Source organism: Odontomachus brunneus, unplaced genomic scaffold (genome assembly GCF_010583005.1).
Source record: "Odontomachus brunneus isolate Ranch 3 - 2012 unplaced genomic scaffold, Obru_v1 Obru_scaffold_166, whole genome shotgun sequence".
NCBI classification, from domain to species: Eukaryota; Metazoa; Arthropoda; class Insecta; order Hymenoptera; family Formicidae; genus Odontomachus; species Odontomachus brunneus.
This window is the reverse complement of record NW_022639616.1, coordinates 497,964-626,160: the sequence shown is the minus strand read 5'-3', so window position 1 is coordinate 626,160 and position 128,197 is coordinate 497,964. Positions and strand designations below refer to the sequence as shown.

Below are 128,197 nucleotides of genomic sequence, written 5' to 3'. Positions count from 1 at the left end.
CTCTCTCTCTCTCTCTCTCTCTCTCTCTCTCTCTCTCTCTCTCTCTCTCTCTCTCTCTCTCTCTCTCTCTCTCTCTCCTCGCATACGCGAATTTTTATTGAGTGACCAGGAAGTAACGTGTCGCACTCTTGCGCGTACACAATGGCGCGTCCGTTAATAATGGTGATTTGCGTCCTCGTGGTACTCGCGCCGCCGAGATTCATCTACGGGAGTCCTGTGATCGATCATAGCAGGTAATTATGTGTGTGTGGTGTACAATCAAGGAGTAGAGGACAATAATTGTATCCTCTCCGTCGATATACGCGCAATGCGTATTTCAAGTGTCATGGCAACATACGAACGTGTTGTTGGGAAATCGACCGAGATCGATACCGCTTTCATTCTTGTCAGCGATCTTACGTAAAACTTCTTACGTATGCTGCATTAACTATTACGTCAGAACATTCGGTAAAATTAGTAATATTAGAAACATATACATACATATGTGTATATATATATATTTCTCTCTCTCTCTCTCTCTCTCTTATCTCGATAGAAATACACAACTTTTGACGATTTTTCCGTCCGTATCTAAAAACAAAAACGTAGCATTTTCTTGGCCGTCACGATAAGTTTGGCGCGATACGTATCAACTTGTGCGTCGTTCGATGACGGCGTTCCTTATATTTTCGTTTTACAACAGATCAGCCTCAAATACGCTCACACATAACTCAAAGCCAGAGGATGTCACGAATTACGAGCAGAAGAAAGCGACCATCATGTCGATCATATGCGAAAGCGCATCAATTCCCGTGAAGTCGTAAGTCGAAAAGTGACAAAATTGCCACAGAAAGAGATAATGTGCAATCAGTCGTGCTTATTAAAAGAAGTCTTGCGATCTTCAACTCGACTCGTCTTTGCAAAAAAATAAGTCGAGTTGAAGATCGCAATGTAACTTTTAATGAACGCAAATAATCACTTATTATATTTTTTTTATATAATTCATTTTGTTATCTTCTTCGTTCTTCTTTCTTTTTTGTATTTTCAGTTAGACTCGTTTTTTGCGAAAATAAGTCCAGTTGAAGTTCGCAACATTATTTCTAACAAACGCGAATGATAGCGCGTTATCATTTTTATATATAGTTTATTTCGCTATCTTCCTTTCCGCGTTTTTGTATTTTCAACTTAACTCGACAAGAGAGCTTTAATTTTGAATTGATTTGTTTCAATATTTATGATGTGTAGGGACCCAATCTGAACAATCGCGTTCACAGCACTTGTACATTATTATTTACCTTTTCCTTTTTCTCAGTGGAACTAAAATATATGTAAAATTCTGTGAAATATATTATACTCCCATTTTTTCACAACTCGACTCGTTTCTACGAGTCGAGGTGAAGTTTATAATGTCACGTTTTTTCAACTTGACTCGTCTTCGCAGGCGGCAAAAGCGAATGTTCCAATTGTCCGACCAGAGACTAGCCGAACTGGAGACGTTAATGACTCTGTCGCTGGTGGGCAGGATACTATCGGAAGCGAGATACAAGAACCCGGCGACACTGTAAGGGAAACTCTCGCTGAGAGAGCGATAGAGTATCTTTCTTCCTTGACGCATTTTCGTCAAGCCAACTAAAGCACGTGATCGACGGTATGTTGCAGTAATCGCCATAAGCGTGCCATGACGAGGCTGACCTCTCTGAACCGCCGACCGCCGTCAAGCAATCTCGCGAGCAATTAAAACATGACGCGCGTGGCACCGCTCGCTTAGGTAAGCGCTCGTCATCATTGTCGCTTCCGATCGCATTCGTGCAAAGTATCTTCTTTCCTGCCGCGCAGAAGAACATTCAAGAGCATCGCCGAGAGCGCGGCGTAGCATATCTCAGCCTCGTAACCGTCGTAATCATTTTTCGGGCGAGCTTCGAGAAATACGTAATTGCGTAGGTCGTAAATTAATGTCCACGAAAAGTGACGCAAGGCGATCACTGTATCAGCGCTGATAAGTGTCCCGAGCGGAGGCTGTTCTTTTCGACGACACGTTCGCATTATCGTCCGGTCACAGCGTTATCGTCGCTCGGGAGCGAGTTTCACAACTTATTTAGATTTAGATCAAGAGACATGATCGGCCCTGACGATAATGAGGTCTCCTCATCTAATTAAAATGCGCAATGTCGCCACGGGAAAAAATATTTACAAACAACGATACCACGTTCCGTACAATCGCGTGTCTATTCGAGTAGTAAATTCGAAAAACGACAACGTAATTTCTCCCCTCTTTCCCATCTCTCTCTCAAGATTCTCTCTTTCTGTCTTCCCCCCCCCCTCTCTCTCTCTCTCCCGCCCTTTCTACCTCTCTCTGTCTCTCTTTGCTTCTCTTTCCCTCTCTTTCTCACTCCATATCGCTTGCTCTCTCTTCCTCTTTTTCTCCCCGATGTACTTTGAAATTGAAAAATCCTCCTCGTGCCGAAGCATGTGCGTTCGATAGTAGCGTACCGTGAAACTTTGTAAAGCTCGAGACGCGCGAAAAATCCGATATCTATCAGCGAACGATTAACCGTACTAATCGTTGTGCGTTAACGATGTTTAACTTCGTACGCATTTGTTTATAGCTGAGTCAGCCGAGAGATCGTTTGCTAGACTATGGATCGTCGCGGCTAGCGCGTGATCGGCGAGAGGATAAATATTTTATAACGCGAGAAGACATTCTTCCAGAATGTGCTTCTTGTCTTGTTAGAATGGTTGCTTAGGAAATTGCGTGAGAGCGCGCGAAATGGAAAGCATTTGAATAGCAATATATGCAGCAAGTCATGTTTATGAACCAGATTTTTTATTCGAACTCTTTTTCAGCGATAAAAGCGCTTCTAATGCACATTTCTAATGTCAATTAAAACTTAATTTCTCCGAATTTAAGCCTTTGTCCAAAGAGTTTAAACTTAATTAATATGTTTATAAGCCAAATTAGAAGGCTCGCATTTAGAGGCGCTTTTACCGATAAAAGCGAGTTCAGAAAAAGGGTCTAACAGTCTCCATAGAGACTCACATATAGATTCAAATAAATCCGTTGATACACGTTGAACTTAATGAATGATATAATATGTGATGATACGATGATGTAATATGAATGATACATGATATGAATATTGAGCTTAATTCGCGTATTTGAAAACGTCTTAATCGATCTGTCGTGTAGTCATTGTAATTGACGCGTTAACGAACAATTTCAGGATTTCTTTCGACAATGACAATTTTTCAAATCTTCACATGATTGTATCATTTGTGAAATTCTATGTTCATTTGTACTCACGTAATAATGTTGACTGAGAGTTGCGTATCTATCTCTAATGCAGGACTCCTTAATATCGTGCGAGTTCCATGCGTGCACTCTATTAAAGCACTGTCGAAACTGAAATTACAAGGTTGTATTTAGTTTACGTATTTATTTACTAATAAATGATAGGAAGTATACATGTAGCAATAATCGTAGATATATAGAAGACTTCACGCAAAAAAATATATAATCTCATCGTTAACGGAATGTTCTTGTGTATATTATTTCAAGTAATTCTTCTAAAACCAGAAAGAAAATATTCTAAACACAATATTATTCCTTTTCATTGAAAGAGAAATTCTCTTTCAGCGAAATATTCACTTAGAACAGGAATACATTGGTATTACAGGAAATAGAGTACTTTGCAGCTGAAGCTCTTTCTTCCTTGGATGTTAGAATATTTTCCTTTTGGTTTTAAAAGAAGATCCTTTTGAGTCTATAACATAAGAAGATTTCGTCAAAGTTAAGATTATATTCTTTTTTGGTGTTCACATCACGTTTCGGTTATAACAACCTCGTCTCAAGAAAGCTAACTTCATAATTATTGTTATTCAACAAACTACACGCGAGAATTATTTATTATCGAGCTTTCACATTTTGTATCATATGTCGCGTTCAAGATGCGCGCCAATGCGTCTGTTGTTGCTTGAGACGCGACCGTTAAAGATTATTACGTTTAGTGACAAACTTTATGACACGTCTGTAGATGTAAGAAGAGTCAATAATTAAACTAATTAAGATATAATCCCAACTCATCGATTCTGTGAATGGACTCCCGAGTGCTGCGAGAGACGTGCGTTCTACAAAAATGCGTGCTGCACCATTCGTCGACAAGATGGCTGCAGTGTTTCCCGAATTAAATCGTCGAACGTCTCTTCGGCTAACATACTTAGCGACAGAAACACAATTTAAATGCAATGCGTATGCGATTCTAATGTCGCAAAACGATTTAGATACGGTAAAGTTGAGAGCTCAATGAATCGTCAAAATTGAGAGTTATCACTTACGCAATAATAATATAATTAATAATATAATTATTGGGGGTAAACCCGTCGACGGAATAATATGCGCAACGAGTCATTTTGACAAGCTCTCGAGCAGCGGGGAAGCTGCTTGGGCTAACGTGTGAATTTATAATGACTAATGCAAAATCTATAGCGGCCAACCGTTGGCCAACCAATATGTGCTGCTAATTAGGATTGCATATAAATTGTTTAACAACACGCTGTACGAAAAGCAATTGACAATTATTTTCAATCAAACATTACTCACCGTCCGAGCTCCGACTGGATAAATTCAATAAGTAAACACGGAGCAACCACGGAGCCGGTATACCTTCGCACCGCCATGTTGCCTGTGACATTCAAACCTCGATATCTCGCGAGAGCGAGTTCGATTCTCGCAATTGGCGGCCAATCGATCTTCGGAATCAACGGCTCGATTGCGCGCAGTGCCCTGACGCGATATCGCGTACTCGCGTTATCGATCGAACGAACGCGCAGTAGTGGCGCGCAGAGCGGCGAGAAGCGAGAGGAGACGAAGAAAGGGAGGAGGAGGAGGCGACGGCAGTGGCGACGGTGGCGACGGCAGCGGCGACAAAGCAAGGCGCGACGAGGCGAGGCGAGACGAGGCAAGGCGAGGCGAATGCTCGCGCGAGAGTGGCGCAATGGTAGTTGTTGGTAGTATTACTGGTGCTCGTTGCGGTGCTCTGGCAAAAATTTTCGAATAAAGGGCGTGTAAAAGATGCACCAGTGCCGGGGCACTCGGACTCTCGGCACGGCCCCGGACTCGGAGACGTTACCAGGGATGATGAGCGTGCGGTGCGCGAGGCACAGCGCGACGGTACAATCGAGAGTGGCTGCTTAGCTGTCGTCGTCGTTGTCGTCGTCGTGGTAGTAGTAGTAATAAAAGTTGTCGTATCGTGCGCCGAGCATCAAGCTGCCAATGTTGGACGGAGATGTCCGCGCTCTAAGATACGGACGACCCTGTCAACCTTTTGTGGCTCTCGACAATGCTATTTGGAAGTGACACGAACTTTCCGTGGCGCGTCTTCTTGTAGGTAGTGCTCTAGCGCGTGTGCGTGTGTGATACTCGAGCACGGTGAAATGTTTGCCTCGCCGGCGTCGGTGGTGGGCGAGCCATCGGGCTACGACTTTCAGAAAGAAGAGAACGCTGCCAAGTGGAAGGGAGTGTTTGTCAACTCCCTGCGCAAGGTAAATCTATCATTCGATTCTTCTCGCCGTTTTATCTCCTCTCTGTCTCTCTCTCTCTCTATCTTTCTCTGTCTCTCCCTCTCTTTCTCCTCTCCTTTTCCCTCCCCCTGTCCTGTCTTGTTTCTCCCTTTCTTCTATTTCGCTCTCGTGTCCTCTACTATCCCGTTCTATCCCCTCCACCTCACCCCCGCCTCTCTTCACTTTTTGTTCGCTCGAACGCTCGATCATTTTTCGTCCCGACGATCTTACGTCGAGGCTGAATCGATCAACGACACTAACCGACGTCATCGTCTCGCACGCGCGACGCGCCATATGATTTTTCAAATACGTCCCTGTCAATATTTGTCGGATGCGAAAATTCTTTAATCGCGAGTCTCAGTTCAAGCTGGACTTGCCCGCGATTGTCGACTCGTTCAGAGAACTCGTGTCAGTCTGATAAATTATTGACAACAGTAATATGAGTGCAATATTGTTAATGTAACACTTGGAGCATTAGAAATTATTGCAACAATAGATCTGTTCCTTTCAGTTGAACTGGTGCACATTAGTGTGATAAGTTAAACAAATATATTTTAGGTTTGTTTTTCGTTTCTGCACTGCTGAATTGATGCAATAAGTTAGAGCGAGAAAAAATATACTTGTCTCATTCTAACTTATTGCACCAGTTCAGCAGTTCAGCAGTGCAAGAATAGAAAACAGACCCTTTGTTTCACTCCAACTTACTGCACCAGTTCAGACAGTTCAGCTAAAAGGAACAGACCTAATATACTATGAGTAGATGCATATGTGGTCAAAGGATACGATCAATCTTATAGGTACTAGAGCAAGTACATCCTAGTCTCCAAGCTCGACAAGATGCCTTAGACTATGTGGAGAGCTTAATCTTAAGATTGCTGGGTATGCTCTGTGGACACCCACCTCCTCATACACCACAGGATGTAGAAGAAAGAGTGAGACGCACGTTTCCTACTCCTATTGACAGATGGGCACTTCGCGATGCCAAAGATGCACTGGAAAAGGGAAAGAAAAAGTCACCGTTAGTTCTACCAGTTGACAAGATTCATCAGTTATTACAAAAAGTACATATACTAAGATCTTGTTGAGTATCAGCGCATTCGTGTACATTCATACACGAGAGTAACTGCAGATTCATCTCGTAGAACTATGTGATATATAATATGTGTACATGTTGCTTTTTATTTCAACAGGAAGTATTACAGCACAAAATTGACTCGCAAGTTAGTCTATTTGTAGTCGGAGTTTTGGAATATATCTCTGCAGATATTTTGAAGGTTGGTACCATCTTTTCCGTTTCAAAGTGCTGAACTGCTCACACACACACACACACACACAGCACATTCTCCTCTCTCTCTGCTTCTACAATTTGTCGCGAAATATTTAAGGGTACTTTCTTTTCTTTCAGTTAGCTGGAAATTATGTGAAGAATATTCGCCATGTCGAGATTTCATGCGAGGACATACGGGTCGCTATGTATGCAGATATGGTAAGGCGATATGTTAACGAAAACCTAGAGCCTGTGTTCGATTTCTGTATTGCACCTCAACCGACATACATATACACTCTACACACATGTTTTACCACTTACATTCTAAGACTGATTTGAACGAATTGTTGGACTAGCCGTTTCAAACTCTGATTATTAATGAAATCTCAATAGAATGGTGCTAATGAAACAATCAATTGAATACTAATGGAACAGCCTCTCATTTTGTGATTATCTTACTCTATTATTTCAGATCAGTCTTATTTGTAAAATACCTTCGGATATAATAGTTTATAGGTTATAAAGCTTGTGTAGGAAACGATTAACACGAGTGGTATTACATGGCATTGGACACAGACAGATTACACATTAGTATGGAGATACATTACCTTGCTAGTAATAGTTTGCTTGTCACGCATCTTTCGTAGATCCAAGTTACATCCTTTGTTCTATTGTCTGTGATTCATGTAAAAGATGCTATATTACCATTCCTCCAGTTTGCATTAGCTTATTAGCGGGCGGTGGGAATCGCGAATTATTTCATAATCCGCAATATATTTCAAGCATCTACTACTAGCAACAGGTGCAATAATGAATTTCGGAATTGGCTACACTAGGCTAGTCACAGGCTAATTGTGGCTGCATATATTCTTGTGCTTGGTTACATGCTTACCACTAATATATAACATCTCTAACCATGTTCATTCTTCGCTCATGCTGTTCTAGGTGGTACGTACATACAATTGCACTGAAAACAATTTATCACAATATTTTACGATATCTTCGTATCTCGTCTCTGAGAAAAATTGCATCTGGTTTTATGTCTAGTTCTTTTTTTTATATGTCTTAACTGCTTCTCAATAAAAGATCTCGCTAATATTAATTACATTAAAACTTATTGAGAATGTTTTCCAAAATATGTGATACATTGTCGTTTTATCATATTGTTAGGAAATTAATCGGTATTGATGTAACATTGCTTATACGAGCGAAATACATCTAATTACGCCACAGAATATCTAAGCTAAGTTAAGAAAGGACATGTTTGCGAGAGTAATGATTGCAAGAAGACACAAGGTATGCCCAACAGCATATGAGATGTTTTAAACTACTGTTTCTTGTCCTAATTTCTTAACTATTGCATACGATAGATCCAACTGTGAAATATGTCTGTTTTACTGTACTGGAGTTGACAGATTGTATCTGAAGATAGAGCTGGTCTTACCAGTTTGAATACAAAAGTACCAGATAAATACCATAGTTCTTGTTTTCATAAAAAATTTTTTCCCAAAAAAACTATAATTTGCTGCTTCTTCAACAAATTAACAATGCTTCTTAGTATATTTTTGCTGTTCAGAGAATGCTCGTGTTACATTTGGTTGCAAGTGTACAGAGTTTCCCGTAAAAAAAGTTTGTCATAAAACGCTTGTCGCCATAAAATTGCTATTTAAATTCAATTGACGCAATATAAATATCATTATGCTTATTGTTACTGTGTCACTTAATCACATGTTGCAGCATGTATTCAATAATTCACGTATCGCGCAAGATAGAGAGTCATCTCAACTGATACAGCAGATTAAACAATTGTTTCTTTTTACTCTTAATCTCATGTTTGTTGCACGCTGTCGCAGTGACCTCTATTCAATAAGAAATTGCATGGCCAGCGCTAATTATCAACTGTTGCATCTGTTGTTCTCTTAGTTTTCTCCGAATATAAATGTCGAAAATGTACGGAAATCTTGAAAACGAACGATTTGTAATATGGCGTGCAATTTTTACAACAGGTACTGATGGATATGTTCTATCAAGATGATTGCACGGAAGGTCCGCAAAGTAGCTTGGGCGCAGTCGTTTCGCAGACTTACGAAGAATCTGTTCGGGATCTCATTCACGATGAACGGCATTACATTCGTGACCTGCACATGATCATCAAGGTAAGTGTACCGACAAACGTTAGAATATCGAGATTTCATCGGCAAATCAATTGAATAAAAAGAATTGATCTTCATCCCCAGGTATTTCGTGAGGAAATCGCGAAATTAGCGCAAGATAAGAGCGAAATCGAGACACTCTTCAGTAATATTATAGATATTTATGAAGTCACTGTGACATTACTCGGCAGTTTAGAAGATATAATGGAAATTACAGAAGAGCAGCAAACGCCCACAGTTGGCTCATGCTTTGAGGAATTAGCGGAGGCAGCGGAATTCGATGTTTATATAAAGTATGTATCTCATTGTACGGATACACACACACACACACACACACATATACAGTGTCCCATAGCGTTTTGCGATATTCGTAATAAATCTCGAGATATTTATTAAAAAAGATTAGTGAATGGTAGTAGATATATATGGTAGCGCGACATGGTAGGTCGATGAGCTGTAGTAGCGATGTATGTCTGGGACATCTTGTATATGTGTGTGTATATTTATATGTGTTTGCATATTGTGTATATTCCTGTAAAAGAAAATAAATCTTATTGATAACATTGTATTGCTAGATACGCGAGAGACATTAATAGCTCCGCTAGTCGAGAAGTTTTAACGAATTTATTGTCACGACCTGAAGTTAACGCAGCCCTACGAGCAGCAGGCCATGGTTTTAGAGAAGCCGTTAAATATTACTTGCCAAAACTTTTATTACAACCCGTGTGGCATTGCTTCCTGTATTTTGACTATATCAAGGTACTTTAGCCTCTTATTTGTTGCGTATGTATGTATATATTCATTAGGCACGCTTTTTATCTCGTGCTCTCTTCATCGTGTCTTTTTGTTCTTGAAACAATCGCAGGTTTTGCACAAGCGCACGCCTAATATAGAGGACGGTGAAACCTTAGAGCAAGTACAAGGCTTATTGAGACCGCTACAAATGGAACTGCTGCAATCAGTGGCGAGCCTACCAAAAAAGGACACGGGCTTGCGAATGCAGAGCAGAGCGAGGAGACAGACGGCGCTAGAGAAAATTAGTGAATTACAAAAGACTGTAGATGGCTGGAATCAGAGGGAATATGGACAGTGTTGTAATGAGTTCATTAGAGGTAACGAAAAGACGTCTCGTTATCTATCTGAGTATTAAATTTTCGACAAGGTGTGGTAACGCGCTATAAATGTACATTTCTTGTGCTTGTTTTTATATCAACTGCTCTGGCAATTTCTCTTTGGAATTCAAAACAGTTCTCAAAATGACTTGTTTTCACTGTCTGCTCTTAATACTTGTCCAGTAATCTTCTTTCTCCCATATTCTTTAGAATTTTTCAGTAGATTGCACATTACTTTGTGATTTATATTAATAAATTTTCATGATAGAGCACTCCCACAATTATTAAAACAAAACTCTATCCTTACTTTTATTCGATGACTTTCCTCGATCCATCTTTCAAATTTTTGAAAAAATAAATACTCTAACATTTTCATTGTACAAAGATTTTGTACTTTTAATCTCACAAATATTCGATAACAACTAAGATAATCTAAAAAGATCCTTTAGCATGTTTATACTCGATGAAATATACATCTTTTTTGACATATATTAAGAGATAGACAAGAACGTTAAATATGCCATTGTCTCCCGGATTGTATATCGACAAATTTTACACAGAGGATACATTGGGGAAAGTAGCTAGCAACGGACGGAGAGTAACTGAGAGGAAAGCCCTGTTATTCGATGGCTTACTGGCGCTGTGTAAACAGAGCGGTAGCAAAAGAGTCAGCGTCACCGTTGCTGCGGTTGGAGTAGGACATCCGACGCACCAAGGGGAATTGCGACTAAAGGAGCGATTTTTCATTAGAAGAGTGGATATCATTGATAGAGAAGACACCGAAGGTATGCACCGCGTGACTTTCACATGGAGAATCCGTTATCGATGTTGAATCTGTCGATTCGTAACCGAAATTCTGCCCGCAGAGTTAAAATATGCCTTCGAAATTTCGCCAAGGCTCCAACCGAATGTTATTCTCGTTGCGAAGTCCGTCGAAGATAAGAATAACTGGATGGCAGACTTGGTGATGTTAAATACGAAGAGTATGTTCGAAAGAACGCTGGACAGTATCCTTTCAGACGAAGAAAGGAAGCATCCGTTAAGATTACCTCCTGTTCACTTGTATAAATTCGCCGAGCAGGACAGCGACGAAAATATCGTTTTAGAAGCCAGAGAGAATGGCGGCGTTCCCTTGATTAAAGGGGCAACATTAGTTAAATTAGTTGAAAGATTAACTTACCACATATATGCCGATCCTGCGTTCGTGAGAACATTCCTCACTACTTACAGGTAATGAACTGCACCGCACTCTATCGTGACATTCTCTTTTTTTCACTTGTTATGCAATGTGGCATATCATGAGTGAGTAGTACTTATCAGCTGCTTGCTTTACAGGAGTTTCTGCTCGCCCCAGGAATTATTCTCGTTGCTTATGGAGAGATTTGATATTCCTGACCCTTCGTTGGTATACGGTGAAGAGATACCTACGGGTTGCAAAACGACGGCTAGGGAAGACTGGAAAAGATACAGAAAGGAATTCTGTCAACCGGTGCAGTTTCGAATTCTGAATGTTCTGAGGCATTGGGTGAGCAGCAATGCGGTTTTCCGCTGTTCGTTCCTACGCGATTTTCCAAGTTAATTTCTTTCTAAGTTTTATTCTTCATTAGGTGGATCATCATTTTTACGATTTCGAACGTGACAGGAACCTTCTGGAAAGATTACAATCGTTTTTAGATACAGTAAGTGGCAAGCCTATGCGGAAGTGGGTTGACTCGGTAGTAAAAATTGTACAGAGAAAGAGGGAGTCGTCAGAACGACCTATCACATTTAGCTTCGAGCGATCTCCACCACCGATTGAGTGGCATCTTAGAGTTCCCGAAGAAGACTGGAATATACTTACGGTAAAGAGATATATTACACTTTGCAATCCTTACTTGAGGATATCGTGATTGCCGAATCTCACCGAGATCACTCTCTAATTGCAGTTACATCCTATCGAATTAGCGAGACAATTGACACTCTTGGAGTTCGAGTTATATAGGACGGTAAAGCCTTCCGAATTAGTCGGTTCCGTTTGGACGAAGAAGGACAAGGAGAAGACGTCGCCGAATTTGCTGAAAATGATCAAACATACGACAAATGTAAGTTCCAGTCTGAAATCATCGTTGTGAGTATAAATCGGGCAGTACGTAGTGCTTCATATTACTATGTGCATTGTTGATTTTTTTTTATGCCCTTATAGTTCACGAGATGGCTGGAAAAGACAATAGTGGAGGCTGATAATCTCGACGAGAGAATAGCTATCGTTTCACGTGCAATCGAAATAATGATGGTGCTGCAAGATCTTAACAATTTCAACGGTGTTCTGGCGATCATTAGCGCTATGGGGTCAGCTTCGGTGTTTAGGCTAAAATTTACGTTCCAAGTACGTTCCATTTATACGTATCTGTTTTGCGTATCGCAAAAATTCTCTGAGTTACTCTTCTCTTTACACATTTATATTCCTACAGCAAATACCGGCACGGTTAGAAAAGGCATTAGAAGAAGCGCGAGAACTCAATAACGATCATTTTCGGAAGTATCAAGAGAAATTGAGATCTATCAATCCGCCTTGTGTACCATTCTTCGGTGAGTATTGCGAGATATCAAAACGTCCTCCTTGCTGACTCGCGAGAATATATCGAAAGCGTTCCGTCTTCATTGCGTCCTCTTTGTTCTTCTCTTTTTAGGTATGTACTTGACTAATATCCTGCACATCGAAGAGGGAAATCCCGACTATCTACCGGGAAGTCCAGAGCTCATCAATTTCAGCAAACGGCGGAAAGTGGCAGAAATAACCGGTGAAATTCAGCAGTACCAAAATCAACCCTATTGTCTTTCGCCGGAGCCGAAGATCAGACACTTCATTGAGAATCTGTGCCCCTTCGACCCCAACATGAAAGACGAGGATATAAACAATTACCTGTACAATAAGAGTTTAGAAGTAGAGCCAAGAGGATGCAGGCAACCCCCGCGAGTTGTAAGCGTCTTCATTCACAACACTCGACTCACCTTAACGATGTGAACTATTGTCCGATTACACTTCCTTCCGCCGCAGGCACGCAAATGGCCGGACCTGAACCTGAAATCACCAGGAATCAAAGCCAGAAGTCTGAGTGGAAGGTTGCCGGCTCCGTTGCATACGATAGTTACGTCTAACGTCAAGTTACACGATCCCCCGACGGAAGCGCCTCCCCCTCCCGAATTACCGGAAACACCGCCGCACGCGTCGCAAATCATAGCTTCGCACACAGGGGACCACAACGTTTTCGCATCCGCCTTAGGTATATTACATACACGAGATACATTGTTTCAACATGTGTCCTGTTCAATTGCCGATCAATGATAAATCAGCAACTCTAACCTTTGTATACTCAGGAGCCGGGTTACCTCCGGGATCACCGGGTCCACCTAATATGTTGGGGCTTGCGATCGCTTCGCCGAGTAGTAGCCCTCAATTGGGATCTCCTAGGCACTTTTTCAATTCCGGCACGATAGGTATAGTGGGTGTTCTAACGGGTCTACCGTCGTCGGGCGGAAGCCCCAGCGCGATGCCGACGCCGTCGTCGCCGAGCAACATACCGCCTAGCCAACCTCCACCGCCACTACCACCTAGATCTTATAGAAGACGGGAGAGTTCAATTAGCGAATCGCCGCAACAGGTAACATTAGAAAAAAAAAACAGGAAAGAGCTATTAACATCTAAGACCGGCTTCACACCTTGGCAAAAAGGCAAACGCCAATCAGAGCTTATGCTGTACTAAAAAAACAAATTATCTACTATCACCTAACCATCAGCGCGAGTTTTCTGCTTTTCTACTAAGACGTGAAGTCTCCTTAATTCGACGTTTTAACTCCTGACTTGACTTTGTCATGAGTGAAAAAAATAGTCGTTCAGATGCATACAATAAGTTAAAGTGAGACAAATGTATTTTTTCTCATTCTAATTGATTGCACCAGTTCAGTAGTGCAGCCGAAAAGAATAGATCATCATTCTGATTTGAACACACACACACAGGTGAAACAAGCGCCGAACGCGCCGATCCTTCCTCCGCGGGACATCTCCCCGCCGCCATTACCACCGCGAATCACCACCTTACCGCCGCGACTTCAGCCGACGCTGAGTCAGTGCACCTCGGCGTTACTCGCGCGCCGCAATTCCACATTAGAGAGTACGGGCTGCTCCGTCGCTCAACCGCGGAGGCACATGTCTTTCAATGGCCCTAGCCCCACGAAATTTCAGCCGACGCAGCCTAACGGTAAGCAAAACCAAGATACGTACGATGTTTAAGCTTTTTTTTTCAAATAATACTATTTTACTTATTTACTTGTTTAAATAATACTATTATTTTGCAGGATCAGTGACACCGAGGTTACCGCCCAAGCCTTTACCGGGACGTCCGCCAACTATGTTTAATTTCAACGCCCCTCCCGGACCTAGTTAAGTGTTACTTCTTCCCGGTGGTTCTCTTCTTCCTCTTTCTTTTCCTCTTTTTTTTTTACCTTGTTGACAAAAAATATTATCAGTCGAAGCGCTTAGTCCACGCGGTGAGTTGAGTTCGAACTTTTCTTGTTGCTCGAATTCGTAGGAAAAGTGTGTGTCCCAATAGATCGCATCGATGGATCCCAGATGTAGCGTATTAATGTATATTTATATAGCGGCATTTTGATAAACTGCAAATGACGGACATGCGCAGGAAAGTGACTATCGTATGTTAAAATCCACAACTTTCTCCTGTTGCACATGCGAGACAACGGTCACTGCATGCGCGTTAAAATATCAAGAATGATATTGGACGCGACATTTGCCGAGCGATCTATTTGAGAAACTTTTTCGAGAGATATATTTGGTCGCGTTCACTGTTTGTGGCTAATGGTAGTCTGTGTCCATTGTTTTATGATCTTATTGAATGGACTACGCACAGTTTCAGTTACCTGAATGGCTTCCTTCCTCCTCCTTAAAATCCCTATTTCTCCCTCAAACACAACTGTGATATAGTTTGAAAATGAAAATATGTTAATGTAACTAGGCACTTAGATTAAAAAAATGACAGAGACATAAGAAAGTGATGTACCGTAAAAAAAGTACATATTAAGCGAAATTAATAAGGAGAAAGGAGTATAAATAATAAGTATTTGCATATAGAGTAAATACACATGTATATTATTATAAATATATTCTATAATAGCAATTGTAATAATATCGAGGAAAAGAAATACGGCATTATGTAAAATAAAAAAATATATTGTGTAGCATCTGTAGTATCTCTTTTCTCTTCGTCTTGTACCTACGTTTCACCGCGCGCGAGAAATTTTGCTGCAAAGGACGAGAGGATGCTACGAACGCGCGAATTGTCATTCACGAGACGGATTCGTGCAGCTTGCGGATCATTTTTCTTCCCTCCTCCCTCTTCCCCTTTATTCAAAAACGTCACACGAGGAGTAAGGTACATGTCATACACGGCGTTTGGCTTTATTCTGTATTCATGATCACCTTTACGTAACGAGCAATCGAGCTTTGTGGACGGGAAAAAATGTACACGACAGCGACATAAACGATTATTACGTGACTTCCCACACTGTGGAGCTATCGCTGCGCTTGCTATGCCTATTACCGACGTCAACGTGCGCGTCCAGACTGTCGCTCAATTTACTAAATCGCCTGGTCCAACTGCCCCTGCCGGCGCCGCCGCCGGGTCTACCGATGGTTCCAGCCTCTCTCAGGACCGACAGCAAATCGTCCTCGTCCTCCTTGCCCTTGATCCCCTTCTCATACTTGGCCTCTTGAGCGAGTAGTCGTTCACGTTGCAGCTGAGTCGACAGAGAATGCGGTACGGCCGGTATCACGTAGCTCATGATACCGGTAAGTGCAAAAACCTGTGATTCCAAGAGAAAAGAGAGCAAAGTTTATTTCTGCCTCAACGAACAGACGTGAGGCTCCTGGCTCTTCACCGCGATCGTCACAAGCAAGAAAATACACGTTAAAAATTCTTGCAAAATGCGCTGAAATAAAATTGTATATTTACAAAATGATATCTGCAATCGATCGAGCAAACTTGTAAAACAGTCTGAACACGTTCTTTTTACTCTACAGCTAGTGAATAGCCATAAAATTAACGTGACATAATCATGAGAAAAAACTAAATTAAAGAGAAAAGTTGTATGTCGCATTAATTTTACGGTTATTCACTGATTGCTCCAACAAGAAAAGAATGTTTAACTATTCTGTAAGTCTGCTTGATCGAATGAAAACGTCATTTTATAGATATATCTTTTTATTTTAACGTATTTTGCAAGAATGCTTAGCGTACATTTTCTCGTTTCTGACATCGTTACAACCGAGAACTACGCGGCGAGGCGTCAGGAGCCTTAAAAAACAGAAATTAATTTTCCAAGCAACACAAACGTGTGTAAACGTTTGCATCGAGAGATAAAGTTGAAAGATAAAATATATGATTGACTTACAACGTGCTCGAAGACAACAACAAACGCTAAACGCGCGGCGAAAACGTGCCAATACTGCGGGCTAAGTCCGTAAGGATCGTCCATGTGATCCGGCCCGTTCCTATAGCCCCGGTATTGACACGTGTCCGGATGGTTGTCATCCGCGTCGCTTTTCATATCGTCGCGATAATCGGAAGTATTGAATTCTGACAGAGAGCTATCGATGTAACCCACTAAATCCTCAGTAGTCGAATAAACGAACGCATACACGCTTCGTGGAATAAAGTCGGACGTGTACGCAATAACAAAGGCCTGAAAAGAGATTCGGCTTTATTGATAGAATTCGAGATCGCGCGTTGGACAGCGACGAGCTCAAATCACACATCGAATCACTTCGAATATACGCAACATTGGCTGCATTCAGTAGACTCAACAGTTGCACAACAGTTGAGTAATTTGTCAATGTAATTGGTGTAGATTTAGGGATCTAATAGCAAGAACCAATAATCGTTGATTGCTCACTGAGCGTTTTTTCTACTGAATGCGCCCATTGTATCGCGTGTATGTTTTTTCGCGAATGGCGAAAATGATATTCGAAGCAATTCAATCTTTTGTTTTGGCTGCGTGCAGCAAGAGTTTACTTGAAGTTTACTTGAAAGACACTAACAAGGACACACACACACACAGAGACTCGAATTCAAAAGTCCATCGTCACTTTGCGCGCCAGTCTCGAGGAGCTTGCGTACGTACATTTGACACTACTGCTACGTAAGTAACACCCCTAAGAATACCAAACCAAGCACCAATATCCTCCACTCGCTCAGCCAACGGCCTGCGGGCTTCCTTCACCATTTTATACGCATCCAGCCTGATCTCCGCGATGTTGTTCAGCAAAGCGAACAAAGGCGCTAACGGGAACGCCGCCACGAATAACGTCACGAATCCGTACTGCAGAACTGTCGTAAAGTACACACGTGAATACTCGCAAAATGAATGTGCCGGCGAGAGGAATACGAAAATCGTTCACTCACTCATCTCCAGGTACTCGTCGAACAGAGCCAGTCGCCCCGGGTCTTGAAGCTGGTAGTCCTTCTCCCAGCAGGTGTACTTTCTGTCGTGATTCCGCGTCGCCGCGATCTGCGTTCTCTTACGCCACCAGTTCCACAGTTTTGGCGACAGGATCTCGACGAAGTTGTTGAAGCACTGCTTACCCACCATTATGATCGCGAGTTGGATGCAGACTTCTGAGAGGCAACCGGCCGGGTCGCACACATCCGTCTTGATGCGATAGAATTCCGAGGCTCTCGCGTCCGTGTCGCCCGGGTAAACGTAGAATCTTCCCTGAAAATTATCACGCGGATTAATGCCTGCGAAGAATATAGTTTAAGACTTAGTTTGATATACCATATATCGTTCGCTAATTACCTTGAAGAAGGCGATATAAATCAGAGACGAGTAAAAGTTGACGAATTCAAACAAGAAGATCTTGAACGTGAAGCTGGCTTCGTACTCCGTTTGCGTTCTTGGATTCTCCATGTTGACCATCCACCGTGCCATTCGATGATACACCCGCGTGAGTATCATTATTATCACCAAGTTAATGAGAGCGGCGGTCATGGAAGTAAATATCTTCGCGTGTCTCTTCAAGAAGGAACCACCGCCGCCGTAGAACACAGCGACCAGCGAAATGCGGTATATGATAGTTCCCAGAACCGCGGCGAGGACCACGCATATCTGTGGACGAATGGCGATCGTAATAATCGTCGTGTATGCACTACCGAGTAAATAAACATTGGAAGAAATATCGATTTTATGTGTATCTGTGCGTTTCCACTTAATATTTTACAAATATTTCAAAGATATTGCCGGATAATATGATCTCTTTGAATATTACAGAAATATTTCGGAAATACTGAAGCGTCGAAGTTCGATAAAACGTTAAAAATTACATATTAGAAAACGTTATGTGCTCCTAAATATCATTGCAATAACGTCCCAGACAGCACAATGTTCAAAACTAGCATATAACGCATCTTTAAAACGATTTAGCTCTTGTCCACAACTTTGTTTTAAGACATAAGCCGTAAGAAATTGATCAACTATGGTCGATTTTTAGAAGAATAATTGACTGTAATTGGTCAATTTCTTGCGACCTACGTCTTAAAGCAAAGTTGTGGACAAGGACTAAAAGACGTCTTATATCACAATTTTGGAAATGTGTACTGTCTGGGGTTCTATCGATAATTTCTAGCGATAAAACGAAAATTATTAATCGTCACCATGAAAAACACAATGGAGCCGGTAGCGAGATATCGTATAGCCTTAGACAACGTGGGCAGATACGGTTCTCTCTCCCTCGTCACAGGATTGATCCGGAAGGTCTTCACGGACGCTTCAAACTCCGGTCTGGGTTCTTCGTCGTAGTCGGCATTCTGAAGATCCCATTCCCAGACGATCACGGCTTGTCGCCGCTTCCAGAGCTCAAGAAACGTGGTGGCTGTTACGGCAAAGTTCAAGTCAACCTCGAAACCACGGGGAAACGAAGGGATATTTTCTATTCTGAAGGAGCATGCATTCTCAGGAGACTATATCCTACTCCATTTTTTCCGCGTCTTACCCCAGAAGGACATAAAAATGGCGAAGAAGACGGTAGCTGGATTATCGAACAAGTAGGTCAATTTTGAGAATAAACAGGAATCGCCGAGTTTCTGATAGGTGCACGCTTTGTCGCAAAGGGGACACAGAGTGATGTTTCCTGGAAAGTCACGTGAAATTAGAGATAGAAACAGAGACGTCGTCTCATTTTCACCACGTTCGCGAAAAAACTCACCGGCTATATTAGGATCGCAAATTTCCTTGCTGGGGACATTGTCTACACCCTCCATGCTTCCGAGGCCATAAAAGAAGCACAAAAGACCCACCACCGCCGGCGGATACAAACATTTTGTATAAAAGCCCAGCCATGCGAAATACAGGGCAACTTTCTCACCGAAATATCGTCGTATCAACCACAACGGTTGCTTTTTGTACCTAAACAGGTGAAAGAAGAACATGAAGAGTCTTCTTGAATACCGATAGTATAATACGAAATCTGCACCCCTCACCATTGTCCAGGTCTTGCCCACATCAAATACAACAAATGCCTGTCGAGGATTTCCCCGCTACGAAGGGGCTTGTCGTAAGGACCCTCGTGCAAGGGAAAACAATCGATATACGTTCCGTCCGCCAGGAGCCTGCGAATACCGGACTTCTCGTGGTTTTCATCGTATCTCCCTCGCAATAATATTTGCATTACTATCAACGATCTCTGAGCGGGCGTGTAAGCGGTATCCCTATCCTTTACGATAAATCTGCAGGAGAAAGCCGAAGCTTTAGCCATGGAGCTTGACAACGATATCGGTTCGTGTAGCGCAGCATAATCGATATACCTCTCCTTGCGATCGCCGGAATCTATGCTGCTGTAAAAATTCGGCTCCTCGGGGTACTTGCTCGTGTCCCACGTATGTATCTTCTGTATCCACTCCACCCATCGCATCCATCTCTCCCAGAACTTCGGTATCTCCTCGCCACCCTCTGTACCCTATTTTTAAATCGCGTTATCACTCACGGCGCTACAGAACGCGCTGCAGAATATGACGCGTGTACGCACGTGTGTCAGCTTTAAGAAGAGACGTACCCAAGCTTTCACAGAGATCGTGATGAATCTCTTGGTGGGCAATTTCAGATTCATCACCTCGGCGTACTGCACTTTTATCTTCCACGGTATGTGCAGCTTCAGGAAGTACGTCTTTCCGTCGAAAGAGGTCTCCTTCGACTCCAGCTCCAGCTGCAGACCCTCCTTCAGGAGATTCTGCTGAAAGACTCGACGCTGCTCTCGCCGGCGAGACTCTATCTCCGTCATTACTCCTTCGCTCTCTTCCCGATAGACTAACATCATATCGATCCTTCGACGACCGTCGCTGAAATCATCATATTGGGCAAAAATAGTGAACGCTCGTGGTGATGCCGTCGAAAGCATTAGAGAGTTACAAAAGAGAGATGACCTAATTTTATAACAATAACTCTACTTATTCTATTTATATTGAGGCCGCTTAAAAATAAAGGACCTCCAAAGTTAACGACTTTTTATAGCGTTCTCACTCAAGTCACTCACGTGCGTGCACGCAACGATAAAACTGATAAGATAGATATTACATTTGGAGGAATCGTGTTAGGCACGTTTTAGAAACGAGTATTTTGTATATCTATGTCCGTCCTGCGTACGATGGGTCATAAAATGGTTTAGACACAATGAAGTCAAGAGCTCAACAAACTGTCAAAATTGAGAGTCATTACTGCTTACTCAATAATGTATATTATATGTTATATTAATGTTCTCTGTTATATTAATTATTATTTATATTATTATCAACGAGGCAACATAAAAAAAGAATTTGGCATGATAAGCTAAATGAGATAAAAGATAATGAGATAAAAGATATAATATTTTATAGAAGATTTGGAGAGAAAAGATAAAAGATTTGGAGAGAAAAGATAAAAGATAATGAGATAAAAGATATAATATTTTATAGAAGATTTGGAGAGAAAAGATAAAAGATTTGGAGAGAAAAGATAAAAGATAATGAGATAAAAGATATAATATTTTATAGAAGATTTGGAGAGAAAAGATAAAAGATTTGGAGAGAAAAGATAAAAGATAATGAGATAAAAGATATAATATTTTATAGAAGATTTGGAGAGAAAAGGATAAGAAATTGAAAAATATCAAAGAGAGAAAGAAAACATGAGTCATAACTGTGAAAATACAAAAGATGTAGATATAGGATGTATAGATATATAGATGGAAAATATTAAGAAAATTGTAATAGTAAAATATAGATAGAAATAATTGTTGAGATAGAATAAGGTAGAAGGAATTATACAATGTGACGAATGAGATATAGAGATAAATTAGCGAAAGAAAATTGTGATACTTGTGATATTGTATTTGGTGTAAAAATTGTGATATTAAAATAAGAATATTAGTTGTATATAAAAAAAGTAGTAAAAGGTGGGAAATGGAACGATAAGTGTGGCTAAGAATATTTTGTGTAAACCGAATTTCCTTCTTGGCTGTGTAGCTAAAGTAATATGTACATACATATTAATGTTATTATCATCATATCAGTGTTCTTAATTGTATTGTTATCGCGTGAAAATTGTGTCTCAATTGTTTTGCAACCTGCTGTTTGTCTTAACAATTATCCGAGTGCGTTACAGAGACAAATAATTTTATATCATATCACGTGTGGCCGTAGATAACTACCAACCGAAAATAAAGTGTCTCTGAATCGATTTCCGTTTCCGCCTCTCTCGGTGGCAACGAATCCCTCGCGTTCTCCGGGTCATCCAACGAGCCGGGTGTGTCCGGCAAAGATGCATTGACTTCTGGGGTGGCGGGCGCCGTGAGTCTAGGTCCTGAAACCGATTCGCAGATAGAATTATATGTTATTGCATGCGCGCACAATTCCCCGGCCGACTCGATATCTCGTTATCTCTCCCACGCAATGCTCATGGGAACACGTCGGTTGACGTGACGAACTTCGTGAACCGAATGAATGAGAATGTGCGAATTCCATCTATCAATATCGAGTGCGCGCCAGTGATTGGTACCTGTTGCGTCGTCGATAAATTTTAAAGGCCGACGGCTATTCTCAGACACGTCGCGCGGAAGCGTCGGGAATAGGGCCACTGCTGCAATTCTCAGGACGGCTCGTGAATTCTCTTATTAATACGACGAAAGAGCAAGGTCGCGCGTTACGGCGACGACGGAAACGCGACGTAGACGGGTGCGTACGCGTCTATCTATCGCGCGCGAAGCTCGCAGGCGACCGCGCGTCACCTTGAACACGTATCCATAATACAGCCACCGGCGACATATATACATTCGCAAAACTATGGAAAGGTATTATTACGAAAAAAGAACGAGCGAAAAGTTGGGTGAAGTTAAAGGTTACGAGAGAGCGCGCGCGTTCATAGAATAGATAAAATAGCACCGCAAGTTCCTCGCGAGAGGACTTAAGTCATAAGTAACCGTTGCATTATTAACGTCCGATATTCGTGACACGCTGACATTCGTATGCATATTGATCGAGGTTTACTGACATAGCTTTATTACTATTATAGACGACCGACGGTCGCCGTTGCCGTCGTCATTCCATGAGTGGCTCATTTTTATCCATTTCATACGCGCTCGTGTAGATTGTATCGCGTGTGTGTATAACTATATCTAGCTAGCTCCGTCATTAAAGCGTGATATAAGCTTCGCGAGAGGATTAGCTGAAATTACTCCGTGATGTCCGGGCGACATGGCAGAATTCACGTGTTTGAAATAATGCACAATAGCAATGTTTGTCGCTTGTTTGTTCGCTCGCTCGCTCGCTTGTTCGTTCGCGCGAACATCGTGCATTTCGGCCGTGAAACGGGCAAGTATCTGCTGCCCGGTACTGTATACTGAGAGTGTCCGTTAACACCGAATTAATCGTCTCTCTCTCACCGAAGGCATCCCGCGCCGCCAGGTTCGTCCCGGACGGGTGTATACTGGCTCTCGACAGTTTCCTGTTGATATTAGGCGTCTCGATCGGCAGGTAACCGTTCTTGTCGAGCTCGTAAAGCACCTCCCTATTCGGGATGCAGATCAGACTCGAGTCCGGTGATCCCGGCGCGTTATGGAACCCGCTCTTCGCCGGCGTCGACTTCGCCGTGGAGGTACGGGAGGAGACGTTGCCCGAGCCGCTCGATTTCTCGTCATTGAACTGGGACTCGAGCGGGCTGCCGTCGTCGGGATGAAGGAAGTTACCCCAGCTGCTGGGCCTTCGACTCTGATTAGACTGAAATCATAGGGAACTTTCTGTAGCACTTCACAATAATTCACCCCCGAGAAATCGTCAAAGTTTTACTGACGGTATTGAATCTTGTTGGAAAAGAAGTCTCACTGATCGCGTAAAGAGAGCAAAAGAAAAAAAGACACACACAGATCCGACAGAGCGAAACAGTTGACGAAGAAAACCGCCGCGCGGTCAGAGTTCCAATTTTATGACGGGAACGTTAAGAATGCATGAGCGAGAAACAGAAATGAGTTCACAAGCGACAAAATGGTCGGATGGATCGATACTTTAATCGGGTACGGAAATCAAAAATCAACACGTGCTTTTGTCAGCGCATTACTGTCGGATGAAGAAAAAACGAAAAAAAAAGGAAAAAAACTAGCAGAAGCATATTACGGCGATCAAAGCAGTCCGAGCCGGTGAACGCGAAACTTTGGAATAACAAGCACTTTCTCGCCTTACAGCCGTGCTGGGTTATGGCCTGCGAGGACATCGATATTCCGACGGTTTAGATGTATTATTAAGATATGTGTATATCCTCTTTCTTTAGATCATTCAAATACGCCAATCGTGAACTCGATTTAACTTTGCAAATGTCATTTTCCCTCTCTCTCTTCCTCTTGCCTTTTTTCTCGTCATTTCACTTTCGAGATTTATACGCTAAAATCTCGAATCTCGTGTCTGAACATTGAACTAACTCTAGTATCATAGTTCATTGGGGCAATGTTGACTATAAACTGGGCTTCAATATTGGCCCAATGTTGCAAAGCAGATGCCTTGCATTTTATAGCCAACATAGAATTCCGAATATTAGCAATTCGTTTGTTATTAATATTAGGTTATTGCATATTATATGCTCCATGTACCCTCAATGTATGCCAACATTGGCGTAACTACGTTGTGCAATATTGACAATTTATTCACATTTTATTTATAACTAATATCAGCTATATATTGGCTATGTTTGTACATTTCTAAATTATGTGCATTAAGAAAAAAATTTACTAAATTTCAAAAAACGTTTGTTTAAATACGACTGTGAACATATTTGTTTAAATTAAGCAATTATTTTTTAAAATTAAATAAAGAAATTTTAAATATAAATTTCATTTTTTGATTTTAGAAAATAATTACTTAATTTAAACAAATATGTTCACAGTTGTATCCAAACAAACGTTTTTTGAAATTTAGTAAATTTTTTTCTCAATGTGTATATTGAAGGCTGTTTGAAGTACAGTCAAATTAAGAGAAGTATAAAGCGTCTTCTACAATGGCAGTAGGAGTAGTAGTAAGAAATAAGCAGTAAGCAAATTGACCAATTCCATTCTCACGTTTCAAAAATAATCGATTGTGATTGGTCTATTTACTTACTGCTTATTTCTTACTACTACTCCTACTGCCATTGTAGAAGACGCTTAAGAACCGTGTGCTGAATATATTAATACGAGTAACTAAATTGTGAGAGGATATTGTTTGATAGTGCAAACGCGCGTGCCGAACACTATTCGGTTTTCACAACGTACGCGGTGAATCAATTTACATTGGACCAATGAACTGCGCCACCAGAGTATCTTTATCGGCAATGTGTATGTATACATTGTTAAACATCGATAATGTATAAATTATTGAACAACGACTTTAATAATGTATATTATGAAACAATGACTCACTATGAGAAATATGTTCACATGCGCGGGATGCAAAACCGATTTTCGGTACGGTGCAAAGTATACCTGGCTGTCATCGTCTACTTGCAGCTTGCTATCATTCATGTTGCCGATTCCCGCGAGTCTGTTTCAGTACACGGTCACAAGGCCCGGAAGACTTTCGGCGGGCTTTCGGTACGCACGTCGTAACGCAGTCGCAGCAACACGGGCCGGTATCATCTTTTGCCGGCTGCACGACTTCTCGCGCTGATTGTCCGGACGATCACGTTGCCACGCACGCAACCAAGTCGGCACTTTAGATGACGGCATTCCGGCGACCAGCCGCGGACCGGAGGAGCTCTCTGGTGCCCGGCGGGCTCATCCCGATTCCTTCAGCTTCTCTTACGTGATTGGTCACTCACACGCTCGTCGTAAAAAATTAGCGCGGTATCGCCGATAACACTTCTGGCAAGCCGCTTTCTCGATCACGTCTGCTGGTTAATCGCAAGGAAACGAACATCGATCGGCGTCGATAGTTCGTCGAGTTGGCGATGGCCTCGCGCTGCTCGGCCGGCTCTTGTCAATTATGAATAGTAGCGCTCAACCACGCCTTGTAGGGACTCTGGTCAAGGTCGTGCGCTCCGAGACACCCTTACGGCGGCACGAGGGAAAAGACCTCGAAGGAGTCTCGCCTATGCAATCGGTCCACGTGTATCTTCACAATATAGATCATGATGAGCTAAAAGCGATGCCGGCGTGAGTTTCAATCTCGCGGGTTGTCGCGGCTGAGAATTATCTTCGCGCGATCTCCGTCCTTCTATTTCCCTTCTTGGTCGCCACGTGCGACGAATGGAGCAAAGTCAGGGTGAAGTCGAACGACTTTAGCAGAGTAAGTTATAATTCTATCGCGTCACTACAGTCGGCGAAACGTTCCTGTGGTCAAATTGTCGTCGATCGAACAGGTAAGGTAGCTTCCGCGGCACCAGTGTCACATATACTGACCAACGGATAGCAGTGCGATACTTATATGTCACGCGTATCGTCATCAATGTCGCGTTATTTATGTGGTCGTGGCGCGTTTCATGCCGTGTGCGCGTGCCTTCCTCATACATCATGTCCCTCGAGACAGTGTGAGTCGTTGTCTGCCGCGTACATGCATGCACACTCGTGTGCTGTGTGTGTGTGTGTGCGTGCGTGAACGCGCGTGAGCGCGGGGGTGAAAATTTCACCCCTGGAGCGCGATCACGTGCACACATGTGCGCGAAGCGACGGAATGTCGGAGTGGCTAAACCTTTTCAAATCGCTATGGTTACTTGATACACACAACATGTGCTGCACATATCGCGTACATTAAACGATGTAATCCGACTCCTACTTGAAACTTGAACTCGAAGCACCAACGTACGACGGGACGACGGCCTAAGGATCCGTGCCCGCGTTGCGCAACAAATGATGATGCGACGCACGTACGATATCTGGATAAAAAAGACATCACGTTAATGTAAGAAATCAACGAAACGGCAAAATCATCCTTCTGATAAAATCTCGCGGCGATTTTGCCCACACGTGCATCTCGGACGTTCGAGTTCACACAGCTCTGAATTTCAAATCAATCGCGAGTGCGATCGAGTTGCGTTAATAATTCATCGACGTAGTCGATGTAACATTAGGTCGGTCGATGACGACTCGATAATTACCGGCTGCAATTTTCAATCAGTTTCGGACGGAGTGCGAATGGCCGCGATGGGAACGAAATCCAGCGACGCATAAATTTGGACTCGCGTTTGACTAGTGCTGTAGTTTCGTACGCCATATTTACGACGCTTGTTGAGTCAGTCAACAGGCAAACCCACAGTGACCGCGTTCAGTTTTGGATGTTGTCGTCTTCCCACCGTCGAGCAGTTCACTTGTGTGTCCTTTCGTTTACCAACTGACACGGATCATCACACGATATTCTGCATGAATAAGGCTCGATCTACATCTCGTTAGATTTCTATGTTGGAGATCAAGCGCATTGTAGCAAGAGACTAAATATTATTCAGACGTTCCAATAGTACGGAGTTGGGTGTGTCAAGATGCGTGCGGTCAGTTTAGTTGCGATCTGCGTGTTTCTGCAAACAGGTAAGCAAGATGTTGTTGTAGTGAAAACATTCGCATGAGCAATTTTCCATTATAATTACGTCGAGATGCAAATCGTTTTGTTCACGATTCAAAGAACGGAAGGATTGTCGTCATCTTTGCTTCATATATAACTTAATGACTAATATAATATATTGATTACCACACACTGAGAGACAGCATACGCAGCACAAGTAGCAATTTTGAATGGACGCTATTCGTTTTCAGTTGCGGCGCAACGTATCCCGACAATATCGCATATCACGCAGGAGCAGGTGAAGGATATCGGCGAGACCGTAGAATTGCAATGTTCGGTCCAGTATGCGGAGGAGTATCCCATTATGTGGATCAAAAGAAACAAGCAAGGCTCTTTTGACCAAGTACCAATTTCCACGAACACTGCATTGATGATCCGAGACAGTAGATTCTCCCTCAAGCATGACACAGGATCTTCTACTTTCATCCTACAAGTAAGAATACTACAATAGAAATATTTTCATTAGAAGAAATACAATGCCCCTCCCCCTCCAGCAGGAGTCGCGCGCTGGATGTTACCACGTTATTAATAAAAATTAAAGTAAATGCATAATTGAGATTCCAGATCTGGTGGGTCGATCAAATAAAATGTGATAATGAGAATTTTCAAAGTCGAGTTTGATGTGAAAGTTTTGATTCATTACGTACGTTGTGAAGACCGAATAATCAAATAAGTATCTCAAGCTCTAAAGGCAAAACCTACTTAAGAGAGAGAAATAAGGCCATTAAGAGCTAGATTCTAGATATTCGTGCAATTTTTATAATGAGAAGGATAATTTTTATAATGTTTGTGGTGTTAACGCATTTTTATTATTCTCTCCATTATAAAAATTGCACAAATATCTAGTATCTAGCTCTTAATGGCCTTATTTTTCTCTCTTAAGACCGAATAATGTTCAACGCGCGTGTCAAACAATATTATCCTTCCACAATTTAGTTACTTGCACTAATATATTCAGCACACGGCTCTTGTAGGCCTTCTCTTAATTTGGCCGTACTCCAAACAGCCTTCGATATATGATTTAGAAATATTCTGACAACTACATATACGTACACTCGTTTGCGAGACAGTTTTAACATATTTTTCTGGCATATTTTAAAACATATTCGACATCTAATTAAAGAACTTATTTTCTGAAAAGTATTCAGAAACAAATTCTCCAACTGAAGAAGGTGCATTGAAGAAAAAACGTTTAATCTAAAGAATAATTAAGAGTCAACAAGAACCTGTACACAGCTGCAATAATGCAAACAAACAAGTAAAAAACTTGAAACTGCGACTTATAGTAATAAAGAGAGTAGTATTACTTATAGTAATAGAGAAAGTTTATTTCAGTAATAAAGAGAGAAATATCCTCAATCTCAGCAAAAGAGAAATAACAATGCTAACTAGACTTTTAACAGGGCAATATATAGTACTTTGTATGAAAAAACAATATATATATATATATATATATATATATATATATATATATATATATATATATATATATATAATACTCTGTATAAAAAAAATGACAAAGCATATTTTTCGCTTTTACCTTAATATGTAATCACAGACTATTGTATCTTGAATAGGCAACGATAATACTTATTAAAATAAAGATGCACTCTAAAGTCACTTTGAAGTTTAGTTGAAGTAACTCACATAACAGCTCACATAATAGCTTGAAATAACTCTGAAACGCTGATAAGAAAACAATTACAAAAGATCTTTGGTCGAGGTGACTAGAGGTTTACAAATCTATTTTTTTCCACTAATAATAATAAACAGTCAATAAATATAAAATTTATTAATCAAAATATCCAAACGTTTCAGTCCTCAATCAGACCCTCTTTAGTGGTAGATAAAAGTATACACTAACTTTAGACAATAAAACATATGTAAAAAGAATAATATAAATAATGTAAAAAGAATAATGAACAGAGTTTTTTGTCTCATTACACATGTGCATAGGCTTCTATTGGACTTTAAACATTGTCTTCATTGAATATCATCAGTTTTCTTATTCTTGAAATTTCTTGATTTTTAAAATATTTTCCAATAGTAACCGTTTCGTAAATGAGTGTAAGGTAAAATTACCAATGCTCGGACACATATATAATTTTTAACATTTTTATTACTTTGGTCTTTAAGACTCCTGATCCTCCGTTACGGTCATTTTGGTTTATAACGTCGAGGAAATGCATGTTTAAAATTTCAAAAACATTTTCTCATTATTTTGTCGAGTGTGAATATTTAAACTTTCAACATAGAATATATATACATATATAGAATATATGCATATATTCTGTGTTAAAAGTTTAAGCACTCGTATTTGAAAACTAAAACGTGTTAGAAATTCACTTTCATTTTTATTTCAGGAATTCATTTTTATTTTTACTTCAGAAATTCACTTTTATCTTATGTCCCTTTGTTACTGGCACATTATCGAAACATTACTCCTGTCACTCTAGATAAAAGATATACAAGAAACAGATGCCGGATTTTACCAATGTAGAATTCAGCTGACATTAAATAACATGGTAAACGCTGAAGTGGAACTATTAGTTCGTAGACCACCGATAATCAGTGACAACTCCACTCAATCTCTGGTAGTTAGTGAAGGACAGAGTGTTGAGTTAGAATGTTACGCCAATGGATATCCCACACCCAGGATATCTTGGCGCCGAGAGAACAATGCCATTTTACCCACTGGAGGATCGATTTATCGGTATGACGATTAACGCAAGATATTGTTAGATACCTGAGTTACTTCGTATTGCATGAATAAATATTGCATGAACGTCTGTTACAGCGGTAACAAAATGAAAATGACCAGCATACGAAAAGAGGATCGCGGAACGTATTACTGCGTAGCTGAAAACAACGTTGGACGTGGTGCCAGGCGCAATATTAACGTGGAGGTCGAATTCGCGCCGGTGATCACAGCCTCGAGACCGCGACTCGGACAAGCACTGCAGTACGACATGGATCTGGAGTGTCACGTCGAAGCGTACCCACCTCCAGCCATCATTTGGCTCAAGGATGACATTCAGCTATCGAATAATCAGCATTACAGCATATCGCACTTCGCGACGGCGGACGAATACACCGACACGACAATTCGCGTTATCACCATAGAGAAGCGGCAATACGGAGCATATGTATGTCGCGCGGCCAACAAACTCGGCACCAGTGAAACCAAAGTCGAACTTTTCGGTAAGAGAATGACGGAAGAGGTATATTCGCATTTTTCTTACGTACATGATACATCGATTGTAGATTACGTGTCTAGTTGGAACGATCATTGCTGGATGCGAACTCCCTGTTCAACACGTTGACTGTGCATGACAATAGTGAGATTCCGTTCGCATCTTCTTATTTGAGTTGTAAACTTTGATACGTGTTGAAACGTACATTTTTATTGCGTTCCTTTATCCCACTTTGTTTTCCAAGACCTTCGTTTCTTCTCTTTTATCAGTTAATTACAGTGGACTTGTTTCCGTAGTTAGGCATGTCTTAGATGTGTCCCTTCCGTTTTTTTGCGCAGAAACTATTATCCCTGTTTGCCCGCCAGCTTGTGGTCAAGCTCATTATGGAACTGGTGTAGTTCCAGCTTCCTCAGGACTTTTGGTAGCCCTAGTTTTAATAGTTGCAATCACAATGAGGTAAGTTATTGTTGTGTCCTTAAGAGAGTATCATGATAAAGTTTCTCAAGATAATGATGTCATTTCGATTGAGACCGCAAATCGATCTCTCTATGTGTGTTTGCTACTTACAGAAATTTCCACGCCAAATATTAACTACCCGGGTCTCCAATGGGCAGCCACAAGTCGATGTGTACTCTCAAAGTGGCTCTTACGCAGCATAATTGTTGTCGTTTTAGCGATACTGTAAAACCAAAAAAAAAGCTAGTTTTCGAGGGTTTTTCGAGGGATTTTCAATTGATATTTTAATCGAATACTAACATCCAAATTGCGTTATTACTTTTAGAATTATTTGCGAACAAAGCGATTTATCATCATCGTCAATGCAAAATGCGATTATCACATACACACACACACGATGGATATATAATTATAATAATTCGCATTTATGTATGCGAATTTGATATTAACATTTACATTTCGCTAAGTTCATTAGTTTTTTTTACAATGCTTCCACTTGACTCTTATAGAATCTCAATTTTTTTATATACATACATATCTATAAATACGTAGTACCATTTATAGAATCTCTATATCATTTTACTGTAAGAAATATGTTCTTTAAAACATTTTCATGACTGATTTCTGTCTGTACGATATTATAATATTACACATAGTGATATTGATCTTTATTGAATTGTTTACAACGAAATTTTAATATTGGTTGAATTATTTACAACGAGATTATAATATATTATTTAGGAAATATTGATTGCTCAAAAACGATGATAAAATTAATGAAATATTAAAAAAAGAAATGACGGTGTATTTAGTGTGATTTTCTACTGATCTGCCATGTTGACTCGGTACTTATTGGCAGGTCATATTTGAAGATATAATTCATGTAACTTATATTTAGGGGCCAACAGTATATCAATGTTGATAAAATGCAAATTAGATGCATTCCAGTACTCTTGATCATATAACCAAGTATTACGTAATTACCGATATAGCAGATAACGTAATGGAAATCTTTTGGCCTGATGAACGACGGAAAAATAAAAAATAATCACGTTACAACATATATTATATGTAATCTCATAGTTTGTTATAGTTGCAAATCGACAATACGGATTTGTTGACATCATAATACCAGAAACCTGACAGTAGAACTGCCACAATAATCCTTTAATGAAATAGTTTGGTATGTCATGAACAAAGAAAATAATGTTGATATTAGTGCCTTGTTCGTGATATCAAGTAGAAATAAAATTATCGATGTATAGCTGTAGGCAGTATATTATATCATATATTATTAGTACATTATACGTACATTATTAGAAGATACCTCGTACATTTTATACGCATCTTTTACTTATTGCGTACTTACAAAGGGAATGTTAGTTTCCCTTTTAACGAGGCGTATCGTATAAACGTTCTATGATACAATAAGTAGGCAGGTAGCAGCTCGATAAAAACATTTTTATATACTCTTTACAAATTTACAATTTTATAGGTACTAACATGGTAATTCTGACTCGCATAATATATATGCATCATCTCTTCTAAAAAGCTATTATACTCATAACACATGTAGTAACTTTTAGTACTTATACACGTTGCTCTGCGATAATTATATACTGCTGGATATGTATTATATCTGCGATATTCCGCGAAAGTTTTATATAACTACTTTCTCCTTTATACTACGATATTGTATTTTACGACGTAAAAGTGTACGTTTATTCTCATCTATCAATGGAATATGTATGAAAAACACACGTGCATATGCATGCGAGTAATAAAATTTTATTAAAGCAAAGGTTTCCCTTATTTTTTATAAGCAGAATTACAAATAGAAATATTAGTACCAATAATAAGAATACCATTTCATAACTTGAAGACAGCTTTGCTTATTTCTCCCTTTTTCAACGCGTGTATAGCGTCCTCATGTTGAGACAAAGAGAATATCTTGATCCCTAATTTATTGTAATTGATATATTTCTCGGACATCGCTTGCAACAAAGCTAATCCTTTGCTGAAACTGTAGGGGTTTATATTCACTCCTAAAATGCTCAATTCCTTCTTATAAATCTGCCAACAAAATAAAGTTCTTTCAATAAGGAAAACTAGACATAGCGAGATATTCAGCGAGGTGATATCATCAAATTCACCTGAAACGGTTCGATTGTCAGCTTTGTTTGCGGAGAGGCGACACCAAATACGCACAAACGACCACCAGGACCCAATAAGGACACTGCTGCCTCCATAGCCGGGCCGGAACCGCTACAATCCACAGCTACGTCAAAATTCCCTTTCATTTCACTCGGACTTTTAATATCGTAATTCAAACCTACACGTGTAAATATATGTCTTCGTTATTTCTCTCCAACAAACTTTCCATACTTTCTATAATGCAATATAGTGATGATCTTTAAAAATAGCTCAAGCGAGAAAGATCTATATTACCAAGATTGTCGGCTATCTGTCGACGTCTTTCTTGTGGTTCAGAGATAGTGACAGTCTTGCGGAGGCCATGTAGATGAAGCAAACAGGTCCACAGTAAGCCTATAATACCAGCACCTATTACGAGAACTTTACTTCCTACATTCACGGGATTAACTTTGTCCCAGCCGTGAGCCAGGCACGACAACGGTTCGCTCAGCACCGCCTGATGCATTTCCACTCCGTCCGGAATTAAGTACACCTACGAATTCATAGATACGCACTGCAAATACATAATTAACGCGGAATATGACGACGAACAGCGCAATGCGCTACACGCGCAATAACGTATCGCATACCTGCGTTTCTGGGACCAGCGCGTGTGTGGCCCATCCGCCGTTTCTGTAGATTCCTATAGTATTGTTTATACCGCCGAGCTCGCAATAGTGGTAATTCGCATTGTGACAGTGATCGCACTTGTTGCATCCGTTGTTGGGATCGACGGCGACGCATTGGCCGACTTTAAAGATCGTTACATTCGATCCGAGCTCGTCGATCGTACCCACGAACTCATGGCCGAGGGTCACAGGCCCGTCTTCTTTGCAAGGGAAGGATCCCTGAGGGAAATATTTTTAATTATTGGGGAAACTTTCAAAGCAACATCGTACGACACGTACGTTACACGTAGTGTAACATCGGAGCTCACGATACAACGATAACGTGATATGACGATCGACACAAACAGAATCCAGTTATATTATCGAGGGTCATGTCACATTTAAGATAAGAGTGCATTATCGCACTATGACAAACGAATTACTATCGTAACTCATGGCTACTCTGCGCAGCTGAAAACGTTTCAAAGAATTCTTTAATTCACTAGCTCGAAAAAGCTTTCACGTTGCTGCATTTTGCAAACAGCAACAGAAAACTTATAAATAGTACAATAGAATTACACACAAAAAGTAACGCTGGCCGTCTAAAATGTGCAGAGTAAGCTTGGCATAAAAAGTTAAAGTAAAAAATAAAAACAATTTATTTCATTTTTACGCCTACATTGAGAAAAATTATGCGATAAAAAATTAACAAACGGATATTTCCGATCAAAATATTGATAAATTTATGTATCATCAGGAAACATGAAGAGAAATATCGGTTCATAATTTTTTGATTGGTTTATCTGATGAAATATCATTACAATCGGAAGTATCTGATAAAATTTAATCGAATATCCTAATGGGATATAAAAATTGATTAAAATTTGGTCGGAAATATTCGTGTGTTAACTTTTTATCGGATAATTTCTCTCAGTATATACTCCAATTCCTTTATACTGGAAGTATTTCTTTTACTTAGGAGAAATACTTCCGGTGTAAGGAAGTTACAGTATAAGCGTATATAAAAGAAATTATTTTTATGCTACACCTTACTCTCTGCATATTGTGGGCGGCCATTGAATCATTGCTCTAATGGAATGCTTCGAAAGATCTATTCTTTTCGACTAAACTGGTGCAATATAAGATAGACTAAACTGTTGCAATATAAGATAGAATGAAACAAATATATTTTGTTCCACTTTAACTTATTGCATCAAATTTAGCAGTTTAGCGATTCAGCTAAAAAGAACAGACCTAAAGTTACACAAGTCTATAACAATAACTTACTTCTAAAATATGAAGATCTGTTCCGCAGATCCCAGAATATGCAACTTTGATTCGAACTTCATCGGGCGCTGGCTTAGGAATATTGTCAGATTTCTTTAAAGTTAGCGATTTGCTGGACAAGTCGAAACTCAGATATTCCATGGTGTGATATACGATCCACTCGAAGCGCCTTTTTCGACAATACTGAGAGATAGGATTACCCTCATTCGATATTTATATTCAGTGTTAATGATTCACGATTTAAACATTATCTTATCTCGGAAAGCTCGGATGTTTCGCTTGAATATTTTGATATCATATAGACACAATGATTAGTTATCGTTAGTCCAATGTTATACAAGATTGTAAGTACATATTGATTAAAGTGTGGTCTACAATGGCAGTAGGAGTAGTAACAAGTAAGCAAATAGACCAATCACAATCGATTATTCTTGAATCGTAAGAATGGAATTGGTCAATTCGCTTACTTCTCATTATTCCTCTTACTGTCATTATAGACCACGCTTAAAGCTTGACAAATAAGTACGCAAACGCGCGACAGCTTGCGCCTTATAATGTACATATGATTAAGCTAATGGCATACGCGAGTAATTGTAGTTATAATGTTGAGATAAATGTGACATACAACTACTGCACAAAAATATACACGATAAAAGCACCAATCGAATTCGATCGCAATCGAGAATTCCGAATAGTCAAGCTTACGTTCTCGATAATTCTCGACTGCGACGTTGATCGATCGGCTCGAGTTCTGCCGCTTCAGAGTTTCTGACTTGGTCCTTAAAAGGCGACTTTTGACGATCGTTTGGTACATGTATCAGGTTGTCTTTGGACTAGTTTACGCGAAAAATTTAATGTACTAAATATCTATACAGCATATTCAATGTCTGAAACATATTCTAGAAGCGTCCCAGAGATATCTGAATGTTTCTCGAATATATCTTGGACATTTGTGATGCATGATTATTTAATACATATATCAAATGTTTGGTGTAAATTTGTACAAAACTGTACAAATTGTGTACAGTTTGTACACAAACTGTATTTTATATGTATATATAGTTTTGGTAAACGATCGGCAAAAATTGCCTGAAGTGGATTAATGTCGAACAAAAGGCGCCTAAACGATGCGCTTCTTTCGGCTCAAATTGCGCGCATAGAAATGAACTGTAACGGAAGTATTCTGTTTCACGGAGAAAGTTCGTGGACTTTCTCGAAGACGTGACGTCCGAGACGTGTGTACGGGTGAGTGGATGTCGACTAATCGTGGCCTCGAGCATAAGCTCGTTCTTCCGCCGCGGCACGACGGCGATGCAGAAGCGGAAAATTCATTCATGCACGGCAGCAGATCGACTCGGCTATGAACGAGCGTCCTTCGATTCATGAGAAATTTCGGGTCAACGGGACACAGAGCTAACTGGTTGCACTGGGAAACCGGAAATGAGGTCGAGAATGACGTCATCGCGCGTTCACCGCCGTTCATTCAACCCCCGGGGATAAACTGGGTTACTGGGACACAAGCCACCCCTCTATCCTGATATTTCGAAAGAAAGATTTCCCGGTTCTGGAAAGCCGGGAGACCTCGCTCCACTCACAATGCAGCCGTGCGTCATGCGTAACCGCCGCCACCGCCGCGCAAATCGAAAGGGACCGAGTTTCAATGTCGGGCGTGATACACTGAAAATCACACAATTGCATTCGCACCTCTCCACCTCTCTCTCTCTCTTCCACTCCACGAATGGAACAATGTCCATGGTCAGTGCGCAACGGTCCCAAAGGATGGCTACAAGTATCCTGATAACCCAGTTTAGAATCGATACGATGTATCTGAGGGAACAGTCGAACAGGCGTGATCCCAACCGACGTCATCGCTTCCGAATTAGGTCGCTCCGGGAAATGTATCGTTTAAAACGTCGGGTCGCTCGCACAGGACGCTGTAGAATTTCGCCTCCCTCGAGTGCTCTCTCTCCCTGTCAGCCTGCCCGCCTGGACGGAAGTCGTTCGAGGGGCAAAAATCCGATTCATCACTCCGTCGCATTTCTCTAACGGTCCAAGGAATACGGCCTCTCGAAAGCTTCAGCGACCCACGAATTGACATTTAAGCGAATAGCGAGACGAGCAGAATAATGTGATGAGCAGTGAGTATATAAACATTTGCGTTTTATTCTCGTCCGTAACTTCTGCGAACGCGGAGAGAGAGAGAGAGAGAGAGAGAGAGAGAGAGAGAGAGAGAGAGAGAGTGGGTCGAGGGAGTGATCTACTTAGAAGATTGAATATCTCTGTAGGAAAATTTCTGGCTCGCGCGTATTCATAATAAGTAGCCAATGGCGGCACGTGGTTTGGTTTCTGAACGAGCTGCAAGGTGAATGGACCGTTCGACGTCATAGCTCTCAAAGTAGGTCGTCGTGGACGAGCCAGGGTCGTATCGCCTTGTCCCTTGTTATTGCCACCGCGACGGCAGTACAGTTCATTGAAAAACCGCGACTCGATCAATATACCCCGGATGATCGCGTTAACAACAATTTACCAAGCGGCACAATAACGAATTCTTGGCACCCTTTGACCTACGAGCACAGCTGGCGCTACGGCTTATGCCGAACAGTGAGCGCAAGCACGGCGGACGATTGAGAGGGACAATAAAAAGAGAAGAAGAAAAAGTGGAATGAAGGCGAAAAGGGGAGAAGAAGGAAAAAAGAAAACGGGAGGAGGAGACAGACGCATGAACGGAAAGCGGAAGCGGCCGAGCCGCTCGCTCAATGAAAGAGCTCTATCCCCGCGAGCGGATGCGAATGGGTAGGCAGTCCATTGAAGGTTGCACGGCTATTCGCATTGCGTATGCGCAGCTTCGCCGTTTCTCTTTATTCAGCGAAAGACGCACTTGCTCCACTCGCGCTCGACCGTTTCTCTTTCCATCGTGCCCGAAGTAATGGTAAAGATTACTCAAGTACTTGCGAGTCCCCTTGTGAAGAGTCGAATTTAGCGTCCGAGATAAATCTGTAAAACAGCGACAGTTTACTTGCAGACCAAGCAAGTTTGCGCTCCAAAATATCCTTCTTGAGAAAATTTCGCTCGATATTCTATAGTATTACATGTAATACATGAACTATAAATTGAGAAAAATTTTCCTCAAAAAGAGTGTTTTGGAATGCAACCCTAAAGTCAAACGACGCCTAAAGCCCACACGCCAGCCGGATAAGAAACAGACTCAAGTACAGTCGATGTTTTAAAATACGGACGGGTGAGTCAAGGCGCTCCCCGCGATCTCCTTCCTGCTTATTTCGCAGTTACGTGTGTTTCGAGGTTTTTTCCGGTTAATCATCGATTATTCCGTGCTTAAACGCGACGAACGAACGGGAGCGCGCGCGCGCGTCCGCACACATACGCCGACGAGACGTATGTCGAGGAACATTCTGTTTTCTACAGCCCGACTAACCGGAAACCGGATGTGACGTAGTCGCGTTCGGTCTCCTGCCACCGAACACTGCGGAAAAGCGTCTATTCTCCGACGAAATAGACTAATCCGAGCGTCCGGGAGAAATCAAGACATCTATTCTCGCGCGTTCTTGTCTGCGAACATCTGCGACTGAGAGAAATTACTCGATGAGAAATTAACAAACGGGTATTTCCGGCCAAAATATCGAAAAATTTTTCTATCCGATCGAGAAACATCTGATGAGAAATGTTAGTTCATAATTTTTTTATTAGTTTATGAAGTAATCGGAAGTATCCGATAAGATTTAACCGGATATCCTGATTGGATATAAAAATTCATCGATATTTTTATCGAAAATATCCACTTGTTAATTTTTTATCAATTTCTTTCAGCGCACGTTGATATTACATTGAAAAAAGATTTTTATTGTTGTCAAAACGATAATTTGATACATTGAGCCAAGATCTGGTTAAAATGCGACAAACCAAATGTTTGGTAGCTGCAATTAAAAAACTAATTGCCGCTGTGTTTTGCTTTTTTCAATAATAGATATACTTGACACAAGTAAGAACACGGTAATGCTAATCGAATTGCATGTAGCAAATATTTTAGTCCCACAAATGCAAAAATAATGTTTTCAGTGTGACACTAAACGGAAAAATAAAAATAGAGACTGATAGCATATACATCCAGCAAACATCAATTATCAGTAGCATAACGTCAGTACTATTATGTCATACTATTTCCCACTCAATAATGCAACTGTTGCACAACGCACACGTTACGTTACATTTCCATGTTGTTGAGTGGGAAATTATAACATTGATGCAACGTTGCTGTTATTTGTTGTTTACCGAGCAGATGCAACGTCACAGCAACAATATGACCTTCGCGCGAGGTGTAGTAAATCTCTGATGACACTACCACCAAGGCCAAGAGCCCGTGTCCGTCTTGCATCTGGCCGGAAGAGGATGTGACGTGTCGCTCAGTTGATTAAATCATTAGCGAAAAATTTCATTCCTGTGCAGTCACCGAGTTTTATTAGATAAATCGCTGCACGTATCGATGTGTGTGTACGAGACGTCAGGCGTGCGTCTTGCGAATCGCCACGGCGGAAATGTCAAGAAAATGAAAAGTGTGAACTCTGCCACGCGATTGACGATACAGCCGCTAAGCGACACCCAGACGTTCCTCCCGCGGGGAGATCGACACCGAATACATTCCGTGTATATTTCGTCGTCGAGGCTACACGCCAGCAACATAATGTCGATAATGACACGTGTTCACGTACACGTGGAGCCGCGTGTCTGAAACTCAAAAGGCTGCTGAAAGGCGATATTCAGAAATAGCCCCAAAACTCTGTATCGTTAGGAGTCTCTCTCTGTTTCTCTCACACACATACACACACTGAAAATTTACTCTGCATGAATGAATTTTGGTAAGACAATTATCGAACTAGAGTCTCGTGGAACTATATCTGGACTTTGCGCTCTCTCTCTTTCTCTCTCTCTCTCTCTCTTTCTTCTACCCTAAGTTGCCAACTCTCTGTACATAGCGCCAGGCTCTTTTAAAATATTTTCACTCGTTTCTGCCGCAAAAATACAGCGTACGTGCGTACATCGCGAATACTCCGAAACATTTCACTTTCCTTGCGATGACTCTCCAGAGTCAGTCTTTCTCTTCGCAATTTTTTTGAGTAAGATGTGTAAGATCGACAGAGAGGGAGAGGCAGAGAGGGAGAGTAGAAGTTTGCTGCGTGCGTATCGATTGGGGACGCTGTTCGCCGACGAGACTAGCCTACATTCTATCCCCTTTCTTCACCCTTCCCGGCGAAGGCCGGTTTATTTCCCTCCCTGCACCCTCTCGTCGACCTACGTTCCGAGTTCTCATTCAACGTCGCCTCCTCTCTGTTATCTCTTAGCTGGCTCTACTACCCCACGTCTCTATCCCTCTTTTTTTCTATTTCAATTCCTTCTCTCTCGACTGATGCTCGAAGAGCTTATAGAAGAATAAGGGTGACGAGCCGAAACAAATAACGAAGAAATAACACGTGAGAAGAGAATCGGTATCGTCCCTTTCATTTATACTGCGAAAAGACGATCGTGTCGTGCGTAAGGAGCGCAAATGGGGGCAAATAACAGTCGATGTGCACGTTGTTTCCCGTTGTAACGATGAAATTTGCATCGATACACGTGCATAATCGATATCTATAATGGATAATTTCCAATTTCCTGTATAATCATTGGAGTAGATAATCGCTGTTATATCGCCATGTCGGACGGAAGCCCGTCGGAGGAACGACGAACACGAAGGGACGAAAGAGAGGCGGTGATCGCTGATTCTCTTCTCCTCGACACTGTCATCCACCATCGGCAGTATCGCCCTAGGATACCTAGCGTACAAGGGTCGGTAAAGCGAGGCCACGTACCGCGCCAGAGGGAGGGTGGGTCGGATCCGCGTATCCGTGTCACGAATGCGCGCGTCTGCACACTCCACCTCGCCACCCCTTGGCGGCCAGCGAAAGAGGTGAATGCAGTTGGCCGTCATTTTGCAATCCGTTCAGACGCCATTCAGATGCGTCCGATGCGAGTACCCGACATCGCGCGAGTTACCTGCAGAACGTCTCCGTCGTCCTCGACACCGATGTGCACAGGGTGATGCGGGCGATCTCGACGACGTCCTAACACGTGACAACGCTCCGAAGAAGGGAAAGGGCCGTATCCTCTTTCGTGTCTTCATCTCCACAAGGTAATAATCGTGACGAATATATCCTCCGAGTAGTGTTTAGAGCGATCAGTCAGATTGAGTACGGATGTGTTTCGACAGCACCATCTGAAAACATTTCGCTGTATTCGCTTGACGTCTTAAGTCATCGTTCAGAGTCTCGGTCCGAAGATCGCACGATTCTTCGGGAATTCTTTGACAAGTAACCAAGTAATTCATATCGCATATCCAACAAAATGAGCAACTATATCTTTACATCTTTCATATAAACGAGAACTGTGTAAATCGCGTCATTCATGGATCACGTCGACGCGAAGCACATTCATCTCCACAAGTTTACAATTTATTTTACAAATCATTAGAAACGTATTCTTGGACTCGATATTCTTGGTATATTTCCAGCGATCAGTCGCAAACTCAACCGTTCACGACCCTAGACGTGAATAACTCGGCAAATTTTTTACGAGTCACGATATGACGGGACTTTGAACTCTGAACCGATTTGACAGCTTGGCCTTTCCGTACGTAATTGCTTATAATTAACGCGTACGGCGCGTACAGCGGACAAAAGAAGCTTGCACATTCCGTGTGCCTCTCTTTCTTTTCTTTTTTTTTTAGATAATTTTATACAAAACCAGAAAAAATGCTATAATTTTATCGGTATATTAATACATCGATACGAGTTGAAACGGTGTATTTTTAATAAAAACATCCTCGTGTGTGTTATTTTTTCACACTCGCATAAATTTAGTTCAAAAAGAATGAGGTGTGTAGATATTTTTTCATCGTTAAATATGCACGAAATGCGCGCTGTAGATGCTTACCCGAACAAAGATGTTTCTTGTGATTTATTCTGATTGCATATCTAACGACCTTCTTTCTTCTTTGATTATATTCGTCCCCATCATTAGTGAGACGAGACTATTTTTCAAGCTCTTATCCTTCGCAATCATTTGAGTTTCCTTCCCTCGACCAATCGTCGTCGGACAATTTTACGCAAGTGCGTATATTCCTGGATGCGTGCGCCCCACGAAAGCTCGCGAGCTCCCTGCGGAAGGATGAATGGGAATAAAGTCAGTCGGCGGAGTGAAGGCTCTAACATTCGTACGGGTTTTTCGTCGTTTCGAGACGAATCTCGAATGTCGCTCGCTGTGCTCCAATTGTTTCTCTTCTCTCGCGCAACAAATTGCAGATACGTAAGACGTAAGTGACCGGCTATGTAATTTATTCGTTTGTATCTCCTTCTCTTCCGATAGAAATTCGAGGTAGTTGGAAGTCAGTGGATTTAAATACGCGTTCCATTCGATCAAGTCGCTCGACGAGAGACACACGACGTGTCTCAACTCGAGACGACGTGGCAATTTATTCACGTTAAATCGTGGCACTTGGAGAGTCGAACATATTCAAGTTCCAGCAGGCTGCTTATTGATTTTTTAGCTGCTACAACAATGATCGCCAGTTGCTATTGTCGTGTCGTAGTCATCGGTAAACCGTGTGTAAGACGAGTTTGCTGTTGATAAAAAAAAAAAGAAAGAAAAAACAGCCGAATCGTCGGGGAGATGTTGAATCGTGAATTATGTAAATTCACGATTCTTCGTGTCCGTATTTCGTCACGCGAGCAACATGAAGTCGCGCCGAGGAGACGCACAAAAAAGAAAAAAAAAGACGCGAACAATGTTCGACTTCGTAACGCGCGAATGTGTACGTTCAAATAAACACGAGCGGCAAATACGGACATCCGGTTTGTGAATCATCGTTACATTCTCGAGAATGTGCGTAAGATGCATCGCGAGAGATATTCGTGGATGTCGAGGTCGCCGTGCACGCTCAAGACCAAAGACAAAAACGCCGTCGTTTTTCGCGTCTCGGCCTCGAATCTCAATCTCCCGTTCGTTCATTAATCGGAAGGGAGCAGGGGAATAACCAAAGAGTAAACGAGATTTCAGGGAGGAGTTCGCAACATTTGGACCATTGGAGAGGGTATCGAAAATTTCTCAAACCGAGTACGACCATGAACCGGTGCGAGGACGCTATTTCATACGGTAATACTTATTGATACGAGTCACCAGTTCGCGAGAAAACTTGACGAGACGCAAGATCGAGCGTGAAAGGCGCGACTCGATTCGTCGAACGTAACAGCGAGATGACGATCTATTAATCATAGAGGAGTCGTCTATCCGGTGATACGCTTGCAGTTGCGTTTTCAAGTCACAGCACTAATCTGCGAATCGATCACGTATCTATTTCCTTCGCGTAAACTCGTGGAAAATGAAAAGCTCCGCTGAACTCGTCAATGAAACTTTTCATTTTTCACGAAATTCATGCGAAGGAAACGGATACATGATCGATTCGCATACTAGTGCTGTGACTTTAAAAAGTAATCGCGGATACATCGTAGACAATCCTCAACTTTTTCATGAGATCGTGCAACGGCGATCGGCGCAATTGTATACTGAGAAAAAGAATTGTTGACCTAACTGTTGTTACTTTTTACTTCAACTACACTGAAAGAAATTATCTGATAAAAAATTAACAAACGGATATTTCCGATCAAATTTTGACCAATTTTTATATCCGACCAGAATATTCGATCAATTTTATCGGATATTTCTGATCATGACATTTCATCAGATAAACAAAAAATTATAAACTGATATTTCTCATCGTATGTTTCCTGATCGAATAAAAAAATTCATCGGTATTTTGATCGGAAATATTAGTTTGTTAATTTTTTACCAGATAATTTCAGCGCACATTTTTTATTGTTCTGACATGAGAATGGTAATAATAACATGCACATATAAGATCAATTATAACTAACATTAAATTATAATTGAATAAAAAAGAAAATTACTTTTTTGAGCACAATTTACAATTATTTCTATACGTGATTATATAATTGCAGGTACCAAACAGATTTTTCTCAGTGTATTTTTCGCGCGCAGTCCGTCGTGGGAATAGGAGCGGTTTCGTGATCCGCCCGCACATCCCTCGTAGACGTAAAACTCGATTCCGAATGTACATTACTGTCATTAATCGCACGTGCTTCGCTTTCATTCACGCCGACTCCCTCCCGCCAGGCGCACGATACGGGCGTCCGCGTTCGCGCCACGGTTGGCCAGCGGTGACGTGCCGGCGAAGCCCGTCGTGGCCCCGATTGGCTGTCACTTACTCCCGCGTACTACTACCTCGAGCGCGAGGTCGAACCGGTCGCGCACTACGAATAGAACCGAAGCGCGTCAGGTCAAGGCGCGCAACGCGGAGAGAAGCGAAGGCACCTCTTCGAGGGAAAGAGCCGAGAGAGTGTGCTTCCGACAAGGAGTTTGCGCGGATACAACGACGACGACGGGCAGCGAGAGAGCGTGTTTGCGTCCCGCGACGCTCCACCAACATGGCGGTGCCAGCGTACACGCAACCGCTATTTTCGAATCGTCGAGCTCGCGGGCCGCACGTCACTGTCAATCACACCGTGCTCGTGATACTGGCGTACGTGCTGTTGGCGAAAGGTATCGATCAAACACACGAGCGAACAAATTCCTACCGTCGATCGCGAATATCGCGCGACCGAGCATCGTCCGTCACGTCGCTGTTGTTGCTGCGTCGCCGTTAGAAAAACAGGATGTGGTTTATCGTGACTTCGGGATAGAAGCGTGATGACAAGGACGCGCGTGCTGACTCGGCCATGTGTGCGTGGGTGCGTGTCTCGTGCTGCGCGACTCAAAGCTCTAACAATCGACGATTCTATTCATCCGCATCTGTCTCGTATCCCATTGGTGAACCGTCGCATCGGCCTGTACATCCTCCTCCCTCGTCTCGCTCTGCTCCCCGCTGCCCCACTACTGATTTCCTTCTTCTGCTGTCTCGTTCATAAAATTGACGAGTTGTTTATTTCCCGTGGTTCGACGGTAGAATGCAACGTTTCCTTCACTGTACGTTTTACGTCGACCGTGTCCGCATTGTCAGCTACGAAACGTCGCGTTTGTTGTAGTCAAATTTCGACAAGAGGCGAGATTGAACTAATCCTTGCCACTTGGTTCGCGCGACCAGAGTGCGCGTAGTTTTTTTTTATACGTTTACAAAATTCTGCGCAATACCGATACAAGTGTGACGCTTTGTGATATTGTGATACCGTCTCTCCGTTCTAGTGTGTCATACTTGGCGTGTAAATTCTGTACGATCTTTATTGCAGATGGTACGAGCGTTTCCTTGACTTACCATTATGTGGATGATGCGAATTATTACCATACAACTATCAACAATGGCGATAATATAAATCCCCTGGAGAGATTGTACTCGATATCCAAACAGAAGTGGCATAAGGATACAGTGGCACCAATCTCCTTATTGCCATCTACAAAAGGAATGCCTGCGAGATCTCATCACAGGTAAGGCTCATGTATATGTTCACAATGTTGAGAGTCATTTCTCATCATCTGGCGGTGTCGCTCGAAGTAACAAGATCTTTTCTCTCACCTCAAAACACTCTCCGTGCAGGATCCGGCAGTCCATGACAGATGATGCTGGAATGGATCTGCAAGTGGCACAACTCAGTACTCAGGCAAATCAGGAAGTACATTCCAGGACATCTTTATCATGGGTAGATTGGCAATTGCCTCTCTTTATAGCGCTCTGTGCCATCGTTGGCACTATTCTTTTTACATTCTTGGTAAGCAATCAACTTTCTCACTACACAGACAAATTATGATACAATTAGAAATAATTATAGAAAAATTACAAGACTGAAAGGCAAATATAAAGAATGCATTTCCATCCCTTTCCCTATAGCAAGTGCGAGTAGCTATTTCAAAAGCTTCAGCAATGAATCATTCAGTCAAGCGTACGATTGTGTACAAATAGTATAATGAAAAATTTCCGATAGATCCTGTTATGGCTGCGGAAACAAATGTCGCGTGAAAAAGATACCGAGGATGGCGATCGGCAAGGTCTGGTAGAGGAATGTGCTGCGTGTTGCCCGCCAGACAAGTTAGCTAAAGAGACAAAAGGACCCGTGGAAGCCGAATGGGTTCACGAAGCAGCCGCAAAGCCGCCCGCTCCCGTGCATCCCATTCCACAACCAATCCCTCAAGCGTCTGATTTACCGGAGGTAAATTCGACGACACGATTTGTGTCGGCACAATTTATACAACGTTGAAATATTGCGATGAAAATACAAGTCTTCTACTGAAACAGGTGATGTCCGTGACGACGCCAGAACGTAGACCGGATCCGATCCGTATAAAACCAAAGAAATTGATAGAACGGCGGGGTTCGAGCACAAGCTTAACTATAGGACTGACGCCGGCTCCTGAGAGTCCACCCCACATGGTCACTCCCACACGAGAGTGCACGGCGGAGGAATTTTTACTGAGTGCGGGAAACGTACTTTCGCGAGCCCAACTGAAGAGAGCGGTCAACGATCCGACGATCTTGCACAAGGAATTCTGGGAGGTGCCGTTGAACTTGCCGGAAAAGGTGGACATTTGCGGCTCGGGGGTGAAGAATCGATACTGCTCCGTCTTGCCGAATCCGCAATCGAGAGTGATCTTGCCGGGCTCCTCCGACGACCCTCTCGCCGGTTACATAAACGCCAACTACATTCGAGTACGTAAATAACGGGAAACCAGTGCTCTTCGAATATCTCGTCGTTTCGCACTGAAAGTAGATACAAAAATTTAATAAATCACAGGGATATGATGGCGAGGATGCTAGATACATCGCGACACAGGGACCATTAGCTCACACGATAGCAGACTTCTGGAGGATGATCTGGGCGAATAAAGTATCGGTGATCGTCATGATCACCAGACTGCATGAGGCGTCCAAAGCGAAGTGCGACGCATATTTTCCCTTTGACGTGAACAGTCGTATACAGGCAGGACCTTTCACCGTCATCGTCAACTATATCGATACGAGAGACGGCTACACCGTTAGAACCCTCGAAATCAGGCACGAAGGGGAAAGACGACACTTGCAACATTACTGGTAATACAGAGCTACTTGCTATTCTCGATAACTGCGAATTACCACGAAAATGTTCGCGGCACGTATCGCTCTTATCGATTACTATTTTCGTGCTCCACCATCTCAATGCTGGAATGAATCGATAGGTATGACTCATGGCCAGACCATGCTGTACCTCAAGCTGCAGATGCACTCGTTGGTATGGCGGCGGAAGTAAACTCTTTACTAGGGCCAATCGTCGTCCACTGTAGCGCAGGCATCGGACGTACCGGCTGTTTCATAGCGTTAGCGATAGGAATGACTCAACTTCTCAGAGACGGAAACGTCGATGTGTTAGGCATCCTGTGTCAGATGAGGTAAGGCAATAAGCTTTCGACATACTGTTCTTTCCTGCCGTATTCTTTGTAGATATAGATGTATAGATTTTTATAGATTTATATATATATATATATTTTTTTTTTTTTCTTATACACAAATATCTCTTTACAGATATTTTTGTAGATCTCTACAGATGTATAGATTTCATAAATATACAAGTACCTTTGGTTTTCCAGATACGACAGAGGAGGCATGGTGCAAACAGCCGAACAATATGAATTTGTTCACAGGGCACTTAATCTCTTCGAGCAGATGCTAGATAACAAACCGTCGACTTCGACGAGTAGCGTCTGAATGGATCTTCTGAGGAGTGTTTCTCTGTCTCTTCTCCCAAAGGAGGAAATCACTATCGCCTGCGAGAATATCACTTTCGTCCAGGTGCGCATACGTGTCTGCCGCTGTAAGGGTGTTTAACTTCTAATGAATCTCAATATTAGCCTGTGAACCGGCGGTCCCAATCTGGATATTCGGACGAGTTAAGACTCGTTTAATATGCTGCCATTTAATATACTGCCATGATAAATCGTTGACAATTAAATAATCGTTCGCACAGCTCAAAAGAAGAACGAGAGAATTTCGCCGTTGGAGAGCAAATTTTCTAAGCAGGTGCTTTTTAAAACTGCATCACATAATAGTTTAAACGAACAACGGAATTTCATTTCATTTATAGTGACACGCGATATGAATCGTACGATACGTACGCTCGACTTGAGAAACGGGGGAGATTATTTTACAAATTGAAAAGCTAAAAATAATCTCCGGACGTGGCGGTAACGTACTTGCGACTACGTATCGTGAAATTTCTACTTAAAAAGAAAAAAAGAGAAAAAAAAGAAAAGAAAGCAGTAACTGGACTTGAGATCTGATTATCTCCGTACATTCCTCGTGTGTACTATAAAATAGCTAAGATAAATCTTGATGAACACTCTCTGAGATACACAAATATGTAATTGAGAACGGTGTCGCGATTTTAATAAGGTGAACGCGAGATTCTTCGCTTGTAGCGTCACGACGGAGTAAAATATGTGACAAAATTTACCAAGCCGACGTGCATGATGAATTAAAGTTATCGTAATTACTATCTTTAATGGCATATAGCTAAATGTGTGAAATTGTGACGAGTAACATTTGAAATAATTACTAATTTATGGGACCCAGAGAAATAATTAGATACTGTCCTACTTCCAGTTCCTATTTGATTTTGAAGTATCTCTATGATTTTTACGACTTTTATTTAATTCATCAACTAAGACTGAACACGGGTAGTACAATATATAATAATTATTTAGATTATAAATCAATTTAACGATATACATAAAAGAAAAGCAGAATCTTCTTATAGCAGTTAGAAGTATATTCACCTGATTCGGAAAAAGTGTACACGATAAGGCAATTGAAAATTTATAATATAATTCTTGCCTTGTATTTTATGAACAAAGATATATTTAATTCGTTGATTTCAATTATTGATTAATATATATGGAAAAAAAGATTGAATATATTATAATATAAATATTTGTATAAACTCAAAAACGCAAACGTTTTGTGTACAATTATTGGTGGATACTCTAAATTTGATTACTTTCCTTGAAAATTAATATCTAACATCCACACACACACACATATATACACACTTTAGTGAGTTAACATGAAGTAAATTTGTGGATGGCAATAAACAATTATTACACAATCACAAGCGTTCTATTGGTCGAGTAAACATTTATTCATTTGGTTGCTAGTATTTCTCAGATACAACTTCCTAGTTAGTAGGATAATAATCAACACCAATAGTGTAAACTTGGATAACACCTAAAATCCGTGGTGTATGTTGTGCGCATTTTAAGATGCTAGCAACTAGCTTGTTGTGCTTGCGGTCCAGCTTGTGGACCGCAGTGACTTACCTTCAATAAACTCAAATTTAAAATCGAACAGCTAAAACAGCTAAGGACAAACTGTATCTGGTTTTTGTGTGTATGCAACAGATGTATAATGGAACAACAGTTACGTATCTGTTGTAAGGAAAGCAGGATATCTTTCAATATATCTAGACAATTCGCATCGCTTGTAACTGAATGAATTATTGGTAAAATGCCTGGAAAAACACATATACAAATATACATGCAGTATATGTATATACGACTGCACCTACACGTGCATGTGTATACCAACATATATGCACACATATAAATGAGTATGCACAGGTGTGTGTATATATGTATATGTATGTACATGTATGCACATATACTATGTACATAGATACATTGTACAGAGAGAATAAACAAAAATATATATATATATTTAAGAGAATATGTATTTGTGTAAGATAAAAATATATATATATTATTTATAAATGCGCAAAGCCGCAAGTGACTTAGCAAGATGTATCAACAAACGACGACGATGAATACAACAATAATAATAAAGATAATAATAATAATAGTAATAATAATAATTTAGCAACCCCTCGGTGTTCAATTGTACTTATGTGATGTAATAAATGTTTATAGTATCCGTGCATGTATCAGATTCATGATATTCTCTTCCTAATGTTTCTCAAACTGAAGATTACACTTGTAAAGTCGCACGAAATGAAAGGCGGAGTGAAAGGGGGAGTTGCAGCTTTAAGAATTTTACGGAATTATACGCAAAAAGTGACACATCGTTTGCCAAGTGAGCGTAAAGTTGGCCACTGTTGCGTTTTGCACTAAACAATCAATGTGCCCGATATACAAATAAAACCTCTGACAATTTTCCATAAATGCCATTGCGTACTTCATGCAGAGAGTACTCACCGAGGACAGAGCAGTTTTCGAGATAGCTTTCTCCTTCGCCGGAAAAACCGAGCGTTGGAACTCGGTAACCGCAACGTCGTCCAGGAACCCGACACGTACGATTGACCAGCTCGTCTTCGCGGAAAACACAATGCTATATCCTCGCGTTCTCACGTTCAGTCAGGTAATGTCGAGGCCGAAACCTTTATTCCGAGGACTCGTCGACACGTCCATCCGCAGTCCCTCGCGAACCGAGACAAATGCCGTGTCTCGCACGTATTCTCCACCAACGAAACAAACACCCGCGCGATTCAATTTTTCAGGAGGAAGCGCGATGCCCACGCGCACCGCTCGCGCGCACCCAACGCGCGATATTTCAAACGGGATTGGGTCACGTGATCACGGCCCGTTCTCCTCGTTCCGCCGTGGAGCACACGCACGAGTGGAGGCGCGCGAGCGCGAGTGCTAACTCAATGTTGAGCGCGAGCGAGCGTGTGTGCGGTATCGGCATCGAGGCTCGGATTTAGTCCGCGGCACGGGATTATCGTGACTCGAGCCACTCGCGGGATAGTCGTGCCTACCTAGCTCGCTGGCGAGAGCGATCTACGTTTCTACGCGCCCGCAGAGACAGAGAAGTGAAGAGGAAAGAGAAAGAGAGAAAGAGAAAGAAGCGGAAGCGAGCGTGTGTGAAGCGCGTTCTGCTGGAGCCGCGCGAAACGCGACGGTGCCGTGAAGTTCGCCGCGATAGATAGCCATCGGCACCGCTCGGTAGTAGGCGCCTTAGTCGCTAGTCGTCCGTAGATCGCGCGCGAGGAGGCGCGAGATAGGAAGTGAGGTAAAAGGAGCGCGCGGCGCAAGGATACGTCGGCGAGCGGGAGGATCTACGGAGGAGGCGAGGAGCAGCAGCGAGGATTACGGCAGGACGTGTCTCCGCGCGCGTGCTATGTGGGACGTCGCGGAGCGAAACGTCGCGGCTCGAGCGCGGAATGGGGCCCGTTGATCGGGCCCGGAACAACGGCAACGGGCTTCGACGCGCACCGACCACGGAGACATGGACGTCATCGGGGACGGGGACGAGCAGACCCTCCAGGCGATTCTCGGTGAGCACTCCTTTCTCCGTCATCTTTTTTTTTCGAAGTTTCACGAAGGCAACAACGGCAACGGCACGATTGTCCGCGCTCGACTCTCGGAATTTACCATTCAACGTCATTTCTCTTCCTCCCTCTCCGTCTCTCTCTTTCTCTTTCTATCTTTCTATCTTTCTCTACGACGCTAACTCTATTCCCCGTGATTTTGCCGTGTTCGTATCGAAGCGCGTTTGCATAACGCGAGTAACGGGCTCGGTCTCATTTCGCAGCGCTCGAATCGTGTCGCCTAACAGTAAATATCGTATCCTCCGGCTCCGCTGGTCATTAGTAATAAGTGCGGATTACGAGGCGCGGTGATATACAGAGCGTGTTTGACAAAGCGCCGGTGACAGCGATGGAATGTCGCGCGAATTTGACACCGCGACACCGTTATCGTGGCTCTCGCGCGCGCGGTCTACGTTGCGTCGCGCGCCCGGCCGTGCTGGTTCTCTCCTCGTCGGTAGCGACGGACGAAGCACGATGCGTGCTGCTTGCCTGCCTGCCTGCGAGCTTGCATGCGTGCGTGCGTTGACCTTAAACCCGCACCGGATACGCGCGTTTTCGTCTCCTTTCGACGCGGTGGAGTTGACGACGGCGGTGTCGCTCCATCGATGACGGCTTGAAAGCGACGGATTCGCGGGATTCGAATCGTGCGATCTAGTCGCTCGAAAATCGCCATAGTGATGCGCTCGCGTGATCGCTTCGTTTGCAACGGAGTCGGAACGATATCCACGGTGGAGTGTTGAGTTTGTTCGGCTAGTCGAGCTTCCGGTGTCTTGTCACCTTCTCCACTTGCCGCGGCGATCAACGCTTCTACGCGCGGAATCGTCCGAGTGGCCCTGTTAGGAGCTCGATATCCGTCGATAGAAAACACCGATTGGTGACAGGGACGCGCGTCTGAACGCGTGGCTTTGATGCCCGCAGAGGCGTCAACGCGCCGCGGTAGATCGTGGAATCCGCTGCTGCCGTCGTCGTCGTCGTCGTGAAACGCGAGAGGCTCTTCCTCTCGACGCATAACCAGGCTGCTGAGAGAGGTCCTTAAAGGAGAGTCACGCGCTTACGTGGATACGCTTATCCTACTTTTGCCTTGACTGCGGTTCTCCCCACCTCCGTCGCGGAAAACCATCTTCGCGTCGTTACTTACCTGCTATATACGCGCACTTCTTAGCGTCGGACGCGTCGCTCACGATCGCGTCTTGTCACGATCAGCCGCTGTTTCTTCTTCTTCTTCTGCCTCTCCTTCTGTCGCTCCCACGGGCCTCGCCTTGATCGAAGTCCTCGGCCGGTGCCCGTCCAACGATCGTCGTGGAATACAAAACCAATGGAAGCGACGTGAGGGAAGGAAGGAAAAAAGAAAAGCCTTCGACGTGTCTCCCAAGCGCGCTTCTCTCTCTTTCTTCCTCTCTCTCTCTCCCTGTCTCTTTCTCTCTCCGTGTATTTACGTTTCGTTGGCGGCGCACACTCGGGATTTACCGCGTGTTCCACGCCGAGTGCGTTCACCTGTAACGAGTGCGGCGTGGCGTTCCTTATGTAGGTCAGAGGTTGCGGTGTAAACGCCGCACGATCTCGGAGATGAACGCTCCACGTCCACCGGAACGAGTCAAGAACGAAGCCATTCACGTTAAGACGATCTCACGGCGCCGGGCGCGATGCTTTGACAATCTGACCGTTTCAAATAAGATAAAACACCCAATTGTTGACGTGTCCCCCTTAGCCATCGACACTCTAGAAAAAAATCTTGTTCTTCACGCGATAACCACTATTTCCCTGCACTTAATGTTTCCAGAAGAGAACTCCGTAATTTGTGGGCGATCGCCGTTAGTCGTAGGAAAAACTACGCTTTTGTAGAATGCCGATGACTAAGCGGAATCAATAATTCCATGTCTTACCCCAAACAAAGAGAGAAAGAAAGAGAGAGAGAAAATGGAGTAAAGTAGAACACACTGAAAAGAAAGATCGGGTAAGACGAATCAAGTCTCTGGATCGAGCACACTTGGTTGCATCAACTGCAACCGAATCGAGTAAAAATTAAGTCTGTTTAACAATCCGATATAGGAATTTCGATTAAAAAATTTAGTCAGAAGTGAAAGGTCAATAAAAACTGAAACGTAGTTGTACTATGTTCTTCCAACTAACGAAAAAGATTAATCCAACTGCATGACATAAGTAATTCCATTTTCTGGATGGAAGATCAAGTAAATCAGATAAAAGTACATTGAGCTGATGTCTTGATAATTGGATGTTTGCAAGATTTCTTCGACTAGAAGAAATCATTACAACAGGTTCCTCAAAATTGTTAAATAAGGTACAGTATGCAGAGTTCGGATACATGACTCAGCGGCCATCGATAGGTTGCGTTGACTACCTCGCTAGCTCGCAAATAAATGGCGAACATAAGCGAGCACCATTAGAAGCTTTACATGACATGTAGTCATGTGTGTACTGCCTGGAACCTGACTGTCTTTTTTGACGTTTTCTGGCACCTTCAGTGTCAACTGTTGTATTTTTTACTGTAAGTTGAAATTGTTAGTTTCTTTTGGATAATAAACGGGAGACACTGGTTAAAGTTACTGTTATTAGTCTGTTACGGGTACATATTATATAGGAGAAAAATCTAATGAAATATTATTCTCTTTGATAACGTATGTAGCTTATTCAGCTAGGGAGAAAAAAGTCGAGTAGAACTCCTTACTCGTTACTAAACTTGACAACTCATCTGGTCACCGTTACTTTTTATGATCAAGTCAACACCGCATAGTTAATCAATTATGCTGAATGCTCAGCTCGTTTGATATAAATAAAAGATTGCAAGAATACAAATTATACTGAAGGAATTAAGACAATTAATTTGCCATGTACAATCCCGTAATTGAGTTCTGTCGACTCGATTCTAGTTGTTCCCTTTAGTTAGTGTTTCTAGTCTCGTCTCGTGACTTTTTCCGACTATTTGACACATTATCTTCCTCCTAATTTTTCGTCCAGAAGATCCCTATTCTTCTTGTTGCTTCCTTCTTCTTGTCTTTGTATATTACTATATAAATTTTACTGTTATCTTATCTCTACTTACCTTAATACGATCCTTTCGGTTTAGATTGTAAAATTACGAGTTATTTTGAGAGCTTTCAAATGTTCTTTTTCGACTCACTCAAAAACACAAAACGATTGACTCATTCTCTCTTTATATCTAATTATTTACATTTAATTCTTCCCTCAACTCATCGTATTTACATCTGAATATTAGCTTACACCTAATATTCTTTTTAGCTGGACTACCTGGCTAATGCACACTAGTATAATAAGTCAGAGTGAGACAAATATATTTCGTTTCACTCTAACTTATTGCACCAAGTTTGCACCAGTTCAGGCGGTTCAGCTAAAAAGAATATTAGGTTTTGTGAGCTAATATTTTTTATAAAAGGACATATGAATACACAGCTTTACCGCACACTAGTGCATCAAAGTGAATCTGCCATAAAAGAATAAGAGACTCGTTCGTTCTCTTCTACTAACGTCAACGTGAAATCTATCGCACCGTCGCCGCCGACGATTCCACTGTTCTCTCCGCTGCGGACCGATAGTGAAAGTCGCGTGGTGAACGTGCTTTTCCGTTTATTTGGAATTAACGGCTCGATAATTCACGGTAATCTATACCGAACCTATACCGAACAGTCGCCCGCTATTGTGCATTCACTTTTTTTCAACTTAACTATTGGCCGTTCCAACGAAGTTAGCTCTTTTAATCATTCTGCTCGATGGAGGAGCTGCAGGAGCTCCCTCCTCTCGTGAGAGCGTCGTGTCGCGCGAGCGTCTTTCGAACACGTCTCGAGAGTGTCTTCCTTTTTATTGTCTCCTGATATAGGCTGCTTACATTTACTGGCCTCTGTGAGAATTTTAATGCTTGTCCGAGATCGTTTCTTACTGTCCCTCTTCACCGGTCGCGTGCGTTTAAATCGAACGCGAGTAATATTGATCCCATTGCGCGAATAACGAATTACTCGTGTCACAATTTCGTGTGATTCCTTTTCAAGATCGGCATATATTTTTAAGCGCTCCACTGCAAGGTTCCTGGATACTCGCCTGTTAGATTGTGACGTCAGTAGCGAGAAATGACATGCCGAGAATTCTTGTTTGATATTTCCAAATGAAAGGATGTTTATGTAAAAGAACATACTTGAGCATATTTGTAAAATACTCCGAAGACAATTCTCTTTTCTCTTGGCATACAACAAACGGTCGTAAAATGTGGTCGAACGTGGCAAAACCATGAGAAAAGATAGGTTAAAGGTAGGTTGCGTGTCACGTTAATTTTGCAGCTATTTATTGACTGTCAAAAAAAAAAGGATAATTCTCGAAGCATTTTATAAGTACACTTAAGCAATCAGAACTGTTCTTTCATTTAAATATCTTTTTATTTGGAAATGACACGAAAGAATTTTGGATATGCGCTTTCTCGCTTCCGACGTCGTCGAACCGAAATTCCGCGGCGAGAGTACCTAGAAGAACCTCAGAAAATTTACTATATTTCTAATGAAATTTACTGTACAAGTTTTAACAAGATAGACCTTACACTGAGAAAAAATGTCTAAAAATTAACAAACATTTATTAGGTGAGTACCATTAATATATTTGACAAGAATTTTATAAGAATTAACACATAAGAATTTTAATTTAAATAAATATGTTAATAATATCGAATAAATATTTGTTAATTTCTAAATATTTTTTTTCTTAGTGTACTGTGACAGTCTCTACTCCCGCATTATCAGAAATACAATAAAAGAATTTTTGTGACAGAGAGAAAAATCTGAATATTCTCTCCGTGCGGAATAACCGGTTAACAATGTGTTCATGATGAAAACGATTGAAATGATTTGACGGCGTGTGAGGTACTGTGAAACGATGCCGCTCGCGCGTCGCAAAATGAGTTAATGGCGATGTGTTGTTGGTGTGTCGTGTGCGTACCACACGCGCTCGCCTTTTACCCCTCGTACACGTCATTGACGAGAAAGATGTGGAACATGCTTGTTCATACGTTTCGAAACATTTTATTTTTCCATCTTGTCTTTCCTTTTAATCCGGCGAAACGCGCGCTCTACGTGCACGTGTATGACGCAACGCGCTTAGTAATTATGTCGTCGCTGCGGCGTTAATTGATTAATTTCGATTTCAGGCGCGACGTTGCTTTATAATTTTGCAATTAAGAATTTAACATTCACGCGCCAACTCGACAATCTATCGCCGGACATCTCTCTGTGGAAGTGCCACACGCAAAGAAAAAACTAGTTTCCAGAGCTAAACAATAGCTGTGGCAGATGTGTCACTGAAATAGGGACAGCTAATGTCGATATTACCGAAGCTAAATTTATTCGCTGTTTAAACTTAGGCGCTACAGCGAGAAATATTAGCTACTAAAAACAAATGACTGTAGTAAATGATTGTAGCTGTGCGGCAAACTTCTTTAATATATGCATACGATAAGAAATTTAGGAATAACTGCCATTTTCTTAGCTACTTGAAATAATGTGCATTTTTAACGTCACCTAATATATTTGTATTTCATAACGAATGCATTTTAGCTGTTATAGCCAATTCTTAGCAGTGACAGCTAAACGATTAGCCTTTTGACTAAGTTTGAATCAGCTACCGCGGTTTAGCTGATATTACTAAGTCATTTTTTTGCGTGTGGTGGGCGTGATCTCATTTTACACCTTGGCTGCGTTCGATATTCACTTCTGAAAATCTACAGTTACATGTTACATATATTACAGTTATGATATTACTGCTCGTTACAATGTATAATTTTGATTCTTGGCTTTTTTTCAAACAAGAATGGCGTGAGTGGCACCAATAATATAACAATAAATAACATCATATGCTTTATTATAACGAAAGATGCTTTCCGTAAAGACTGATTCACATTGATAGGAATCCAATGTAGAATCGAAACGTTTTACTTCAAAATTATAGTATACATTTTTTTACTATATTTATGCGTAATTCCTTTCAACACTTGCTTTAATAGACCCTCTACATTTTCAATTTAGACTTATATATACTATATATTTCCAGTACTGACAGTGAATATTCGAACGCTTGTCGGAAAATTTCTCCCTTTCTCTCTCTCTCTCTCTCTCTCTCTCTCTCTCTCTCTCTCTCTCTCTCTCTCACTCGCGGAAATTGCGTCGTCGGTAGACGGTGTCTCGACTCCACCTTCGGCCGATTCGCTTATAAATAACGACGAATGGTGCATGGCAAGTTGTAGTTTATTGCGCTCGATATAATAATAGCGGGCGCAAATTGCAACAAACGGTGTCGTCAGGAGAACCAATTTACTACTTACTACTCTTATGCTTCAGCGAAGCGACGCGCGAGCTTTTCGCGACCAATTCTCGTTGCGGAAGCCTCTCGCGAATGTTTCGACCTGCAGAAAGAGGAGAAAAAGGAAGAAAGAAAGAAGAGAGGAGAATCATTGAAATTGGAGCTCTTTCCGGGCTCGGTCGGAGATTCGTATTGCGGATGATTATTTCTCATTCGTTGCAACTCGCGCTCGTATTAAACGAGGGTCTCGTTGGGTCGCATCGATCGCGACCTAAAATTTATTTCGAACCGCGCGGCGTTCGCGGGCGAACTTAAATAAAACGATAATGAAAGTCGAGTTCGATCGCCGGGCTTATCGGCGATAGTTGAACACCGCGGGGATGAATTATGGGATTTCGTCGTATGGAATGGCCGTTCAGGAAAGCCGTCGAGAGCGCAAGTCGCAGGACGCTGTGTGTGCCACCCACGAAGGCACATTGGTCGATGAAAAGCTCCGCGGGTCCGCCTTTCTCGCAGAAAAGCTCGGGCATGCGCTCCCCCGGCTCGCGCCATCGAGCAAAGAGAGGCTATTTACTGAGAGCGTATTGTTGCCCTTCGCGATATACAGAATTGTTGAAACATCGTATAAACGAGTCCCGCATTCGCGCGATTTACGTAATGAATGTCTGCCAGATGATTGGTCCCGCATTATTGTATCCGTAAATCAAAAATCAACTCCGAGGCGGAACCTAATAATCGTGCATGTTTCCTGCGTGTATTCTGTCAGTAGAGATCGCTAATTATTCGCAATTACAGCGCAATCGCCAGACGTCGTGTATTCCCGAATCGAAATTCTGGTCCTACTTTCGATTTACTTTCTAACGTCTCTGTGTGTCCTCAAAAGTTGGTATACGTTTAGCACACATGGAGTCCTACTCGGCATCTTAACACTAGAAGGATCAAGGTAGCCAATTCGGCTTCTCGCAAAATTCAAACAGTTATAATTGTTTTCAATTTCTCTCCCATATGATAACCTCTTGTCACTTTTCATCATAATCTTAATTTTGGTAAATAAAAAATTTAATTACACAAGATGGTGTATTGAATTTTTATTTAATTGTTTACCTAGAAGGACCGTTGGAGCCAATTTGGCTCCCTTATTTCTGATATTGCATTCATATATGTTTTACGATTTTATTAACAAGTTTTATGACTTTAAACAGATATATATGTATAAAAATATTTATTTTTCTGTTTAAAGTCATCAAACTTGTTAATAAAATCATAAAACATATGTGAATGCAATATCAGAAATAAGGGAGCTAAATTGGCTCTAACGGTCCTTCTAGGTAAACAATAAAAATTCAACACACCATCTTGTATAATTAAATTTTTTATTTACCAAAATTAAGATTATGATGAAAAATCACAAGAGGTTATCACATGGAAGAGAAATTGAAAAAAGTTATAGCTGTTTGAATTTTGCGAGGAGCCAAATTGGCTATCTTGGTTTTTCTAGTGTTAAATAGTAAAAAATGCACAAAATGCCTTTGTCAAAGTAGTAAGCGTTAAATGGAATATTGAGATCGAAAGTAGGATCAAACCCGAAACCTGCCCGAGTCGAAATTTCAGTCCTGTATTCGACCTCAACTTTTTAACATCAGCATATTCTCAAGGATCAGTGTAAGTTTAATGCATATGGAAACTGAAATCCTATTTAGCGCCTTAAATGGCAATAAACATACCAAATATCGCTTGTAGATTCTAAAGGCAAAGCTGTAAATTAAGTAAAACCAAAAGAGGCTGATATAAACTTCAAAATGTCAAAGCAAACGTTAAATGTTAGACATAGAAGCTGAAGGTGGGATCAAAATTTCGACTGGGGTTACGATCGCGTACGAAAAATCGCACACGTGCGAGCCGTGCGAACGTAACACGCACACGCGGAGTTTCGTTCCCCGCGCGACCTTCCCGCACACTTCCGAAAGAAAGATCCAGGTGTACGGTAAACATATCGCGAACATCGTAAACATAGGCACGTGTGCCTCCGGACGCTATGGGGCGATTTGTTTAATCGATGGCGAGACCCTTTGATTCCGGTAGACCTCATGATCCATGATCGTACGCGCGTGTTCTTCCCGGTAGTCACAAAAGCGGAGCAAGTTTTGACATACACGATGCAATAAGCATAAGTTTTTTTTTTTAATATATATGTATAGAGGTCAGAAAAGCACTTTTTCTCGTACTTGACAAGCACAGGTTTAACGAACGCCATCGTTGTCGTCGTCGTCGTCATTGAACTCCTCCTCCTCCCCTCCTCTTTCTCCCCTCTTTGCCGTTGAGGTTGAACGATTTTGTTGCAACAATTATCGCTAACGTAGAGTTTTTGCATTGCTGTCACCGCTTCGCCAAAGGCGAAAGCTGAATCCGATCGCTGAAAGTTTTATCGAGCGTGAAACCGTAGCAACTGACGAAAGAAACAAAAAAACGGAGGAGAGGACGGGAGGGGGGCAAGGGTGAAGGAGAAGAAGTAGAAGAAGAGAGAAAAAAGCGGCAACGGTAATTCCAGCAAATGATATTTCCAAGAGATGCCCGTCGTGAATTCGTAAATTGGGCGGAATTTCGTGACGGTAGTTTCTAATCGACCATGCCGTTTTTAGACGTCTTCTTTTATCGAGGGAATTAGGCGCATCGAGATTATCAAATCGCCCGATCTGCCGCGCCGCCCGAAAAGCCCGCGAATGGGATATTTAATACATTGTCAAACTTCGCGTTTCCATTAAAGTTCGCCCGCGCGGGCGTTTCGAATTTTCGCGACTCTCCGCCGCGTGTCCGTTCCGGGCGAGATCAATAATCGCATCGGCCAAATGTACCTCCTCCTCCTCATTCTCCCCCTTTCTCTCCCCCTCCTCCCCCGCTGCCCCGGCGCTACTGTCAAATTGACTAAATATTTATCGACGTGACGACGTGAAATCGCCGTGTAACTTGTTATATGAATATGAAGCGCGACAGCGCGGCGTTTTGATCCGACCGGCGGCAGAATAATGGCCCCGACTGTGCGTACAGACGAGATCGCGACTTTACTACCACCGACTGTTCTAGATTTTCATGGGAGATTGTTTATAGTGCAAGCGAGAGAGAGAGAGAGAGTGAGAGAGAGAGGATGTGTGGACTACTTTGCGACTCGCGAGTCGTTATTGCTCGCCGCGATTCAACGACGTACAAACGTTCCACATATAGAACGCGTGGCGTACGTACCAGCCGTAAAGCCAGAGGAAACGATAATCCTCTTTATTGGCAACCTTTTTCTATCCTTCTTCGTTCTATCCCTACGCCGTGACAGACTGCAAAGCAGACTATGTTGTTCGCGTAATGAATCATATCGGGCGGGAAAGACCGTATGAATTTTTACGGTCGTGAGCCGATACGACGTCTCGGCCGCGGGACGACTTAAGCCCGTGTCACGTTACGGATTGGAGATAGAGAATTGTGGATTGAAGATTGGAACTTGACCAATTGGAGCCAAGCAGCCCAAGACCAAAGTGCATTGATTCGTCGAAATCTAATCTTCAATCCCCAATCCGTAGTGTGACACGGGCTTTAGGGCGCATTCACACCTTGGCAGAAAAGCAGAAAGTAGAGAAGCAGAGGCCAATCAGAACTCGTGCTGGTGGTTAGGTGATAGTCGACTAGTTTCTGCTTTTCTACCAGCGCGAGTTCTGACTGGCTTCTGCCTTTCTGCTTTTTGCCAAAATGTGATTTCTCCCTAAGACCCAAATCAGACTAACGATTGCCGATTGACAATTAGCGATTGGTGATTAATACTTAGTTAATTAGAGCAACATAGTAGCTACTTTGCTTTAATTGGTTTAAAATTAATCGGCAATCACTAGTCTCATTCGGACTTTAGGCACTGTGAAGTTGAACTGTCAAAATTGACGCTCATTACCGACGGGGCTTACACATTAAAATAAATTGATCACTAAGAGGCAAACACAGGTTAAAGTCGTGGACAATAACGAACACTTATAACGAAACGTTTATCTCTTCTCAACTCTCTCCTTCTGAATTTCATTCCCTTGACACTTTGTTCTGTACACACAAAAAACACGAAAAACGTGATTGTGTCAGTGACGATTGTCTCTGCATTATCGACATTGTTCGAGTCCGCCATCGACTTCAGCATCATCTTAAATAAAAAGCACGTAATGTCGACGAATTCTATTGTGGTAATGGCATTATGCTCTTGTGAGTAATCTTCGAGCGAAAAGTTCGTAAACGCCTGCGGGACAAAATTGGGACGAAGCCCACGAGAAACCGTTGCTTGCGTGCAATTTTACTAGCGTTCAGTCGTCGCCGACTTTTTGCGGACGCTTTGCGGAACAGCGCGTAAATTCCGGGGTCACTCGCGCACCGACGTTTATATTTGTATCATCGTAAAGTGGCGCAACTAGTGAAAGCCGATGAATTCCGCGAGCTAAAGTTCAGAGGGGGCGGAGGTGGGGGCGTATCACTGTGGGAATCAAGCGACTTTTCTGCATTGTTGCGCGAAAATTGCGCTCGACTGCTCGCCCCGGCATCGACGCATTTACCGTGTGCGGACGAGGACGACGTCAGCAGGAGCGCGCAGCCGTTGGTTGCGGCGACGGTGATACGTTCGCAGAGAGGACGCGACGTTCGTGAGATTTTCAAAGCCGATGTGGCCGCAGCAAGCTTGTTAGAGGCTTGCCTTCAGTCCCCCTGAAAAATTCCGCGAGCTTATCGATCGCGCGGAAGAAACGACGACGATGCGAGGTGAGGCGAGCGTTGCTTGCGGATTCTCCAAGGAGACTATTATACGGTAACAAAACGATACGCTTCGAGCTGGATATCAGTGACATACAGTGACAACGGCTCGACATGCACACGATCGCGACGTGGAGAACCGTAGAACGAGCGAACGAACGAACAGTGGCTATTACGGGAGAAACATGGCCTCGGCCGTTTTTGTTGATGTCCCGATGTCGTGTCTTCCGCTCGAGTCACGCTAAGTTTTCTCGCTCGTTCGCCGGTGTTACCGGGAAATACCTTTCTTTCCTTTGGAGAGAAAGAGAGAGAGAGAGAGACTCACTCGTCGATTTATATTTTCTAATAACGTATGTACGCGCGCGGGACCGACGTAGATTTTCCCAGGCGAACGAACGCGAACACACAGCGACTCGGCCACGTCCGTCTTATCCGCGAACACGTACGCGTGCACGCCCACATTAGACGCATTACCATATTTATTGCTTCGGCGGTAACGTTTGCGTTCGTGTGGGCGAAGAGCGTGTCATGGATGAGCGATGTGTGGATGAGGCCGGGCGTGTTTCGGGTAAATGCACAGGTACACGCGAGAATTCCCCGATGACGGCGATGCGAATCCCCGGCGTCCATCGCCCGCAACGACGCAAAACGTCGAATTTGTTTACGATACTGCGAAAGATCGCAGCGCGTAAATTCCTCAGGCGAACCTCGCGTCAACGGGATCCTTCTTCCGAGTTGGAAATGATCAATGTGCCGCGCATACTCGCGTACTTGAACCTTCTGATGACGACTTGAACCTTCTGAGCGATCGCCGCAAGAGACGAGCGAACCCGACTGGAAATTTATCCTATGGTCCTGATCAAGTTGATCCCAATCAATTATTTGGTTTACATAAGGTCATGAGACTTGGTTAGATAGCGCGCAAGAGTGTGTGAATGTTTGATTAACGTGGTGCGTGAGTTTGGGATGATTTTAGTGTATTGAATTAAGTATAGGGAGTCAGACAGGAGGGAAATTATGCAGGAGTGAATGCGTAGATAGAATGCGTGAGTGAAGGCGAAATAAGGCGTTGTTATGTAGAAAAGCAGGATTCGGGACGGAAAAATGTATAGATAATAGAGGTTATGGCGTCATAAGGAACAGGTAGTTAGGGTACTGTAAGGTAATAAGGCAAGCTGAAATTAGTATGGTGATGCAAAGGAAATTATCGATAGAGGAAATGTATAATAGGTGGTAGTGGAATACAAAAGTACACACCAGAAATAGAGGAAGAAAAGGATACAAAAAACAAGGAAGGAAGGTTTGATCATCATAATACCAATGCTACCGCGTTCTTCTATTTTTATCACTTTTTATTTTTATCACTCCTTATATAATAAGGATAGAATGACACAGTAGCGCTGAATAGTGCTAATAGCGAGCTCTGCGAACGCACTTCACATGGAAAAAAGAATTCTATTGGTGCAACCGAATTTTCGGTTGCTCAGGGATCAAACGAAAACTCGGCTGTAGGAACAGAAAAATTCCTTTATGAGACTTCTGCATAGTCAATTGTTCTCAGTTGCCTCAACCGATTTCTAATATCGTTGAATGTTCAGACGAATATTTTCGGTTGCGACAACAGAAATTTTATTTTCATAACAGAGATATCGCTTCTGATCACCTAATTTTCAGTTGGTTCCTATTTGATTGCACCAACTGAAATTTGTTTGCGTGTAGATGTACTTATTAAAAAATAGAAAACCTGACGTCTGGGAGGGAGAGGAGAGGAATCGTGCAGTCATTTTAAATCACCATTAAAGAGGTTAATACGGTCCTGTCTGTCACAATGCGTTGCGTGACTTATCAGGACCCGATAACACCTCACACAAACCAGATGGCTGATTGGGATCAACCTGGTCAGGATCATAGTATAAATTTCTAGTCGGAAAGCTTCGGTGGGACGCGGATTGTTCGTGGTGAGTCGCGCGGATTTCTAAGCCAGGCCAAATAAATATCGGGTACGGTGTATCGCGAGCGAGCGAGCGAGCGAGCTAGCTAGCTAGCTAGCTAGCTAACGTGTCAGGTGAAAGGTACACAGGTGTGGCTAACGTAACAGTTCACACTGCACAATCGCGAGAGACTCGAAATAATTCGCTCCGACTGATTGCGGCTGTCGCGCACTCGTTGCGGGACGTGCTTGTATCAGCTGGACCACCCGAAACAAATACGCCCTCGTTATTATCGCGCGTATCGCCCTACGTTACATTGCTGTCGACAATCAAGAGAGAAAGAGAGAGAGAGAGAGAGAGAGAGAGAGAGAGAGAGAGAGAGAAAGAAGCAGAGAGAAAGAGAGGCAGAGCGATAGCTTTCCACGCGCGCCTGGGGAACCTTCGTCGTCATAATGCAATGTTCATGCGCGCATGATGATAAAAAGGCGCTGAGAGCGATGAAAGTTCGAGGATTAATTGCGAAACACGTCGTTTGTAATATCTAATCATCTAACTAAGAAGTCGCTATCTGCATACTTTCATTTTCTTTGTGTCTCGGCACGAGAAGCGGAATGGTATCTGTGTGTCGCGCGTGTGCCTGTGTCTGTGCGAGTCGGGACGAGGCTTCCAGGAAAGCTTTTATGCGCACTTCGCGCGTACAGGTGCCTGGGATAATCACTGCGATGTTAACCGCGCTGATGATAAGTAATGTCTCTCCCGCGATCAAGGAGGTATCTGTTCGCCGCTGCGTGTGTTTACAAGGCTTCGATCAGGCAAAACAACGATTGAGAAGGAACAGCTCTTTCGTATCCTCCTCATTTTCATTAGAACAAAAATACGTAAAAATTAATATTAGATCTTCCCAGGGACGTCTTGAGGACGTTCTCAGGACAACTACAGGACATCCCTTGAAGGTATGTGCTGTCTGGGGATAGTTTTATGTATAAATATTCGTATTTTCCGCACTAATGCATGAGATAAAACAACATTCTTCTTATATTTTCATCAAATGTATATCTGACAATCTCTGAAATGTTTTTCAGATACAAGAAAATTCACAATCCTTTTAGAATATTAAAGTTTTCATTTCTTAAAATACTACTAAAAATTGTCCACAGTCTAGAAAGTCACGTTGAAATAGCAAGGTAATAAATGAAAATGCTGTAAGCCCGTAAAATGGTATAAAAAATATAGATTGAGGGTTAAAACATTTTTTAGAGACTTTAAAAAGTTTCTCTAGTTACTACACTGTAAAAACTGATGCGTTAAATTTAACACATTTCATGTGTCCCAAATCATTCACTCTCATTTATGTGTAAATTTAACACAAAACAAATGTGTTAAAAAATAATACGCATAATATAGAAAAAATTAACACAAGAATTTAACACTTGAATACCGTTAGGAATTACAGGTTGTGTTAAATTGACATCTTTAATATGTCAGACATAGATTATGTCAATTTAACATTTTCATTTCATCAAAACCATGGATTAATACTTCTCTCAAATGTTAAAGTAACGTTTTATTTTAGTTAATTTAACATTATACATATGTCGATTTAACGCAAACTGTGATTCCTGACAGTATTTAAGTGTAAAATTCTTGTGTTAATTTTTTACATATTATGCATGTTACTTTTTACTATATTTGTTTTCTATTAAATTTACACATAAATGAGTGGATGATTTGGGACACATGAAATGTTAAATCTAACACATCAGTTTTTACAATGTATATACTTAATTTCCTAATGGCATTTAATCCTCCCATCGTGCCGAAACTGGACCGCGATGATCGCGTCGCCTCGCGCGACGTGGACGTAATTTTTGCTTAGACAGTAATAATCGTGTTTTTCCACCTCGCGAAGACGCAAAGGCTCGCGAGAAGCCGTCGAGCTCCGCGAGTCTGCCCGACGCCTCATTCGTCGTGCATCAGCACGTCGCTCGCTAATTTGTGTTTCTCGCGCGCGAGGCCTCGAATTAATACGAACGATCGCGCGAAATGGTAATGTTATGATGCCAATGAGCCTCTATTGCCACGTTAATCTGATTTACTTAACGTCCCTTTGTTCTTGTGGCCGGTGCCGCTCCTGAGACGCGCTTTGTCGGCTCGTTCTCAGTAACAGATCGGATTCCGTGTCGCTAATTATGTCGAGGAATTATCGAGCCGTAAAGCGTTAAAAGAAAATATGCGAAGATAACACCGCGATCTCACGTGCGCGCGCGAGAAGGATTCTCGAGGCACGACGGCAGTGGCGTGCGAAAAGCGACGGTCGAATTGTCATTCCGATAAGAATCCGACGTTGTGAGATGAACAATTGAGTCAGTCAGTGCGGAACCCACTACCAGCACCGCTGGTCGTGTATGCAAATTTCATTGGCATTGTTAGGCGTGATGAAATGTTGACAGTCGTGGTCGACGGCGCGACCTCGTGCGTCTCTATGCGCCTTAATACAGTTACGCGTAATCGTGCGATAAAATTGCACAACGCGCTTCAGAAAGAAATAGTACAAGTGACCCTGATAGAAATATTCAGTGCAGTTTTGGTTGCAGTTGTGGTGGACAGTTGTGGTGGACAGTTGTGTTAACTTTTGTCTAGTAACTACTTGGGATCAAGACGTAAGGTTTTCCTGCAGTTACTTCGCACGAAAGATGCGCAAATTTTGAACCCATTCACGAAAACGAAACATAAAATAAACAAAAACTTATTCAACTGATTAAAGAATTTATTTACTGAGAAAGCAGAATACTCAGAATTATACAAAAATTTCACGTAACATTTATCACAGTAAAATACATTTGTAGTTAAAGTTTTCTGCGATTCGTTTGCATCGTTCATGAGAAATTTAAATACGAATATACGAAAGAAAATACGAATATCGCAATTTTGCACGTATAATCTTATGACATAAGCAATATAGATAACTGTTATTCGAGTATAACTGATCGAGTGAATCTGAATAAAAAACTTACCGTTGTAAATGTTACATCTTAAGAAACGCGGCATAAAATAAAAAATAATATTCATTAAGTATCCACGCGTGTTCAGTAAACTGCTTAAACCGCCGGATAACTCTATTAAGTTCTTGTCCAATTTCTACGCAGTATTTCTACACTGAGAAAACAAAATTTAAAAGTTAATAAATATTTATTAGATGGATACCATTAACACATATTTACTTAAATCAAAATTCTTTTCATTTAAACCGAGTTTGTTTACTAAAACCGAGTAAACAATTTTCGATTTAAATGAAGAGAATTTTGATTTAAATAAATATATATGTTAATTGTATCCATCTAATAAATATTCGTTAATTTTTTCTCAGTGTACAATTGGCGAGAACGCATCGGTACTAAACAGATAACTAAGCAGATGTCTACGTGAACCGCATATATTTCTACCAAGGTGGTTGCAGTTTTGTTTCTCGCCGGACGAATCGATTCTGCATTCCTCGATCGGAAGGATGAGGCGAAAGATGACTTTCGAGTGGCACGCTAATCCGACGACGGTGTCGCAGTCGCAAGGATTTAACCGTGAGCGAAAAAAGCGTTTTTTTATAGTAACTTTCGAAGTGAGTGTATAAAACGCGAAATGGATGTCGCTTCTCTCCTCGAGCAGCGAGAAAGGGTACGATTGGAGCGGCGTCGCGCGCATAAGAGATGCAGTCGCGCGTCCGACAATGTCACCGTCGATCGCGCAACTTCACGCTCGTTTCTGCTCCTGTTTTTTCTCCGCTCCTCCGCTCAGTCGTCTTGCAACAACCGGTTATTTATACCGCCGTCGCTTGCACACGTGAATCAGGGCTAATTAACCGTCGAACACTATTCAATTATTGTAATGGTCGATCGCTCTCGCGTTCCACATATCTCGACGCGCGACGTTCTTCTGCGAGAATTGCGTTTCTACAACGGCATTGACAATTAAATGCCTTTGATTCGACACGGAGAAAGTGTCGGGGCGATCGTGTGCGCGCGCAAATCGAACGGGATCCCTTCCTTTTATACGCGATGGCGGAAAACGACGGAGGACGTATGGACAAACGCACGGCGTTTGTCGGCGGTGTGCGCGATGAATAAGTAAACGGGATCGTTTAATCAGAAGCAAACATTTGCATATTATCGGCCTGCCACCGTCGCCCTTTCGGCATCGCGAGGGGAAGAGAAAGAGAGACAGACAGAGAGAGGGGGTCTCAAAATCGAGCCTGGGAATGCTCGCCTCTGCGTTCAGTCCCGGTCGCGTTAATGGTAATATAAGCGGAGGGTTGATACAACACGCGGGTCGCTCTTAATGCGCGCCGATTACACGCACCCGTGAACTCACGCACGCGACGAGAACTGGATTCGTGCAGGAGTGACGGATGGACGTGCGTATACGAACAGCAGGTGGTTACCGAAAGAATTCTGATAGGATAATTGGACGATCCGTAAATCCCTCTCTCTCTCTCTCTCTCTCTTGCCTTTTTGCCCCCTCCTTCCTGCGTCGTCCTCGTTTATTTTGTCTCTTGTCGTGCGAATGTGACACCAACCGATTAATTCGTGACGATTAAATGGATCCTGAATAGGAAGATTCGCAAGACGGAAGTGAAAAACATTCTCGCTGTTGTGGACACGCGAGAAATGCCGCGAATGCCGAATTCAGAAGCAGACTATTAATTTGGCTATGTATTTTATTTTTGTATTTCTTAACCATTTTCTAAATTGTCGATTAATTAATTAATCGATTAAAATTTTCTTTGGCTAAAACAATCGGCCAACTAACGATCAAAATTAATCAACCGCCATATATAAAGCTACAAGTAATTTTGGTTGTTAATCGAACTTTGCGATATGATTGATCATGCACGGATTGATAATTAATCTCATCAATCGATGAAATTATCTGATTTTATGTATGACGATCGATTACTTTTGATTGTTGATTATTCTAGTCGAAGGAATGTTTAATCAACTAATGCCCGAAAATTCAGTCGCCGAAAGCCAGCGCGAAAAATTAGCAAAAATGCCAATACAATTTCCTGCCCCGGTTCTTGCGTTCATTAATATGTTGTGACGAAATCATGACATGGCCGCCTCGTCGTTTGGTCGTAAAATTCACTGAAAAATGTCTTAAGCAATCAGCACGGCGAAATTTTGTCGCGCCGTGGTGCCACAGCGACGAGATGGAATTTTTATGACTGCATTGAAAAAAATCCTCCTGTTACCGGAGTAAAAGCCCATATTGCTAAGTTTGCTATTTGATAATCGTTACAGATTGAATAGTTACTGTTACAAATCATTTTTCACCATTTGTCATTTTAACAAATATACATTGTCTGAGATGCAAATCATATTATTTGTTGGATATGCAAACTTCATTGTATTGCACTTCATGCAAACAGTATTATATGCATAACTTATAATATTAATAACACTAACAAATATAACGGCAAGCGTCGCAGGCAAACGCGGTTTACTAACAAGAGAACACGAACCCGAACTCTTTGACTTTTGTATGTAGAGTAAATCAATACATGAATAACGATGAATAACGATTCTATTTGTGCCCTATCGCTATTTAAAAGTATGATTTACACTCTCGAAGTAAGGACGATTCCATCTTTTCGTGTATTACTCTTAAATTAAAGGAGATAGAAAAAAATATTTCGAATAAAAGTTTAATGGTAAGTTAAGTGCTGTAAATTGACATAAGCATAAATAAAAAAATATCTTTTTTTATTGTAAACAAATTTTTTATAGGTATTTTTTTTTTATTTATGTCAATTTACAGCACTTAACTTACCATTAAAATTTTATTCGAAAAATTTTTTTCTATCTCCTTTAAGAATATACCGTTTAAGAGTATACCTTTAAGAATATACCGTTATTCATGTATTGATTTACTCTACATACTCACAAAAGTGTATCAAAATCAAAGAGTTCGGGTTCGCGGTGTTCCCTTGGAAGAAAAATTTTTCGGCAAATGAGAATAAAAATGCCGATAGAAAAGCGGAGAAAATTGTAAAATTAATAAATATAGTTGAACTTTTATCTGCTGTTATTTCCACCTGCGTTTTGGCTCTCATTTGCCTAAAAGTTTTTCTTAGTAATTAAATATCTAAAAAAGCCCACTTCAATATTTTGTAATGTCAGAAACGGTTTGTTTGAAGACAAGTGAAACTCTCACAATAATCCGTGCGAGCTCGCATCACTGCTGCCAAGCTTAACCAGAGCGAGAGAGCTGCAGTTGGGTGGTGCGTGTGTATGTGTGTGTGTGTGTGAAATATTGCGGCAGAAAATGAGTGAAGAAATAGATACGGTATTTATGTAATAATAATGCATTGCTATTTCTTTCTTCAAATTCTTACAGGAAAAAACATTTCTTTATTAATACAACTAATTTGCTGAACGTCATTTTTAACCTTTTCACTTCTAATCTCTACATTGCTGGCAAATCAAATTTATAATTTGTTTGATTAACTGCACAGTAGCATCTATATCTATTCAGAAGCGTTGCTACAGCAGCAAATTGAAAGCAACAAATCATTTGCCTCCATAAAGCAATTGTTTGCTGTTCTATGTTACCGATCGTTTGTTGCGTGTACTGGTATTTTGTTAAATTAGTAAAACTATTTTTCTCAGTGTGCATCTCTCGAAAAGAGTCGCGCTCGACTTCTGCACCGCATCTTGTACCGTCGTGTTAACTGTATCGAATAAAAGAAAAAAACGGCTGACGGACGGGAGAAAAACTCGATCTCTAAATGCGGAACACAACACAATCGTTTCATGTGAGTCAGAGAATTAATCGTGCAACTTCGAGTTTCCTGGATTAATATGGAAATGAGGGTAGTTTGAATTTATCTGCGGATATCGTGTTGACAAGATATTTCGGTCGGTCGTTTACTCCGAGTAAATAAGCCTAAATGTCAAGCCTCGAGTTGGTCGATAATCGATGTCGACTGTCCTGAAATTTTATTCGTTTTCGTCGCAGATATCCACCCAAAAAAGTATAACCTCGTCTTCCTCTTACATATAGCCTCAATATGATTCTTTTACGATTACACTGAGAAAAAATATTTGGTATTTGTAATTATGATCACACAAAAAACAATTTAAATTATGCTCATGTAAACGATTTTTCTTTATTAATTCTTACTACATTTGTGATAACAATGTTTGTGATTATAACAATGTTTATGATTGTAACGCTAATTATTCCTATTATTTTTTTGTTAGAGTAACCAAAAATATGATTAAAAACAACTGTAGTTTTAGTTAGTAGATCAACCATTTTTCCTCTAATTACAAAAGGAAAGTATTCTCAGTACAATGTTCTTAAAGTAAGAGGAATTTCGTCTTCATCTGCAGTGTGAGTTTTCTCCTTGATAGAAATTTCTCCTAGTAAGTCTACTTCTCTGAATTTAACAGAAAAGAAGTTGAAATAATATCTACTAGAATTCTTATTAATAATTACAAATTAATTCAAATTAATGTGTTTAAATATGCTCGATAAATATGATTAAACGTATCGAATTAATACGTTACAAAATGCGTCATGCGTCGTGATTCATGTGGCAGAAAAACGTGTAAAAAAAGCTTCAGTTAAATCATACACTTATAATTGTGAAAATGACACGTTTAGATTTGCAGTCTACTTCATTAGAAGAGAAATATATCTTTCGATAAAAATTTTCGCGAACATGTGATTACAGGAAATACAGCACCTTGCAATTAGAATTATTTTTTCTTTGGGTGTTAGAATATTTTTCTTTCCATTTAATGAAATCTTGTCTAGTGTGTGATTGTAAACTAATATATAATCAAGAATATTAATATTGCAATATTCTATGAGAAAATGATTGTGTTAATTTGATTACATTCATCTTGAGTAAAGACTAATTTATCTTCGTTCAACACCATATAATTTCATTTGAACATTAATTTTATTTTCAAAACATCAACAATAAAGATATCTTCCAAACAAGAATATTCTTTTTTCTGCGTGAGATTATAGTTTTTGAGTGTTCGTCCCGCGATGAGACTGTCACATGTAAGCAAAAACTAATTTAACGACCGACGATGATCAATTATCGTCATTCGCGAGCGTTCGTCTCGTCGTACGTCTTTCTTCTAACGTTACTAACGAGAACGCAATTGTACTGCAAGTATGTTCATTTGATTGAATCTCTTTTTACGTGTTTCCTGCCATTTTGAATTACGTTTAAACGTATTAAATTGTAATTCACATGTCTCTTAAGCGCGCTAAATGACGTGACTTAAGACCGCAAGAAACGTGTGAAAAGAGCTTCGGCGGAATTACACTTGTGCGTTCGAAAAACAACACATTCGGCTTTGCAGTGTGTGTACAAGGGCACACAATTGTCCGCCTGCACGAGGCGAGAGGAGCAGCCTCTGCGGACGGAAAAATGCGATCGAAGAAACTCGCGTGAATCGCGCGATTCGCGAAAGAAAAAGCCGTGCCGCCGGTCTCTCGAGTCGCGCCGCGCGATATCTTACGTGCGATAGTACGTCACGAAGAAAGGGGCTGCGTACAACCACCCCTTTCAGCCCCGAAATAAGCGCCGCCCTCAGCAGTCAAAGAGGAAATCCCCACTATACTTGGAACATGGTGGAGGTACCGGAGAGAGACCCCCGATGCGTCCCGTGGCGAGCAGCGATTAAGTCGTGGACTACCGTAGACCGTTGTCCGTGTTTCGTTGCCCCGCTAGAAAAGCGGGCCCGCGAGCGAGCCGCGTCCTCAATTTCTCGACGGACAATTAGAGAGACGCGGAGAGCGGCGTCATCGGTCTCTCCTCGATCAATCGCAGCCGGAAGTATCGTCGATGCTCGATGCGCCGTGTCGCGCGCGCGTCGCACCTGTGACAATTAGCCCCGGGACACATCCTGCCGTTCGTACGTTCGTTCGTTCGTGTGCTCGATTCTTGCCCCCGTGAACCTCGAGACGGCGGAGAAATTCATCAGCGGGAGATCGCAGAGTGACGACGTTTACGCCGCGCGAAATGCAAGGACATTGACGAGCGACGTCATCATTCTCCACGTCGTTCGAAGGCGCGAGTCTCTCGGATGTGCGACGACGATGTGACAACGATGCGCTGCCCCGATCCTGCGAGCCAGGCATTCCTCCGAGAGTGATTGACACCTGAATGACGAACTTCTCCGCTATGGAATTCTCATGGGCCCTTCAGCATCAGACCAACGATCCGAGCAGCCGGAGTCATCACGAGGACGTCGGCATTATCAATCAGGCGAACGCCCGCCGATTGCTGGGGGTGACAGGTAATCGAGGGTCGGCGCGATTCGCGACTCCAAGCGGGCGCTTACCTGCCTGCCTCTCGCGAATCTCGTGGATCTCGTGGAGGAAAAAGGCCATTTACTCGTGGGGTGCAAGTTCGTTTTGCAAAGATCAACTTTATTTCACGGAAATCGGCTTGGAATCCCACGAATTCTCATATATTCTTTTCTCAGTGCATTGTTCATCGCAGGATATTTATGTGTGTATCTTGGGAATTGATCGAGTCAAGCAGACGGGAGACGGATCTTCGAATTCAGGTTTATCGAATTTCTCTCGAGTAAAGAGGCAGGCTCGATTAACAGTTAAAATTTGGTCCAGATCGGTCAAAAGGTTTAGGAGTTTATAAAAAACATACAAACAGACAGACAAATGTTCTATTATATATATATATATATATATATATATATATGTGTGTGTGTGTGTATGTGTGTGTGTGTTTATACAGGATGTAGAGTTAAAGATGTTAAAGGTTATCATGTTGATTATTTAGATTGATTTTGAACAAAGCGCAAAGTCAGTGAAATCAACATTCATGAGGAATTTGTGAGATCCATATATCATCATATCGCGATAAGCAAGCGAGAATCTTTACGACAGAATGGAAAAACATGGGCTCTTTTTAATAACAATGAACCAAGCGCTTCCTATTTATCGTAGGCGGATACGTTCTTTATCAAGAAACGTATTAACGATATGGTTGACGATATTATAAGTGCGTCAATGCTATATATATATATACACACATATATCATATTTTTCCTCATATCTTCGGACTTGACTTCCTAGTATTCGTCAGGGATAAATATTCCCTCCACCGAATGTTGGGAGATAATTAGTGCGCATTTAGAAAGGAATGTTCCTCTCGTGATTTAACTGATTTTACAATTAATTGATTTTACACAGGAATTGTCCTCGGCGGCCTGAGATAATCCTGAAAGAAATTCCATGATTAAGCAAGACTCTTTTGATATACGATTTGTTCAATAAATGAGTCGATAAGAACCAAACGCAGATGACAAGTTGCGAAAATCAATTTTAATAAGAATCTTCCCAAATCTACTCAGGAGAAATAATCTCTTCCGAACAAAATTTTGAAAGATTTTCACTAAGAGTTAATTTTTCCACAACTTCCGTGGACAATTGCAAAAATGCAAGATTACTAAACCAATAAGAGTCAGACGCAGGCAAGTTATAAGTTGCGGAAATTAATTTTCCAGAATTTTCCCAAAGGAAAGAAATTCCCATAATGTATTTTTAAACAATTTTGAAAAATCTTCATTAAGTGTTAATCTCCGCAGTTTATCGCATTTGGCTCGTTAATTTTCGACCCTGAAAAATCTCCTTAAAGTTTCATTTTGTCTCCAAGAGAACTAGTGGTTCACGTTATCTCGTGATCGAATATCGTTCCTGTGTCACACACCAAGTGTCGATACACGTCCGCGACCACACGCAGCGGTTTAACACCTGTCCGCAACTTGTTCGGCCGCCCGAACCCCCTCGTGATCGCCTCTTAATGGCCGTGAAAATGGACGGAAAGAAACAAGGAGGAAACACCGCGCCCCGCTAATCGTTTGGGACGCGGGTGGAACCGTCGGATTCGCTCTGGCAGCTGCCGCATTCGACCCTACGATTAACGGGGGTGCAATCGACGACCGAGGTCGATTAACTTGCCCTCTCTGCACCTCGCCTTCCACTATCCCCCCGTTTAAACGTTTCGGACGCGATACGATCGGCGACGATGTACTCGAGTCGTAATAAGGTAAAAGTACACCAATACCTAGACACTGATAACACTGGTACCTAACTCTAAACATTCTTATTGCTTTGCACTGAGAAAAAGATACTTAGAAGATTTATTTTTTAATTATAAAGTTTATTCACAAAGAGAAAAACTTTATTTCTCTGAGATAAATTTTATGTCTCTCACAAATAAATTTTCATACACACACACAAGTATATTTTTTTATTATAGTTTTTAAATACAAATATTTCAACTTTCAACGTAGAATGTATGCGTATATTCAACTGACTTAGATTACTTACCCATGCTTCTTATATCTGGAATATCTAAACGTATATTATTACAAAGTGTCAAAGGGATGAAATCAGGAGAAGGGGATGAGATTTTCAGATTTCAAGGTAGTCTATATTTTCCTAGAGAGCAATTATATAATATTTAGTCCAGATCAGTCAAAAAGTTTAGAAGTTTATAGAGAAAGTTTATACAGACAGACATTTTATTTTATATAATATGTGTGTGTGTGTGTGTGTGTGTGTGTGTGTGTGTGTGTGTGTGTATGTATGTGTGTGTACAAGGTGTAAAATTAAAGACGTTAAAGACTATCACGTTGACAGTTAAAAATCAAAGCTTTCTTATAAATTTTAACATCTAACGACATCTAGAAAAAACTAACTTTATGTATAACTAACTATAACTTTATCTATAACTAACTTTAGATGATGTTACTTCCGATGCCAGGTGGTTAATAGAAAACAAAAATTTCAAGTCCTTGATACCTTTAATTTTACATTTTGTGTATGCATATATATTCTATATTAAAAGTTTAAATATTCGTATTTAAAACAGATCAAAACAACAAGAATGTCCAGACTTAGGTAGCAATGTTATTATTAAGTCTATTCTTTTTAGCTAAACTGCTTGAACTGGTGTAGTAAGTTAGACTGAAACAAAATATATTTGTTTCACTCAAACTTACTGCACCAGTGCAGTGCGCATCAGTTCAGCTAAAAAAACAGACCTAGTGTCAGGACATTGGTACTTTTATCTTATTCGTCGTCGTCATTGTTGTGAGCGTAACGCGCGGATGCAAGTCGGTTTTATTTTTCTACGGACGTGCGAGGATATTACGGCAGCACGGAGCCGGATGTGTGCAGCGAGCTCTCAGCTTCAGCGCGCGTTTTATCGCGCAGAACGAAAGCGAATTAATTTTCATAGACGCGCGCGCCGCCGCCGTTGCATTTCTATTTGCCTCGCCGGAGAAAGTCGTGTCGTGGTTTAGCCCGCGCACATCGAGAGAGCCCGTCGTTGTATACGCGCGCTCCGTCTCCTCTTTCCTTTTTTCCCCTTCCCTCCTGCCCTCCTTCGGCTAATTAGGAGTTGAAATGGCCGCGCGAATGTTTCGACTAATTAACAATTGGACGCGCCAATGGGTCACGTCGCGCCTCGACTGGAACGATCGATATTCCCGTACTTGTACGCGAGGAAAAGGGACGCGCACGGTGAAAGTCCCGTCGTTTCGCCGTCCTTGCGCGAATCCCGCGAATCGATTGTCATTCGCGACTCGTCCGTAATACGTCCCGCGTCGTGAATTCTTACATTGTGTATCGGGGAAACTCTCGCCCCGTCGCAGACAGAGTCGCGGCGTACGATATTGATTATTCTAATCTCCAGGTATATTGATACCAACTCGATAATTTGTAACCGTGCGCATGGGCGCATATCTGGTGTAATGATATTCAGATTTAAGCCGCCTCCTCCGTGTGCTCACGGCACGGAGGGGGATGAGAGGGGGTGGGAGGCGGTGTTTGGTCGATACCCTGGTGAAGAAGGGTTGGCTGGCAACGACTCATCCGCCAACGTCCCATGGCTCGCCCCTCCGATTTCTTTACGCGGACTCCAAGCGCCATGCATATCCTACGTCCTCAACGTCACTCGCCTCTGATTCATTGGAAAATCTCCATTTTTATTGTCACGTACGAGGCACGTTCTTATCGCGACGAACGCCACGTGACGAAATCGCCGTTGCGAATGTAGTGAGCTGGTCGGAATTTTCGCTGCCGCGAACTGAAACTCCTAAAAATCAAGCGATCTTGTATTCTATAATCTTGATGCGAGACGACATAATATTTTTTTTTAAGCAACACATGGACAAATACGATGACGTTATGATCTCGTTATTCACTTAAAAAGTGTTTTCATTCTTTTGACTCTCAGCGCTCGAACGTCCATGAATGTCTGAGCGGAAATCACGTATCATACACGACGATTTAGCTTGTCTTGAACGCTCGAGCGTGTACAAAGCGCGCGATCGCGTTTCTACATTTTCAAGCTGCATCAGGACCATCGACTGATTGTGATTGATTAAGGACGATCGTCTCCCTCGTTCGAGAGCCTCACCAGACGCCTCTTCGGCTCGATTTTCATCGCGCCGTGAAAATCACGATTTCCCGAAAAGCGCGATAAAAGTCGCGATATCCACGAAATTTCGGCATGGGCACTTTGTTCTTTCGCGCGCGACCGTTTTTCTTCGCTCGTTGGCACTCTGTTCATTCGACTGCGTCGTTCTCGAGTTGCGATCATCCGTGAAATTCGCTCGTGTTCATTCAATAAATCGACTTTCTCCCTCGTCGCCGTCGTCACGAGCATCGGAACAGCGACTCGCTTGACGTTACCGCTCGAAATTAAGGATGTGTAATTTATGCAATTGTGCGTTGCAATACGATCTTTTTGAGAATCGCACACGAAAAAAAGAATAATTGTGTTAAAAAAAAAATAAAATAAAATATGGCATAGCTTTTATTTTTGGCTTCAGTAACCAATTTTTATTTACATAGATTTATGCGACATTATATACCAGCACTGCTAGTCTGAAAAAATAATGCGTGATTCGTAAAAAAGAAATTCACGAATTTTCTCGGATTAATAACTCAACATTTTACGTGGTTGTTCGCAAAATAGTAAAGGAATTTTTTGCTCAGTTTAACCTAATCTATCTGTACACCACGGTTCTTTCGTGAGTTACCGGACACCCTGTATAAAGAGGAGGAATAATGCAACTTAACATTTTATGTTATAGTGGCATAATCTCCCATTATGTCTCTAAATGTATAAGCTTGTATATAGTAGTTTGTATACATATAGTATGAAGTATCATACATTGTCGCGCAATATCTACACAGTTACTTAACTAAAGTAACGACTGATTCTGAATTGCAGGCGCGATTTTGCGACCCAATTGCGTATCGCATTGCGTTTCGAGAAAAAAAAACCGCAATGCTTACAATAGATCGCGCGCATCCCCACTCGCTCTCGACGTTGACGACGTTATCGCTTGAAATCTTCCCACATAGATGTTCCTCTTGCGCCTTATGACGCAACGCCGAGCGCCGCGACGAACGCCCGTCGTGCGAAACGCGCGCGGCGACGATTCGCCGCGATATTTTTAATTACGCATTATTTTATTAGAACGGGAAAACCGCTCGTCGGAAATAATAACGTCCATCCCCCTCCCTTCCTTCGTTCGAGGACGAGGATCAATTTCTGTCACGTTAACATGGGGCACCTGCTCTTTCTTTTTCAGGTCGCGGCGATTTTGTCGGAGGGATTGACAACGAAGCCCTAGATTTCTCGCAGCTGGAGGATTTTATCAACAGCGACAGCGAACAACCTGCGACGTGAGTTTGCAAAAAATATTAATTAGAAGTACAAAATGAAAAAAATAAACATACAATATCGATAAGTTAGCGCAAGATAATTTCAGGTTAATTTCAGATCGATTAAAGCGAAATATTATCGATGCTTAATGATCTTTTGCGGTTTACTATTTTGACATGTCTATCTATCATAAAGACTGTAATTGCCAGATGCTAGGTTTGAATTTTCGTTGAAATTTAATAAGTTCATTTCCTGCTCTCTATTGCAATTCTATTTTTTTCTTTTTTTCATGTATGTTCTATTTTTTTATTTTTTCTCTTATTATTTTTTGTCTTTTATGTATGTTAAAGTCATGATTTTCTATCAATGAAATAATGGACGAATGAATTTTAGACAACACACATGCACGGCCAGAAATTGAATTTTAGACAACACACATGCACGGCCAGAATTGGAGAAACTTTTCCGTGGACGCGTTTGCGAAGGAAAATCACAATGCGTGCATATTTCAGAAAACGTTCAACTTGCGGCCGATCGGACGGGAAACTCGATCTCGTCGCGGAGCGATTCGGTTTGGCGACAGTTCGGTCATTTCAGCCGCGTTCGGAAGCCATCGTTAACGCCTACAAAGCGCGTGTTTGTTGCACGTGCGTAATTGCGTATCGTCGTGCGCGATGATCTCGAGCCTCGAAAACAAACACGTGCCTATGTACGAGCAAAATAATTTTCTTTAAACACATATATATATATACATACACATACATGTATTTCTCCCTCTTCCTCTCTCTTTATCGCACTGTTTATCATAAGTCATCAATTTTTCGTCTCTTCGCAACATATACAGGGTGTTCCAGATTTGTCTTCGCTCGTCTCGGGAACGTAGAACGGATTGAGGTGAACATAAAAGTCCTATATGCAATATTCGCAATAAATCTCGAGATATCAATTAAAGAAGATTGCTGATAGATGAGCTGTAGTGACAACGTGTGCTATCGTACTTGTGCATTGGGTAAAACTGAACAAAAAAACCCTTTATCATTTTACAAGTAACCAAGTAGATCTTTAGTTGTTAATGAAACAAAATTGTTACATGATCGTGCGCGATAATGCACGAATCTTCTTTAATTAATATCTCGAGATTTACTGCAAATATCGCCAAAACGCTATGGGACTTTTATATTTACTTCAATCCGTTTTATATTCTCACGAACATATATATATATATATATATATATTCGGAGATGTTTCCGCGAGTACGAAGGTCAATTATGACGACTGAGTATTCCACGGAATTCCGCAATCGCGAAAACTCTCGCTCCTCTCTCGCCGCGCGAGGAAACACGCATACGTGCTTCGTGACGCTCGGCGCGTACGTGCATGTACGCACCCCCTTTCGAATTATGCTAATTAACGAATTCACGGATAATACGCTTGCCATCCAGCAGTAGCACGAGCACGCGTTTCCTGCGAATGACACGATGTACATCAGGCTAAATTCCTAAATTGCTCCATCTCGACACCACGTATACATGTATATCCAGGCTACACCGTCACCACGTAGAAATGCTGCACGGCGATTATCATCGGAATGGTCATTGTGTTTTGACGATGTTACTCGTTTTACTCGATCGGCCGGCAACACGCGCGTCATAAGCGCGACGCGATGTCGTTCTACTTCCGACGGGAATGGTACGAAAGAGTCAAACGAGTTGCCAACACGGCACCTAGTGCTATCTGATAGAGCATGAAAAGTTATGCAAAATTGCAAAATATTATCGACAGAATGCCAGAGGATGCGGAAATATAAGCCCTAGAATACATAAGAATACATAGGAAAATATGAAGCCATAAGAATACATAAGGAAGAATATATAACTTTCTTGGCAATTCTGCCTACAACAAATGGCTTTCATGGAGTGCAGGTTGAAATTTTGTGTAAGTTTTGTATGGAGTGTTAGTTAAAACTTCTTGAAAAAGAAAAGAGAATTTTATTTTTTTTCTAGTTAACTTAGTTTGTAAAATATTATTAAAAGAATTTAAAAGCAATTTTTGCAGATATTGAAAATAATTCTAAAAGCGATAAATTCAAATTTGTAACACGATGACGAAAAGTTTTGAAATTGAATACACCTGAAGATGGATTGGTACTGTTTTGCAAATTTATTTCTCTTAATACCAGGGTGGATTTTTCCCATCTCTTAGTAGACTACCTGATAGCTAAATCATATGTCTGTCTTTATTTAATTTGAGAGAAAAACAAAGACAGCCACATGATTCAACTGTTAGTTAGCTAACCGTAAGTTTGGACAAATCGGCCTCCAATGTCTGAGCGCTAATAACACTGATATCTAACTTTAGGCATTCTTATTGTTTTAATCTTTTAATACGAATATTTAAAGTTTCAACATAAAATATATGTGTACACGGAAAAAAGAGATGTGGTGCATCTAACAAAAAATATTTAGTTGTAAGCAAATAGCTGCATCATTCTACATATCTTTGTATGATAGTTATGTGTATGGTTAATTTGACTTATTTTGGTGAGTCAATTACATCAATAAAGTTGCGCGTGATCTGGTTGTGGCAACCAGAAATTAATAAGGAGATTATTTTGCATAGACAAGCTAAATATAGATATAGTTGCATTAATCAATGCTATATTGCAAAGTAGCGATGTTAGAAAACAAAATCAATTCATTATGCGCACAGCTAGAGATGTATATATGAGAAAACTGGTTCTGATTGTATAAATATACACTTGTAATTGCCACGTGATGAACCGCGTTTATTAACCATGTATTATCACTGCTGCAACATAAGTAACTCAACCATTGCTCTTTGATTACAGCAACCACATAAATAGTTGTTCCGTATTTTACTATTGAATCTGTGTGGTTGGCACAACCATCATCTACTATCTCGCAAACAATCACGTAAAATTTCAAGTTATTAATTGAAGAAGATTAGTGGACAATCACGCGTAATACGATAGATGAACAGCGACGTCTGCCGCCATGTGCTTGTATATTAAATCAAACTGAAGAAAAATCTCTGTGTACCATCTTGCAAATAACCACGTAGACTTTTTTTTATTAAATGCTGTCTTGTTTTTATACATTAGGTTAAAATGAGCAAAAAAGTCCTCTATCAGCTGACAAATAACCGCGTAAATTCTCGGTTATTAATTAAAGAAGATGATTGTGCGCGATAATACGCCAATCTTCCTCAATGAATAACTGAAAATCTGCGTAGTTATTTGCAAAGTGCTAAAAGACTTTTTTGTTCAGTTTGATCTAACGTACAAACATATGATAGCAGACATCGCCATCACAGCTCATCAACCGTAATGGGTGTGATCATTCGTCAATCTTCTTTAATGAATAACTCGAAATTTACGTGATTATTTGCGAAATAGTAAAAGAATTTTGCATTTAGTTTATGATTTCTATCTGCTCACAACGGCTAACGGCATTGTTAATCGTTAGAAGACGGCTTCTGTATATTCTATATTGAAAGTTTAAATATTCGTATTGAAAAACCAAAACAATAAGAATGTCCACGATTAGATAGCAATGTTATTGGTATCCAGATACGGTGTGGTACTTTGATCTTAGCGATCGGTGATTTCGCGCGTCACGATTCGTCTTCGAGTTGGAGCGCGCTCCAAACCAAAAAAGTACGCTTGAAAAAGGAAGGATGAGTCTTTTCTTTAATTACATCTACGTTCTACGTCCGCGAGCGCGTCTACATACCGGGCTCCTATTGCGTGCCATTAAATAGCGGATGTCAGTGTGAAACACACTGGCCTTGATGGTCACCGCACGCACTCACACACAAGCAGACAGGCGTGTAGACGGAGAGGAGACTATATACAACCGCGGGTTTTCAACCTTCCATTTAGCGTCGGGCACAAAAACATCTTATTCCAGACCTGACCGCGTTTACTGACGTAATCGCATACACCAGGAAACACATGTAGCGTACGTTTTGTACGCGCACACTCATATGCACGTACACCCGCGCATACACACACACACACACACACGCTCGCACCACAGCCAGATATCGCGCAGATAGTAAGCGTAGAGGTGTAATGATATAATGACAGAGGCAGACGGAACGGAATTGATGGAATCACTGCGTGCAGTGCTAACCCTGGTAATCCGACTTCCAGCGCTCGCGTCCCGTCGAGAGGCCGCCGCGGCGGAATTCGAGGTTTAACTCGATAAAAAAGTTCAAGAAAGAGAGAGAGTTCGCTCGATCGAGCCGCTTTTCGAACGCGAGACAATTTATTTCATCATCAGTAATGACTTCCAATTTTAATAGTTTGGTGAGTTTACTAGCTTCCTTGTGTCTAAACCATTTTGCAACTTACTGTACGTGTCCGGGAATCGATACTTTGAGCTTACGTGCGGATAAATTCATTAACATCATCTCGGATTCTGAAAATTCTCTCTCTCTCTCTCTCTCATCTATCTCTCTGTCTTGCCCTCTTCAACATTATTACTCGCGCTCGCCTTTCGTTCTTTTGTTATTTCTCACGTTACTTGCGACTACCGAGGTGCATGTTATCTTGATACGTGCATGTGCATACGTCGTGATTGTCGCGCAATAGATATGTTATTCCCGAGTTTGAAGGAACGTCGGTTACATAGATAAGCGGAGAAAATTCAAAGAGCGGAGAGGCAAAACAAATGCGAAACGCGGCGCCAGCGAAGGATCGTCTCTTATACAAGGTGTCCCCCCAGTAGTGTGATTCTGTAATTCGTTATTGCAGTTAACGACAATTTTGTTATCATTGCGCAGCTTTTTCTGTAGAAAGGCTGCGCAACGATAACGAGACTGTCGTTAACTGCAATAACGAGTTACAGAATCGCACTACAGACTCTCCTCCACAATTTTTGTCAAAACGTAGAACAGATTGAACATAAAAGTTTTGCGATATTTGCAATAAATCTCGAAAGTGCATTATCGTGAACAATCTTATAACAATTTTCTTTCATTAAACTAAAAATCTACGTCATTATTTGCAAAATAATAAAGGGCTTTTTTGTTCAATTTAACCTAATATATAAGCATATAACAGCACATAATAGCACACTTCGTCACTATAATTCATCTATCATATCGCGCGTGATTATTCACCAATTTTTTAAAATTAATATTTCAATTATTATTGCGTATATCCGTATAGCACTTTTGTATGCACTTCAATCCGTTCTACGTTTCCACAAAATTGCGGAAGAAAGTCTGAGACATCCTGTATATCGGAGAGAGAAGGTACTCTCCGTTTGCCCAGTTTTGAAATTTTAGTTACGCGCGCGTTTGGCTGGAAAACAGAAGAAGAAGAGACAGAAACGCGCGAGGTATCGCGCTACGAGTGATCCGCGATGCGGCGGCTAATATATGCCGTGACGAAGGTTAATAAAGAAAACAATACTCGGGGGAGTAATTTATATTTAAAGAATCCGGAATTTCCATTCGGCTGACGGCATAATTGCCCGACTTACGTAACGAGAAAAGGAACAAGCGCTTCGCGTTATTTAACATGGTTCAGCGGAGATTGCGAATCGTTATCGGGCCGAGCGTTTCCGATCTGAGAGTTCGTAGAAAACTCCTCGCGTCGCCTTCGGATTGTCTTCCTTGATTGAATGGAAACTGCATAATAGCGCCTGCAGCCATGCCGTGCAGTTAACTCTCTGGCAGTTTCTCGTGAGAGCCAGCTGGAGAAAACTCTGCGCGAAACATCATCGTTTTCCGTGTAACGCCGAACGCGCCCGTGATTCAGACGATAACGATATCTCATGTTTTGCAAATCCAACGAGCGCGACCGCGACCATGCACCGTTCTCGAAAGATCAATAAAAAGGCACTGACATAATACGTGTATTTGCCCCGGGAGTTTCTATCGAATGTGTATCTATATTTCATCTCGACAATTTATCAAACACGACGCATAACCGAACGGGATTTCCAGTCCGATTCTAGACGTAAGAGAGAATCGACGACGGTCTGGATAAATAGTAGACACTCCGTAGAAATAATAAGTAAATAAATGAGGCAATTATTGTAGATCACGATCGCGAATTCATGCGTTTCAGATACTTCGCGGACACCCTCGCTCACAATGAGAACGAGGGTGGAACGGCGGTTCACAATGGCCGGGTGGCCGAGCCACCGACGCCGCAAGCAGCACCGATCACTCAGCAGCCACCACCTGCGCGATTACCGTCGCCGCAGATGACACAGGCTCATCCAGTCTCGATAACGTGCGCTTCCGGCACCACGACGATACCTAACAACGGCAGCTACAAGGACCCGCAGTCATACGTTCATCCGTAAGTCGTCCAAGTGCGAAATGTGCGAAGCGAGCACGGCCACGGGTCGTCGTCTCGAGACAGAAATCTAGAGCGTCGTGTTTCTTCCAGACACGCGCTACCAGAAAGTCCACCGGACAGTGGAAGTGAGCCGCCGTACTCACCGCCGGGGCACAATGACACTCAACATGTGCACTCGCCACGTGAGTTTGAATTCGTTTTTGTATGTCAAATCTTTCACGGGATTATCGTGAAATTGTGACTTGTAATCTCATCCTGTTGTCTGAGCAGATCAGAAGGCGGCTCTGCAAGAGATACTGCTGCATCATCAGAACAACCAGTACGCTCCTAATTTATTGCCACCCTCGCCAAGAGCGTTGCCTTCGACGACAACGGATCCTCTGCTACTGACGCCGGTCTTGACGCCCCACCTCACGCCGGGAACGCCGAATCTACCGGCTCAGCAGCAGATAGGACCGCCTTTGGTGCCGCTGTCACACGAGCACAGTCCGGCCGGCATCAGCACGTTGTACTCTTCTCTACAGTCGGCTCCTAAAAAACGAAAGCTCAGTCAGGATGGTCTTATTCATGTTAAGCAGGTGTTTTCGCGTTTCGTTCGTGATCACGATAAATCGTGATCGATTGGTCTCGGTTCTCATTTGTGATTTTGTTGTTTTCTCAAGGAACCTGAGCTGGGCACCGTGGAGCACAGTTGCAGTAGCAGCAGCGCGGTGCTGGACAATGACGAAGTTGCCGATAGCAATTATATCGACGCTAGTTACCAATGCATACGATTCCACCCTTTCCAACAAACGTCTTGGCATTCTCTCTGTGACCATAATCTCAAGGAGCTACCGGTGCCGCATTATCGAGTGGACGCCGACAAAGGGTTTAATTTCAGTAATTCGGACGACGCGTTCGTTTGCCAGAAGAAGAATCATTTCCAAGTGAGAACGCGGTTCTTTCTTGAAATTCTATATTGATATCTTCATTTCGCGAATAGCACTCTTCAATCGTTGCAACCTTTCAGATAACGTGTCACGCGCAGCTTCAAGGGGAGGCTGTATTTGTCAGAACTGGTGAAGGCCTAAAGAAGATAAGCGGCTTTCAGTTGCATTTTTACGGAGTCAAGGTGGAATCTCCGTCGCAAACAATCAGAGTCGAACAAAGCCAGAGCGACAGAAGCAAGAAACCATTTCACCCAGTGACGTGAGTTTCATATCAAGCATACATACAAATCATTGATGTAATTAGATACTCTAGGATCAAGCTCTAGGACAGATACCATTATAGGGTTGAATTAGGCGGCGAACGTGTTACGAAAGTCACGGTTGGCCGTCTGCACTTCAGCGAAACCACGAGCAACAACATGCGCAAGAAGGGAAAACCTAACCCGGATCAGAGATATTTTCATTTGGTTGTCGGATTGCACGCGCATACTGCAGACCAGGCCAGTTATCAAGTTGTGGCTCATGCATCGGAACGTATAATTGTCAGGGTATGTGAATCAATGATGAAATAAGCCGGGACCTGGGACTAGCTCTTATACGTTTACGTTGGCATTCCACACAGGCAAGTAATCCAGGGCAATTCGAATCGGAAGGCAGTGGCGTAGGTGCTGAAGGTGGATGGCAGAGAGGAGCAGCACCAGATAGCGTTTACCATGCGGGCAGAGTCGGAGTCAACACGGACAGGCCGGACGAAGCTCTTGTCGTACATGGCAATATGAAAGTACGAAACTGTCGATTACATTGAATCGAGAATTCACTTCCTAACATACAAGTTAAAACGTCGTTATATTCGTCTTAGGTAACCGGTCACATCGTTCAACCTAGCGATGCGAGGGCGAAGCAGAACGTCCAAGAAGTGGATACGCGCGAGCAGTTACGAAACGTGCAACAACTACGTGTTGTACGTTATCGATACGCGCCGGAATTCGCGCAGCACTCGGGCTTGGATGTCAAACAGGAAGATACCGGCGTAATCGCGCAAGAGGTGCAGCAAATTTTGCCGGAAGCTGTCCTGCCAGCCGGCGATATAGTTCTGCCAAATGGTCAGAGAATTGAAAATTTCCTCGTAGTAAATAAAGAGAGAATATTTATGGAGAATGTTGGCGCGGTCAAAGAATTGTGTAAGGTAAGATTTATCTTGTGTAAGGTATAGATCTTATCTTCGCGATATTAATACGTGTGATATTAAATGCGCGCTACTTTTGTCTCTGAATAACGATGACGATGTTGCAGGTGACGGATAGTCTAGAAACGAGAATAGATCAATTAGAGAGAATAAATAAACGACTAGCGAAATTGAAAAGAGGTGATAGTTTAAAGAGTTCCATCAGCACAGTATCTAGTATATCAGGCAATAAATATACATCTTCTATCAATAGTAAATCGTCCTTACATGGAAAAACGAAAAGGCTCGAAAGGGAGGAAGATCTCCTCTGCAGTAATAAATTTATTCAAATTATTATTGTTATACTTATCCTCATCATGGCATTTTGGTAACTATCTTCTTAACTTGAGCTTTAAGTACTTTGATCAAGCCTTGTCTCTTCGAGAAACATCCTATTAATTCATGTTACGACTTTCAGTTTGGTTGCAATGGCAACTTTATACTTCTTAGAATATCAAAAGCGCAATAGCAATAGCATTGAATTGCCCTTGATGACGAATAATAGAGTATCGGCCAACGGTTCGCCTCATCTACCGACTATGTCTACCACTCCTAATTACGATCCACGATACAATTCGTTATTACATAGTACGCTGGCCTCTTTGTATACCAAGCACGGCTCTTATACAAGAGGATTAGACGGAGGATTATCTGTCAAAAGTAATTCTCTTACCACACCACCGTCGCATACAAAACAGCAGCTATATTCTCAAGAAATAACATGGTATCCAATAAGCCATTCGGGTCCGCAATCTAAACTTGACAAAAATAAGTTAGTAAAATATATTTTTCTCGGGATAATGTTATCATGAAAAGAAAATATTTGCAATGATTCAAGATTAATTATATTGATAATACTATATTGATAATATTTTAGTGATTTCCCTGGGAATTGGCTTGGTAGAAACGGTGCGGGTGCTGTTCCTAGTAACGTGGATGAAAACGAGCAAGCCTCGGACGTAGATTCTTTATCTACTAATAAGGGTCCGATACCTTTAGGAAGACCTCAAGAATGTCCAGCACACTTCACCGAGCTCGAAAGTCCATGTGAGGTACTTGGAAATTTTACGACTTCACAAAGAGTTACCAAAATGATGTGCAGATAAAACTTTATCCTAATTAATTTAAAAATTTGTCTTTTAGGTATATTGTTGCACAGCTGATATTCAGCAGTTGGAGAATCCTCAGCCTGATCATCCACCAGAGAAGAAGTCCATTTGTAAGTTTTATATGTGCTTTCTTATGAAGATAAATAGAGTAAATAAGAAGAAAAGTATTTTTCTCTTTACTTACTATAATTCTTTTGAGATATAACATCTTCTCTAAGGGATAATCTAAAGTACTTTTTTACCAACTGCTGACACACAAGTCCTTTGTAATTTATATAATATAGGAATATATCGTTGTATGACAGACTTTTTATTCTATTTCAGCAGATCACTTGGAGCAACCACTCAATATACACGAAGAGAAACGAAAGATAAATAAAGGTTTTCAAAATGGTATTAGTCCATCTGACCCCAGTACTCAGACTCTCGTAAAGGAGGTATGGAGTTCCATTTAAATCACTGTACAATAATAACAACTTTATAACAAAGATACATGTAGAAATGCATGCATATTTTACAGGCCAATTATAAGTATTTGCATAAACGAGCGAGGCGAGAAACTAGCGGCGGCGATTGGGGAGAGATGGCTAGCAACGCTGCAGGATCATTGCCGCTAGAACCCAAGCCGCAATTATTTGTGGTTGCGAAAAATTTCAATACCTCTTTGGATCAAAGATATTGTTCTCCGACGTCGTTGGACACACCTAATAACATCAGCTGCATTGTACCTTTGTCGAAATATATGCGGGATAAACTTTTAACATTACACTTTGTGTGAGTTGTGTTTGCTCTTTTATTTATGAAATACATTTTGGACAGTGTACAACTACGATTTTTCTTCACAGTGGCATGCCGTACTGGCAAACTGTACAGCAATGTCCTTTCTCACCAAATTCCGGCATTTACGAAACGATAGTGTGCAATTGGAGTTACACTATGCAGCAACAAAATCAATACATTGAAAATAACAATCAACCAAGTGATCAATCTTTTCCTCTTGATGTTGCTCATTACCTCAGGAAAACTTTGAAGTTTCGAATACCTACGATACAACCTCAAGAGGTAATTATATATTGATGTTTATTTGCATGTATTTATTATGTTTCTAATTAACGATCCTTCTTTTGAACTAAAATCTTTTTTGTTTTCAAACAAGCTATATTAATCAACGAATATTATTTCGTTACAGAATATTTGCAAGAGCAAACATGGTGTTGATTATTTGGAATTTACATTACACTTTTATCGAGACTGCGAGGAGCAATAAGTTTTCTCTCGTTGTACAGTGCACTTTGTAGGAAACTTGATAAGTTTCTAAAAGTCTAACAAAAGCTAGATTTTTTATTCTATTTAAGAGAGAAAAGCCTTTGTGCCTTCGTAATCTGCCCTCTGCTTTCATAGTTTACAGTATACTTGTATTTTATACGTCATCGTACTGCATTACGTAGTAATATTATTTACCGATATAAACGTAATACTCCAGATAATGTAACATTCATGTCATCTTACGCTGGAAATTTCTTTAGTTACTATATGAAAATGCATATACAATACGATTATCTCGTTCACCAGAGAGTATAAATAGTGATAGTGACAAACGAACAAATCAGCAGTGGCTGATGGGTGCACTATAAAAAAAACTACTTACACAAGTATGCCTTGAGAAACGCACACGGTCATTTTCTTGTTACATCGAACGAAATTCGTTTCGAATAAAAAATCAGTTTCGCATCCATCAACATACTGCGTCTTTTAATTATGTTAGTTGAGTCCTGTGAAATCCATTATACTAGAGATATAACTAGTTTCGTAAAAATTGTATTTCTGCACAGGTATCTAATTCTCTCTACGTAGCCGACATGTTAATTTTTGATACTGATTTATGGATAATTTGTTGTATAGAATGTAATACCTAAAGCTGCTGATTGATAATGACATTTTGAACATTTACAGAGCTGAATAAGCTCATTATCAAAAGATACATCGCACAAAGCATAGTAGCGTTTAAGGTGTAAAAAAATGTGTCTGCTATACAATGAACTTCACTTTATAATTGTGTACAAACAACGTAATATTGAATATTTAATGTCGTTATATGTTATGCAATATCGTTATCTAAATATGACAATTATCGTTGGTTTTTAATAAGTTATTTTTACTTTGGATATCTCTTTTTCACAGTAATACAGATTATCGAGACAACTAATTATTTTAATATTTTTTATTTGCAATACTACCTGTTTATATTGTGTGAACCGTATTATAGAATTGCGAGTTCCTAAAAATATTGTATAATAAATGTTTACATATATAATGAAATTATCGTATGTGCACACATACTTTGCCACACTTGCGCTACAAACGGTAGAAATATATGCGCATAAACAGCTTAATATAGAGCAGCTATTAGGAAACGAATATTTCTGATTGTGTAAACGTGCTAATTTCAATTTCGTATAACAATAATGGCTATAGACACGCACCTATATTATATTAACACACGAATTGTGTAATGAAGATGAGGAACAATCTCCAAACTATTTGAACGAACGATAAGACCCTTGCCGTCCACGCGCATATTCTGTATGGCAGAAAACGTTTTTACAGAAACATCATAATTTATCAATTGATTATCTGTGTGCCAGATAGTCTGTGTCTATACTCGAAGCTCAGTGCACAAACTTGTGATGTATTGTAGAGAAATTGAAATTTGGATAATTATTTATATATATATATATATATATATATATATATATATATATATATATATATATATATATATATAGAGAGAGAGAGATATATATACATAGTGTCTCACACTCTCCTCCGGGCATTTTGTGGAGACGTAGAATGGGTTGATGTGAACATAAAAGTTCTATACCGTTTTGCGAAATTCGCAATAATAGTCGAGATATTAATTTTAAAAATTAAGGAAAAATGCACGCTGAATGGTAGAGGACTGACCGCTCGAGTCATAGCGCGCCCAGTAATATAGCGCGCGGTGATTGGAAGACAATACACCACTGCCAATACTTATATCGCTGCGTTCCAACGTCTTGCCGCACCGCGCCGAGATAAGAATAGGCAAGGTGCATTGTCTTCCAATCACCGCGCACTTTATTACTGGGCCGCGCTGTATTTCGAGCGCTCCCGTCCTCTACCATTCAGCGTGCGTTTTTCCTTAATTTTTTTAAATTAATATCTCGACTATTATTGCGAATATCGCAAAACGGTATAGGACTTTCATGTTCACATCAACCCATTCTACGTCCCCACAAAATGCCCAGAGGAGAGTGTGAGACATCCTGTATATATATATATGTATGTATGTGTGTATATATATATATATATATATATATATATATATATATATATATATATATCTTATGCATATATATAGGAATTGTATAAATTATACTTTATTGTACAGAATAATATACACTTAATTATATAATTATGATATAGCAGATTAATGTAGAGCGTTGCTAAATGATATATTGGCAAATTTTACTTATGGATTCGATTTATGTTGCGACAGTACTCACGTAAAAATCTCCTTTAACATTAAACACTTTAGACAATTATCAAACGCGTCTGACAGGGTATAAATATCATAATAATTACGGTACATGCAAATGAAAGAGAGCAAATCGGAAAGACATAGAAAGATATAGAAAAGTTGTTATTGTGGGATATGAGAAACCCAATCGAGTTTCCTGTCCGTACGTGCATTTGTATATTTCGATTTTTTCTTAATGTCTATAATTGACCCTTTATTGTTATTTAATATTATTTCTATGCTTTAATTTTAGCGTATAAGCTGTTATTTTATTGTATTATGATTTTTTTGTATCTTAATGTGTGAAGCTATATAATCTAATAATATTATAAAAGTAGATAAATGTATTATAATTATGTATAGTAATAAGATATATCGTATATAAGTAAAAATATTTTTAAGCCCTACTCTTGCGCATTCTCTTTGCGAGTAATAAATTTATATTCATAATTACATTGTTTCCACGATGATTTATTCATCACTTTTATTATTCTAAATGACTCAATATACAATAAATATAATACAATATATATAAAACAGCATATGTAATTTTCACATAAATTATATTTGATAACTCTCTCGTAAATATATAAATGGAGAAAAATTCGGTCTGTTATATAAAATTGCAGGAGAGAGAGAGAGGGTAAAATTGTTAAAGTATTTTTATGGTTTGGAATTTAATAATGAGATAATTGACTAAATTTTTAAATATACAAGAATTAGATTTTTTTTGTACACTTGTACTAATATATCATTATAATAAAAATAGGTTTAAATAATTAGTTATAAACGCACATTTATTCCAGTATCGGTAAATACATGTTCAGTACATATTGCTGCTGAAGCAACAAAGTTTAAAATCTAAAAAGAATATATCTACATATATGCCCCAGAATATTTATACTAATGACGGTGCCAGGGGGATTAGATTTAACTTACTTCAATTATCTCACGCGTATTTACATATCAGTATAAAACTCTTTTTTACATTATCTAAAGAAATAATAGATTGTTCTAGAACTCTGTCATGATCGATAATGATCACAAAGGCGCATCGGAAATCCACTTATGTATATTTAAGCTGTATTAAAGAGCTTGCAAAGAAATGTTATGAACAAATAAGACATAGCAGACAGTATTATACATGATGTGTATAACAGATACAGAAAAAAGAATTATCACATTTTATGTTGGATGGATACTTTGAAAGGAATATATACAATCCACATATAAAAAATTGAATAGAATTTACAAATTCATACCTATATATATCACGAACAACGGCAGATTTAACATGTATACAATACAATAGAGTAAAACAATACAACACAATCACTTAATACCGTTCCATATGAATTATTGTCCTACTACTTAATGACAAAGATGTATAATGTATTTTTTTATCTATATTTGCACATAGAAAATTGTCTTTAGAATATGTTCTACATCGTGTAGAAAATGATACATCACGATACTTTACAAATTGTAACACACACACACATATATATATATATATATATATATATATATATATATATATATATATATATATATATAAAACAGATAATATTTCGAACAGACGAAATGTGAACGATTATTTGCACATCAGCAATGTATTAGTGAGTTCCAAAATACTATCTTTGTAATAGCAGTGTGGCAATTAAAATTAGAGAAATTATAACACTCTTCGATTAAGATATAAAGCGTAAAATATCTAACAACCAACACGTGTTGTACTGGCACTATACAGTCGCTTGAAACCGTATACTTCGTCACGTTGTGTTAATTACAGTCTCTATTCTTACAAGTCTCTAGTGAAACACATTATACCACATATATCTGAAGAATATCAGGTTTACAAATATAAACCTCGCAGTTCTTTCACCAAGAACGATTTATCGTTCGATTTATCGTCAACCACTATGGTTCTCTGTTTCAATTACTTTACTGTTATCGCGGCTATTTCTCAAAATATCGCTATTTTAAACTATAGGAAAGAAAAATTTATATATGAATCTAACATTACTCTTTATGCATAGACTATCACACCTTAAGTAGCACTGACGTATCATGTTTCTCTTTCTTTCTTTCTTTCTTTCTCTCTCTCTCTCTCTCTCTCTCTCTCTCTCTCTCTCTCTCTCTCTCTCTCCTTGTTTTCTTAATCAGTTATTGCACCATTGTAATATTTAATTCGCATAAAATACTTGAAACGGATACGTACCACGAGATCATTATCATTTACATTCGATGCTTTTGTGAAAAAAAAATCTGGTATTATTTTTCTCTTTTATATTCTCTTTGTTCGTCCGATGGTTCCTCACGAACAGCTAATACCATTCTTAACATAAGAACAGCGAGCAATTTGTCTAAAGGATCCATGAATCCTCGTTGTATCCATTTTGGTATCGTCGTGCGTGCATGAGAGAAACCCAGTTTTTGAAGAATGTAATCTATGCCGTAAGGTTCTATACTTTTTCCAGCCCACGAGAGCAGCCTTGATAGGAGCGAAAGAGACAACGGTTATCCTCAGCAGTTTTGCGCGCAGCATGCACGAAACCACGTGTACTTCAACTCATAAACGACAACTTACCTCACTGTCGGCTCCAAGTGCCATGTTTTGCATCTGTACGATCGCCAGTCCTTGATAAACATCTCAGCTGGATCGAACTGTTTGCGCTTCTTCTCGTCTTCGGAACTGACGGTCACGTTGGACGCATTGGCGGTGCTTGCGCTTGCACTCTTCCTGTCTTGCTGATCGGGACTGTGCGCTCTGGCGCTCATGTTCTGCATCGTATGCTGCGAAGAAATAATTTTATGAAATTCACCTTTAAAATTGGAGTCAAAATGTCCTAAAAACGCTCGGCGCTCGAGATTTCTTACCACTCTTTCCTTTTCTTTCACATATGATGTAATGAGATCATGCAGGAAGAAGAAGGCTTCAGCGTCGACGGTAACAAATATGTGATCTTCGAATTCCGTTATGAAGCTGCACTCGACCAACGGTTTCTCACCTGTAAGTCAAAGTAATAGGATATAACAGTGTTATTAGGATACCTTTTGAAGTGGAGCACACTTTCATATGCACTACGTTCTTCTGTAGTTATATTAACGGAACGATAATATCACGCGAATAGATATACTCTTGGATAAATGTGCCAAATAACAACTAATTTTCATGCTTACATAAACAACGCTAATAAACGCGATTATATCAAACAATAATGAACTCTTACATAAAGCTATGTTGCGGTTTCGTGCAAAAAATAATTATCTCAACGTAAAAGTTTTCCTCGTCATGTTCTAGATTAACAGCGAGAGGATCTGTTAAACCGCAATACCGATAGATATCAATGTCGTTTAAGCATCTAATTAATACGTGAAGCGTACTAAACAGGCTTCTAACACATCTTACCCCTTCAAACAGAATAAATGCTCGCTCCATACTTACTATACAACATATGCTTAGGAAGTCCTAAAAATACACGAAAGAACCGATTGCAGAGAACAATTAGCGTAATAAAGAGAAAGAAACGTGTGTTATGTTGTGCGCTTAAAACAATTCAACATAAAGGCATTTAAACCGACAAAAGATACATATTTATCAATATAATTATGTAACGTCTCCAAATCAAACTACCATATGAGTAAGTATTAAACGTCCATTGCACACGCTAATGGATTCAACATGTTTTAGTATCTTATAGAAAATTATATCAGTGATAGATTTCTGTACAGACAAGCGAATGACACTGTATCCCGCAGAGATGTACTTAAAGAATTACGCAACATTCATACACATACCTATGACATCTGGCGTCCTGGCGGTTTGCAGATGCTCAGTTTTCAGATGCAACTGCATAGACGGCAGAGCGAATATCACTTCCCGCGTGTGCGAATGTTCCTGCAGCTTGCTGGATGTCGCGGACGTGCTTCTGCCACGCGTTGTATTGCTAGCGTCGGCTGTATTGTCTATTCTGTCTCTCTCAACACACGGGAATCTGTCTACCGCTGCACAACGATAGAAAAAATCAGATAGTATCGCACACAAGCATAATATAATATGTAGAGACAAAAAAATAATAATTTGGAACTCGATATCTACCATCGATCTCACTACTGGCGAATGCATAATGGAACCATTCTTGCAGAGATTTGAACTGAGGGGGAAATAGAACGCTTCGGCTTAATCTACAGACGGTTGCCATGGAATGATGCCGCGCGTGCTGTTCTTGCTGATGACCCAAGCTAATGGTTAAAGTTTGCACGACGTGAACGTCGCATGTGTTAGGAGCTGCAAAAGAAGATATCATGTAATACTTCGGTGGAAAGAACGCGGCTAAAATTAAAGATTTATGGATTATAAGTGCTGCATAATGTCAATTACTTTCAACACTTGGAATCTCTTGGGCTTCTGTGGCGAAACTGATGCAGGGTTCCTTCAGCGAGAACAAAGCCCAGCTTTTACTCTTAAAATTAATCCCGTGGAAACAGGCTAAGCTAATGTTGGAGCCATGAAGCTCCATTGTACCACCAAGGACGGTACCGGTTGACGGTAGGGAAAATCTTAAGCTTCCTAATTGAAGACCAGCTACTTGAGCCAACACTCTTTGCCAATGTCTATGATGTCTAGCATCTGATATCGCAGTCTGGTTTAAACTCCATGGGCCTGCAACGACATTAATTTGCTTTCTCATTATAAAGATATCGTATGGTTGTCGCATGCGACAGCTTGACAGTTTGAATTTACCATCAGCACCGGATCTTTTCTTCTGTTGCCTCTTTTTGAAACTGCTACTGTTTATTCTCTGATGCCTCGGTTGCAGCGAGCTGAACACACGTTTACTGCTTTTGAATTGTTGGCTGAAGAACTCGTCGAGTTTGTAAAACATTTTCAATAGATCGGCCGTTGTCGATTTGCTGATCATAATCTGCAGTTGATCCCAACCCAGATCTCCGTGCATAAAAATGATCGCGGGTCTGTGTATCGTTTAATCAAACATATCAGAGAATGTCTTGTTCATCAGCAAGAGTGTTATCGTTTCCCTTGTCAATGTAAAAATCCTGTATTCCGTAAAAACTAGTCCAAAACAAACCTTCTTGTCGGCATAAAAGCATCTCCGCCGCTGTTACGATTGATCTTCCACTCGTCTCTCAGAGTAACGTCCAACGAAGAAACTCGAGACATCAAAACACTCGTACCCATATAGTCCAATCGTAATTCCAACGCAAACAATTTCAATCCCACGGTATGGTCAGGTTCTATTCCGGGTTCTTCTCGGATATGTACTGCGAGATACGCAAAAAAACGCGTTATCAACGAATTACCGAGTATCATAAATTTATTCACGTATTGGATCATACTATTGCTTGATATTATTACTCACTATAAGTATCAATTTTGCTCAATTCAATTGTCCCACCAACTATACCACCTTTCGCGTCCAAGCTCGAGCCTCCTAGACCGACGCCTATGTAGAGATTTTTGTGTCCTGTACTACCGATAGACAGTCTGCCGTCTGACCTGAAGTCTTTCGTCATCCAACTGACGTTACCCATTACGTTACCCATGTTCATGTGCACATTCAAGCGCGTAAAGTTCACCGCGAACAGCACTAACGTCTCCCACGCGGACTCCCTCAGCTTGACTTCAGACGATATTTGTTTATCCGTAGTAAAACTCCACCCTCTTCCGATATCTGGACACAACAATAACGTTTGACGTAAGCTTCAAGTCAAATTTAAACCGTAGCACCGCAAATCACAAGATTATAAAAAATACCTTTCAATCGCGCGGGTCTCGGTGCGTCATTCTCCAAGCTTAATTTCAATTTATCTCTGTTCAACACGGGACTCCTTTCAGGTGCGCTCTTGGACAGTGGATCGCACACATGCCTGTCATAGTGTTTCAGCAATGAACTGCCCATGACTGCCTGATGCTCTTCTTGATTCAATGGAGGACTGCCATCTCCTTCGGAATACAAGGCACCTGAACTCAAGTCTCCGAGAAATAAGCGCCTCACAATGCTGCGTCGATACCAGGCCTTTGGGAAGGCCAGGATCTCGGTTAATCGACGCATATCGTACTTGAACGAGGCGGATCCGATATCAATAATCGCTGAAAATCAACATTAGGAATTATTACAAAAATTAATACGTTAAGACGTTACTCTACGTATTTACGTGCGAATAATCTAATACACATATGTACTGTTAACACCTTATATAAATAAATTTGGATTTTTACGTTACATACGTACTCGAGAATCGTATGACAGCACGACTAGTGTCCGAAAGCTTCTTGAGTTGCTCGCTTTGGAAGTTCAGTTTCCTGCTTCTCGATAAATGAAACTTGACGAATTCCACGTTGATGCTCAATGAGTCTTTCCTTTCGCTGTCTGACAGAGGCGACCATTGCGCTTCCTTCAGGCCCGTTTTCTTACCGCCGCCATACGGATGAAAAATATAAACGGAAAAATCTGCCAAACAACCTGTAACAGACAGCCCACCAATAGCCGAGCCACCTTCCTTGGCCGTTGTTTGCGCATTCAACGATTTGAATTCCCGGAATTCTATTAGCTCCTCTTCGGCCCGTTTGGACGAAAACACGATGTCGAGGGATGGCAACTGTAGCATGCATTCTACTCGTGACACTGGCAAGCACGAGAATCTGCAACGAGATTCAATTTTATCGTCAAAGGTCGGGCTCATGTCGATACTGGTGATTCTTCTTACCTAAATGTAGACGGCTGCATGTGAAAATATACTATGACATCGACTGGAAAACTGGCGTAAACGTAATTGCTGCTCGCAGCAGTGGCAGCCCACGAAGTGTCTGTATTCTCCAAGAGGAAGCCAGCGTTAGTCTGCGCGCTACTCTGAAAATTATTCTTGCTCGGGATCGGCTCTAAAGTTTGCTCTAAAAACTCAAGGATATGAGGGCTTATGATAGTTTCCTCTGGAATGCTTTGCAGAGTCATCCAGGCGAACAGGCTGGCCTTCTTGGTGCTGGACTTCCTAAGCACCGTCATTGTGATTGGATTCAACAGGCTGTTTTCGGCAGACACGCGTGGAGACAGTGATTCTTCAGGGAGAGTTTTCGATTCGTAATGAACCTGCAATAATCTTCATCTCATGCCACTGCTTTGGAAAAAACAACTTATTGTCGTCGATACTGTATGGATGTTAAATCTCACCTTAACATCTAAACCGGGAATGTGAAATATCGTTAAATCTACCAAAGGCACACTTGTATGCTGCAGATATCGCAATCGGGACGTGCTAGTAGCCGACGATTTTTCCTTGCTGTTTAGATGTTTTCTACTGCTGCTCGGACTAGCTGGTTGAAATTCGAATGTGCCACCGGAACATGATCTCTCTTTCTTCATTCTGCTCAAGCTGTAAAGGGAGAAAGAAAGAATGTTGTGTAAATGCACGCGATTAAACTTGTAACAATATAATTGATATTATGGACTACTTACAGTTTAATCTCATCCTCCCTCCCTGGATCTTTCGTGTGCAACACGCATTTTCCGCTGTTGATCAACACTTTCACGTCAAGCTCGAAATCTATATTAGGCTCTTGAGTCTTCTGAGATGTGATGTATGGGGACGACGTCGACGATGCTTGCTCCTTGCCGAATGAATCGAGTAATGGTGCACTGCGAAAGAAAGAACGACAATGTAGCACACACGTGACACACTTCAATAAAACGCATTTCACGCTTTTATAAATAATCGTAAGGTGTCACGTACTTCCCCTCCATACTATCGTAACTAGACGTACAACTGGTGTCCCTGTTCTTCTTCCTTAACTCGACTCGTTCTCCTTCAATCTCGATAGTCTCCGGCCACTCTAACTCTCCCTCCGGTAAACTCAAGTCAGAACCGGCGCTCGGCAGAGACGATTGCCTGACAGACGATACTTGGATATTTCATTTGTACTTATTTGTTTTATTGCTAACGCATTTATTGCGAACGTACCTGCACATCGTGTGCGTGTCGCTGAAAGTGACTCTCGGTCCACCGAGTCCTCTCACGCGCAGGGAAGCCGACCTGAAGCGACCAATTATCTTTGCATAGATACATATCATAAACTGCCTTTCGAGATCACGTTCGAGAGATTCAATTAGAGCAGAACTCGGAATTAGTTGCCCATTTCGGCCGATTCTTGGGAGCTACGCCTTCTATCTTCCCTTTGCCGCCTTCTATCTACCCCTTGCCGTCACAAAAGTGACGGTCGAGCCTACAAGCTTGAAGCCGCGACTGGCCGCGACCGTCATTTTCGTGGCCCGCTCGCGGCAAGGGGAGATAGAAGGCGTAGCTCCCGAAAATCGGCCGAAATGGACAATTAATTCCGAGCTCTGAATTAGAGAATCACAATTTAAGAAAATACATATATCTGAAGACAGTAAGTTGAAAAGAATAAAATGTACTGTACCGACTGGGACCGCTTCTAGGACTACTCTCGTAGCTAGCCGAATTCGCCGAATTAATTTCCGTGTTCATGTCTTCCGGACTCTCTAACTGATGTTCCGGCGTGGGTGAGGGCACGATGAACGATCTCGAGCGATACGCACTTGTCTTACTGCCGAGGCCCAATTTACCTTTAATACCGGAAGCTTTAACCGATTGTCTCCTCAACTTCTGGATCATATCCCTGGAGAGAATATTTTGTACAGTCAGAATGTGCATAATCGCAACGGGAGTGTTTCGTGACATACCTTCTGAAATCTTTGAACACCATCGCTTCCAATTCATGCAAACGTTTCATCTCTTGCTCGATCGTCCCGTGTGAGGCGCCCAATATTCGCAAGTCGTTTATGATTTTAGCTTGTTCGTTCATTTCCTTTTCTATCAGTTTCGATCTCTTCTTTGCGTCGAGAGTGGGATCGAAGATGAACGCCGGCAGGCTGTCGGTCCAATTCTTCGACTTTTTCATCAATATACTTTCCTATAATTACGCACACAATCGTAATGTGAAAACGTATAAATAAACTTCACCGATAAATCTATGAAACGAAATAAAGTAAAAGGCGGAATTTACATAGCGCAAAGCAAAGCGAAAGATTGCATAAACCAGTGCACTTATTTTCATTATATATAATGCACTTTATCCACGTTATACGTTACTTACTTAGAAGTAATGAGAAATTCGCAAGTAAGTCGCGGAAAATAAAAATTCACTAAACCATACTTTTTTCTTAACCTGGCTAGTGCTATTATCTGGCTGATCCGCGTCGTCGCTGTCGTAATCTGGAGGTACATGAATATCGTCTTCCTCCTCGGACCCAGTTAACATTGTCAACGTATGTCCAAGAGCTGATAATTGTTGTCCTACACTGACGTCGAGATTAATGTCAACTCCTTCCATTTGCCATTGAACGTTTAAGATCCACTTTGCATTATCTGTCAGAAATTAATTATTGATGAATACTTTGTAGTTCAGAGCTCATAAACATGTGTGTTATGTATATTTCTTAAACATCATTTTTATTATAAAATATCAGATCACATACCAGACTTGTCTTGTTTCTGCGCAATAGTCCTACTACACACTTCGTATGTGCCATCCGACACCGCGCACAAGTTCTTTCTATTGCCATCAGTCATATCCGGCTTCCAGTCGTCCAAAGAAGTCTCGAAGTCTTCCGCAAATCTCAAGCATAAGCCGACAAATCTAATGACGGAGAATATAGTTAAAAGAATGGAATACAAATATTGAAGATTTTATTACGGATCAAACAACTTCCCGACAACATACCTTCCTTTACTAACTAAACTACCGCTGCTGCACGCGGATATGCTTGTATTTTCAAGCGTCACCACGACTGCACCTCGCGACTCGTCTCTACCATCGTAGAGACCTCTGTTTAGTCTCCAATTGTTCGGTGGTAAAGGATTAAGCGGCAGACAGATACCCATATCGTCGACAGTTAATTGCAAGAACAGTGTTCCCAGATGAGGTGCGCTAAGTTGACTCGTCAGTTGACCGAACGGAACCTTTTCGAATACTTGTTGCGTGGCGGTCAGTACCTCCTTGTTCAGATTGGATCGTTTCTCGTTCCAGTATTCGTACGCGTTTTTGTAATTCAGCCAAACCAGTATGGCTTTGTCGATGGCCATCGGTTGTATGTAGATCAGCGGTCGTTTCAGGGTGATCAAAACTACTTCCTTGTCCTCGCCCTGGGCCATCTCCTCTTGAAAAGCATTTCGCAATCCTATTCTGGTGTTGAAGAAGGCGAATTCCTGAAACTCGGGCTCGACCTCCTCGAACACGACATTCTTCAGTAGCTGCCCCAGACTCAAGTTGATGTCGACTTGCGCCTTGCCGAACAACTTCATATAGGGATTCGGTTGAGTAGCACCGGAGACGTTTTGTACTCTGTTCGACAGTTGAAACTCCACCGCTCCAGTTTCTAATCGTACCGCTGAGCTCGTTGGAGTCGTTGCAGTCAGTTGAATCCTCTGCAAAGGAATAATGTTAACAGAACGAAATCTTAGATGTCTAACAATTGAATAAAATAAACGAGGTTTTTTGTGAGAAATCCCCTCACCTTGATACGTATAATTAACGAGAACAAAATTCGTTTCAACGTTGAACTATTCGATTCATCATCTTCGAGCCACAAGGGTACCGGCTTCTCACCGCCATAGACTTTCTGTACCACTTCGTTTACCTCTTTCATGAATACTTTCTGTACAAATACCAAATGATTCAAGAGATCCGTTGTCAAGGAATGCTCGAACACTCCGATATCCGCAGTTGCGCTTAGATAGCTACCCTGCCGTAACACAACACCGTCTGCGAAGCAGAGTCGAGAATTTGATTCCACATAAGTTCATGAAGACACCAAGATGAACATCAAGCTCACTAGATATCGCTGAATGATGAGATTGTGAATTGTTGATTAAAGATTAGGATTTGACTAGTCAGCATGAAACGAGCTACGATGGAAATTAGTTGACTTGTCAAATCTTAATCTCTAACTCGCAATCTTTAATTTAACTAGTTCAACACAGACTCCTTGAACGTTTCGTATACGTTATTTACCTGCCAGTTTACTATCATTTAAATTACTGCTGCCATCTTGTATGTACTCGGCCGAAACGTGCACTTTAGGCAGCTCGATGCTAGCTTCGGACGGTAGATTCGCCTCTGTCACTTGCAGCTTCGTCGTGAAACTCAGATTATGATGCGGCAAGTCTATGGTGAACTTAGCTTTGCTACCTGTTATGCCGATACTGTTCACCTGATCCATCTTGTATTGCGCTTGGAGGGACGGTAACAACGCTGCGGTAATGCTGAGGCTCTGAAGTATAATATGAAATTGCATGACGATAGGCTCCAACAAGCCGGACACTGCTTGCGGCTTTTCCACGTCTATCGAGGGAGCTGGCGCGTAATGATGCGGGCTGCCCGGAAGAGCGTCTACTTCATCCTGCTGCTGCCCTCGCGACATTCTCGACGATGTCCTGGTAACTCTGAGTTCCTACAAGGTAAAATGTTCCGTCACGCGCGTTCCTGAGAAAACCTCGACGTCTACGCGATTCACGACCACGTACCTGCAAGGTCGACGACAACTGTTTGCTACCTCTGGTCATCATTCCGTGCAAGGCTACAGGGTGTTGAGGTATATCAATATTCACAGCGCCGACGGTCAGCAGACCGTTGTTCTTGTCTTTCTGGCGTCTCGTGACACTGGAGTACAGAGTCTGCGACTTCCCAACGGTGACCTTCACAACCGTCTGTTGGCTGGGCGCGACACCTTCCAGCAGAACGATCATGGTCCTCCCAATTTGTCCGGTCATACTGACCTCTAAACTCGCGGGTCGCGACTTCTTGCGCCAAGTCAGACTAGCCTGTAGACTGGTGATCTCTGCTTCGAGCTTCAAACCACTTAAAGTAGCCAATAATCTGGTCCTGTGGATTCGCGCGAGACCGAAAATGACCAGTCGCGTCCTCTCGCCCGTCACGATGTCTATGAATCAAAATGGCGTTTGATTTTCAACGTCACAGACGAAAATGTGGAAATATATTCTACGATATTTACTTAATTCTCTCGACGGTGGAATAGGCGTCGAGCTATTCTCATTCAAGCCCTTCTCGACGTCGGCGTCCTTGGTTTCGTTTAAAATCTCGTACTTTCTTCCGCTCTTGTAGTGTTCCGCCGCGTCTGCGGGTATTGAGAATCGATGAGTGATGGTCTTTGTTTCCGGACGAGTCGCGTACAGATCCAGAAGGTAATATATAGTCTTCCAGCAACGCGGCGTCAAGTGCGCGCTGTCTTTACACTTGTCCGACAGCACTGTGAACTTGTCCAGTCCGGATCCGCTGGGACTCGCCCCGAAACTCGGTGTGATGACGCCTTCGCTCAAATTAATGTAGCCCTTCACGCTTTTGCCAGTGCTGCGCAATTTCTGCGCGAAACTCTGCGGCCGAGATCGCACAGTCGCACCGGGCATCTTCGATTGATTCGGTTCGAGACTGCTGCGAAGCAACGGAGCCTCAACCTTCTTGCCGCCAACGAGGAACTGCTCTTGCAGATCAGACGCTGGAAAAATGTCATTTCATCGATTATGATATTGACACAATGACTGAGCACACAATTACAAATGTATAACACACGGTACGCATACTTACTTGACGACGAGCCGTTCTTCGCAGCAGTTTCGTTAACGATTATGTTGGTATTCCTTTTCCCTTCCGGCTGTTGTTCCTTCAACTCCATTTGTGTTTCCTTCACGTTCTGATACATGTTACTTATTTGATGTAACAATCTGAGGAGAGGCATGTTCACCTGTTGGCTTATGTATCGAATATTCAGACCAATATTTACTACTGTGCTAGTATGTTTCTTCAACTGGCCTCTGGATATGTATAAAACGTTCTGTTTTTGTATCATATCATCCACCGTCATGTCAGCCATCTTCTTGACATCTATATCTATGCCAATTCTTTCGCACAAAAAGGCTGGAGTTTCCGGCGGTATGTCGAGATAGAATTTCGAGGTATTTCCTTTTCTTTGTTGATATTTGTTGTCTATAAATATTGAAACAGAAAATGATATATTTTATCACCTAAAAGAGGCAAGTACTCTAACATACTTAGGATCTTATCTACAGTATTACAGTATTACAGTATTGACTTTAACTTACTTTTCTTTTTATCCGTTACTTTTCCAAATTCGCTCACGACTATGTCGATACGCATGGTATCCATACCGGCAACGAGAGATAAATACGAGCCTAATGAATCTAAGGAAGACATATTGTTTACATTTCCCGATCCAATAACGGATAACATTTGCTGTGGCATAACTGATAAGGATGACAGAAGCGGCTCGAAAATCAGATGTGCATCCAACAATCGCAAAGAATCTTTCATGGGATAGAGAAAAGCGCCGCTCTGTATGTCAGAATCTTCGGTGTCATCGGTAGTCATGGTGTTAATCTTTGAGTCCTGGAAAAAAAGATTATTTCAGTTGATTTCATATTGGAGTAATGTTCTATATTGCAAGGACAAATAATGCCTCTTTAAGTGTACCTTAATGGATTTTTGCTCTGTACGAAAGACCTGAGTAAGCAAGAACACAAATAAAGATAAGCACAAATTTCTAACGTACATCAATTTTTACATTTCCAAACATATTGTCTTGCATTCTGATTTTATATATTATACGTTACATGTATTATATTACTTACGGTAATTGTACGTTAATCAAACTTACCCAATTCCCTTTCAAGTTTCCTTTGTCATGGTCTTTTATAAATTCTTGCTGTTTTGCCATCCAGCTATACAGATCTTCCCCTGTATTTATAGGCTTGGTGGAATGACTTGTGGGAGATGTTACTTGATCTAAGCTCCCAGTACTATGTTGGCTGCCGTGACCTATACCTCCGGAGTAAATGCTAGGATTGGAACCGAGTTGATGCGAATGTGAAATATGAATCTGTGGAGTCTTCTCTTCTCTGAGTGTTCCGTAACCTGGCATCAAAGTAATATATAATTACAACAAATATATCTTTATGAGTCTATTAGTTATAACAATTGAGAGATTAGCTACAAGCAGAACTAAATGAAGATCCAATTAAATAAAGATCCATAATTCCAAATACAGATATACGTAGGAAACTAATATTTCAGAGAGATATTAGCGAAAAGAAAATACCATAAGACCAAAATACCATAATGATGAAGATGATGATATACAGAGATGAGATTATGCGCGACAAAATAACTTAAAATATCGTTATTACTTCGCTTGCCTCTCACTTAAAGATAAATGCAAGCTGCTGATTATCAACTAGTGACAGAAATAAAAATTCGATCGCTATCCACTTACTTATGTTATTTGGCTCTCGTGTTTGATTGAACAGCCCACCACTGGTGAGCAATGGAAAAACGATACTTGCACGTGTACTAGCAGGCACTTGCGTTGGTTGCAACGTTTTTCCTCTCTTTGGAAGCGCTACGGGTGGAGAGGGAGAGGTAAATGAATCCGGGCCTGGAACCGGTGTTGCTAAAGGGGTCGTGTCTTTCCCGCGAGGAGAACTTACGGGAACCGTCAAACCATCACCACACATACCTGGTCATTCCACACGAAGCCAAGGCGTTTGTATAACATAACATTATGTTCGTTAATTACGGGACTAACAGGCTAATCGGTCGCTAAGAATAGTGCTCTCAGTAGTGGGAGAAAAAGCGTTTTAAGCGAAAACACACATAAGCTTTTATGTACATAGGGTATCGGTAGAAAGCCATGAAAGCGAGGTGACTTCTGATGGAGTTAAGTGTGTGGACATTCTGCGATTATATACGTTGCGCATCATGTAACTGCACCTCTTAATTACTGCACGAGAAATGTAGAAATATAAAAAGCTTGAATAAAAAATTTGTGTGAACGTAAGTGAGGTATCTTCTATTAATTTATGTGTGTATCTCGTTTCGTGTGATCTCTATCTTTAGTGAGTCTATATATAAAGTATTTTATGTAGTAATTCTGTATGATTATAATTTAATTATCAATATGATAATAATTTAATTATTAAGGAAAAATTATCTTTTTCTTTTAAGTACTGAACTATATCAGCAAGATTATAACGCTATTTACTCTGACTTGATAATACCTGCTGTTTTATCTTGTCCACCTTTGATATGTATATGTTTATGCATGTGGTCCGCGTGGATCAGCATAGCACATTCATCTGTCACTTCTTGATCATCAACATCTCCTGCGCTACCTTCCCCGTCCGTCAACAGATTCTCCTATAAGCATCAGCAAACCAAATCCAGAAAAATGGCTTTTTAGTGTATCTCATAGTTAAGTTTGAGACATAATAATTGTACACAAAATTGGCATGTATGTATTCTGCATGTTAAAATTTGATCGTAGTGTGACGCCTCTCAATTGTTTTTTTTTTATCTATAACGATTATTTAAATTCTCTTGAAAGCAATTTGAAGCTGATTTTGTAAACTATAGCACAGAATTCGACGCTGTATGGTTAATCAATTTTCAGTACATCAAAATATTTTGTAACTATTGAAGCTTTCAAGCTGTTTTGTATAATTATTTATTAGATAGCCACATATAATATCCCATAAGCATTGTCGCACCTGCACCTGTGATAAATGTGTATAATATATACGTCCCAATGTAGAACATAGAATTGTTGCATTAAACATATATTACAGTTTGTTGAAAGCATGTGTATGTAACACATTTCTCAAGCATTCGACAATAATTTGGAAAAGAAGCACTTTTAAGAAGAAGTTTAGCCTAATTTAACGTTCAGAGAAAATGTATTGACTATTTCGTTATACCGCGCTCTATGCATGAATTCTGTAAAAGTATTCTTTACTGAAAGGACTCTTACTCCTTTTCACATCGATTCCTTCCTCTCGCTCTGTCTTGTTTACTCGCTGAAAGAAGAAGTTCCTAGCAAATTATGCTTTTCCTATTAATAGCTTTCTCTATGTAACTCGCGAGATGAGAAATCTATAAATTATAGTCTTACAGTACATTAAATATTTTAACATTTACCTATGTTCTTTCAGTATTCATAAAAATTCAAGAGGACAATACCAACGTTGATACTTATAACAATCATGGATTTATTAGTCTGAAGTATAGTATCTTACCTCATCAGGATCTGACACAGCGAAAGTAACGTTTAACGGTTTAACGTGCTTAGTTTTATAATTATGCTCCAATAATAATGGCGTATAAAGAACGTTCTTCCATTGTCTACTTAATACAATAACACCCTAGTAAAAGAGACAAAATTTATATTACATACTTAATATATAAATTATACTTCACAAAGAGATACGCGCCGCACATCAAACATTTTGAGGATATTACCTGCCGTAGTGTGGAGAGAAGCGGTAAATCGGATTCCTTTAAGTTGGCCTCGATATTCGCGATTTCGGACAACAACACATAATTCTGCAATATGCTGCACAACTGACAGGAGGGATCTTCCTGCAGTGTTTTCGCTAACGGTGTTAATCTTCCGTAACGACTCTGTATACAAAGTTGTATAAACGTTATATAATTAACAGAAACGTAAAATATTTTTCTCATGATGATTGCATTAACATGTATACACCCGATCACGCACCTTCTGAGGCATATGAATTCCTTGTACATCCAACGCCTCCGCCATGAGACAGGCGACAATAGCGGTGGATCTTCGATACATTGTCCTGAACATGTGGACAATTCGAATGGCGAATTTATTGCTGGGATTCATCCAGGCATTGATCGCCGGCGAAGCCGTGCTGAGCAAATTCCAATCCAGTCTCGTATAATCGATTTTCCTTGTTATCGGGGTACGCGGCGGCGCGGCAAAATTGAACCACACCGTCTTTAACTCGATCACGCCTGATACAGTGTTACCCTTTGGTACCTTGGACGTGAGACTGGTGCATGTTGCGCTCATGTTCATTTGAGTGGCCGTAGATGGATTCGTCGGCTTTGCTTCTGCCTCTGCGGTGGTTGTCGCAGACGCTAAGAATATAACACGGTACAAGTGAGCACGTGATATTTTTCTATTCACGTCACTTTTTCGCTAATTCTATTTTTTAATATTTTTTAAATTTATTTTATATATTAATGTATATTATATTTTATATATTTAAATATAATTTTGCTTTATTTATTTTTAATTATATAACTCGTTACCAGCGGCGTTATCCAATTCCTCTTGGCTCTTGACACTGTCCGTGCAAAGTATCTCATTATCATTCTTCTTGTCACCGTCGCCGTTCTCTCCCTTCTCGAACTGAGACTTCTTCACTACCTTTAATTTAATTCCTTCTAAGCCGCACTCGAACATAATAAACCCTAGTCTGTCTTCTCCACATCCCATGGTAAATTCTTCGGTAGCTTGCGGCGGTCCAGTTTGTTTCTGAAACGTGTACAATGAATTGTACGTGCACCGTTATCGAAGTAATGAGTAATTTCTGAGAAAAGGAACGTACGTTTTGCTTCTCCTTCTCATCGATTAGGTGATGCAGATAATAATCGACGCACTTTAATGGCGACGTTATTCTGGTGCAAGTGAATAACACTTTAGAATAATGCGCAGGTATGGCTGTTATCACCGCGTCCTTCAGTATCGAAGATTCGTTCCTCAGCCTTCTTAATTGAGAATGCGCTTTGCCTGTCGAGAAATTTCACGTTTTTAATCTGGATATCTTTTTTTTTCAACGATTATTAACATATTTACACACCGATATTTAAAGTGACTATAATTTCCTCCTGTTGCTTCTCCGACGTTTCGATATACACCGTCTCTCCTCCACCCATGTCGGCTACAACCGCGGTGGTCTGATGTCCAGGTAAGAACGCTTTGCTGATCTTGTTCACCTTTTTCTGGTTCGGCAACGCAGCTGGCTTATGGAAGGTCTGAACAACCTCTCGAGCTTGTTTTCCCACATAAAATCGCGCCGTGACGTCATCCAGGCAAATCGCAAACATCGACACGCACGTCAAGTCGCGAATATTCTCCAGCGCGGAGAATGATATGATCTCTTCAACGACGGACGCTTGCAACAACGTCAGGTTCAGCTGAAAATAATCTTGAATGTAACTAGGCGACATACATACACGTGAAGAATTCAGCAAAAATGATCGTTCATCGCACAAAACCATTGTACCTTCGGCAAAATAATACTGCCTTGCACTTGCGTAGTGATGCTCTCCTCGTAGACGTTCGTCTGCAACGCGATCTTGCCTGTACGATATCAGAGAGTTGTAAGCAGCACTAACCAACGATGAAGCGCGACGCATAAAGTGTATCGCATAAACTAACATTTATCATCACCTTGACCATTTTTTATGTTCCTTTCCGCCGTTGATCGTTTCGAGCTGGTTTGCACTTGGCTCCAATACGACAAACTCTGGTCTTGCTTCAGGATGTTCGCGTCCTCCACTTTACCTATACACTCGTTGTGAAGATGATTCAGAATTGTCAACGGATGCAGAGTGCCCAACGTCGGTATGATACTGTCGATAAAGCGCTGAAACGACTCGAGAACCATAGGACTCAGCATGATGTCGACGTCTCCCTTGAACTTCACGATCACCGTCGTACGCGAGCCGGTTTCGTTCAATATCGCCAACAACTCCTCCTCGCCATGCATCGCATTGTCGTTCTCACCTGATTAAATCACCGTATGAATTCGTAAATCACCTCGAAATCACCTATTCAAATACACGATCATCGACGGAATCGTACCTTCCGTTTGATTTAAGGAGGTATCGTCCCATAAATAAGGATGCGTGGGTGTCTTGTTGGACGAACACGCTACGGGCGAACCATCGGAGCGCGTTATCATCTTCAACGACGTGAAGCCTTCCGTAACCGTGTCGAGTTTCGGCACGTATCGCCCACCGATGTAAACCAGTCTGCCGTCATCTGCGCGTTGGAACACCGGAGTGGTAAACGCATCACCGCCCGCAGGTAACGACGACTGATTCCAATTCGAACAACGTACCTAAAGTTTTCCATTCTACGTTTAGTTCATGTATTTTACTGTGTATGTGTTAACGATATTATTTACACTATATACTTAATGTTGAGATTAATATGTTCAGAGAAACATCAATACCAAATAAATCGAACGCAAAATTACCTGTGTCAAGTGACTGACGTAGCTAGACATTAGCAACGGCGAGTCCACGATCGGTTTGTTCACTTGCATGTGCAAGTTTACCAGCGTGACGTCTTCTTGCGACGACACGGCGGAGATGAAGCTGGTCGACGACACCGAATGACTATCCGAGGAATCTTGCAAGCCGCCATTATCGACCGGATCAGCCTCATTTTGGAAACTGGTGTTCCTATTGATCCTCGGGCTCTTCTTCGTACTTAGAATCTGCGTCTTCGCTCTTTCTAACGTGTGCGCTTTATCCGCCACCGAGAGATTCACATTCGCCGAGCTCTCGACGATCGACAAGTCCGACGAAAATTTCTTCTTTATGCTGTCGTTGCGATTCAAAACACAACCGGAGCCGACGATAGACTGACGCAAGCTGGATGTTCGGCTTCCGCTCAATCCGTGGCTCATGTCCTCGTCAGCGGAGTAGAATGCTTCCGAGTGATTTTCAGATGACATGGATATCGTGCGTTGTACCTACGAACGGTTTGTAAATGATTATAACAAACATAGTGCTTGAAATGTCTTGCCCCGACATGCCCTTTATACTTTACCTCCTGCTTCAGTCTCTCCTCCGAGCTTGTTCTTATGTATAATGAATGATGAGAATCCGATACGTTTACTCCCGCGCCTTCCCTCGTAGTTAATTGTATAGATCCCGAGAGATTAAATTCAGTTGGTACTATGGGTAAAGACTGTGGACTGCTCGACTCGTGCGTTTCCACGTTCTCTGCTGCATTGAAATAATCTACAGCCAGCTTGGAGTCGGACACGCTACTTTTCGGTGCAGTCTCGATCTCTGGCACGCTCAGAATGGATTTGCTGCGTTCCGCGTTCAATTTGGAATCGGAGTCTAATTTCTGGGGTAACTGGGCTACGGGACTGGCGTCGATCAAACGAGAGTACGGTACATCTTTTATATTCGGCCCGCTGTGACAGAGACAAATTTATGTGACGCTGTGTAAGCCTACTTTATGTTGATACATTACAAATTATTCTAAAAAATTCTATCTACTTTTATTAATTTTACAAATTAACAATCACGTTTTATTGAGAAATAAAATAATCGTCCATTTAGATGGAGTTGTGGATAATTAAAAAAAAACGAAAATTACCGCATTGATGTATAAGAAAATCTCCTGTCCAATGGTTTTCTGTCCGTATTCGATATCAGCGGGCTTGCAGAAGCAACGTTTAATTTTGTACTAGTGTTTTCTTCCTTGCTATGGTCGGTCACAGATCGTGGCCTTTCAGTACTCTTCTTCGTAGTTTGCGTGCCATCTTGACAGACTGTTACTTTCAATCCTGTGACAGGATAACATACGTCTTGCAAAGACACATCCTGCAAACTGTACGGTGGTGTGTGAAATACCAATTGACCGTCGTGCAAAATTGACTGTCCAAATCCTTTTTCTTTACCAGGTTCGTGAATTCTAAAACGAGATAAAAGTACAGCATTATTTATATAATTAATATATGTTGAGAGAGAGACCATAACTCGCGCGATCAATAAATGTAATTGTAAGAATAAGAAGAATTCTAAAACAATTTTAATATAATATAGGGATATAGATATTCACCTATAGGCAGCAATATTAATACCATCTTGAAGATCATGGTAACTTGGCTTGAAAAATTTTGGTCCATTTCGATTATTGCCAAAAAACACACAACCACCGATGCAGCCGCATTTTGTCGACTTAACGCCGCTTTCTTGCGGCCAGAGAAACCACAAACGCTTCGTGGTCTCATCGTGCATCTTCAAATATTTGTTTTGTACTAAATGCAAGTTGTGCTCTGGAGTGGGAAGAGAAATTGCGGCTTCTAAGATGACCGGACCCAGAGATACTGATCCTACTTCGAGCCATATATCTGAGCCATCACCTGTTATAAATATATCACCGATGTTAATCTTTCATGTTACAAATTTGTGTATGTACATACAATTCAAGAGTTTATCGTGAGATACAGACTACGCACTACGAAGAATACCGACCTGACATTCGACTGCTTGCATTATTATGCGATCTCCCGCTGCCAGTTGTATTAGTATTACTTGTATTCGCAAAGTAATCAGCTGCAGACACAAACTGCCGAATCAATATCGTAGGTAGAACGGCGGTGACGCCCGACTTCACCTGATGTCCATGAAGATTACATGTGGAAACACGGATCGGAGATATCCAGAATTGTACAGTGGTACCCACTTCTTGAAAATACAAATCAACAGCATCTATAGACAGTCTTGTCATTCTATATTTGATATCTTCGGAACTTGGACATCTGCAATGTGAGAAAGGAAATTTCACTCAATCATTCGGATAGCAACAATAAAGATCACCAGTAATATTTCCTGAGAGAGATAGAAAACATACCTATAATGCTTATCGACATCGCTCTCCGGACACTGCAACGGAGGAAGACCATGGTGGCAATGAAACGGCAAATTAGGCGGCCGCAAACCATTCTCGGTGTTCTTTGCCATTAATAAGAAAGTCTCCAATGACGTGACGAAATGATGTAACTGAGGGGAAGTGATCTTTCCACTCAGTTTACCTAACTGCACCTCGATCAACCACGCATACTCCAACGTCTCCTGGTCTAGATTTCTTCCTTCGTTGCTGAACATGGCGTGGCCCCTGACTTGCAGCGCGCTCAGCATCAAGTGACCCTGATTCAGATGATGCTCCTTACTGGATCTCGCTACGTTGTCTGTGACCAAAGCGATAGCAGGGGAAAGCAGAAGTTGGAGTTCAGTCTCCTTGTAGCCTTTCCTCATCTCAAATCCAAAGCGCTCTAGGAGTATAACCGGACACGGTGGGTCGTTTTCGTTGCAATTCTTGATCAAATGAGCTTGAATGTCGTGCATAGTGACACCGACCGTCACTTCCAGCGGCCTGTAATCTCTTGGATCAAACGGCTTGGACTTGATCTCCTCGTCTTCCATGGACGCTTCGACGCTGCTGTTCTGCAAATCTTTATCCTTATTTCTCTCCGCATTCACGGACGTCGAGCTGGTTCTGCTTTGCTGCATGTCGGTGAACGTTTGATAATCGCCGAACAAGTTCTCCTTCAGATGCATGAAATTCTTCAGCAGAGACCCGTACAAAATTAATATAGATGGCCCGATTTCAAGTTCTAGACTAACTTTGTCGGGCGCTATCGATTGCGGGTCGAATTTCTGCGCGCCGTTTCTCGCCCACTGCAGGCCCGGTGATTTTCTGCATTTGGGAATTCGCATGGGAGACAAGAGAATTTCTTCCTTCTCCGGCGTCGTTATGTTGGCCTGCGGCGTAGGACCCAAAGGTGGACACGGATGATAAGTATAATTGATACTCAGGGCCACGATTGGTACGGACCAACAGTCCACCCAGCCCGCTTCCTTTTGGCAGAAATTCCGCCACTTCTTACCTCTGTTCAGTTCATGCAAGTGCTTGTGAGATCCGTCGCGCGTCATAATTTTCGCATTCTTATCTAACGCTAATAAAATAATACGATTGGTATTAACCTCCGGTAGGTAGAAGGAAAGATCGACGCTTTCTCCTTGAATCCAAAAACGCAGAGGTATCGTAACCGGTAGAAAGTCCACAAACGGAAGATCGAACGACAAATCGAAGAATTCCCCGCAGAAAGCGATGTGTGCGTTCTCTTGATTCTGAGACGAACAGTCGATCCAATTGTACTCGTTGGAGACGGTGATCAGTTCGAATTCCTTCAGAAGCAGACTGAACTTCCACGTGTAAGGAACGAAGTGTAGAATGTCGGGTCTTGCTTTACTCGCCCAGTCGTTGATCATGTCTTGGAAGAAGTCTTTGTGCGAATAAACCAAGTTGGCGGTTGCTTTGCATCCGGTTAAGTTCAGCGTCCATTCCTGATGGTCGTTCCATTTGATGGGATAGTGGCACTTCACACCAAACTCCAAGGTCTCGCTCTCCACTAAACTCCGATACTGCAGACTGGTCGTGGCTTCCAGATGCAGCAATTGGCCGGTTATCTTCGTAGTGTATCCGTCCTGCAATACTATCCATGGCATTGTAATCTCCAAATACGACCCTGGTCCTACGTTAACGTGAACGGCATTGGTCTCCCTGTTTTTACTGAAAAGTATGTCGATCGTCGCCTCGTTCAATGTCGACAGCCTGATATCAAACGATTGAACTTGTCTCTTGTCCCCCGGAATAGGTGATTTCGTGACCTTCAGCGGCTGGTAATCGTTGGGAAAAAAGAACTTGAACAGATGTTCGCGTTGTCTGTCGGCCCAAGGGCCGTAACTAAAATCTGTGCCTTTTCCGCACTTGATATCGATGCCCCATATGGGAGGCATCGCCTCGACCATGTCTCCATTCACTAGCTGTATCATCTCGGGATGTTCCGGCACCACACCGGGTTCGTCCATGTAATAATATACTTCCATATTGTTCGAACTTAAGATAACGAAACCCTCTCCCATGTACCTAGGCGGATCGTCGACCATACCGGTGTATTTTGGGCTAGGCGCCAAGATAACTTTAAAGTTCTCCGCCTTACACTTGGTGAAGTGCATAAAGTGATCGTGTCTAGACGCCGCTGGCTTCGTGGAATATACGAAGTGCGCCTCCTCCACGGTAATCGATAATGTAGTCGGCACCAATCGATTGCCAAATACCAATCTCCCCTGGAAACGTCGCAGCAATATTTTACAAGTTTACTCTCACGGAAGACAGCACAGAAAGAATTAATCGAAAATTACATAAGAGACAATGAGAGCCAGATTGTCGATGTCTTGAACGAATATATAAAAACTAAATTACACAATGTGCACACAAATATACAGCATAAAACGTTTCGACCATTAATTGTGGTCATCTTCCAATTACAAACAATAAAGATATATTTTATGAAACGTTAATGCATCTTAATATAAGATACATTTTATAAAACACTGTGTAATTTTTATTGTTGATCATAGAGTTTGGCATATAATAAGTTGATAAAAATAATTATTGTGTTGCAACTAACTGTGCAGATGTCCAACTTGATAACCGGTATCAGATCTCTCCAGGTACGCGCGATCACATGAGCCTCCTTCTTCCTGATGTTGTCCACATGGCGTGACACATCTATCGCGTTGATTTGCGAGTGTCGAGTTTCGTTGGCCGCGTTACTCACAGTTTCGCCGTCCCGATCGTCGATATTGACATTGTGGCTCGCCTCGTCGGAAAACATTTGCGGTGTAAGGCCAAAAATTTTCTCCAATTGTGCATAGAATTGACAGCGATTGTAGACGTGTAATTCGAAGCCGTTTAACATAACTGACAGCCGCGTGTCAGAATGCGAAAGATCTACGATTGATACAGAAAGTTTTCATATATTCTTATTTATTTATTTAACAGGAAAACTCTTCTTTGTACTAAAGAAAAAGAGAAAGAAGATTGTTAAATTGTACGGAAAGAAATAAGTTAGTAAATAATTTAAATATTATGTATTATAATACAGATTTAGCAGGTCACTTAAAGGATGCAAAAGATCCATAGAAATAATCACAAAAACACAAAATACAACAGAAAAGGCTACATATCCGCGATATGGGATCTGCATTTAATTGCCTTAAAATTCATGTAGCTGTTATATTAGAGAAATATAGTTTACCTTCTGATACATCTTTAGGGACATAGCTCCTCCACCATCTAAATATAAGCCAACCATCCTGAATTCTGAAGCTATAATCTGCTGTAATATAAACTATATCTCTAAACATTATCTTTCCACTTAAAGCATTCACTGTGAAGGATCCTGCAAAAGTAAAAGAATAAGTAATCCAAGATAATACACAATGTATAATCTCTAATGATCACACAAAGATCTTACCAACTTTAACATATCCATCTCTAATAACAAATCGATTTAACAATTTTGTCAATACATAACCAGTCACTCTACTGTTATAATAAGCAATATAAATAATCCAGGATATGGCAGATACTAATGAACATAGCAACCATATAAAGTTGCTGTCCATTTTAAGATCATCCAAGATGACATGATCGGAATAGTTCCAAAAGGCTGGTTCACCGAGGAAAGATGAGACCGTAACATTATACATTTCGTTCTCCTCCATAATGATGCTGTTTCCTTCTGATTGCCAAATTAAGAATTATTACTCATAATGTTTTATATACTGAAACAATAAAAAGGAATTTTTGTTTATACATTTTATATTTATTAACACTAAGTTTCTTTATTATTAATCAATCTATTGTATATATAAATATACAGTATCTCACAAATTTTACCGAGAATCACTAAAAATTTAGTATGTTAATTGCTTTTTAATATAAATTCTATCTGCATTTTAAATACCTTGTTATGTATGTATGTGAGAATTCGTATTACTAAGTCTATCTACATAACCTATATGCATGAGTACGTAGCTGTAAAGACATTATCTATACATAATATAAATTTTTATCCTATGAAGATATCATATCAAGTACTTTTTTGTGATTAGTGTGATTAGCTATACTAGTTGACATGTTAACAGAGATTGTTAAAATGTCAAGTATCAGAACAAGCTAAATACGTCTATAACAGATATGAATTTGACAGTTTTTGCATGATAATGAATTTATTCATATACAGAAAAAAACACAATTTCAATCTTTCACTCTAAAAATAATTCGCTACGACAGCAACGATCCGCTCTGACAGCAGGAACCGATTAGCGCACTTAACAGAAACGACACACCATCTCGTCGATTTACCTTTATTGGACACTTGGATGTAAAGTATACTGAAATTCTGCCGTGCCATTCATGCTTTTCTGTTTATCATTATTCGGTTCTTGTGCGAGAGATGCCGAGAACTGTCATCAATGGACAGTGACACGCACAACCACTCCATACTTGACCGATGTATTGTAGTCCCGGTCTACAATAGGTGATTTAAATCCTAAGCCTTAAGAAATTGACCAATCATAGTCGAATATGAGAAGAATAGTCGACTGTGATTGGTCAATTTTTTAAAGTTCAGGGCTTAAGTCACTTATTATAGGCCGGGACTAAAGGACGATTTGCATGAGGGTATAGTCCCAACATTGGTTGAAACATTTGACAAATTCTAGGATTTTTTATATTATACATAATATACATGTATATTACGTAAAATATGTAAAAAACGTAATATACATGTATAAAATATCCAATGCCCGGTTTACTAACGCAAGGTTGCTTCAGGTTATCAGGTTATCAAGGTAATCAGGTTGCTTTCCAACAAGAGACACAAGTCGACACAAACATCATTCTATCTTTATTCCACATTTAGTGAGTAACAAAGATAGGATGATACTTGTGTCGACTTGTGTCTCTTGTTGGAAAGCAACCCAAATCGGTTAATTGACTCAACGGAATTGTCCAATCGCATTGTCCAATTGCTAAATTGATCCATGCGATTGGACAATTTAGGGGTATATTATATAACTTTTAACAACATCGTTATGTATTATTGTGTAGATTTTTTGTATTATGAAATAACTGCGCAGCGATACATAACGACATTATTAAACGTTATAGAATAGGTTTCTTAATTTGATTAACTCGCGTTGAAACCAGGCCTAAACTTAAAACTATCTAACCTTATCTAAAATTATGAAGTAATGGCTCCTGCACACAGAATGCGGCAACGCTTGCCGCGCGACGAAAGTTCGCGCGATAGCCAATCAATATGTTGATTTTCCGTGAGAGCTACAAAGTTATTACGGAAAGCAGCATATTGATTGGCTGTCACGCGAACTTCCGCCGCGCGATAAAGATAGAATGGCGCTTACAGCGCGTGAACGCCCAAAAGGAACGCAGTCTAAGTAGTACGAAATAACGGCAGGACGGGCGATCTTTGAATAACCTGCAATGTAAATAAAGACAGGTAAAAAACTTATGTTCAAGGAATACAGCTCAAACATAGATTAAAAGGACATTTATATGAAAAAAACCGAACATTGGTGTTAATGCCATAATTTTATATGTATATATATATGTATGTATACACATATAAACAAATTGTAAATCTATTCTAACCGTATTATAATCTAGCATTATGTATCTTATATATAACTAAAATCTATACATATTAATCGTCTTTGTTGCATAATTTGTTTGAAATATTAGTAATTTTATAGAATATTTTTGAAATATATAATTACGTTAGTACCTACATATTTATACATATTTTTCAATCTATGTTTTGACAACTTCATTATTCTATAAGAGTTATAGATTTCTATTGACTACCATATTATTAAATATAAAGGTTAAAAATATTGAATAATAATCGCGTGTATTTCTCAAATGGCTTAATTATCTATATTGCTATATTTGAAATATATATATGATGTACATGTTTTTATTATAATTCTTTGATTCTGCTTCAGAGTCATCAGTGAAATTCATCAAATCTGTATACATATACAATAACTTCATCACAATTATAATTTACTTTTTTGAAAATAAAGATGATACGTTCAGTTTTACTCAGAGGGCCAACGTTAATGGCTTTATATCCATTTGATTCTAATAATTTATATGATAAGCCTGTTAACAAAGTGTTGAAACCATTGATAGAAGATGAGTGTGGTTGGGACCGAGTGAAGAGGATATTTCGCCTTAAGTATGTACTTTATTAAAAACTTATTTAGATTATATATAAAACATTTATGTCAAAAACAATATAAAATTAGTGTTATAAATTGCTTCATTTTACAGTGAAGACAAACTATTTACAAAAGAATTGCAATCTATCATAAATGTGACAGTAACAGGTGCTGTATCTGGTTTAATAATTGGTGGTATGATTGAAAGTAAGAATACTGTAAATAACTTCATTGCGAATAATGAAGCAACAAGATTTATAAATCAGTCTGAAGCAAAGAGAGCACTACAACGGGAAGTTTTTATAAGTTTTGTAAAAAAGGGTGTGGTACTAGGAAAAAAACTTGGACTCTTTTGTTTAATGTTTAGGTAAATATATCATTACAGTATAAGAGATATATCACTTATAGAAGGATATCACTAGACAATTTATCTTTTTTTACAGTACTCTAACAACATGCACAACAGCATATCGAGGGAAGATAGCAGTAGAAAATTACATATTTGGTGGTTTTGTAACAGGATTATTGTATAAGATGAACTTAGGACTTCGAGGATCACTTGTTGGTGCTGGATTCGGTAGTGTACTAGGTGGAGTGTGTGGTAGTGTAACAACTCTTCTGCTTTATTTGTCAGGAATAACTATAGATGAAATACTGCAGACACAACATAACTGGATAACTTCAAGGAATGAGTAAGTAAACAATAAGTTTTACAACTTTAGTATTAAAATTTCGTTCATGTGAGGATATTTTTTTTAGTTCTTCTCTATAGAACATTATTTATACTCCGTAAAACATAGCATTTATACATATTTCAATATTATATATAATTTTGCGATAACAGGGCTACAGATGCTAAGATAAGGGCTCATATAGCTGCACAGGAAGATTTTCAAGAAAAAAATCTATTCGAACAAAATCAGAAACTACGATTAGCGGAACAACAATATCAGGAAGCGAAATATACAAAGAAAGTTGAAGATCCTAGTATATGAGCTTGTTATTGTGCAAATAAACATTGTAGATTTTCGTGAGTTTAAAATCTTTATTATACATTTATCGATAGTTGCTTTGGAGTTTCATGAGCTTTCAAAATAATTTGAAAATATCTCCAAGTGAGCAATGATTCAAAGAAACCACCAATGTAAAATATATATATAAAGTAAATAAAGTAAAGCAAATAACAATCGCGAATACTCTTTACTGGCCTATTAGTTCACTTTACTTTACTTACTTTCATTGGAAAGTTATAACTTACGAAAAATTAATTTTACTAATTCCAGTTTGTACAATTCAAATAATTTATCATGATAAGGCTGCAAAGTCTTGATGACTTTGTTTGTGTCGTGTAAAAAGAATTCAATTGAGATCATATGATAGAATAAGTACTTTTCCTAATTATATTTACAGAATAGGCCAAAACAAGCACTTGGTGAAATTATTTTAATTAATTAATACTTTTTTTCAAAACTAAACAATAAGATTTATGCGCATTTCACGACAGCAGGTGCGTGAAGATACACTCGGAAAACACTACTACCCTGCTTTCTCTTTTATTGTTATCAATCTGATAAATAGTCAATTAACTCTCTTGTCCGGTAGTTGCTAACTCTTGGACCTTGGTTATACGTTTAGCACCTCTGTTTGGCGGACCCTTCGGCTTAGCGAATTTTGGCTGATGCAAACTGATTTTTGGATGTAACTCCTCTTGAAAAAATCCCTCGGTAAGTTCCTCCCCGCCGGTTATTTGAAGCTATGCAGTCAAAATATTTTAAAGAAAAATTATAATGCGATATTTAATATTAGAAAGTAAATATAGTCGGTGCGTATCGACTAAAGCATGTACCGGTTAACCATATGCAAGAAATTTACAATTATACATCGAGAGTAGAAAATCAGGGAAAGTGTATCTCACAAGTTATCAGTGCGACTGTATAGATCATACAGTAGGCCTATTCTGTAAGTTGAACAGAAAATGAGAATGCACTTTCGAATCTTAAAAGTAACTACATACCCGTTCAAGGAGTGAATCGTCAAGTTGTCCTTAGCAATCGCAAAGTACACACCTAAGCGGTCCTTAGTAACTATATTGTATGTACACCTAGTGCAAAAACTATAATACTGGATTTATAATATAAGGAGAAACACCAAACTGCGAGTTTAAATTGCATTATACTTTATTATTTCCAGTATATTCGATATATTGGCAAGACATACAATTTCCTTGTTCGTAATGAGTCGATATAACTAGAACTGAAGCAGTTCGGTGCTAGAATAAAATTAGTGACTTACGGAATAGGCCTTGTACGACACTTAACTAAAAAATACTCGGCAACATTGTGCGTCATAATCTTGTGAAATAAAACACATTCGTTTAGACGATCTTTAAGCATAGTGCAATTCTCAATTGTATCTATGCAAAACGTGAGTCAAATGCTGTTAATTCCTCTCTTCCAGATTGCAGATTGTCAACGGAGTCATAAGTTGATATTTAGTAAAAAAACAACGAATACACAATCATATAAATATTTTAAAATTTCTTTAAAACTTTGTGTTTATAAAAATATCATATTTATATGTTTATGTGTTTATTGGTGTAAGGTACAAAAATAGTAAGCATTTGTGGAAGAAACAATTACAAGAATTTGACTCACTTGAAAATCATTCTCATAACAAGTAGACCGTTTTCATCAATGATTTTCTCATGTTTCGCACTAAAATGTTTAAAAAGTTTTATAAAAAGCTACAAGTATTAAAAAAATACAGATCACAAAAAATAGAATGCCTCTGATATATTTTGTTGCTGGCTATCAGATTTTAGTCCCAGTCTGCTGTAAGTTGCATGTTTAGTTAAATATTTGGAGATATTTTGAAGTAATCCCAGTATATGTGTCGCATATCTTAAATAATTGATAATAAGAACGACGCGATACCTCGTAACATAGCTGTGCGAATATAAAACTATGTGAAAGCATATATAACGGAAGATTAAATTAATATACTTCGAGTTGACTTAAATGAGATTTAACATGCATTAACAGCTGACAGGACTCACCAAGATCAGTCTTACATCATACGCACACATTTGTAGAAATCTAATATTTTGTGGCATTTACAATTGTATATGGAACATGATATAAAATTTAATATATATGTAAAGTAACTAGCATTTATCACTATCTTGTAGCTGAAATAATAATGTGCGAAAAAAATATATCCACGTTAATGTGGTGTTTGCATATTTATATCACTTGTGTCTACTACATTATCATCATATTGAAAATATGTAGAGAAGTTAGGTGAATGGCTTTAGCTCTCTCTTCCTCTCTCTCTCTCTCTCTCTCTCTCTCTTCCCCTGTTCTTTCTCTTTATCTACTTAGAGCAAATGGAATTTTTCCTAACTCTCTAACCATCACATATGGTACGCAGGGGTTACCACAGACATCAGATAAAAACATTATATTATACTAAAATTCTATATGAATATTTGTATGAGTTTAAAAGCCAAGCCTTCAAATTCTGTTTAAAAGATACTTAAAAAGATACATATCACCTTCATAAGACTAGGAACTAATTCGATAGACTCAGTACATTTCCATATTTTTTTTCTTTTTCTAAGAAAGTATAGTATACTTTAGATATATAGAGTTAAAAAAAATAATCGCGCGCGCGTAAAATATAAAGTTATTTAGAATCGAGGAACTCTCTATATGAATAGAATGTGTTATATTAGGTCCTGTATTAAAACTAAGTTACATACGCATTTGCTATCATATCACATAGAGGTGTTCATATATTAAATATACGAAGTCCAAAATGCGTGAGGCTTAGCTTTCAATGTCAAACAAAGTAATCCAACTCCATCTCTCGCGGCATCGTCTTTTCCTCTCCCTTTTTCCATATAAATGAGAATAATTTCATACAGTATATGCGAAACAAAAAGTATATGTGTTATGGGGCTGTCCATGTCATAGGCTTGTCACACTTATTGTTGAGTAAGTTACAGTAATGTTTCACAAAGAGTTTTACGCGTGTGGCAATTTTGTTTTTAAAATTTAGAAAAATACACCATTTGGTCTACTCTGTTTTGCTAGTTTATACGTATCACTTCGTCAAATTAATCCTAAATGTTGATAAACAACACTGATTACTATCCCTTTACACGATGCATTACATTTTCTTTTTCTGCTGTTTCTAAATTAATTTAGAATTGTACATAGCTACGTAATTATAATTTGTTCTAACGTCAAATATTGGAAACCCATTATTTTATCTTCGAATGACACATTCCATGTCATAATATCATACTATCACAATTCTGGAATTCACGAAGGAAGATATTTGATGCGTAAAACATCACAAACATTTCAATTGGCGAGAAGCAGCAATAATGGCAGACAAATACTTTAAGCCGGTTAGCTCAAGACACAAGACCGTTTCTGTTTTGATTTTTTCTCTGGTATAGATTGAGTAGGGGCACAAGGTGTTGACGGAGTTGCAGGAGTTATTGCAGCTGTGTCTTTTATGCTTGGAGGATCTTCCAATGTATCTGCCAATTCCTCCCCACTATTTACTTCCCACTGGGATTGCGTTTATATAATACAAAGACGGTTATATACATATGTATATATATGTTAAAAGTATCTTAGCATCACATAGAAAATAATATAAGAAAAAGTGGCAATGTATTATACACTGTTGCACGACTTAGAAAAAGCAGGAATTGCATATTTTGCTGAAGACACATAATGATTACTTGCAGTTATCGTTATAAGCATGACACAGTGGAACAAAGAATAGATTTGCACTTGAATGTACTATACTTTAAGAAACTATAAAAACAAATGTATGTATGTACATGGGAATTGTTGTGTTAAATTTATTCTTAAACTTAAATGAGTAATATTAATAAAGAAGAAACATTTACATAGAGTCAGACAGAGAAAATAAAAGCGAGATAATTGTTATAATTAATTAAAAAGAGATTAATTATACTAACCTTCTTTGCTATAGTTACTCCCAGAGACTGAATAAGATCCAAGAGAGGCCCTTTACAGGAGGAATATAACATTCTTTCTTTAATAGTGCAACTATATCCTGGCATGCTATATATGAAAACTAAAAGCAAAACATCAAAATTATTAAATGTCATTGGATAATGTACTTATTCATAATTGGTTATAGATCAAACTTATTCTCTATTATCACATACCTATGCATTCTGTATAATCTCCTTCATGAGTATGCTTAAAGTTATAAAGATGATATCTAGCAGAATCAGATGGGACTTTGGTAGGTAATTTATCCAATGAGACATCACAAGCTGTCACCAAATGTATCTTCTCCTCTTCCAGGTCAATTTTCAATTGGATATATTCGTGAACTCCTTTAGCCATTTCTGTAATAGCCTGCTTGGCTTCATCTGTTACAGGAAATGCTACGCCGCTCAGTGTCTGATGTCTTGTTTCGACACTGTAGTCTGTAGCAGCAGTGGTCTTCTTCAATTCAGCTAACTCCTCTTCAGCTGTTGTCAATGGTACAGGTGCTGTATCGTTCCTCTTATGCTTATGATAACCCTCCAGTGTGATATCTTCTGGCACAGTACCATGTAGTTCTTCTTTTATAGAGGCAGTGCCGAATTCTTGCTTCAAAGTAGCCTTGGTGGAAGCGTAGAGCATTTTTTGTCTAACTGGCGCCGTATCAGGAGACCAGGATATAAATAACCAGTCATAGCCAGAGTCAGGTGACTTTGTATCCAATCTGTAAAGGATATATGCTGGCTGATTCTCCACAATCAGTGGCTTGATCATCTTGTCATAATCATCTTGCCATTTATTTATCGGTTTAGCGGAAGATGCTGGCGTCAGTTCCTCTGAAAGACAGGATATAGCAGATAACGAGAATATCGCATTTGCATGGACTTCCGCGTACACGTCTATAATAGTACCCACATGTATCGCATGATTCAACGATAAAGAGCTTATCGTAACTTCGACTCACCGTTCTCTATCGAAATCTTGAGCACTCGTATCTTCCCGTCGCGGCACTTAGCGAACAATTTCTTCAACGCATCGTTGGCTGAAACAAATCGACTGTTATATCGTCGACGCGAAGAGTTAACAATTTAGCTTAAAAAACTTTCACTTTAGACAATTCAGTGAGATTAATATTCGCCGTAGCAATGGCCCACATAATAAAATACGTGTAATCACCCTTGATTCCTGTTTGGTGTGACATTATCCCGCGTTGTTGCCGTGTGCTCGAGTACAAATCTTGTGCCTCTACGCTCTCGAAAGTTATTTTTCTGCGTCCGCCAAAGTTTTACGAGGACGATCTACCATAGCTATGTGTCAGTAGGCACGCATCTACTGTCAGATTACGTCAAATCACCGGATAAAGAAAGCACAGCCAATCCCGAGCGAGAAGTCTTTCAATGCTGCCAATCGTTGGGAGAAATATTTGAGAGTGTGTCGACAGCCAATCTTTAGTAGCAATTAGTTTATGGCTGAGCTCGTCTTCGCACGTTTCGTGCAGAAAACATCATTCTATCTTTCTTCAACATGTAATGGGCAGATAAATGTACATATATGCGAATTATTACGGAACGCAGCCTATAAATATTGTTCTGTGAATGTTGTTTTATGCATTACATTTTAAGGCCGTTTACATTTTACCAACCGTTTTAAGGGTCGGTATTCACAGTCGTGTCTTATATTCAAGATTATCTTAAATTTATCTTTAGATATTTCGTAACCAATAAAACGGTCAGAATAGCATCTGAAATGAAGACTACCTTAAATACAAGATCCAACTATGAATATCGGACTAATGGCTCCTGCACACAGGACGCGGTAATGCTTGCCGCGCGACAGCCAATCAATATGTTGTTTTTCCGTAAGAGCTAGAAGGTTATTACGGAAAGCAGCATATTGATTGGTTGTCGCGCGAACTTCCGCCGCGCGGCAAGCATTACCGCATCCTGTGTGCAGGAGCCATTAGATAAATCATGAAGAGAAAATTTATTACCTGATAAAGGTTGCTTTCCTACAAGAGACACAAGTCAACATAAACATTATTCTATCTTTGTTCCAGTAAATGTGAGTAAAGATAGGATGATACTTGTGTCGACTTGTGTCTCTTGGAAAGCAATCATCGTGAAAATGTGTCTTTCTCTCTTTTTCTCTTTCTCTTTCTCTGAACCACCCAGCAAACAAGATGACGTCAAATGACGTTAGAAACGTCATTAAGGCTGCGTTCGTTTTGGCGCTTACAATGCTCTAAGCATCATTTCATCCTTGTTTCTATCAAATACTAAACAAGGATAAATGATTTGATTTTTTAGACTTTCGCGGTGTCCATGCATATTAAATTTGATTTCCGGGTTTGAGCCGCGTGGATTCATCTTTGTTTGATTCCAATGTTTCGCGAACATTTCAGTCCGCTTTATTAGGGAGGAGGCATCGGGTCGTTCCTCCCTGATGAAGCGGACTGAAATGTTCGCGAAACGTCGGAATCAAACAAAGATGAATCCACGCGGCTCAAACCCGAAAACCAAATCTAATAAGGATAAATGATACTTACACGCGCTATAAACGCCAAAACGAACGCAACCTATGACGTTATTTGACGTTATTTTGTTTGCTGGGCATTGTTTAGTCGCATCACGATCTCAATTCGCGGTTAAAGAAAGTGGCGGGTCGTAGCGGCGATTATGGAACTAATTTGTAACGTCACACGCAGAAATAACGGGTCTAATAATCTCTTAGACTCTTTATTTTCTGGCCTAGCATTGGCTCGCACAGAATTGTAACCATGCATTGATAACATTGGCGAAAATAGATCGCAACGCGGCAGGAATAACGAATTTCACGGATTTTTCTGTTCCCGCAATTTTGGCTTGCCGAGTACGAATTTCGAGCCAAAACCATCGCCAGGAGTGCCGAAAATAAAGTCTCGCGCATTCGTCGTGACAAGATGTCGGTAAGTAAATGCCGGGAATGAATATGTTACGGGACGCGTAGTCGAGAGTTTCGACAAGAGTATCGCGCGTTCGTCATTCCGTCCCAGACAACATGAGCTCTAAAAATGACGCATAAAATGACTTTAAGATGCCTTTTAGTTATTTTTATGATACATCTTTTAGAGGTATCATAAACATAACTAAAATACATCTTAAAGTCATCTTATGCGTTATTCTTAGAACTCGTGCTGTCTGTCGGGGGGGGGG

The 128,197-nt window shown here is 40.8% G+C and overlaps 11 protein-coding genes and 2 long non-coding RNA genes across 32 annotated transcripts in view; 6 read left to right on the top strand and 7 right to left on the bottom strand.

The window, feature by feature from the left end:
- LOC116851135 (putative fatty acyl-CoA reductase CG5065) overlaps window positions 1–4,696 on the bottom strand; it is a 65,040-nt gene extending 60,344 nt beyond the window's left edge. The window contains exons 1-2 of the mRNA XM_032830238.1: window positions 4,577–4,696; window positions 3,281–3,379 (exon numbers count right to left, since the gene is read on the bottom strand). The gene's annotated coding sequence lies outside the window, so the exon portion shown is untranslated. The remainder of the gene's footprint in view (window positions 1–3,280; window positions 3,380–4,576) is intronic.
- Window positions 9–3,511, top strand: LOC116851139. Its single transcript, XM_032830243.1, has 4 exons — window positions 9–233; window positions 683–799; window positions 1,421–1,540; window positions 1,639–3,511. The coding sequence occupies exons 1-4, from the start codon at window positions 142–144 to the stop codon at window positions 1,715–1,717; spliced, it is 408 nt and encodes a 135-aa protein (XP_032686134.1). The 5' UTR covers window positions 9–141; the 3' UTR covers window positions 1,718–3,511.
- Window positions 4,697–4,914: 218 nt separating the features above from the next.
- LOC116851133 (protein son of sevenless) lies at window positions 4,915–15,299 on the top strand. The gene is made up of 20 exons (XM_032830231.1): window positions 4,915–5,517; window positions 6,333–6,596; window positions 6,726–6,809; window positions 6,941–7,021; window positions 8,809–8,958; window positions 9,040–9,248; window positions 9,531–9,714; window positions 9,821–10,067; window positions 10,628–10,852; window positions 10,934–11,297; window positions 11,403–11,592; window positions 11,675–11,908; window positions 11,993–12,148; window positions 12,250–12,432; window positions 12,518–12,635; window positions 12,737–13,026; window positions 13,105–13,330; window positions 13,425–13,708; window positions 14,065–14,305; window positions 14,403–15,299. Exons 1-20 carry the CDS (start codon window positions 5,410–5,412, stop codon window positions 14,489–14,491), a joined length of 3,927 nt encoding a protein of 1,308 aa, XP_032686122.1. The 5' UTR covers window positions 4,915–5,409; the 3' UTR covers window positions 14,492–15,299.
- LOC116851134 (anoctamin-4) lies at window positions 15,190–26,850 on the bottom strand. Of its 4 annotated transcripts, XM_032830232.1 has the most exons (15): window positions 26,700–26,850; window positions 25,027–26,477; window positions 23,026–23,359; window positions 21,800–21,947; window positions 20,140–20,449; window positions 19,919–20,070; window positions 19,595–19,840; window positions 19,321–19,520; window positions 19,108–19,245; window positions 18,770–18,987; window positions 17,916–18,224; window positions 17,522–17,831; window positions 17,241–17,446; window positions 16,512–16,802; window positions 15,609–15,923 (listed from the first exon to the last, which is right to left on the bottom strand). In XM_032830232.1, the coding sequence occupies exons 2-15, from the start codon at window positions 25,126–25,128 to the stop codon at window positions 15,609–15,611; spliced, it is 3,279 nt and encodes a 1,092-aa protein (XP_032686123.1). In that variant the 5' UTR covers window positions 25,129–26,477; window positions 26,700–26,850. The 4 variants fall into 4 exon arrangements, with proteins under 4 accessions (XP_032686124.1, XP_032686123.1, XP_032686125.1 ...); XM_032830233.1 differs by lacking the exon at window positions 26,700–26,850 and having other exon boundaries at window positions 15,190–15,923; window positions 25,027–26,568; XM_032830234.1 differs by lacking the exon at window positions 26,700–26,850 and having other exon boundaries at window positions 20,167–20,449; window positions 25,027–26,568.
- A 120-nt stretch (window positions 26,851–26,970) lies between these two features.
- LOC116851137 (lachesin) lies at window positions 26,971–32,608 on the top strand. Its single transcript, XM_032830240.1, has 6 exons — window positions 26,971–27,123; window positions 27,349–27,590; window positions 29,614–29,870; window positions 29,955–30,358; window positions 30,690–30,807; window positions 30,921–32,608. Exons 1-6 carry the CDS (start codon window positions 27,078–27,080, stop codon window positions 30,940–30,942), a joined length of 1,089 nt encoding a protein of 362 aa, XP_032686131.1. The 5' UTR covers window positions 26,971–27,077; the 3' UTR covers window positions 30,943–32,608.
- On the bottom strand, window positions 30,353–35,097 carry LOC116851138 (sorbitol dehydrogenase-like). 3 transcript variants are annotated; one of them, XR_004379526.1, is made up of 7 exons: window positions 34,896–35,097; window positions 33,591–33,848; window positions 33,256–33,493; window positions 32,961–33,139; window positions 32,673–32,880; window positions 30,919–31,030; window positions 30,353–30,825 (listed from the first exon to the last, which is right to left on the bottom strand). XR_004379526.1 is itself a non-coding variant. In XM_032830242.1 (5 exons), the coding sequence occupies exons 1-5, from the start codon at window positions 35,034–35,036 to the stop codon at window positions 32,677–32,679; spliced, it is 1,020 nt and encodes a 339-aa protein (XP_032686133.1). In that variant the 5' UTR covers window positions 35,037–35,097; the 3' UTR covers window positions 32,576–32,676. The 3 variants fall into 3 exon arrangements, 1 of the variants encoding a protein (XP_032686133.1); XR_004379525.1 differs by having other exon boundaries at window positions 30,353–30,778; XM_032830242.1 differs by lacking the exons at window positions 30,353–30,825; window positions 30,919–31,030 and having other exon boundaries at window positions 32,576–32,880.
- A 5,843-nt stretch (window positions 35,098–40,940) lies between these two features.
- LOC116851116 (tyrosine-protein phosphatase non-receptor type 7-like) lies at window positions 40,941–49,906 on the top strand. Of its 5 annotated transcripts, none has more exons than XM_032830195.1 (9): window positions 40,941–41,076; window positions 42,992–43,094; window positions 45,242–45,437; window positions 45,547–45,718; window positions 45,932–46,156; window positions 46,243–46,653; window positions 46,739–47,034; window positions 47,160–47,369; window positions 47,568–49,906. In XM_032830195.1, the coding sequence occupies exons 2-9, from the start codon at window positions 43,064–43,066 to the stop codon at window positions 47,683–47,685; spliced, it is 1,659 nt and encodes a 552-aa protein (XP_032686086.1). In that variant the 5' UTR covers window positions 40,941–41,076; window positions 42,992–43,063; the 3' UTR covers window positions 47,686–49,906. The 5 variants fall into 5 exon arrangements, with proteins under 5 accessions (XP_032686086.1, XP_032686087.1, XP_032686085.1 ...); XM_032830196.1 differs by having other exon boundaries at window positions 40,942–41,076; window positions 42,999–43,094; XM_032830194.1 differs by lacking the exon at window positions 40,941–41,076 and adding an exon at window positions 42,040–42,255 and having other exon boundaries at window positions 42,999–43,094.
- LOC116851117 lies at window positions 41,017–44,754 on the bottom strand. Its single transcript, XR_004379523.1, has 3 exons — window positions 44,594–44,754; window positions 41,877–42,100; window positions 41,017–41,160 (listed from the first exon to the last, which is right to left on the bottom strand). It is a non-coding gene; the product is annotated as an uncharacterized LOC116851117 (long non-coding RNA).
- On the bottom strand, window positions 47,999–52,613 carry LOC116851118. Its single transcript, XR_004379524.1, has 2 exons — window positions 52,434–52,613; window positions 47,999–52,326 (listed from the first exon to the last, which is right to left on the bottom strand). It is a non-coding gene; the product is annotated as an uncharacterized LOC116851118 (long non-coding RNA).
- LOC116851115 (myelin regulatory factor-like protein) lies at window positions 50,654–91,424 on the top strand. 7 transcript variants are annotated; one of them, XM_032830189.1, is made up of 19 exons: window positions 66,035–66,962; window positions 67,670–67,877; window positions 78,954–79,047; window positions 85,128–85,364; window positions 85,455–85,546; window positions 85,635–85,942; window positions 86,027–86,290; window positions 86,374–86,552; window positions 86,625–86,841; window positions 86,916–87,074; window positions 87,153–87,479; window positions 87,587–87,846; window positions 87,937–88,290; window positions 88,396–88,570; window positions 88,662–88,737; window positions 88,952–89,064; window positions 89,148–89,401; window positions 89,473–89,689; window positions 89,817–91,424. In XM_032830189.1, the coding sequence occupies exons 2-19, from the start codon at window positions 67,808–67,810 to the stop codon at window positions 89,892–89,894; spliced, it is 3,474 nt and encodes a 1,157-aa protein (XP_032686080.1). In that variant the 5' UTR covers window positions 66,035–66,962; window positions 67,670–67,807; the 3' UTR covers window positions 89,895–91,424. The 7 variants fall into 7 exon arrangements, with proteins under 7 accessions (XP_032686081.1, XP_032686080.1, XP_032686077.1 ...); XM_032830190.1 differs by lacking the exons at window positions 66,035–66,962; window positions 67,670–67,877 and adding an exon at window positions 50,654–51,262; XM_032830186.1 differs by lacking the exons at window positions 66,035–66,962; window positions 67,670–67,877 and adding an exon at window positions 72,758–73,616 and having other exon boundaries at window positions 88,955–89,064.
- A 3,036-nt stretch (window positions 91,425–94,460) lies between these two features.
- On the bottom strand, window positions 94,461–118,248 carry LOC116851119 (transmembrane protein KIAA1109 homolog). The gene is made up of 50 exons (XM_032830198.1): window positions 118,091–118,248; window positions 117,198–117,507; window positions 116,979–117,122; window positions 116,349–116,671; window positions 113,726–116,004; window positions 113,347–113,633; window positions 112,931–113,234; window positions 112,466–112,783; window positions 111,905–112,280; window positions 111,327–111,827; window positions 110,930–111,188; window positions 110,504–110,851; window positions 110,349–110,425; window positions 109,923–110,259; window positions 109,671–109,852; window positions 109,372–109,597; window positions 108,809–109,197; window positions 108,550–108,711; window positions 108,327–108,452; window positions 107,313–107,451; window positions 106,529–106,771; window positions 105,914–106,170; window positions 105,730–105,759; window positions 105,342–105,645; window positions 104,827–105,225; window positions 104,237–104,737; window positions 103,749–104,164; window positions 103,237–103,675; window positions 102,740–102,987; window positions 101,947–102,650; window positions 101,702–101,862; window positions 101,380–101,591; window positions 100,907–101,136; window positions 100,624–100,842; window positions 100,167–100,238; window positions 99,939–100,094; window positions 99,665–99,844; window positions 99,380–99,581; window positions 98,919–99,298; window positions 98,444–98,853; window positions 97,966–98,301; window positions 97,571–97,882; window positions 97,280–97,472; window positions 96,934–97,163; window positions 96,571–96,852; window positions 96,289–96,477; window positions 95,988–96,194; window positions 95,067–95,197; window positions 94,777–94,982; window positions 94,461–94,680 (listed from the first exon to the last, which is right to left on the bottom strand). Exons 2-50 carry the CDS (start codon window positions 117,445–117,447, stop codon window positions 94,461–94,463), a joined length of 15,096 nt encoding a protein of 5,031 aa, XP_032686089.1. The 5' UTR covers window positions 117,448–117,507; window positions 118,091–118,248.
- An 845-nt stretch (window positions 118,249–119,093) lies between these two features.
- Window positions 119,094–121,158, top strand: LOC116851125 (RPII140-upstream gene protein). 3 transcript variants are annotated; one of them, XM_032830214.1, is made up of 5 exons: window positions 119,094–119,246; window positions 119,752–119,987; window positions 120,083–120,337; window positions 120,414–120,662; window positions 120,815–121,158. In XM_032830214.1, exons 2-5 carry the CDS (start codon window positions 119,833–119,835, stop codon window positions 120,963–120,965), a joined length of 810 nt encoding a protein of 269 aa, XP_032686105.1. In that variant the 5' UTR covers window positions 119,094–119,246; window positions 119,752–119,832; the 3' UTR covers window positions 120,966–121,158. The 3 variants fall into 3 exon arrangements, with proteins under 3 accessions (XP_032686105.1, XP_032686104.1, XP_032686106.1); XM_032830213.1 differs by having other exon boundaries at window positions 119,190–119,357; XM_032830215.1 differs by lacking the exon at window positions 119,094–119,246 and adding an exon at window positions 119,365–119,523.
- Window positions 120,773–126,353, bottom strand: LOC116851124 (twinfilin). Of its 3 annotated transcripts, none has more exons than XM_032830210.1 (5): window positions 126,183–126,353; window positions 125,971–126,048; window positions 125,183–125,842; window positions 124,970–125,088; window positions 120,773–121,723 (listed from the first exon to the last, which is right to left on the bottom strand). In XM_032830210.1, exons 1-5 carry the CDS (start codon window positions 126,205–126,207, stop codon window positions 121,553–121,555), a joined length of 1,053 nt encoding a protein of 350 aa, XP_032686101.1. In that variant the 5' UTR covers window positions 126,208–126,353; the 3' UTR covers window positions 120,773–121,552. The 3 variants fall into 3 exon arrangements, with proteins under 3 accessions (XP_032686101.1, XP_032686102.1, XP_032686103.1); XM_032830211.1 differs by lacking the exon at window positions 120,773–121,723 and adding an exon at window positions 122,130–124,550; XM_032830212.1 differs by lacking the exon at window positions 120,773–121,723 and adding an exon at window positions 122,130–123,861.
- Window positions 126,354–128,197: the final 1,844 nt, after the last annotated feature.

Excerpts from the sequence above, each read along its gene's own strand:
- LOC116851139 (XM_032830243.1), top strand. The coding sequence starts at position 142 with ATGGCGCGTCCGTTAATAATGGTGATTTGCGTCCTCGTGGTACTCGCG. Across the intron at positions 234-682 it reads CCTGTGATCGATCATAGCAG|ATCAGCCTCAAATACGCTCA; the intron begins GTAATTATGTGT and ends GTTTTACAACAG. Across the intron at positions 800-1,420 it reads GCATCAATTCCCGTGAAGTC|GCGGCAAAAGCGAATGTTCC; the intron begins GTAAGTCGAAAA and ends TCGTCTTCGCAG.
- LOC116851133 (XM_032830231.1), top strand. The coding sequence starts at position 5,410 with ATGTTTGCCTCGCCGGCGTCGGTGGTGGGCGAGCCATCGGGCTACGAC. Across the intron at positions 10,068-10,627 it reads TTGTAATGAGTTCATTAGAG|AGGATACATTGGGGAAAGTA; the intron begins GTAACGAAAAGA and ends AATTTTACACAG. Across the intron at positions 13,331-13,424 it reads CGTTTTCGCATCCGCCTTAG|GAGCCGGGTTACCTCCGGGA; the intron begins GTATATTACATA and ends TTGTATACTCAG.
- LOC116851134 (XM_032830232.1), bottom strand. The coding sequence starts at position 25,128 with ATGAATGATAGCAAGCTGCAAGTAGACGATGACAGCCAGGTATACTTT. Across the intron at positions 20,450-21,799 it reads TCAGAGACACTTTATTTTCG|CGACGGTCGTCGAAGGATCG; the intron begins GTTGGTAGTTAT and ends TGATGATTTCAG. Across the intron at positions 19,841-19,918 it reads TCCGGCGATCGCAAGGAGAG|ATTTATCGTAAAGGATAGGG; the intron begins GTATATCGATTA and ends TTTCTCCTGCAG.
- LOC116851137 (XM_032830240.1), top strand. The coding sequence starts at position 27,078 with ATGCGTGCGGTCAGTTTAGTTGCGATCTGCGTGTTTCTGCAAACAG. Across the intron at positions 27,124-27,348 it reads CTGCGTGTTTCTGCAAACAG|TTGCGGCGCAACGTATCCCG; the intron begins GTAAGCAAGATG and ends ATTCGTTTTCAG. Across the intron at positions 27,591-29,613 it reads CTTCTACTTTCATCCTACAA|ATAAAAGATATACAAGAAAC; the intron begins GTAAGAATACTA and ends CTGTCACTCTAG.
- LOC116851138 (XM_032830242.1), bottom strand. The coding sequence starts at position 35,036 with ATGGAATATCTGAGTTTCGACTTGTCCAGCAAATCGCTAACTTTAAAG. Across the intron at positions 33,140-33,255 it reads ACAGATAGCCGACAATCTTG|GTTTGAATTACGATATTAAA; the intron begins GTAATATAGATC and ends TTACACGTGTAG. Across the intron at positions 32,881-32,960 it reads TGACAATCGAACCGTTTCAG|ATTTATAAGAAGGAATTGAG; the intron begins GTGAATTTGATG and ends TTTTGTTGGCAG.
- LOC116851116 (XM_032830193.1), top strand. The coding sequence starts at position 44,069 with ATGTACATTACTGTCATTAATCGCACGTGCTTCGCTTTCATTCACGCC. Across the intron at positions 47,035-47,159 it reads CGACACTTGCAACATTACTG|GTATGACTCATGGCCAGACC; the intron begins GTAATACAGAGC and ends ATGAATCGATAG. Across the intron at positions 47,370-47,567 it reads GGCATCCTGTGTCAGATGAG|ATACGACAGAGGAGGCATGG; the intron begins GTAAGGCAATAA and ends TTGGTTTTCCAG.
- LOC116851115 (XM_032830185.1), top strand. The coding sequence starts at position 73,484 with ATGACGAACTTCTCCGCTATGGAATTCTCATGGGCCCTTCAGCATCAG. Across the intron at positions 86,553-86,624 it reads AAACCATTTCACCCAGTGAC|ATACCATTATAGGGTTGAAT; the intron begins GTGAGTTTCATA and ends GCTCTAGGACAG. Across the intron at positions 89,402-89,472 it reads CTTTTAACATTACACTTTGT|TGGCATGCCGTACTGGCAAA; the intron begins GTGAGTTGTGTT and ends TTTTCTTCACAG.
- LOC116851119 (XM_032830198.1), bottom strand. The coding sequence starts at position 117,447 with ATGGAGGAGAACGAAATGTATAATGTTACGGTCTCATCTTTCCTCGGT. Across the intron at positions 104,165-104,236 it reads TCCACCGTCGAGAGAATTAA|ACATCGTGACGGGCGAGAGG; the intron begins GTAAATATCGTA and ends TTTGATTCATAG. Across the intron at positions 99,299-99,379 it reads TTCCCGGTTTAGATGTTAAG|GTTCATTACGAATCGAAAAC; the intron begins GTGAGATTTAAC and ends AGATTATTGCAG.
- LOC116851125 (XM_032830214.1), top strand. The coding sequence starts at position 119,833 with ATGATACGTTCAGTTTTACTCAGAGGGCCAACGTTAATGGCTTTATAT. Across the intron at positions 119,988-120,082 it reads AAGAGGATATTTCGCCTTAA|TGAAGACAAACTATTTACAA; the intron begins GTATGTACTTTA and ends TTCATTTTACAG. Across the intron at positions 120,338-120,413 it reads CTCTTTTGTTTAATGTTTAG|TACTCTAACAACATGCACAA; the intron begins GTAAATATATCA and ends CTTTTTTTACAG.
- LOC116851124 (XM_032830210.1), bottom strand. The coding sequence starts at position 126,207 with ATGTCACACCAAACAGGAATCAAGG. Across the intron at positions 126,049-126,182 it reads ACACCAAACAGGAATCAAGG|CCAACGATGCGTTGAAGAAA; the intron begins GTGATTACACGT and ends GATTTGTTTCAG. Across the intron at positions 121,724-124,969 it reads GAGTAACTATAGCAAAGAAG|CTTCAAATAACCGGCGGGGA; the intron begins GTTAGTATAATT and ends TTGACTGCATAG.